We start from the raw sequence: 124,859 nt of genomic DNA, 5'->3' as shown, positions 1-124,859 counted from the left end.
CTGCAACTAATGCAACAGCTGTAGGCACCCTGGTTGAAAACCACATGTCTTTTGAATGGATGCAGCTCATTTATGTTTCAATGGGTGGGGTGCCTGATGTGTGGGAGGGAAGAAAATGGAATTATGGTATTTGTAGGCAAAAGAAGAAAACTCAAACAGGAAATACCAATTCACAAAAAGCTAGCCACAGTATTATGGTAATCTCACAACATAGCCATTTAGCCCCAAGACAAGCGCAGATCCTTCCTAAGCATGACCATTACTGTCTGACAGGTACGGACTAAAATCACCTTATGGTGGATAACCCCTTTAATATTATCTTTATCTCTTGTTAATACAAAATTTTCACTGAGATCATTTAGGTCCTTCATTACAATGGCATAAAAAGTATCCAAATAACCCCCTCGTGGTGAATTGGATAAAAAGAAGAGGACGGTTTTACGTCCACATGACGGACAGTAATCCCATCCACAACAGTACTCTTATGGAGATCAATACTTTCCACATTCTCTGAGGGATGATGTGATTTCATCCTCTCAATAATAGAGAAATGCCTTGTTAATGTAAGCTTTCTAATAAATTGATTTAGATCTAAAGAAAAGTTGAAAATCATTGGGACGTGCAGTTGGACAAAGTTATAAACCTTTGGACAATAAACGTATTTCTTTTTCTGCTATTATGTATTCTGATAAATATTTTAATGACTTTTTTTCTGTTTCAATTCCTGAATTTTTTTGTTACTGTGATATCTTTTTAGTTATTTTTGGATTTTCTTTTTGTTTCCTGGATGGGAGTGGGGCCACAAGTGGAAAATAATGCGTGATCGGGAGATGGTGGGCGTCTGCAGTTCCCAATGTTGTCATGGGTGGGGAGGGGACGGGAGTCTAAAAAAGAAAGAAGATAGCGAGTTGATAGATGTTGATGCAGCTAGTTCAGTGGATAAAACCACTGGCTCCGTAGATGGTAAACCACTCTGATTTGTACCTAAGATGGAATCTGGCAACGAAGTATCATGAATAGTTAAAAACAATGAATCGGTTGATAAATCAGTTATGTTCGTGTTGTCCTGTTCTGTTTGAGGGGATTTCATTTCCATAGCCACATCACTCCTTGCGCACACGAGTGATGTACGGGATGTATCGTTAATAATTAAAGGTGGTAATAGTGCACGTCATTCAGTGAAGGTCTTCCCGCATACACAACAATGGTAAGCCTGTGGATGAAGGTAAACGTTCAGCCGCCTTCCTATGTAGAGATATGGAACAGCAAGCGACTTCAGTGTAGAACAGGAACCAACGGCGCTGTGCAGGAGTTCGATCAGTGGCGTGTAAAATCTTTACTAGAGAACCATGCAACACGTTTCACTGCGCATGCGCAGCTTCTTCAGGCATGTCAGATATGGAAAACCCTACCAGTCTTATACCAGAGGGTTTGAACCCTTTCCATTCAAATACAATATTCCACAACAATAAACACAATGTAAAATCATAAAAATACATACATACTGGCTACAAAGTAATTTATCGACATCACCTTTGCAGGCTTGATAAGAAGTTGAAGTTATTGCCTTGGGCACTGAAGTTGTTGCCTCTATTTTTTATGCCAATCTGATGAAAAGTGCTAACACTCAAAACTCATCATTGTAATTAAGCCTTATCCATTCATTACACCTGAACACTTGCGAAACTCTGTCTTCACTGAAGGATCACTGGACAATATTTGGGAAATTGTAGCATCTGCTTTGTAGGGTTGTTTTCTTGCCTTTTAATCATTCCAAGTACTTTTTCTATGAAAGGACAATATGAGAAATGGCCAGTAGATGGCAGTGTTGCCTAACATATGTATCTAGATGCAATGAATTAGGATGTAAACCATTTTACTGTATTTTTCTTCAATTTTGTTGCACAATGATTTTTTTTCCATTTTGCTGTGGATTTTTTGGTAAAATGACTAATGTCACTGCAAAGTAGAATTGGTGGCGTAAAAAATAAGCCATAATATGGAATTTTATGTGCAAAATTGAAAGCATTAGGATTTTTAGAAGGTGATGAGGAAAAAATGAAAATGGAAAAACGCTGAGTCCTTAAGGCAGCGGTCTTTAAACTGTGGCCCTCCAGATATAGTTACACAGGAACTATCAGAAACCCATCCCCAGCTATGGCTTTGCAGGGATCAGTGTAAAAGATCAGTGTGCGCAGTGTTATAGCCCCCTATGGGAGCTACAACACTGCAAAAAAAAAGTTAATAAAAGGTAATTTAACCCCTTCCCTAATAAAAGTTTGAATCACCCCCTTTTCCCATAAAAAAAAACCTGTAAATAAAAATAAACATATGTGGTATCACCGCGTGTGGAAATGTCCGAACTATAAAAATATATAGTTAATTAAACTGCACTGTCAATGGCGTAAGCGCAAAAAAATTCAAAAGTCAAAAATAGCGTATTTTTGGTCACTTTTTATATAATGAAAAAAATGAATAAAAAGCGATAAAAAAGTCCTATCAATACAAAATTGGTACCGATAAAAACTTCAGAACACGGCACAAAAAAATGAGCCGTCATACCGGCCCGTACACGGAAAAATAAAAAAGTTATAGGGGTTAGAAGATGAGAATTTTTAACGTATACATTTTCCTGCATGTAGTTATGATTTTTTCCAGAAGTACGACAAAATCAAACCTATATAAGTAGGGTATCATTTTAATCGTATGGACCTACAGAATGAAGATAAGGTGTTATTTTTACCAAAAAATGCACTTCGTAGAAACGGAAGCCCCCAAAAGATACAAAATGAAAATTTTTCTTCAATTTTGTTGCACAATGATTTTTTTTTCCATTTTGCCGTGGATTTTTTGGTAAAATGACTGATGTCACTGCAAAGTAGAATTGGTGGCGTAAAAAATAAGCCATAATATGGAATTTTATGTGCAAAATTGAAAGCGTTAGGATTTTTAGAAGGTGATGATGAAAAAATGAAAATGGAAAAACGCTGAGTCCTTAAGGCAGCGGTCTTCAAACTGTGGCCCTCCAGATGTTGCAAAACTACAACTCCCAGCATACCCGGACAGCCGTTGGCTGTCCGGGCATGCTGGGAGTTGTAGTTTTGCAACATCTGGAGGGCCACAGTTTGAAGACCACTGCCTTAAGGGCTTAAATGACTGGAGAGAGATAAGGAATACAAACTAGGAATAATAGAACGATACTAAGAAGGGGCCCAATACATATGAGGAGAGGAGGGGGGAGGGGTCTTTCTTTTCTTTTTTTTTCTTGTTCTGTTATTGTAAAGGGGTGCGGAGTTTGGAGGCAGGAACAAATAGTTTAATAAAAGAATGAAAATAATGGGGTGGCAGAAGGATGAAACTCCTATTAGTAGAAGACAAGAAAATGATAAAACAACTGATTCTTGCCTCCTGGCTTCCTACCATATAACATTATTAGGATTGTAAAAAGGGAGGGAGGGGGGTTGAGGGGGTGGGTGAAAGGGGAGTCAACGTATAAATGTAAATGTTTTTTTTTTTTCCTTTGAAGATTTGTAAGAACGGAAATTGATTAATAAAAATGTATAAAAAAAAAAGTTAAGCGAGGTGGTCGGAGGAGGAGACCAGTCTGCAGGCCTATCTTTTGTAACTCAAGGCCATCTTCCTGGCCCTGGCCCTTTGGGGGTCATCCGGTCAGGGTTCAGACCGACAATTCCAGGAGCCATTTAGACTAGTTGGAAGTTGCTTGGAGCCTCCGTTGGGCACATCTCACTGTTTCCACTCCGTGGTTAACATTCCAGGGGTGGACACCTGGGGGGGGAAATGTTCTCACTTGGGAAAAGCTGGACTACAGGGAATGGTCCCTCCATCAGGAGGTCTTCCTCCAAACCTGTCTAAAATAGGGCACTCCGGACGTGGACCACTTTGCATCCAGTGTCAATCACAAGCTCCCAGCATGTGGCCAGGGCTCATGATTCTCAGGCTCTTGTCATGGATATCCACTGTATATAGAGGTAGATTGGAAAAGGCACTCACCACTTTCTTGGATACTTTATTGCAGCGTGTAGTTCATAAAATCCTCAGGAACAAATACCCAAAGGTTGCTGGAGGGGGATACAGGTAGGGGGCGGCAACTAGTTTGGCGCATGTGGGCGCTTCCTCTGGCTCGCACTGACGTACTAGGCGTCTGAGGGAGGTTCTTATGGATCAGGAAGGACAAGTTGCCATAACAACATAAACAACGTGCTTATTAAAATATATACATGTATATCCATAAGAGATTTAAACCTCTATATTTACAGTCTGGAAAGGCATCAATATGAGAGGAAGGCACCCATTCCGTGTTTTTTTTTCATTGAGTCCCAGTGGTCCAACCGCATTTAAGCGGATTATCCACCGGGCTTCTTTTCTGAGTAAGACCTGGTGTCTATCCTCTCCATTGGACGGGATGTTAATTCTTTCCAATCCAGCGAAAGTCACACTGGAGGGATCCGCTCCGGAAAAGGTGCGAATATAGGAGATAAAACGCGTGGCTCCCACACCAGTGCGAATAGTGTTCCTTGACGCGCGTCTGCAGTTTTCTAATAGTTTTGCCTACATAATAGTAGCCACATGGACAAATGAAACAGTAGACAGCGTGACTAGTTTGTCACGTTATCAACTGGTTAATCTGAAGATGGGTTTAGCCAAGTTCTGTCCTGCCGGTGTCATACTAGATAACCAGTTTGTAGGGTTAGATTTGTTCTGGGTGTTGGTTTTATATGTTTTCAAGCGATTACCTAGCGTTTTATTTCATTTGTAAGTAATTATAGGACTGTGAGCTGATAATGTTTTCAACTCTTCATCTTCTTGCAATATATACCAGTTTTTTCTTATGGTGGTGTTGATAATGTTATTCATACTAGAATTTTTTAAAGCAAAAGAAAATCTGGAATTTTTTTCACTCATTTGGTAGATCTGATTTCTTTTTATGTAACAGTTCTTCCTTTGTTTTTGTGTGAATTTTATTAACCCCTTCCCGCACATGGACGTGTATACACGCCCATTTTTCCCCTGACTTAACGCAAATGGACTTGTATACACGTCCAATACATTTTCTATCACCATGTCCGTTGGCATGGTGATAGAAACGTCATCGCAGCTGTTCTGGACAGCTGACCGATGACACTATGCAGCTGGGGACCAATCAGAATGGTCCCATGTTGCTAATCGTTGTCATTAGTTAGTCAGTTAGTGACTGACTAATGACAACGACTTGCGGGGTTCCGGGCTGATCGGGTCTCTGGTGACCCGATCACCTGGGAAATAGGGATGCTCGGATCTGTCAGAGACAGCTCCTATCCCCTGCCATTAGTCAGATATGACAACTGACCAATGGCAGTTGGGGCGGTGGCGGTTACCGTGGAAATCCCCGCTCTGCCTGCCCCTGGATGTCGGGCAGAGCGGGGGGGAGAAGATGGCGGCGGGTACCTGGGGACCGTCGGCGGGATCAGCGGTAAGGAAGCGACGGCGGCTGTGAAGGTAGCAGTAAAGATCGCTGCAACATCTGTAGGGCCACAGTTTGGAGACCACTATACATTTGCAACATATGGTGCCCAAGCTGTAGCCGTCCAGATGTTGCAAAACCACAACTCTCAGCATGCCCACACAGTCCAGACATGCTGGGAGTTGTAGTTCTGTAACATCTGTCCCTTTAGATGTTGCAGAACTACAACTCCCAGCATACCTGGACAGTCTGGGCATGCTTGGAGTTGAAGTTTTGCAACATCTGGAGGCCTACAGTTTGGACACCACTGCACAGTGGTCTCCAAACTGTGGCCCTCCAGATGTTGCAAAACTACAACCCCCAACATGTCCTTCGGCTGTCTGGGCATGCTGGGAGTTGTAGTTTTGCAACAGCTGGAGGTACACTGGTTGGGAAACACTGAGTTAAGTAACAAACTCTCAGTGTTTTGCAACCAGTGTGCCTCCATGAGTTGCATAACTACAACCCCCAGCATGCCCGGACAGCCAAAGGGCATGCTGGGAGTGTTAGTAGTATGCCTACAGCTGTTGCATAACTACAAGTCCCAACATGCCCTTCAGTTCTCACTGCATGCTGAGAGTTGTAGTTTTTGCAACAGCTGAAGGCACACTGGTTGCGAAGTTTGTTACCCAACTCAGTGTTTTGCAACCAGTGTGCCTCCAGCTAACTGGCAAACTACAACTCCCAGCATGCACTGATAGACCATACATGCTGGGAGTTTTAGTTTTGCAACAGCTGGAGGCACACTGGTTGGAAAATACTGAGTTAGGGTACATTCACGCGGGTGGGTTTACAGTGAGTTTCCTGCTTCAAGTTTGAGCTGCGGCAAATTTTTCGCCGCAGTGCAAGCTACTAGCGGGAAACTCAATGTAAACCTCTGCCTGTGTGAATATACCCTAAAAACACTACACTACACGCACACTAATAAAGGGTAAAACACTACACATTCACCCCCTGCCCCCCCCCCCCAATAAAAATGAAAAAGGTATTGTACGGCAGTGTTTACAAAATGGAGCCTCCAGCTGTTGCAAAACAACAACTCCCAGCATTTCCGGACAGCCACTGACTGTCCAGGCAAGCTGGGAGTTTAGCAACAACTTGAGGCACCCTGTTTGGGAATCACTGGCGTAGAATACCCCTATGTCCACTCATATGCAATGCCTAATGCAGTCCTCAAATGCGCATGTCACTCTCTCACTTCATAGCCCTGTCGTATTTCAAGGAAACAGTTTAGGGCCACATGTGGGGTATTTTCGTACTCGGGAGAAATTGCGCTACAAATTTTGGGGGACTTTTTCTCCTTTTACCCCTTATGAAAAGGAAAAGTTGGGGGCTACACCTGCCTGTTAGTGTAAAAAAAATAAAAAATGTTACACTAATATGCTGGTGTTGCCCCATACTTTTTATTTTCACAAGCGGTAAAAGGTAAAAAAAGACCCCCAAAATTTGTAACGCAATTTCTCCTGAGTACGGAAATACCTCATATGTGGGCGTAAAACGCTCTGCGGGCGCACAACAAGGCGCAGGAGTGAGAGCGCACTATGTACATTTGAGGCCTTAATTGGTGATTTGCACAGGGGTGGCTGATATTACAGTGGTTCTGACATAAACGCAAAAAAATAAATACCCACATGTGACCCCATTTTGGAAACTACACCCCTCACGGAACGTGTCAAGGGGTATAGTGAGCCTTAGCTCCCCACAGGTGTTTGACGAATTTTCGTTAAAGTTGGATGAGAAAAGGAAAAAAACTTTTTTTTTTCACTAAAATGCTGGTGTTACCCTCAATTTTTCATTTTCACAAGGGAAAATAGGGAAAAAGCCCCCCAACATTTGTAACCCCATTTCTTCTTAGTAAGAACATACCCTATATGTGGATGTAAAATGCTCTGCAGGTGCACTACAATGCTCAGAAGAGAAGGAGCACCATTGGGATTTTGAAGAGAAAATTTGTCCGGAATTGAAGCCCCATAGTGCCAGAACAATGGACCCCCCCCCCCCCCCCCCCCCACATGTGATCCCTTTTTGGAAACTACACCCTTCATGTAATGTAATAAGGGGTGCAGTGAGCATTTACGCCCCACAGGTGTCTGACAGATTTTTGGAACAGTGGTCCGTGAAAATGAAATTTAATTTTTCCTTTGCACAACCCACTGTTCCAAAGATCTGTCAAACGCCAGTGGGGTGTAAATACTCATTGCACCCCTTATTAAATTCTGTGAGGGGTGTAGTTTCCAAAATGGGGTCACATGTGTGTGTGTGGGGGGGGCGGGAACCACTGTTCTGGCACCACAGGGGGCTTTGTAAATGCACATGGTCCCTGACTTCCATTCCAAACAAATTCTCTTTCCAAATGCTCAATGGTGCTCCCCCTCTTCTGAGCATTGTAGTGCGCCAGCAGAGAATTTGACGTCCACACATAGGGTATTTCCATACTCAGAATAAATGGGGTTACAAATTTTGGGGGTCATTTTCTCCTATTACCCCTTGTAGAAATGTAAAATTTTGGGGAAAAATGCATTTTAGTGAAACATTTTTTTTTCTCATTTACATTTCCAACTCTAACAAAAAGTCGTCAAATACCTGTGAGGTGTTAAGGCTCCCTGCACCCCTTGTTACGTTCCTTGTGGGGTGTAGTTTCCAAAAAAGTATTCCATGTGTGTGTTTTTTTTTTCTTTGTTTGCTGTCCTGGCACCACAGGGGCTTCCTAAATGAGACATGCCCCCCAAAAACAATTTCAGCAAAATTTGCTTTCCAAAAGCCAAATGTGACTCCTTCTCTTCTCAGCATTGTAGTTCGCCCACAGAGCATTTTAGGGGGGCATTTTCTCCCATTACCCTTTGTAAAAATTGTAATTTTGGGGGGGAACTGCACTTTAGTGAAAAAAATTTTTTTTCATTTACACATCCGACTTTAACGAAAAGTCGTCAAATACCTGTGGAGTGTTAAGGCTCATTGTACCCCTTGTTACGTGCCTTGAGGGGTGTAGTTTCCAAAATGGTATGCCATGTGGAGGGTTTTCTGCTGTTCTGGCACCATAGGGGCTTCCTAAATACGACATGCCCCCCAAAAAACATTTCAGCTAAATTCACTTTCCAAAATCCCATTGTTGCTCCTTCCCTTCTGAGCCCTCTACTGTGCCCGCCGAACACTTGACATACACATATGAGGTATTTCCTTACTCGAGAGAAATTGGGTTAAAAATTTTGAGAGGATTTTTCTCCTTTTACCCCTTGGTAAAACTGGGTCTACAAGAACATGCAAGTGTATAAAATGAAGATTTTAAATTTTTTCCTTCACTTTGCTGCTATTCCTGTGAAACACCTAAAGGGTTAACACTTACTGAATGTCATTTTGAATACTTTGATGGGTGCAGTTTTTATAATGGGGTAATTTATGGGGTATTTCTAAGAAAAGCCATCAAATCCACTTCAAACCTTAACTGGTCCATGAAAAATTCAAATTTTGTAAATTTTGTGAAAAATTTGAAAATTGCTGAACTTTTTACTTTTGGAAGACATCAGAAGGCTTCAAACATGTTAACTTTATGATGCAAATATAAAGTAGACATGAAGTAAACATATTTGTGAATCAAAATATAATTTATTTGGAATGTTTATTTCCCTTACAACCAGAGAGCTTCAAAGTTAGAAAAATGCTACATTTTCAATTTTTTCATCAAATTTGGGAATTTTTCACCAAGAAATGATGCAAGTATCGACAAAATTTTACCACTAACAGTAGAATACGTCACGAAAAAATTATCTCGGAATCAGAATGAAAAGTAAAAGCATCCCAGAGTTATTAATGCTTAAAGTGACAGTGGTCAGATGTGCAAAAAATGCTCTGGTCCTTAAGGCCAAAATGGGCCTGGTCCTTAAGGGGTTAAAGGCTTTCTGAACTTGTTTGTCAGGGTAGCCTCGCTTTTTTAATCTTGCTGATAGTTCTTGAGCTTCTTTTTTAAACAAATCTGGTTTGTTATTAATTCGTTTTAAATGAACAAAATGGCTGTATGGAATACTTTGTTTGATGTATGGAATGAGAACTGTTAAAATGAAGGAGTGCATTACGTGAGATGTTTTTTCGAAATGAGGTAGTTATTAACATGTTTTCTTGGACCATAATTTTAACATCTAGGAATTCCAGTTGTTGATCTCCAAACTGAGAAGATCATATTTTTGTCATTAACCGTATTCAGGTAATGAACAAAAGCAGAGAATTTGTCTTCACCTCCATCCCATATAACGAAAATATTGTCTACAAATCTTAAAAAACACCATATGTGGCGGATAAAGGGATTAATGGAGGTGAATAAGAATTCTCTCTCAAACATTGCCAAAAAACATTAGCATAAACACATGAGATAGGGGTCCCCATTGCGGTCCCTTGTTTTTGAACATACCATTCGTTGTTATATCTGAACATATTATTTGTGAGCACAAATCTCAATGATTCACGAAAGAAGGTAATAAAGTCAGCCGATTTATTAGTGGATTGGAGGCATTCCTCCACAGCCTGTATACCCGCATCATGTGGGATGCGTGTATACAGGCTTTCTACGTCAATAGACGCAAGGGACAGACCTTCACTCCACTCAAAGTTTTCCAACTGAGTGATAAGGTCACCTGTGTCGCGTAAAAAGGTAGGGAGTTCCCTAAGGATAGGGGACAATAGCCAGTCCAAATATTCTGACAAAGGCTCAGTCACTGAGCCGATCCCCACCACAATAGGGCGCCCAGGGGTCGGCTCAGTGACTTGTGAATCTTTGGCAGGATGTACCAGTATGGATATTTTGGGGCTGCTGAAATTAATTTTTCTGCGTTTTTTTCCGATAGGGTTTTTCTGTATGTCTTCGCAGAAGGGATCTCAATTTTCTTTTATTTTATAAGTAGGATTGGTGTTAAATTTTTCGTACACTGTCTGGTTGTTTAATTGTTTGAGGGCCTCTACGTCGTGGTCTACCTGATGCCAGACAACAACGGCACCACCCTTATCCGCCTTTGACACCAAGATATCTTTGTTGTCCATAAGGGACTTGAGTGCAGAAAATTAACTCTTAGATAAATTAAATTGGGGTTCGAGATAGATAGCCGCTTTAATGTCTCTCAAGACACTTTTCTGAAAAATGTCTAGAGGACTGCCTGGTGTCAGAGGCGGATTAAAGGGGGATTTATTGCCCTTAGTAAAAGGCTTCTGGATATAATCTGAATTAGATATATCTTCACAAATGGGTCCTGCTAACTCTGCTAGTGTACGAGTAATATCAACTTCCTTATGAGTAAACTCTTTCACTATTGAGAACCCAAGTGGTCCTATTTTGCAGGGAGTATCACTTTCACATACTGCTGACATAGATTTATTCTCTGTACAACCTGAAAAGAATTTTTTAAGCTTAAGCCTCCTAATAGCTCCGAAAAGATCTATCTCGAACTCTTCATAGTTAAATTTCTCAGCAAGTCCTTAATTTAGTCCTTTTTTCGAGGGCTGACTTGCAACTGTCTGTCAAAGGTATTTCAGTAAGATTCACAACTAGAGAGTTCTTATCTTCAATTACTGGTTCCATGTTACTGATTTTTTTCTCTTCACTCTCCAAGGTGGATTGTGTGTTTTCTTTTGATCTTTTATTCCTCCTTTTTCGACCTCCTCGTCTGGTCTTGCGTCTAAAAAATTAGGTCCTGTACTTGTGAGTGTTTTTGCTTGTCGCTGGACCCTCTGAGCCACTGGAATCTGATTCAGTAGTAAGAAAGTCGGTAACATTTTTCTTTTTGTGTGATTGACCTTGGTTTCTGTACACATTATGCTTCTTTTGGTTAAGTTTTTTGTTAAAGCCTAGATTTTCATTTCCTGCATTTTTTCTAGACCAGGTAAAAACTGTCTTCTCAAAATCTTTCTTGTCTCTCATGTATTTGTCTCGTTTCACTTCTTTTACAGTAATCTGTAATTGCAGAATTCTGTGTAAACTGGTTATATCTTAGCCTTGCATAATTCCATAGTGATGTTTTCATATTCTTTTAGATTTTTCAACTGTATCAAATTTTGCAGTTTCAGAGAGTGTTCAGTATGTGCTAAGTGCCAAGCCGCTAGGAACTCTGGACCGTCCCCCCCAAACTGGGAAGGAGCCTTATAGACTTGAATGCCTCTCGGTGTACGTTGGCATTCTTTGTAAGCTGATAAGGATTGGATAGTCCAGAAATATCTGGTTTCTTTGTCTGCTAGTGCTTGGACCCGATAATGTAGTGTTTTAGTACTTAGCACTTGCAGTTCGTCCTGCGCCTCACAGGCTGAAAAGAACGCCCCTGCCTGAGCTCTACATGTATTAATTGCCGTACCCATAGACACCTGTTGGATCTCAGTATCCATAGTGGTTACAGTCTCTGCACTGCGTGCCTGAGACATAATGAATGCAGAAGCAAATATTATCCAGATAAAAGATAATAGAAGTGTCCGGTGTCACGAACCGAGACGTGCGGGTGGAAGGGTTATCTATAAAATCACTATTTGTCTACACTAGACCGAAAATAATGATAAAAAAATCCCTCTTAAACCAACCAATTTAACCTCTTAAGGACCAATGACGTTGTTGAACGTCATGGCACCCTGGGCTTTAAGGACCAATGACGTTCCACAACGTCATGGCCTTTTCCGGTCTCTGCCGCGCGCCGGGCAGAGATCGGAACCGGGTGCCTGCTGAAATGCTTCAGCAGGCATCCAGGGCAAATGCCGAGGGGGGCCAAGGGAAATCGCCCTTGCGATCTGCGGCGATACCGGGCTGATTGGGTCTCTGGGACAGCCAGGACCATGCTGAAGTATAGGAGCGAGGTGGCAAGCCTGCCACCTCCTCCGATCCCCAGCGATCCGTCGGTTAGCTAACCGACCAATCGCAGGGAGGGGGGGCGGTTACTTCCTCCCGCCCTGCCCGGCCCCTTGAAGTCCGGAGAGGACGGGAGGAACATCGGAGGACGCGGCGGGGGACGGGGGAGTGCTGGGGACCGGCCCCGGTACTTACCTCGTCCCTGAAGACCCGGATCCAGACGGCGGCAGCGGCGACAGGTGAGTTGATCTTCAGCCGCGGTCGGGCCCTTTACAGCAATGCACGTCGCCGTAAAGCGACATGCATTGCTGTAATGGGACCCTGTATACTACAACTCCCAGCATGCTCAGACAGCCCTTGGCGTCTGGGCATGCTGGGAGTTGTAGTTTTGCAACATCTGGAGGTCCACAGTTTGGAGACCACTGTGCCCTTCCAGATGTTGCAAAACTACACATCCTCAGCATGCCCTTACTGTCCTAGCATGCTGGGAGTTGTAGTTCTGTAACATCTGGCCCTTCAGATGTTGCAGAACTACAACTCCCAGCATGCCTGGACAGTTTTGGCATACTGGGAGTTGTAGTTTTGCAACATATGGAAGGGCACAGATTGGGAACCACTGTATTAGTGGTCTGCAAACTGTAGTCCTCCAGATGTTGCAAAACTACAACTCCAAGCATGCTGGGAGTTGTAGTTCGGCAACATCTGGCTCTAAAGATGTTGCCGAACTACTACTCCCAGCATGCCTGAGAATGTTTGGGAGTTGTGGTTTTGCAACATCTGGAGGCACACTGGTTGGGAAACATTGTCTGTTTCCTAACTCAGTGTTTCCCAACCCGTGTGCCTCCAGCTGTTGCAAAACTAGAACTACCAGCATGCACTGATGGACTGTGCATGCTGGGAGTTGTGGTTTTGCAACAGCTGGAGGTCCCCCCCCTGTGAATGTACAGGGTACATTCACATGGGCAGGGGGCTTACAGTGAGTATCAGGCTGCAAGTTTGCGATGCAGCAAATTTTGCGCGGCAGCTAAAACTCGCTGTAACCCCCCGCCCGTGTGACTGTACCCTAAAAACACTACACTACACTACCACAAAATAAAATGTAAAAAAACACTACATATACACATACCCCTACACAGCCCCCCTCCCCAATAAAAATGAAAGCGTCTGATACGCCACTGTTTCCAAAATGGAGCCTCCAGCTGTTGCAAAACAACAACTCCCAGTATTGCCGGACAGCCGTTGACTGTCCAGGCATGCTGGGAGTTTTGCAACAGCTGGAGGCACCCTGTTTGGGAATCACTGGCGTAGAATACCCCTATGTCCACCCCTATGCAAATCCCTAATTCAGGCCTCAAATGTGCATGGCGCTCTCACTTCGGAGCCCTGTCGTATTTCAAGGCAACAGTTTAGGGTCACATATGGGGTATCGCCGTACTCGGGAGAAATTGCCTAACAAACTTTGGGGGGCTTTTTCTCCTTTCACCCCTTATGAAAAGGTGAAGTTGGGGTCTACACCAGCATGTTAGTGTAAAAGAAATTTTTTTTTTTACACTAACATGCTGGTGTTGCCCCATACTTTTCATTTTGACAAGAGGTAAAAGGGAAAAACGCCCCCCAGAATTTGTAATGCAATTTTTCCCAAATACAGAGATACCCCATATGTGGGCGCAAAGTGCTCTGGGGTGCACAACAAGGCCCAGAAGGGAGAGTGCACCATGTACATTTGAGGTGATTTGCACAGGGCTGGCTGATTGTTACAGCGGTTTTGACAAACGCAAAAAAAACAAAACCCCACATGTGACCCCATTTCGGAAACTACACCCCTCACGGAATGTAATGAGGGGTGCAGTGAGAATTTACACCCCACTGGTGTCTGACAGATCTTTGGAACAGTGGGCTGTGCAAATTAAAAATTTTGTACAGCCCACTGTTCGAAAGATCTGACAGACACCAGTGGGGGGTAAATGCTCACTGTACCCCTTGTTACGTTCCTCAAGGGGTCTAGTTTCCAAAATGGTATGCCATGTGGGGGTTATTTTGCTGTCTTGGCACCATAGGGGCTTCCTAAATGCGACATGCCCCCGAGCAAAATTTGCTCTCAAAAAGCCAAATATGACTCCTTCTCTTCTGAGCATTGTAGTTCGCCCGTAGTGCACATCAGGTCAACTTATGGGGTACCTCCATACTCAGAAGAGATGGGGTTACAAATTTTGCGGGGTATTTTCTGCTATTAACCCTTGAATAAATGTGAAATTTGGGGGAAACACACATTTTAGTGACATTTTTTAAACATTTTTTTTACATATGCAAAAGTCGTGAAACACCTGTGGGGTATTAAGGCTCACTTTATTCCTTGTTACGTTCCTCAAGGGGTCTAGTTTCCAAAATGGTATGCCATGTGGGTATTTTTTCCTGTTCTGGCACCATAGGGGCTTCCTAAATGCAACATGCCCCCCAAAAACCATTTCAGAAAAACGTACTCTCCAAAATCCCCTCGTCGCTCCTTCACTTCTGAGCCCTCTACTGCTCCCGCCGAACACTTTACATAGACATATGAGGTATGTGCTTACTCGAGAGAAATTGGGCTACAAATATAAGTAAACATTTTCTCCGTTTACCCCTTGTAAAAATTCAAAAATTGGGTCTACAAGAACATGCAAGTGTAAAAAATGAAGATTGTGAATTTTCTCCTTCACTTTGCTGCTATTCCTGGGGGTGCCGCTGCCCCTTCTCTCCCCCTGGCTGTCGGCGCCGCTGCTCTCCCCCTGGCTATCGGCACCGGCAATGGGGCGCTGGCACCGATAGTCAGGGGGACAGAACGGGCAGCGGCGCCGATAGCCAGGGGGAGAGAAGGGCCGGCAGCAGGACTCTAGACCCCAGGAAAGGCAGGGGGAGAGAAGCGGGCAGCGACGGCCTCTCTCCCCCTGCCTTTCCTGGGGGTGTATCGGGGTATACACGCGCACACACGCACCCTCATTTTACCATGGATATTTGGGTAAAAAACTTTTTTTACCCAAATATCCTTGGTAAAATGAGGGTGCGTGTTATAGGCCGGTGCATGGTATACCCCGATAAATATGGTAGTTATGATTTTTTTCAGAAGAAATACAAAATCAAACCTATATAAGTAGGGTATCATTTTAACCGTATGGACCTACAGAATAAAGATAATTTGTTATTTGTACCGACAAATGTACTGCGTAGAAACAGAAGCCCCCAAAATTTACAAATGGCATTTTTTCTTCAATTTCATTGCACAATGATTTTTTATTTTTTTTTTTGCCGTACATTTTTGGGTATAATGACTGATGTCATTACAAAGTAGAATTGGTGGCTCAAAAAAATAAGCCATCATTTGGGTCTGGAGGTGCAAAATTGAGAGAGTTGTGTTTTAAAACGTGAGGAAAAACCGAAAGTGCAAAAACTGAAAAGCCCTTAGTCCCCAAGGGGTTAAGCGCTTGCTTCAAAGCAGTGAAAGTCGACTACTATCAGTAGCCGGACTTTCATTGCTGATAACAGGCAACAGCGATCCCGCCGCTGCCGATCATTTAACCCTTTAGCCGTCGTCATCATTGCAGATTACGGCATCTAAAATGAATGTGAAACTTGCCGGTAGCTCAGTGGAGATCACCGTACCCTCGCAATGTGATTGCAGGGATTCGGTGAGATAAAATGGCCCCCTTACCTGCCTCCTGTTTCCAATCCAATGATATAGCAGTGGATTGCCGATCTCACTGTGTAACGATATGCCATAGACAGCATTATACAATGAATGCAGTCCAATGATTGCATATAAAAAGTATTAAAAAAAAACATTTTGTTAAATTATTTTCTGTTTTTACAAAAAAAAAATAAAACAAACATATTTGGTATCGCCGTGTGCGTGATTGTCCAAACTATTAAAATATAATGTTTGGTGGTAAATGTAAAAAAATACCATTGAGAGTGAAAGTTTACAGCACTGGTTTTTGTAAATCCCCCCTTCGTTTTTTTCCTCTAACATGGAAGTTAGTGTAGGTGCACTGTGTTATACACAGGTTTTGATGGTGTAGTTGGAGTGTACATGCGCCAAATTTAATAAATGGTGCAGCCCTGATAAATATGGGGCCAGTACACATTTTTAGTAAATTTCACTTCAGACAACCACTTAGCATGATTCCTTCTCTGAGACTTTTCTAAAACCTTTTCACCCGTACGACTTTTTTAAACTGCTGCATAATTGAGGGTAATGTGACAAATCTGCGACTTGAAAGCTTGATAAATATCCCCCATAAATCTTATTTTTCCATCTACAGGGCCATTCTGTGGATTAAAGGAGATCTTCAGTGCAATATAACTTATCCCCTATCGCGGGGGGGGGAGCTGCGGGGACCGAGTGCTGGGGCCCCCCGGGATCTCCTGGACGGGGCCACTACAGTATGCTGAAAAGGGGGCGTTCCATCCCCGCATGATGCGGCGGCCGACACGCCCCCTCCATGTACCCCACAGAGATACACGGAGGGGCATGTCTGCCACAGCTTTCTGCTGGGGACGAAACTGCACTTCCTGCAGACTGCCACGGCCCCGTCCAGGAGATCCCGGGAGGCCCCAGCGCTGGGACCCCCCGGGATCTATAACTAATCCCCTATCCTTTGGATGGGCGATAAGTTATGTTGCGCTGGAATACTCCTTTAATGTTTTTTTGCACCATGAGTTGTAGTCTTTAATGGTGCCATTTTAGTTTAGATGGGACATTTAGATCACTTCACACTGGAATATTCCGCATGCGGAAAATATTTTGTTACTTTAAAAAATAGGAAAAAGGGGAGTGATTAGAATTCTATTATTATTTTATGATTTAGAGGGGACTTTACACTTTATGCCCCCATAACTATTACAAGCAATTATTCAAGTGCTTGTACTGAACAAAGCTATGTAATCCCACCTAAAACAAGACTATAAGCAGTTTGGCCTGAAACCAGCCAGGATGTAAACTGATCGCTATTGATGGTGGAATTTAAAGGGGTACTCCACTGCTCAGAGTTTGGAACAAACAGCGCCAGGAGCTTGTGACGTCATAGCCCCCACCCCCTTAATACCCCGCCCCCTTCGATGCAAGTCTATGGGAAGGGGCATTGTTCCAAACGCTGAGCAGCGGAGTGCCACTTTAATGTGTTACTGGCAGACAAAAGCTTGATCACCAATGTCCGTCATTGTCAGCTGCAGCCTCTCACATCATGGACTTACTGTAGTACATGATGCGCCAAATACCAGACGGCCATGCTGTAAATTTACATTATCGATCTTCTAGTGGTCCATCAATCACTGATCAATGTGATACCAGTACCCAGCTACTGCAGCCAGATCTGTGCAGTGCACAGGGACGGAAGCAGTGGACCATGACGGGTTACTGCAGTCCACCTCATATTCTGTGAGCACATGGTTACAAAATGACAGTGATCTTCAACCTGCGGACCTCCAGATGTTGCAAAACTACAACTCCCAGCAGATCTCCAGATGTTGCAACCTGCAGACCTCCAGATGTTGCAAAACTACAACGCCCAGCATGCCCAGACAGCCATCGGCTGTCCGGGCATGCTGGGTGTTGTAGTTTTGAAGCCTCTGGAGGTCCACAGGTTGAAGACTACTGCGGTCTTAGTCATCATCCAGCACCCCCCACCCTTTTGTTTTGTACTCACCTCCCCTTGGTGGGAAGCAAGGGTGAGCTGGTCCGGGCCATCTATGCTGCAGGGACCATCTGTGCTGCAGGGACCGATTAGTCGTTGCGGGCTGTCCATTTTCACGGGGGGCCTTCTGCGTGCCCGGCCCCGGACTAGTGAAGCTGCCTTGACGACACACAGGGACGTTCATGCGCACCGTCCCTGTGCGTCGTCATCAAGGCAACGTCACTAGTCCTGGGCCGGGCCCGAAGCGCAGAGAAAAGCCCCCCCACCCCCCCTCCCCCCCCCCGCCCCCCGGTGAAAATGAACAGCCCGCAGCGACTAATCCTCCACACCGGACGGTCCCTGCAGCATAGATGGCCCGGATCAGCTCACCCTTCCCACTGAGGGGAGGCGAGTGCAAATGGGGGGGGCTGGATGATGGCGAAGGCCACAGTGGTCTTCAACCTGCAGACCTCCAGAGGCTTCAAAACTACAACACCCAGCATGCTGGGAGTTGTAGTTTTGCAACATCTGGAGGTCCGCAGGTTGAAGACCACTGATTAAGGGATTGACAGGCGATGATGATGACGTGGGTCTGGATGATGACATGGGGGGGGGGGGATGATGTATTTCCCACCTTAGGCTTATAGTCGAGTCAATAACTTTTCCTGGGTTTCTGGGGTAAAATTAGGGGCCTCAGCTTATACTCGAGTATATACGATATTATGGGGAAAATAGTTTAGGCAGGATACAGCTAAAATGCATTGAAAGATCTAGTGATAAGTGTGATCTATAATTCAGAGCTGTACAGCAGATATCCTGCATTAGTTCATGACATCCTGGGAGGTACAGACCATATTTGGAATTTATAAAAATGTAAAAAATAAAAAATGATCCGTGTTTGCTCATGGCCCTTCATATTTTTCACATGACTGGAGAAAAGCACGAATATAGACATTGGAAGACTGCTCCGATATCCAAGTACAGTTATAGTGACATTTTATTTCCGGTTGTTAGCCTAGATATTCTGAAGACAAAAGACAAGTAAACCAGAACGCCTGATAATCCCGGATCATTCAGATATATGGAACTGTAAAGTAATATCTGGAAGATGGAGGGAAATGAAGACAACACACAAGACATGAAATTCATTTTCTATATTGCAGTAAAATCTACTTGAATACACTTTGAAACAAGAGTACAACAAAATAGAATATACTTCAAATGTTGAATATACAAACTATTGTAGTTCATTCTGAACACTGGTACTTTATCCCCCAACCCCCCCTAGTCTGCCCCATCGTAACTTCAACTAAAAAAATAGCAGGCTTCAAAATGCTTGCACTCCAAAAAAAAAAAAGGGCTCATGCGTGCGGTGACCTTTCAAATGGATCGCAGGAATTGAAATGTTTGCATGGATTCCGTGTGACAAAAGCAAGTTGCAGTAGTTGGCCCATTTGCCCACAGTTTAACCCTTTGCTGAATGAAAGGCTGGCAGCTCAATATGCTTTTAGACATTTCCAGCCATTTAAAGGTATTTAAAAAAAAACAAAACTTTAATCTACAATATAAAATATGTTACAAGTAATTCTATGCCAATACTGTGCTAGGTACAAGGTTTTTTTTTTCTCTCTCCATATTTTCTATAATATATTTATATATAAAAAGATTGCTTTACACAAACAAGCAGTTAGCTTATTCCAAGGAAAAATAAAATTGAATCAGTCTCTAAGGCTTCCATATGAAATCTGCTCCTAACCCAAATCTCATTTGCGTTTCCAAACAAAACTTTAAAGGGAGTCTCTTCTACACGCACCACGTCACATACTGGTTTAGCAGAGTTGTCACATAGCACCGGTTAAGTGAGGGCTATTTGTACACAGTGGTATAAATTGCTGGTATTACAAACAAAAAAAACTCAACTCATATATACTGTAGGTATAAAGAAATAAAAAACATGATCATTTACAATTTTACTTTGACCTAAACTTTGCTTTTTGGATTGTGGGAGAACAAACAGCCACTCATCATTTTAGTGTTCCACCTTATTTAGTGTAACCTAAAAATATATCTATATATGAATGAATGAACGCTTTGGTCCCTTTCAGTTTCCTTTTTTCTCCTTTATCTTAGAGGTAACATCCCCATCAGTATGTGAACCAACATCCCACTGGGAGAAACGCACTTCCGGTAACGGTCTCTTTTACACTCCACATATACACGTCTCTCACTTGCTTTAAAGTCTCGTTGGACTGGAACCATCTCCCTTTCTTCCACAGAATAAGTTTATTGTCTGTATTTTATTTATTGTCAGTTTGACTCAAATCTTACAACAGGCTGGTGGAATGTTTCTCACTTGTCACAGACCACCGTCCCTTCTTGTTTGACAGTCACTGGCAAGGTAATTCCAGCAGGGGCACTAACAACCACAACATGAGTTACTGTTTTGCCCCCATCTGCCGATTTCTCATCTTTAACCAGCTGAAATGTTTTCATTTCTCCATCCTGCCTGCTCACCACTATGTCCGATTTCATTTCAGGTCCTTTAATAAGGGTACTGATGACCCGTGGTGGTGTCTGGCACCGGGCCTGTTGTGCAGGCATTGCTAGTCTCATAACGGGGGTCCCATGGGCGATGGATACAGGAGTAAGTGCTCTCACAGTCAGCGGAGTGCCCATCAGATTCAAGCCCCCAGCACTGCTTAAGTTAGACTTGGTCTGCAGCTGACACTGGGTGAGCTGAGAGGTTGGGATGGTTATGATTTTGGCAGGTTGCATGGTGAATTTGTCACTTTCTGAAGAAGCTTGCATCATAGTTGGTATTGTCTGGATTACAACCTTTGGAGCTGATGCACTTGTGGGGCTGGTGTTGGCCAACAATGGAGACCCTGGGTTCATGGACTGGACGGCCAAAGTGGAAATTTTCTGGCCCAGGGAAGTCATCACAACAGGCACTTGCATTGCAACACGAACAGTCCTGTAATGAAATAGTTAAAATTGTAAAAATATTACTCTCTTCAAAAGCATTAGAAAACAGTATACAAACAAAAGAGTAAAGAAAATCTTTATGGAAAGTTCTAGAAATAATAGATTATTAGATAATAGACTTAAGATGCGAGGAATACACTTTTGTACAAAAACATTAAAGGGGTACTCCGCTGGAAAACTTTTTTTTTTTTATAAAATCAGCTGGTGCCAGAAAGTAAGTTACTTCTATTAAAAAATCTTAATCCTTCCAGTACTTATTAGCTGCTGAATACTACAGAGGAAATGGCTTTCTTTTTGGAACACAGTGTTCTCTGCTGACATCATGACCACAGTGCTCTCTGCCGACACCTCTGTCCATTTTAAGAACTGTCCAGAGTAGGAGAAAATCCCGATAGAAAACAAATGGACAGAGATGTCAGTCGGGAGCACTGTGGTCATGATGTCAGCAGAGAACACTGGGGGATATTTATCAAAGCTGTCTATGTCCCGCATCAATATAGACCAAACTATAGAGGGTTAGGCCGGTCTATTGTGCGCCTAATTTATCAAAAGTCGCACGGCTCTTGATAAATTCTGTGCACAGACTTAGAGATCTATGCTTTAGACTGTATTTAGACCTGCTCCAGGATGGTCTGACATTTCGGCGTACTTTCAGCCGATGCAACTTGTGGTTGAAAAGTCGCTTTTGATAAATTCAGCACCAATGCATTTTTCCATCTAAAATAGACTTGCATGCATCATGTTCTAAAAATCCTCTAGAGCAAAAGTCGCAGAAAAGTCGCACATATTTAGACTGCGACTTTCTGTGCAACAAATTTAGACAAGAAAAAAACAGTTTAAATTCTTTGATAAATATCCCCCACTGTGTTCCAAAAAGAAAAGAATTTCCTCTGTATTCAGAAGCTAATAAGTACTGGAAGGATTAACATTTTTATAATAGAAGTAATTTACAAATCTGTTTAACTTTCTGGCACCGGTTGATTTAAAAAAAAAAAAAAAAGTTTTCCACCTGAGTACCCCTTTAAAGTTTTCGTGTCATTTGTAAATACTTTTGGCATCCACCTTCCTCCACACACAGTTTAACCTGGTCTCTGTCACCACTCCCTCTTTGCCCTTTTTCAAGGCTTTTAAGCAGCTGTAAACTAATCCCTCAGTGAGCTGACTTGTCTCCAGATAGATTAAGGGTACCTTGCGTATTGTGCTGCAGATTTTCTAATGGAAAGTCAATTATAAAATCTATTACAGAAAATCTGCACGTGTAAGCGTACTCCGGTGGAAATTTTTTTTAAATGAACTGGTGCCAGAAAGTTAAACAGATTTGTAAATTACTTCTATTATAAAATATTTGTCCTTCCAGTACTTATTAGCAGCTGTATGCTACAGAGGAAATTTGTTTATTTTTTAATTTCTTTTTTGTTTTGACCACAGTGCTCTCTGCTGACACCTGATGCCCATATCAGGAACTGTCCAGAGCAGGAAAAAATCCCCATAGCAAACCTATGCTGCTCTGGACAGTTCCCGATACGGACAGAGGTGTCAGCAGAGAGCACTGTGGACAAGACAAAAAATAAATTAAATAAAAAAAGAATTTCCTATATAGCTGCTAATAAGTACTGGAAGGGTAAAGATTTGTTAATAAAAGTTATTTACAAATCTGTTTAACTTTCTGCCACCAGGTTTCCCACCGGAATACCCCTTTAACCCCTATAAGGACGCAGCCCATTTGGGCCTTAAAGACTTTTTTTTATTTATTTTTTTTACTTTCATGCCGTTCACCATACGGTATCATTAACATTTTATTTTAATAGCTGGCATATTTACGCATGCGGATACCAAATATGTATATATAAAAAATATTTTTTTTTTTTTTACACTTTTTGGGGGTGAAATAGGGAAAATGGGACAATTTACCTTTTTATTGGGGGAGGGGTTTTTTCAAATATTTTTACTTTTATTTTTACACTTTGATAGTAATCATTCAATTGCTAATACTGTTCAGTGCTATGCATAGGACATAGCACTGATCAGTATTATCGGTCATCTTCTGCTCTGGTCTGCTCGATCGCAGACCAGAGCAGAAGAACCATGGAAGGCAGCGGAGGCCGGTGAGGGGACCTCCGGCTGCCATGCTGGATGATTGGAACGCTGTAGCAGCGCTGCGGGCTATGCGATCATTCATTTTAGTATCCGCGATGCTGCAGATGCTGTGATCTGTACTGATCACGGGATCTGAGGGGTTAATGGCGGACACCTGCACGATTGCGGATGTCCACCATTACCGGCGGGTCCCTGGCTGTTCTCAATCAGCAGCCGGGACCTACCGCGCATGCCACAAGCATCGCTCCGATGCTCGCGGTTATGCATAGGACGTAAATGTACTTCCTGGTGCGCTAAGCACCAGCCCACCAGGACATACATTTACGTCCTGCCTCGTTAAAGGAGAACTCCAGACCATAAAAATTGTCCCCCATACTGCCGGCAGTAAAAAAATAAAGATGTACATACCTTCCTCCGCTCCCCCGGTGCCTCCGGTAACTGGCTCTGGTCTCTGCCACAATCCTCTTCCTGGTTGCCAGTGGTCGGATGAATCAGCCAATCACCAGCCGCAGCGCAGTCCGACTCGGCCGGCGATAGGCTGAGCGGCAGTGTGAAAACTCTTCAGGACTCAAAATTCTTCACTACACCGGCACCTGCGGCCAGGGCCGAAAACGTCACACTGCCGCTCAGCCTATCGCCAGCCAAGTCGGACTGCACTGCGGCTGGTGATTGGCGGATTCATCCAACCACCGGCAACCAGGAAGTGGATTGCGGTGGAGACCGGAGGCGGTTACCGGAGGCCCCGGGGGGAGCGGAGGAAGGTATCTACATCTTAATTTTTTTTACTGCCGGCACAATGGGGGACAATTTTTATGGTCTGGAGTTCTCCTTTGAGGGGTTAAGGGTCGTGTCACACAGGCAGATTTACTTGCGAGACAGCAGTGTTTCCTGCTGCGCGTGTGAACCGGGGCAGGTTCACTGCAGCAGATTTTCGGCAGCGGAACTGAAAATCCACAGCAGAGCCAATTGAAGTCAATCAAATCTGCAGCATATTTTGTTGACTTCAGTAGGGTCTGCTGTGGAAAATCCAACACAGGTAAAACAGCAGAAAATCTGCCCTATGTACTCAGTAAATTATCAGTTTATGAGGGAATGGGGAGATTGAAAGGAGCCTGATATGTGCACTTTCCTTTAATAAGGCATAGTATGGATGTTAAAAAGTTAAGTGACCATTTTAGTCAAATGATTACCGTATATACTCGAGTATAAGCCGAGTTTTTCAGCACGATTTTTCGTGCTGAAAACACCCCCCTCGGCTTATACTCGAGTGAACTCCCCCACCCGCAGTGGTCTTCAACCTGCGGACCTCCAGAGGTTTTAAAACTACAACTCCCAGCAAGCCCGGGCAGCCATCGGCTGTCCGGGCTTGCTGGGAGTTGTAGTTTTGAAACCTCCGGAGGTCCGCAGGTTGAAGACCACTGCGGCCTTCGACATCATCCAGCCCCCTCTCACCCCCCTTTAGTTCTGTACAGTACTCACCTCCGCTCGGCGCTGGTCCGGTCCTGCAGGACTGTCCGGTGAGGAGGTGGTCCGGTGGGATAGTGGTTCCGGGCTGCTATCTTCACCGGGGAGGCCTCTTCTAAGCGCTTCGGGCCCGGCCTCAGAATAGTCACGTTGCCTTGACAGCGACGCAGAGGTGCGTTCATTGCCAACGTACTTCTGCGTCGTTGTCAAGGCAACGCCTCTATTCCGGGCCGGAAGCGCGGAGAAGAGGCGCCCTCGGTGAAGATAGCAGCCCGGAACCACTATCCCACCGGACCACCTCCTCACCGGACAGCCCTGCAGGACCGGACCAGCGCCGAGCGGAGGTGAGTACTCAGGGGGCTGAATGATGTCGAAGGCCGCAGTGGTCTTCAACCTGCGGATCTCCGGAGGTTTCAAAACTACAACTCCCAGCAAGCCCGGACAGCCGATGGCTGCCCGGGCTTGCTGGGAGTTGTAGTTTTGAAACCTCTGGAGGTCCGCAGGTTGAAGACCACTGAGGGCGAATGATGAGAAGAGGATGATGAAGGGGGGGGGGGGGTGTGGGATGATGACAAGGGGATGATGAAGGGGGATGTGTGGGATGATAAGGGGATGATGAAGGGGGGATGTGCGGGATGATAAGGGGATGATGAAGGGGGGATGTGTGGGATGATAAGGGGATGATAATGAGGATGTTAATGACGGGTCTGGATGATGACAGGGGGGGGATGATGTATTTCCCACCCTAGGCTTATACTCGAGTCAATAACTTTTCCTGGGATTTTGGGTTGAAATTAGGGGTCTCGGCTTATACTCGGGTCGGCTTATACTCGAGTATATACGGTACTTCTAATTTCTAACAAGCTGTTTGGGTTGAGTGAACTTACAAGTTAAAGGACTCCGGTGGAAAACATTTTTTTTTTATCAACTGGTGCAACTGGTGCCAGAAAGTTAAACAGATTTGTAAATTACTTATATTAAAAAATATTAATCCTTCCAGTACTTAATAGCTGCTCAATACTACAGTGGAAATTGTTTTATTTTTGGGACACAGAGCTCTCTGCTGATATCACGACCACAGTGCTCTCTGCTGACATCTCTGTCCATTTTAAGAACTGTCCAGAGCAGGAGAAATTCCCCATAGAAAATGATGTCATGATGTCAGCAGAGAGCACTGTGTTCCAAAAAGAAAAGAATTTCCTCTGTAGTATTCAGCTGCTGATTAAGTACTGGAGGGATTATTTTTTTTATAGAAGTAATTTACAAATCTGTTTAACTTTCTGGCACCAGTTGATTAAAAAAAAAAAAAAGTTTACATATAAAAGCAGAGTTTTTCAGCACGATTTTTCGTGCTGAAAACACCCCCCTCGGCTTATACTCGAGTGAACAATTTTGGCTTAGCTGTGAAGGGATGGGCCAGGCCGTCCATCTTCGGCCATCTATGCTGCAGGGACTGTCTGGTGCGGAGGGTTAGTCGTTCCGGGCTGTCTATCATCATCGGGAGGCCCTCTTCTCCGCTCGGGCCCTGAACTAGTGACGCTGCATTGACGCCACCGCTCAGGGACATCACGGACGTCTGCTGCGCACGGACGTCCCTGCGTGTCAACGCAACGTCACTAGTCCGGGCCGGCCCGGAGAAGAGGGCCTCCCGGTAAAGATGGACAGCCCGGAACGATAACCCTCCCCACAAGACTGTCCCTGCAGCATAGATGGCCGAAGATGGACGGCCCGGACCAGCTCACCCTGGGGAGGTGAGTAGAAAACAAAAGGAGAGTCCGGATAATGGCAGGGGTGATTGATAATGGCGGGGGTGATAATGGCGGGGGTGATGATGACATGAGGGGATGATGTATTTCCCACCCTAGACTTCTAGTCGAGTCAATAACTTTTCCTGGGTTTTTGTGGTGAAATTAGGGGCCTCAGCTTATATTCGGAACGGCTAATACTCGAGTATATACGGTAAGTTCTTCAAGAAACAGTGCCACACCTGTCCTCAGTTTGTGTGTGGTACTGCAGCTCAGTTACATGGAAGTGAATGAAGCAGGGTTGTAAAACCGCACTCATTCCGAGGAAAGGTTTGGTGCTGTTTTGAAAGAAAGCAACAATCTTTTCCTAATCCAGCATAACCCCAGACGTTATTACCAGATACTGACCTCTGTCCTGGGTTTGGTGTGGTGCTGGTGGGTGAAAGAGGGGGTCCCTCACTGACAGGAGAAGCCAGGCTTACTAGTCTAGGCTTTCTGGGCGAGGTTTGTTGCGTGGGGCATTTCTCTAGTCGAGCTGGCATAGACATTTTAAGTATGCCCTCTGCAGGGATAGATACGCGCTCCAGTGACTTGTCATCTATTGGAGACACCATCTCTTCGGTGCAGGGCTCTGCCTTGTCATCTTCTATCACCACAATATTCTTAGGCATTTCTTTGAACTGGTACACAAGCCTCTGACCCTCCACTTTTGCTAGAATTCCTCTTTGATAGTAGTATCTAAAGTATGAAAATAAAGCAAAACAGTTAACAGGATGACTCACATGTATGTAGAGCATCTACGTCTACTTCATCTCTTCTGACGTGCCACACCTTGGGTAATACCATTATCTGACAGCTTTCCTTATATAAGTATTCTAGAAAACTCAATCTCTCCTAGAATCACTCCGAGTCTAGACAGAATATTCTCAACCTTGTACAACAATACTGAAGTAAATACCCTAAGCTGCCTTTAGACAGGATGGAGTATAAATACTTTGTATCTACTCCTTAGAAGAATTTCTCAAGATTTTCCATTACAACCTTAAGGGGGTACTCCGGTCAAAAACATTTTTTTTAATAAATCAACTGGTGCCAAAATGTTAACAGATTTGTAAATTACTTCTATTTAAAAATTGTATTCCTTCCAGTACTTATCAGCTGCTCAATAATACAGAGGAAGTTCTTTTCTTTTTGAATTTATTTTCTGTGACTACAGTGTTCTCTGCTGACACCTCTGTCCATGCCAGGAACTGTCCAGAGCAGGAACAATTCCTCACGGCAAACCTATACTGCTCTGGACAGTTCCTGACAAGAACAGGTGTCAGCAGAGAGCACTGTGGACAGACAGAAAGGAAATTCAAAAAGAAAAGAACTTCCACTGTATTATTCAGCAACTGATATGTACTGGAAGGATTAAGATTTTTAAATAGAAGTAATTTACAAATCTGTTTAAACTTTCTGGCACCAGTAGATTTACAAAAAAAATAAAAAATTAATAAGTTTTCCACCAGAGTACCCCTTTAAAGTGGATCTTTACGGCGGTAAAACTTACAGCGTAAACTCCAAACGTATCCATAAGCTTTAATTCATGAGGTCAAAAGTGTCCTTTAGGCTTCTATTGGTGTGTGTGTGTGTGTATATATATATATATATATATTATATATATATACACATGCACACACACAAACACACACACACACACGTGTGCTTGTGTATTTATTTATTTGTCCCCATATGCTGGATTCAAGAGCTTAGTTGGCTACACTATTCTACCACAAAATAGCAAACTATCCCCCCCCCCCAGCATGGGTATCTAAGGGTAAGGAATACACATTGGAAAATTCTTCTGACATACACTGCAAATGAAGGGCAGATCTACACTTATATAAAAATGAGAGTAGTTAGTCATGCTCTAGTCTGTAATGTTTAGAATTTCCTGGTTACCTTAAAGCTCTTCCCATAGTCTCATAATTCATGTCTGGTTTGTTCTTATGTTTCCCCCAAAGTTTGGAAACGGCTTTAGAATCCACCAGCTTGAAGATGCCTTTCTCCCTTTGTGTCCACTTGATATATCTGGGGCAAGTGTTCTTATCCTGAAGCAAGTCTAAGAGGAACTCCCAGAGGTACGTTGTATTTCCTAGAGAAAATAAATATATCTCTTGAATCACATATTGCAGTCACATCCTCACATGTACATGGACCAAAGTTTTTGGCATTATATTTAATTATAATTTAGTAAAATTTCTAAAAAGAGCATTGCACACAATTAAAGAGGCACTGTCATTATGAAAAACTTTTTATATTTTGTAATACTACTGATTTTTAATATACATTTATTAGGAGAAAAAAAAAAGTCAATTTTACAAAAAAATCTAAAATGAAAATAGCCGCCACTAGGGGTCATCTGTCTTTATGCAGACAGACTACTCTGTATTTTGCAGCATACTGGATACCGGCCGTAAAGTGTGTTGGTATCCAGTAAAGGAGATCACTATTGCACCACTACAGCCTTCAGCTGTTCCTAAACTACAACTCCCATGATGGGAGTTGTAGTTTTGCAACAGTTGGGGATACAATCTTTGTAAAACTCTGTTTTAGAGCTGTGTATTCTCCAGCGGTGTAGCCTCCAGCTCTTGCAAGACTACAGACAAAGGATGTGTGGGCATGCTGGGAGTTGGAGTTTTGCAAAAGCTAAAGGCAACACTGCTCTAACAGTGCTTTATAAACACTGCAGCTCCAGCTGTTGCATTGCAAAACTACAACTCCCAGCACGCTTGGCAGCCAATGCTTTCTCTGACTCCTAAATGACAAAGAAGCTGATCAGACATTCAGGAGTCTGTGAAAGCTGAATGACACACATAGTGACAGCTATGTTGATTAGCATCCAGCTTTACTAGGAACAGATAGAAAATGTATGCATAAAAACTATTGCTCAGTGATTTGCAGACTGCCAGGCTGCTCCCAGGCTCAGAGCAGATGAGTCATCACAGTGAGGGAGAGAGACTGACACACCCCCTCCATAAGGCATGAACAATAAGCAAGTGAGCAACATATAAATGCTATTTCTTAGGGATATATAGGTCCTAGACACATAAAAATTATATGCACATGATCAGGATTAGGTACTGAGTAACATATCACTTTTTTTTTTGCACTGACAGGTACACTTTAAGCCTAGAAAGTACATCCTTTTTACTGTCACATCTGGTACCGTGAATAGCTAAGTGGGGCATGCAAGGCATGACAAGCAGTATAACTGGACACAACTGCAATTCTAAAGGTGGTCACTTATGGAAATATGTTTCCTTATCCTAGCCTGAACGCTTGCACATTCAAAAGGGGTACTCCAGGGAAGAATATACATAAAAAGAGAGCTCCAAAGCCAAAACACTCGCTGAATATGTTCCCTGTAAACCATCCTGTCTGATATGCATGGCTCCTATGAGCTCTGTTGTCTTTTCTGGCTGCTTGATATTCTTTGCCATCCTTCTCTCCCCTTGTCTACATCCCCCAGCAATCATTGCAGCTCTGCTCTGCTGGCCCCCACGCTCCTGCTCTGAGCAGCAGAGAGAGGTTCAGTGACGGATTGGCTGAGGCTACACACACCTCCCAATGTTCAGCACTAACTTCAGCATGTTCAGCACGACTCATCAGTGCAGGGCAGAAACCATGTGGTCTGTGTCTCTCAGAAGGACAGGGTCTGTTTTCAGAGAGGGATTTAGACAGAGACAAAGTGGATGGCTGGATAATGTCATTTCCTCACTTTATGCATGTAAATGACAACCAAACAAGGGATACTGTTCTATATAGCTAATTAATGATATTTAGACAATTAAATAGGTTGATGAAAGGGAAAGGATGGGCTATAGGTTTAGTTCCCCGGAATACCCCTTTAAATAATGATAATCTAATACAGTGTTTCCCAATTAACATGCCTACAGCTGTTGCAAAACTACAACTCCCAGCAAAGACTGTCTGGGCAATCAGGGAGTTGTAGTTTTGAAACAGCTGAAGGCACACTGGTTAGGAAACAGTGATCTAATAGAGCGCTAAGAAGAACTGTCTTACACTAAGAATATGAACCATCAGATTTGTACAGATTTCTGAATCATGTGATTAGCATTACTGATTTCTTACCTTTTCCTTCCCGTGGTTTCTTTTTCATTCCCAAGTCTGGTGAACCATTGGCAAACGTGGGCTGCTGTATCTTTGGTTTACGACCAGCTGCATGTTGGAATACAAGAAAGACTATGAGAACTTTTAGACATTATTAAGCAAGGAATCAATGTAATATATAAGTATATGTATGTATTATCATTCCATTTTACAGGTCTTAGAAAATGATAAAATGAGCCTCACCAATAGCCTCTTCAATTACCTTTTTTCTTTTTCATAGGCTCCCCAAGTTCAATAGATATTGGGATGGGGGATGAATCCATGGGCTCAGAGTCCTCAGTGGACACCTCCACCACGGTCTCTGTGATGACGTCGGGCCTCATGGCAGCATGGATGAACTCTGGAGTAGACACACATGGTGGTACATACACTTCTACTGTAATACAAACACATGGGATCACATAGAAAAAATGTGTAGATGCATTTCTTTGAGCATATTATACAGCACATTTTAAACCCTACCTCCGAAAAGCTTTCACGAGTACCTGTCATCAAACTATATTTTCTAAACCAACTCAAATTATATTACCTAACTACTCCTAACACCCCTCCAGCTCTTAAAAAAAAAATCTGAGCTTTAAAAAGCTGTTTATCATACCTCTCCCCTTGCTCACATTGTATGAGCTCCCGGCAGGAGAAAGTGGGTGTTCCCCAGCAGGCACGACACCACTGAAGCCTGCAAGAGCTGTGCTCTGCTTTGCCCCGCACACACTTCCTGAGTTTGGACTCCTGCCAGGCCGGGAGGAGACCAAACTAACTGTTTGACTTGCGTAGGGAACAGAACAGCGCCACCGGCAGGCTCCTTACATGACAGAGCGCTCAGCTTATCACCAGTCGAGGTGGGAGATCTGAGCCAACCAGGCACAAAATAGAGGCACTCTAAAAAGGAGTACTGCAGCCTTATACAACATATCCCCTGTCCGCAGGATCGGGGATAAGTGTCTGATTGTTGAGGGTCCAAACGCTGGGATCCAGCTCTCCCCAGGCAGGAGGCATGTCGGCCGATACACCGCCTCCATCGATCTCTATGGGAGAGGCAGAGATGCAGCGTTCGTGCATCCCCGCCTCTCTCATAGAGTTGAAAGGAGGTGTCCATCAACCTCTTAGTGAGGTCAACGACACGGGCATTAGCCACGCAGAGCCGCGGCAGTGACGGGTCCCCATACAGCAGATTGCGGGGGGGGGGGGGGGGGTTCCTGTGGTCGACCCCGCCGATCAGACACTTATCCCCTATCCTGCGGATAAGTTGTCCATGGCTGCAGTACTCCTTTAACTCCCTTAAGACAGGGCCAAGGCCTAATTTTCAAATCTGACCCGTCCCACTTTATGTTGTGATAACATGGCATAATTTGTTTAATGTCCTTTAACTTTTTTTAAACGTTATGATGCTTCGAAGTTTAGCAGCAGTTTTCAAAATTTTTGACAAAATCCAATCATTTTTGGGACCAGTTCAGTTCTGATTTGTGGGGCCTGTATGTAAGAACACCCTACAAATTCCCCAATTATAAAAAAATGCACCTCTCAAAGTAATCAAAATTACAATTAGGAAGTTTGTTAACTATTTAGGTGTTTCACAGAAATTTAAGCAAAGTTGCAGTGGAATTCAAAAATGTTCCTTGCAGATATGCCTTTTTGCTCCATTTTTTTTTCTGTAACATCGTTGGCGCTAAGAGAGAAATGCAGCTCAACATTTATTCCCCCAATTTTGATGTATTTAGAAATATCCCATGTGTGTCCCTTGTGTGCTACAAAACTCACACACAGGACTCAGACATGACTGAGTACCATGTGGATTTTGGGTACAAGGTATAATACCTACAAAAAATAAAAAAAATAAAAAAAGATTTTGTAGGCATATTATCAAGATGCAGAGGTCTTTGGGGTCCCAAAATATTTTTTGGGAGACCAGTTTTGATTGGTACTATTTTGGAGTATATGTGACACTATGCTTGCTTTTTATAAACATTTTTTGAGGTGGTACCAATAAAAAAATAATAATAATTGGTTCAAGCACTGTTTTTTTTTATTTATTTTCACTGTGATTCTCCATGCAGTATAAATGACATGGTATCTTTATTCTACAGATCAGTACAATTGTGGTGAAACCTGATTTATATAATTTTTTATGGATTATGACATTTAATCACAAACATTTTTATGAAGCACTATAAATTTTTTTTTTTCAACTGTCCCTCTAGAGGACTTGACACAGAACTGTACTGCAATGTATTATGGCTGTTTGTGTTATACTGACAGATCAGTCTAAATGGCTTTCGTAGACAGTAAACCAGAAGCTGTTCAGAGGCCTCTGGTTTCCATGGCTACCATCAGGACCCCGCAATTGCAACAGAGGATGAACAGAGGATCTCCCTTCTTCTGTCACTCTGATCGATGCTGCTGCCGCCACACAGACCACAGCGTCGAAGGGGTTAACCGTCAGGATCGGAGCTCTGCAGCCGGCTCCGGCCACTGATCGCTGCCAGCACAGCTGCGGTGCCTTGATCATAGATGTGTATACATACTTCCATTTGTGGCAAAGCACTGCTAAAATAGGTGTATATATATGTCCATCTGCTGTAAGGTGTTGGCATCTTTGCCAACAATGCAAGGGTTAAAAACGTACTGATGACCGATCCTCAGGATCAGTCATCAATATTAAATTAACTGATAAGCTGAGTGGCAGCACCAACATACACTGAAAACAGCCGGAAGCAGACAGCTCCGTCTGCCATGTAGTGGCCGTTCGGGGTTACTGCAGTTCAGCTACAATTCATTTTACGGGGAGCAAATCTGAAGTAACACAATATGGCCATTGCACAATGTAGGGATCTGTTTGTTTTCTGCCCTTTACTCTGTATCTCCAGGCATTGCAGCGCCAGCAAACAGATGATCAGTGGAGCGTCAGGTGTTGGCGTGCCACTTACCTGATATTTAGGACCTATCCTGTGGAAAGGCAGTCAAAAAATTTAGTCTGGAAGTCTAGATGTGATATTTTTAACTAAATGAAAGGTTTATTACCTCATCTAACTAACAGCTATAATATATAATAAACGTCATAATAGCCAACAGGGTGTATAAAAAAAAAAAAAAAAAAGACCTACCTGGACTCCTAGAGTCCCGCAGGATGGTGGGAGATTCCATGTGTAGCAGAGCCTCTGCTGCCTCAATGGTCTTGTCTGTGCAGTGAACATTGCTGCTGTGTACAGACGCTTCAACTGTGAAGGAAAGAAACGGTGGCGTTAGACAGGACAGGGATTTACTAGAATTACAGAATATATTTGGGAACCTCTACCAACACCTAAGCTATCCGGAGTAAGGAGCTTTCTTCATCCCCGACAGCGCTCACAAGCGTTGATGAATAATGCGTCTAATTTCTACACAAGTACAAGGAGGAGTGAATAACATCACAATAGCCTAAAGCAACAAAGTTCCTGCTTAATAGTACGGTGCAGATCTTAGGCATTCAGGTGTAGTGCAAACCTTTTACGGACTCCAGAATGGCAACTTTGCCTGGTTAAAGGGAGTCTGCCAGCTGTGTTAAAGGGGTACTCCACCCCTAGACATCTTATCCCCTATCCAAAGAATAGAGACCCCCGCGATCTCGGCTGCTGCACCCCAGACATCCGGTGCACGGAGCAAACTTTGCTCTGTGCCGGATGACATGCCATGCGGGGCGGAGGCTCGTGATGTCACAGTAACGCCCCATTCGTGATAGCCACACCCCATCAATGCAAGTCCATTGGGTGGGCGTGGCAGTGAAGTCGCGAGCCTCCAGCGCTGCACCCGATTCTCAAAACGAATGGCAAGTACAGCAGTGAGATCGCAGGGGGCCCGAGCAGTGGGACCCACACAATCAGACCTCTTATCCCCTATCCTTTGGATAGGGGATAAGATGTCTAGGGATGGAGTACCCCTTTAACATCAAAAAAATGCTGGCAGCTTTAGATTGGTGAGGGGTAAAGCAGCTTACACATACCTAGGTGGATGGTCATGACACCTGCATGGGCGCTGTGATTGCAAGTTTCACTTTTGCAGTCCCTTCCTGTTCAGTGTCCTGGGCTGTATACTCCAAATGATGGCTCTAGGGGTCCGCTGAATGGACACTAGAGACATCACACAGCTAAAGAGTGGGAGTGAGTTGCAATTTGTAGAGTGCTAAAGAAACTACACAGGAAAGGACCACTCACATCGGGAGGTAAGAATGCAACAGTGTACAAGGACTTTTTTTTTTTCTTTTTGCAAAAAAGCACAGTAGAAATGTATCTGAATGGGGTTTCGGCAAACCTCATAAACCCACCTTCAGCGCATGTCCTACCTGCTGTGAATTATCACAATGGATTTACTATGCATTAAGTGAAAACTGTGGATAACTTATGCCCCAAAATCAACAGTGAAATCCACAAGTAAAAAATGCTTTTAACCCAGGGCCCAACAAATACCAGGTGCCCGACTAAGAATTTCATCCTGGTGCCTAGAACAGCGTTTTCAATTGGTGCATATGCTGCACTCTGCAGCCCTGTTCTTTGTAAAAACATAGCTGCCCCCCTTTCTGCCACACCAATATGCTGCCTGGCATCCCTGTCTATAAGAGGACGTCCTATAGGGAAGCAGGTGGCGATTCATATCACTCTGTGGCGTTACACTGAGCTCAAACAAGGAGCCAAGGTGCAGTGGAGTCGGCAGGGTGACGTGCATGCTCACATGTTACTCCACAGCATGTCATCCTATGGACCATGAAGCAGCCTAGCCAGCACATGGGCATAAGTGACAGGGGCAAGCTGCCAACAGGGAACTGGCAAAATAGTAAAAAATAAATCTATCAAATAACCACATCTAAAAATAAATAAATAAATAAAAAATAAAAAATAAAAAAAGGAAAAAAAAATTGTTGTTTAGTCAAAAATTAAATAAATGAATCTGGCTCCAAGATTCAAAACAAAATTGGTCAAGCATTGATTTAATTGCATATGGGTATGGATTTTAGGCACAGTTTGTATGCAGAATATGAAACTGGCTTTAACAGGTACTCAGGTGGAAACAGGTGGAAAATATATATATATTTTTTTTTTTACCCCTTAGGGACTCAGCCTATTTTTCCATTTTTTCCTCATCACCTTCTAAAAATCATAACGCTTTCAATTTTGAACATAAAATTCCATATTATGGCTTATTTTTTGCGCCACCAATTCTACTTTGCAGTGACATTAGTCATTTTACCCAAAAATCCACGGCGAAACGGCAAAAAATTTGTGCGACAAAATTGAAGAAAAAATGCAATTTTGTAATTTTGGGGGCTTCCGTTTCTACGTAGTACATTTTTCGGTAAAAATGACACCTTATCTTTATTCTGTAGGTCCATATGATTAAAATGATACCCTACTTATATAGGTTTGATTTTGTCATACTTCTGAAAAAAATCATAACTACATGCAGGAAAAATTCTATGTTAAAAATAGTCATCTTCTGACCCCCAAAACTTTTTTATTTTTCCACGTACGGGCCGGTATAAGGGCTAATTTTTGCGCCATGTTCTGATGTTTTTATCGGTACCATTTTTGTATTGATCGGACTTTTTGATCGCTTTTTATTCTTTTTTTCATGATATAAAAAGTGACCAAAAATAGGCTATTTTGGACTTTGGAATTTTTTTTTGCGCGTACGCCATTGACCGTGCGATTTAATTAACGATATATTTTTATAGTTCGGACATTTCCGCACGCGGCGATACCACATATGTTTATTTTATTTTTTAATGGGAAAAGGGGGGTGATTCAAACTTTTATTAGGGAAGGGGTTAAATGACCTTTGTAAACTTTTTGTTCTCACTTTTTTTTTGCAATGTTATAGGTCCCATAGGAACCTATAGCACTGCACACACTGATCTTTTACCCTGATCCCTGCAAAGACATAGCTCTGCACGGATCAGTCAGATAGGGGCTCGATGGCTTGGAGCAATCAAACCCCGATCGGACAGCGCGGAGAGAGGTAAGGGGACCTCCGCATGCGTCCCAGCTGATCGGAACATCACGATTTTAGCCCGACTGAGCTGCCAGGAACCGTTTACTTTCACTTTCAGATGCGGCGGTCAACTTTGACCGCCGCGTCTGAAGGGTTAATAGCGCGCGGCTGTTAGCCCAGGGTCCCGACTATGACTAGCAGCCGGGACCGACCCGGTGTGACGCAGGGTCACGGCGTGACCCCGTTTTAAACACAGGTACCGGGCTCAGGGCGTACAGGTACGCCCTGAGTCCTTAAGGATCGGGGATGCATGGCGTATGCATACGCCCTGCGTTCCCAAAAGGTTAAATCAACTGATGTAAAAAACAGATGACTAAATTACTTCTATTAAAGGGGTGCTCCACTGGAAAACATATATTTTTTTTTTTTAATCAACTGTTGCCAGAAAGTTTAACAGATTTGTAAATTAATTCTATAAAAAAAAAAATCTTAATCCTTCCAGTATTTATCAGCTGCTGTATTCTCCAGAGGAAGTTTTTTTCTTTTTGAATTTCCTTTCTGTCTTACCGCAATGCTCTCTGCTGATGCCTCTTTCCATTTTAGGAACTGTCCAGAGCAGGATAGGTTAGCCATGGGGATTTGCTTCTACTATGAACAGTTCCTAAAATGGACAGACGTATCAACAGAGAGCACTGTGGTCTAACAGAAAGGAAATTCAAAAAGAAAACAACTTCCTCTGTTGTATTTAGCAGCTGATAAATACTGGAAGGATTAAGATTTTTTAAATAGAAGTAATTTACAAATCTGTTTAAAGGGGTACACCCGTGGAAAACTTTTTTTTTATATATCAACTGGTGCCAGAAATGTAAACAGATTTGTAAATCTTAATCCTTCCAGTACTTTTTAGGGGCTGTATACTAAAGAGAAATCCAAAAAAGAAATGTATTTCCTCTGATGTCATGACCACAGTGCTCTCTGCTGACCTCTGCTGTCCATTTTAGGAACTGTCCAGAGTAGCATATGTTTGCTATGGGGATTTTCTCCTGCTCTGGACAGTTCCTAAAATGGACAGCAGAGGTCAGCAGAGAGCACTGTAGTCATGACATCAGAGGAAATGCATTTCTTTTTTGGGATTTCTCTTTAGTATACAGCCCCTAAAAAGCACTGGAAGGATTAAGATTTTTTAATAGAAGTGATTTACAAATCGGTTTAACTTTTTGGCACCAGTTGATTTAAAAATATATTTTTTTCCAGTGGAGTACCCCTTTAAAAAAAATCTTAACCCTTACAGTACTTATTAGCTGCTGTATTCTACAGAGGAAATTATTTTCTTTTTGGATTTAATTTCTGTCTGTCCACAGTGCTCTCTACTGACGCCTCTGTCCATTTTAGGAACTTCCAGAGCAGCATATGTTTGCTATGGGGATTTTCTCCTACTCTGGACACTTCCTGACACGGACAGGGGTGTCAGCAGAGAGCACTGTGGTCAGACAGAAAAGAAATTCAAAAAGAAAAGAATTTCCTCCGTAGTATACAACAGCTGATAAGTAGTGGAAGGATTAAGATTTTTTTTTTTTTTTTTTTTTATAGAAGTAATTTACAAATCTGTAACTTTCAGGCACAAAAAAAAAAAAAAAAAAAAAAAGGTTTCCACCGGAGTACCCCTTTAAAGAGACTGGGAAAAGACAGTATAAGGACTCTTCCCTTCTGTCAGTCCTGGTTGACATTTATCTCTGCACAGTTGCACATATGCATTATAGGATTCAGGTTCCATTCATCTTCACCCTTACAGGCTAGTTAGGGGTGACATTTGTGAACAAAGTATTCCAGTATACCTGATTTACTTTCTAGACCTGTATTTCCCAACCAGGATGCCTCCAGCTGTTGCAAAACTACAACTCCCAGCATGCCCGGACAGCCAAAGGCTGTCCGGGCATGCTGGGAATTGTAGTTTTGCAACAGCTGGAGACACTCTGGTTGGAAAACACCGTTCTAAACAAAGTATATGACAGCTTTATATGTTACTGCAGTCCAAGGATTTAACAAGGTTGCAAGACAATACATAGTGCATATACATATATTCATGCATTATATACACTTGTGCTGCTTCGTATATTGATCTGTAATGAGAGCGGTGTGCATGAGGTTATAGGCAGCACATTCCGGTGAAAAGACAAGACAGGCATAGCATACTACGGGATCAGCCGAGGACAATGAAACGGGGAGTGAAATAAGGGATTTCGTGGCTCGAATGAACAGGTAACAGGCTTATATCCGACATATAACACTCCAGGGAATTCTACAGGGATGAAGTCAAAAGGAACCATAGCTCAGAAAATACACAGCAGGACATGTTCGGGGAAAGAACGCTAAAGCACAGACTACAAAAGCAATTGACTGTCCAGAATCGGGAGAATGTCCATACTGTGACAAAGTGTTTAAAAGTAAGTGAGCCAGCACAGCACCTGCTGCCCCCCGCCCGCTGCCGATACAAGGTGCCATCTCCAATTCCTCTGGCCATGTATGGCTATGTGCACACAGCTGATCCCTTCCCAGGCAGCAGCAAGCGCAGCCTGAGCCTATCTTTAGGTGACCCTTTCTTATGCCTCCTGCACAACAATTTTAAAGCAACAGACTTCGCAGGACTGTACCAAATGACATGGGGACTTTGGAACATATGCAACAAATTGCTAGAGTCCGACAAGAAGGATTCATAGTGTGACCAGAGCTGTTGGATTATGTGTGTGCACTGGCACCAAACCCTAAACTGGATGTCTGCTGTATGGTCCACACTGACAGAGTTAAAGGGAATCTGTCAGCTGTATTTCCTGCAAAGATCCGCAGACATTGCAGGATAGCTGATAGGAGATAAAAGCAGACTGTACCTTTCCTGGAGCTGATGCTGGTTGCTAAACCTATAAAATTCTCATTTATATTTTTAAAGTGTACCTGTCATCAACAAAAACTTTTTATAGAACGTAGATAATACCATTATATGTATATTTGTAATAAACATTGGTTTAAAAAAATGTGGATATTTTTGTCCCTGCAGCTATTGCCTGTGTGTCTCTATGATGAGTCCAAATACAGGAAGTGAGGGTGGACAGCAGGGCTCTGTGCACTGAGGAAAAGCAGGGCCCTGTACACCGAGGACAAGCAGGGCTCTGTGCACTAACAAAAAAGCAGGACAATGTGCACTGAGGCTCTGTAACATGCTCCTGGCTCATACATCAGGATGATTGACAAGCCAGGAGCCTGCACAGAGCCCTGCTTGTCCTAACCTCACTTCCTGTTTTTGGACTCCTCATAGAGACACACAGACAATAACTGCAGGGACAGCATTTTTTTCACCCAAAAATATAACCAATGTAGATTACAAATATACATATAATAGTATTATCTACATTATATAAAAAGCTTTTGTTGATGGCAGATACACTTTAAGTCAAGTGTCAAGGAGGTGAAGACAAGCTGTTCAAGTGCCAGAGCCTGGCACACCTCCTTGCTTACCCTAACCTCCCAGCCCCTTCTTGATCATAAACCAAGCCTGGTATGTCAAGCAAGGACGGGCTAGGAAGCGAGGACGTGCCAGGCTGTGACAATTGAGCTGCTTAGCTCCACCTCCTTGACACTTCGCTGAGAAATTAAGACAATTTTGTAAGTTTGGTAACCACCATCAGCTCAGAAAAAGTACAGTTTGCTTTATACCATAACAGCTACCAAACCATGTGTGCGGCTCTTAGTAGCAAATACTAGGGATCGACCAATATCGATTTTTTAGGGCCAATACCGATAATCTGTGACCTTTCAGGCCAGAGACCTCCACTCTCTTCTCTCCCCCTGCCTGTCCTCCCTAGTCCAACCACCACCGCCGCTGCCCCACTGCCTTCCCCATCCCCGGTTTTATGATTACTTGTTCCCGGGGCCCGTGCTACTTCTGGCTCCGGTGGCATCCTGAGCTGTCACTGTGCGCACTGACGGTGACGTCGCATTGAGGACATCACTCGTCATTGCGCTGCGCAGCGCGCCGCAGGAGCCAGAAGTAGCGCGGACCCTGGACCCCAGGTAATTATAAAACCGGGGATGGGGAGGCAATGGGGCAGCGTCAGCAGTCTCTGGCCGGGGAGGCGGAGCGGGGCATTATCGGCAAGGTAATTGCCAATACCGATAATGTCCAAAATCGTGCATATCGGCCTATAATATCGGCCGATCCCTAGCAAATACAGCTCCCAAAATCCCCTTTAATGACACATGATGCACCCCAGTGGCTCCTACAAACCTAGGATTCAGCGGGTTCCATCATATGTATGCTGCACTCCTTTTCCCATCAAAATGTAAGGAATTTGTGACAGTAAACACAACCTAACAAAATGTTGTAACATCCAAATATTAAGAGCAAAAGCGGTGAAGTATCTAGGAATTCTACTGAAGAAGCAGGAATCCTGCACAGAGGATATATCACATGCCAATAGGATAATAAGCAGTTAAGGCTTTTACAAAAGAAAGAAAAAAAGAAAGCGGCCACAACTTGCAGGCAGCCAAGAATGCTGAAGTCTGCTGCTGGTGATCAGTCACTAGTGGGTGTCACAATGCCAAAACCAGGCTGCGGGAGGAGTCAGGAAAGTGCCAACCAAGACACCCTCACAGCACTCATTTATGTGGTAAACCTGCCTCGTATGTCTAAGCTGCATCTATACACAATACTGACAATATACAGTCATGGCCGTAAATGTTGGCACCCCTGAAATTTTTCTGGAAAATGAAGTATTTCTCACAGAAAAGGATTGCAGTAACACATGTTTTCTATACATGTTTATTCCCTTTGTGTGTATTGGAACTAAACCAAAAAAGGAAGGGAAAAAAAGGAAATTAGACATAAAATCACACCAAACAAAAAATGGGCTGGACAAAATTATTGGCACCCTATCAAAACGGAATGAGGCCTACAAAGAAAAGAACACAGTACCTATAGTGAAATATGGTGGAGGTTCAATGATGTTTTGGGGTTTGTTTTGCTGCCTCTGGCACTGGGTGCCTTGAATGTGTACAAGGCATCATGAAATCTGAGGATTACCAACGGATTTTGGGTCGCACTGTACAGCCCAGTGTCAGAAAGCTGGGTTTGCGTCCGAGATCTTGGGTCTTCCAGCAGGACAATGACCCCAAACATACGTCAAAAAGCCCCCAGAAATGGATGGCACCAAAGAGCAGGAGATTTCTGAAGTGGCCAGCAATGAGTCCAGATCTAAATCCCATTGAACACCTGTGGAGAGATCTTAAAATTGCTGTTGGGAAAAGGCGCCTTCCAATAAGAGAGACCTGGAGCAGTTTGTAAAGGAAGAGTGGTCTAACATTCCGGCTGAGAGGTGTAAGAAGCTTATTGATGGTTATAAGAAGCAACTGATTTCAGTTGTTTTTTCCAAAGGGTGTTCAACCAAATATTAAGTTAAGGGTGCCAATAATTTTGTCCAGCCCATTTTTGGAGTTTGGTGTGACATTATGTCCAATTTGCTTTTTTTCCTCCTTTTTTGGTTTAGTTCCAATAAACAAAAAGGGAATAAACTTGTATATAGCAAAACATGTGTTACTGCAATCCTTTTCTGTGAGAAATACTTCATTTACTTAAGAATTTTTAGGGGTGCCAACATTTAGGACCATGACTATGTGTATCTGCAGAGCACACAAGTCAGCTAACTGGCAGTAGCAGCATGCTGAAATGTAAAAGCTGTAATCCTGGGTCTCCGATGCCAGCAAGTGATGTTATGCCATGCACACAAGCACCTGTTGCCCGTTTCCATTTATCTGGTGATAAAGTGACAGATTCCAGTAAGGCTGTGGAGAATCAGAATGATCAGGGCAGTATAGAGAGGGCTGCCTGAACCACTAAACATAAAGGAAGAATAAATCACTGAGCCCGTGTCTACACTAGTGTGGTTTTATTACAGCAACACAACGCGCTTCATTAAGGTAGATCTACAGACTGCTGGGGAAGAGGCCTTTGATGGACATGTCATTTGTATATACCGAAGAGATGATCAGTACTGTAACCCTTTAGGATAACCACCAGTTCACAGCTCCAGGCAGATGCAGGAACTGTAGGTTTATTTCTGGAAACAGTCAATATGAAGTGATAATCCCCCAACACGATTAGTGACAATGCTACTCCAACATTTCTGGAGGGCGGCTAGACTGTCACATGCTAATCGCACTAAGGAGAACAGCATTATGTCCAGTATCATTGCTGAAGGATAGCTAAAAGACAACAGGCTGCTCTCCAACAATTTGGGGGAATGCAGACAGAAGCAGTGCTGCGTTTCAGACTGGAATGGGGAGGCTGCCCATAATGTACTAGAAATGTTCCTAGAAAGCCAGCATTTGGACAGTCTCCGTCCTAGTGTCATGTCAGATGTTTTGACTGGTGAGGGTCAGGGTGCTGAGACCCTCACTGATCACTAAAGGGTATACATACACATGGCTTAGCACTGTGCACCACAGTTTGTTTAGTTGAGCAGGTGGTATACAGACTTGCAGAAATATAATGAAATACCTTTTCACTGAGCACAGATAAGTTCTCCACAGACTACACTTACAATCAATATTAATATGTGCAATGATCCCGTGGCCCCTAAACATGCATTGAAGGGGTACTGCAAGATTACATTTTTTTTAAAGCATTCTGGGCAGGGTTTAAAGGGTTACTCCCCTGTCCAGCTTTCGGAAGAAAATGTTCCGAATGCTTTTTCCTCGCTGTGGGGGTCGGTCACGCCCCTTGTGGTGTCACGGTCACGCCCCCTCAATGTAAGTCTATGGGAGGGGGCGTGACTGCCACCAAGCCCCCTCCCATAGACTTGCATTGAGGGTGCATGGCCGTTCGGAACATTTACTTCCGAATGCTGGCCAGTGGCGTACCCCTTTAAAACACTTTGACTTACCTCCTACCTCCCTCCAGTATCCTGCTGCAATCCTTCTTTTGGTTGACGTTGCAGACTGAAACTCAGCTTATCACAACCGGTGAGTGGCAGAGCGGCAGTGTGATCTATCTGGCCCCAGGAAGAAGACCAGGGCTGACTACATCACACTGCTGTTTACTCATTCACTCACTGAAGTGGGACATCACTGTGGCAAGCGTTAAGGGGGTACTCCACTGGAAAACAATTTTGATAGATCAACTGGTGTCAGAAAATTAAACAGATTTGTAAATTACTTCTATTTAAAAATCTTAATCCTTCTTGTACTTATCCGCTGCCGTATGTTCCAGAGGAAGTTCTTTTCTTTTTGAATTTCCTTTGTCTGACCACATTGCTTTGACACCTCTGTCCATTTTAGGAACTGTCCAGAGTAGAAGCAAATCCCCATAGAAAACCTCTCCTGCTCTGGACAGTTCCTAAAATGGACAGAGGTGTCAGAAGAGGGCACTGTGGTCAGACAGAAAAGAAATTGAAAAAGAAAAAGTACTTCCTCTGGAACATACAGCAACTGATAAGTACTGGAAGGATTAAGATTTTTTAAGAGAAGTAATTTACAAATCTGTTTAACTTTCTGGCACCAGTTCATTTATTAAAAAAGGTTTTCCAGTGGAGTACCCCTTTAAGCTGAGCTGAGCTGCAATCTGGCACGTCCACCAAAGGAACCATGAAAAGACCTGCAGCTGAGCCAGCGATACCAGAGGGGTGGTGGGAGGTAAGGCCAGGTTTTTGGATAAGGTTTCAAAAAGTAAAATTAAAAAGTTAATTCGAGGAAAAACCCCTTTAAATCGATTTTCCAGCAGCTTAATTGCCCAGGTGATGGATGTAGGAAAAAGCATATTAAAAAATTATATAACACACACGTACTCCATACACTGAGCAAAGGGATGGGCATACTTTCTTTTTTAATATCTTCTACCACCTCCTGCCATGAATTAAGCCTGAAAACCCCTTTAAAGGGGTTATCCAGGGGGGAAAAAAAACAGATATAGAGATAGAGATAGATATATCTCTATCTATATCTCAACTAGCTCCAAAAAGAAAACAGATTTGTAAATTACTTCAATTAAAAAATCTTAATCCTTTCAGTACCCATGAGCTGCTGAAGTTGAGTTGTTCTATTCTAAGTGCTCTCTGATGACACGTGTCTCGGGAACTGTCCAGTTTAGAAGCAAATCCCCATAGCAAACCTCTTCTACTCTGTGGAGTTTCCGAGACAAGCAGGGATGTCAGCAGAGAGCACTGTTGCCGGACAGAAAACAACAACTCAACTTCAGCAGCTGATAATTTGTGAAAGGATTAAGATTTTTTAATAGAAGTAATTTACACATTTTTTTCCTGGAATACCCCTTTAATTTACTCAACATTCAGAGGTAATTTCTAGGGATCAACCGATATCGATTTTTTAGGGCCGATACCGATAATTTGTGGAGGTTAAGGCCGATGGACGATAATTTATACCGATATTCCGGTATAAATTATCGGCTATTTCTATCCCCCCACCTGAAGCCGCTGCAGATCATTGATTAAAAGCGGGCGCTTTAAATCAATGAACTGTAGCGGCTTTTGCGGTGCCAGAGACCGTCGCCGCCACTTGCTTCTCTCCCCCTGCCTGTATAAAGCCCCCTGACTTATAATACCCCCTGTCCTGTGCCCCTTACATATAATGCCCCCTGAGGGTTCAGAGCAGGGGGCATTATATGTGAGGGGCACAGGACATGGGTCATTATATATGAGGGGCACATGTCAGGGGGCATTATATGTGGGGGCACATGATGGGGGGGGGCATTGTATGTGAGGAACACAGGACATGGGGCATTACATGTGGGGGTCACAGGACAGGGGTAATTATGAATGAGGGGCACATGATGGGGGGGGATTATATGTGGGGGCACATGACAGCCCACCCCTGTCATGTGCCCATATAATGCCCCCCTGACTTATAATACCCCCTGTCCTGTGCCCCTCACATATATTGCCCCCTGTCCAGTGCCACTCACATATAATGCCCCATGTCCTGCCCCCTCAGGGGGCATTATATGTGAGGGTACAGGACAGAGGGTATTATAAGTCAGGGGGCATTATATGGGCACATGACAGGGGGGGCTGTCATGTGCCCCCACATATAATCCCCCCTTGTCCTGTGTTTCAATACCCCCCTGATATGTGCCCCTCACTTATAATTTGCCCATCCATCCATACAGCGCCCGAGCAGTGCTCACCTCACACGCTGCTACGTTCTTGTACTGTGAGTGAGAGCTGCAGGGACGTGATCTCCGGCGCGATGATGTGATGTCATCACGCCGGCCTGCCATGGATGGCGTCCCCGCGGCTCTCCCTCCCACTGCAAGAATGAAGCAGCGTCAGAAAGGTGAGGGAGCGGAGGAGCGGGACAACTGACAGCTCCCGCTGCACCATGCTGTCAGGCAATTGCTCCGCACGGCAAAACAAGGCCAGCGCACGAATCGCGGGACTTCAGTCCCGGACTGAAGTTCAGGGCCGGGACTGAAGTCCCGCGATTCGTGCGCACGCCTTGTTTGGCGCATTATCGGCAGGTTAGAAGCCGATACCAATAACGTGGGAAAACGTGAATATCGGCCGAGCCGATAATCGGTCGATCCCTAGTAATTTCCACTAAAAACTACCCATACAGGTAAGAGCTTCCCTGGACTATTTTACTAGACCTGAATGCATTCTATACTATGACAACATTCCTTATAGGAAATCCAATACACAGCAGGTGTTTACAGGTATTAACATTACAAAGGACAAATTACCTTCACATTACTACCAATCGCCTTACAACGGCATCTACCAATACAGAAGGAAACCGTGTGTGACTGGCACTGTGTAACCCAAGGCTATCTCTGCATGTAGTGTAACATTCCTAAATGGCAAAAGCAAAAAGTGTTTGGCCTTGAGCTACAAATTTGTTAGAGATAAAGAGGCCTGTTTAACACCTCTTATCTTGATGGATATGCTATGATAAACACTGAAAAAAGCTGGAAAGGACTTAAAGGGGTATTCCAAGAAAAAAAATATATATATATATTTTTATTTCAACTGGCTCCAGAAAGTTAAACAGATTTGTAAATTACTTCTGTTAAAAAAATCTTAATCCTTCCAATAATTATCAGCTGCCGAAGTTGAGTTGTTCTTTTCTGTCTGACAACAGTGCTCTCTGCTGACACCTCTGCTTGTCTACGGAACTGCACAGAGTAGAAGAGGTTTGCTATACGGATTTGCTTCTACTCTGGACAGTTCCCGAGACAGGTGTCAGAGAGCACTGAGACAGAATAGAACAACTCATCTTCAGCAGCTCATAAGTACTGACAGAATTAAGATTTTTTTTAATAGAAGTAATTTACAAATCTGTTTAACTTTCTTGAGCCAGTTGATTATAATATATTATATATATATATATATATATATATATATATATATATATATAAAGTTTTTCCCTGGATAACCCCTTTAAGAAGGCTGGGGAAAAAAATTGTGTTTCCTATACACTGAGAACTAAAACTCCACTAGGGTATGCCAGAGATCAGCCTGGAAGGACATAAAAGTAATATTACAGAACATGACTTTTCACATGCTGTCCACACATATATACTAGAGATGAGCGAACTTACAGTAAATTTGATTCGTCACGAACTTCTCGGCTCGGCAGTTGATTACTTATCCTGCATAAATTAGTTCAGCCTTCAGGTGCTCCGGTGGGCTGGAAAAGGTGGATACAGTCCTAGGAAAGAGTCTCCTAGGACTGTATCCACCTTTTCCATCCCACGGGAGCACCTGAAAGCTGAACTAATTTATGCAGGAAAAGTCATCAACTGCCGAGCCGAGAAGTTCGTGACGAATCGAATTTACTGTAAATTCGCTCATCTCTAATATATACCTCAATGGGAGAAGGAAACACACAGCAGCAGTCCCTGGAGTTGATTAGATAGATCGTTGGCTGTCCAGGCATGCTGGGAATTGTAGTTTTGCAACAGCTGGAGGCACGCTGGTTGGGAAACACTGAGCTAGACCATTGAGGATAGTCCTAAAGGAGCATCTACAGTAATGAAAATACAGCGGACCTGTGGTCTCTCTGGACCTGTCTATTCTCATCAAATAGCAATTCTGGTCCATCTCTAATAGCTTAGTGTCAACTGGGCGTTGCCAGCTGGGGTTGTGTCCTGGCAATGTCTGACAGAGTCAGCTTTGACTGTAGTCACAGACAGTATAGGGACATACCCCAAGCTGGGAGGCGCCGAATTTGAAAGATGTCATGCAGCGTGTTGCACGAGTCATTTGTCAAATTTTCATTAGAGACACGCTTTAAATCCTTACTGTCATTAAACAGAACTTTTGCCATATCTATCAGACATGTCAGAAGTTTTTGATTGCACCGGGTCTCACTCCTGAGACCTGCTATGATCGCAAATTATTAGCCGGGAAGCGGGCAGCCGGCCGGCTGAGGGATCCGTCCATAAAAGTCTATGCAGAGAAATGGACGGATCTCACGGCCAGTTAGGAAGGGGAGCGCAATCCCACTCAGTTCCCCCGCTAATAACACACGATCGCACTGGGTCCCAGGTGTGAGACCTGGTGCGATGATCAGACATGTCAAACGTTGTTTAATAACAGTAATATTTTACTAGCCTAGGTGTAATCCACATAAACCTGCGTATATGAACGTGGTCAGCTCCCCTCAACGCTAGGCAGCCAATGACAAGGTATCCATACAACAAAAACAAGTCTTAAATGACTGGTGACAACATCAAAGCTAGAGATGAGCGAATTTACAGTAAATTCGATTCGTCACAAACTTCTCAGCTCGGCAGTTGATGTCTTTTCCTGCATAAATTAGTTCAGCTTTCAGGTGCTCCCGTGGGCTGGAAAAGGTGGATACAGTCCTAGGAGACTCTTTCCTATGACTGTATCCACCTTTTCCAGCCCAAGGGGAGCACCTGAAGGCTGAACTAATTTACGCAGGAAAAGTCCTCAACTGCCGAGCCGAGAAGTTCGTGACGAATCGAATTTACTGTAAGTTCGCTCATCTCTAATCAAAGCCCACCTATTACTTAAAGGAAATCCGTCACCAGTGTTATCTGCACTAGCCTGTCGGTACCAACAGGTAGTGCAGGTGCCATTGATGACAACGGTACTTACCTTGTCCCGTTCCATGGCAGGGATCTTCGGTAATCCTGTCCTTTAGCTCCAGCAACGGGCACCCGGCTTGGGGCACGGGCGGAGCTTAGTGACGTCACCGCTGCTGCGAGACCCAGCAGAGAGCAGCAGCAGCTTGGAGCATGGGCGGAGCTTAATGACATCACTGCTGCTGCGTCCCGCTGCTAGAGAACAGCAGCGGTGATGTCACTAAGCTCCGCCCATGCTCCAAGCCAGCCCATGCTCCAAGCCAGCCCAGAGCTGGAGCAAACGGACAAGATTACCGGAGATCCCCTGCATGGAAGGGGACAAGGTAAGTACCATTGTCATCAGTGTCACCTGCACTACCTGTTGGTACCGAAACAGTTGGTCACTACAAACAGATTAGTGCAAATGACACTGGTGATAGATTTCCTTTAATATCCAAAAAGGTGTCATACATTGAGTACCTGTCAAACTGCCCAGTCATGTTAGTTGTATATAAATCATTTACATGGCAAGTTCCCCCAGCGGTGAGACATCTTATCCCCTATCCTTTGGATAGGGGATAAGATGTCTCCGGGCCGGAGTACCCCTTTAAGAGTCTATTCACTCATTCAGTATCCTGCGCAGCATTTAAAGCTGTGTTCAGTCATTTAGTTTACATTAAAATCTGCAGATACAAATCCTGCGCATCAAATATGCACAGGATCCTGTACGTGTGTCTACACCCTAAGGGTATGATCACACATGCACATTTTAGCAGCAGATCTGTCGCCCATGGACTTCCAATGGGTAGCAAAATCTGCAGCAGAAAAAAAAAATGCACCTGTGAGGGTACATTCACACGTACAGGATCTGCTGCATATTTTCTGCAGCTGCTTTTGCTTCTCATTGAAGTTATTGGGTAGCACAATCAGCTACACAAAATATGCGGCAGATCCTGTACGTGTGAACATTCGCTTATGGGGTATTCCCATCTCAACGAGCATTGTTTCGGTTATAGGGCCCGTTTACCACTATGATCTACTATAATGCAGCTCTAGGTCTAGCATCATTTCATTTTTTGCTCCTACTGCAGCTAGACTGATCAAAATCCACACACGTGAAACATAACATTTTATTGTTTTATGTGGACCACATTATCACAGACACCTTATTAGGGGGGACACGAAGCTACTTTCCCACAACTCTACTGATGGTATAACCCATTACACAGAGATATATATATATATATATATATATATATATATATATATATATATATATATATATATATACTGCTTGGACACAAGATACAGAAATGTGAACAGGGATGTAGGTTGAAAGACAGATCTCCCTCAGCAGTAACTGGTAGTTTTCTATGATCGTTTCTCACACACTGAGTTGATACAGCAGTGTTTTCCCAAACAGTGTGCCTCCAGCTGTTGCAAAACTACAACTCCCAGCATGCCCGGACAGCCTTCGGCTGTCCGGGCATGCTAGGAGTTGTAGTTTTGCAACAGCTGGAGGAACAATGGTTGAAAACCAGAGCTAGAGGGTAGACGTGGTGCTGAAAAGAGCCGCAGCCTCACAGACTCCGGGGCAGCCTTCATGTGTCTAACAAGCCGCAGCGTCCCAGGTGCTGAAGCCCCGCCCCTCACTTCCGTGTTTACATCTCTCCTCTTCCCTCCAATTCCATCCGCATTGTGAGCTCACCCTCCGCTGCCAATCAAAGCCGCCCTGAGCGCCCATTGGCCCGCGGCCCACCCTCTCTCCTGCCTACTCATTGGTTAGCGCTCAGATTTCGAACCATCCCCGAGCGCGGATTGGCCGCCAGCAGCTGTCCATCACCCGACCCTCCTGCCCGTTTGATCTCTGCGCTTCCGCTATGAACGGGATTTTTTTTTATTTTTTTTTTTTAAGGTTACGTAAAAAAAAAAGATTAAAAGAATAAAAATAAAAAAAATAGTCCTATAAGTGAACACGAGAAGCCGCATGTGTTGATCCCTGGCAGCCGCACTACTACCGCAGCATGTCACTGATACACAATCGGGGCCAATGTGTGAGTTTCTGAGCTCCCCCGGTGCAGGGTCCGGATCATACAGCAGACAGGAGCCGCTCCTGACCTTCTGCATATACTAGCCATCTGTAGGACATGTGTGTACAAGAACCGCACTGCCGGCTGGTGTGCACAGTGACAAGGAGCAGACAGCGTGGCAGCACACACACACTTCCTGGTTCCCTGCACAGGAGCAGCACGGCCTCCACGTCCTCAGCCCCGATCCCTGTACCCAGCCAAGGTGATCACTTCCTACCCCGTCCTCCATCACTGCCTGCAACGTGCGCAGCTGCATCCCACCCCCTTCCATCCCAGCCAGTGCCCTGCACACTGGGCCGGGGCAGGCGGTGCATGCTCACTAGCGCTGCTCGCGATCCGGGCATCCCTCCCCTGTAATGCATGCATGCCCAGCGCTGGCGTTACCGGCTCTGATGAGCAGATCCAGCTGGTTGGTCGGTCCTTCGTGCAGCGACGTCGCCATATTTATCCCGGAGCTTGTGCTTCACATTGAGTCACAGCAGCAGCAGCACAGAGGAGGAAGCGGGGATACAGAGACACAGTGCGTGTGTGCAAGGGGAGGGGACACGGCAGATCCTTCCGCAGGCTACAGGAACCGCTCACTACACTGCTGAATGCTCCGAGCGCGATCCTTCCGCCTCACACACAGGAAGTGCCGCTGTATCCATAACGGATTCTATCTCATCCACTGCTAAGGGACAAGACGTCATCTGTAGTGCCAGGAAACCAGCCAATCACCGAGCGCCTTTTATTCTTCAGCAACATTTTAACAAATAAAGCAGCGTTCTAAATGGTTGCTATAGGCAACAAAACAACGGGTTTTCTGTAAAACAGCATAGAGTTGGTGTTTTCCCGAGCTTTTGTAGAACTACAATGCCCGGCATACACTAAAGGATGTCAGGACAATGGGAAGTGTAGTTTGGCAAAAGCTGGAAAGCCACCGCTTTGGCAGACACATTACAAATACATGGTGTAGCTTTCTATTTACATTGGTCTCCAGATGTTGTAAAACTACAACTCCCAGCATGCCCGGACAGCCAAGTCTCCAAACTGTAGCACTCAGATGTTGTATAACTACAACTCCCAGCATGCCCGGACAGCCAAGTCTCCAGACTGTGGCCTTCAGATATTGTAAAACTACAACTCCCAGCATGCCAGGACAGCCAAGTCTCCAGACTGTGGCCTTCAGATATTGTAAAACTACAACTCCCAGCATGCCCGGACAGCCAAGTCTCCAGACTGTGGCCTTCAGATATTGTAAAACTACAACTCCCAGCATGCCCGGACAGCCAAGTCTCCAAACTGTAGCACTCAGATGTTGTATAACTACAACTCCCAGCATGCCCGGACAGCCAAGTCTCCAAACTGTGGCCTTAAGATGTTGTAAAACTACAACTCCCAGCATGCCCAGACAGCCATGTCTCCGAACTGTAGCACTCAGATGTTGTATAACTACAACTCCCAGCATGCCCGGACAGCCAAGTCTCCAAACTGTAGCACTCAGATGTTGTATAACTACAACTCCCAGCATGCCCGGACAGCCAAGTCTCCAAACTGTAGCACTCAGATGTTGTAAAACTACAACTCCCAGCATGCCCAGACAGCCATGTCTCCGAACTGTAGCACTCAGATGTTGTAAAGCATGCCCAAACAGGGAAATGTTAGTTTTGCCACTATTAAGTAAATAAAATAAAAACACTCCAGGATACCAAAGTATATAAATACACAACTTGATAATGGACATGTGTTTTTTATCAACTGTCCTAAGTACGGAAAACTATTGGCGACTGTTTTCTAGTTTTTCCTGTTTTGGCTTAGGCTGCATTCACACTGCGGTTGGAGCGTACGGCTGGGGGGAAGGGAAACCGGTGCTCTCCTGTACCCCAGCTGGAACGGCGCCAAGCTCCATTGACTTTAATGAGCCGACCGGAGTAAGGCTGCATTCACACTTCGTTTTTACATTACTCTCCTGCACCCCAGCCAGACCAGCGCTGAACTCCATTGACTTTAATGAGCCAACCGGAGTAAGGCTGCACTCACACTTCGTTTTTACATTACTCTCCTGCACCCCAGCCAGACCAGCGCTGAACTCCATTGACTTTAATGAGCCAACCAGAGTAAGGCTGCACTCACACTTCGTTTTTACATTACTCTCCTGCACCCCAGCCAGACCAGCGCTGAACTCAATTTACTTTAATGAGCCGACCAGAGTCAAACAGTGACTCCGATCGACTCATTTCTGGCCCGTATCCGGTTTTGTGACCGGACCTAAAACCGCAGTAAACTACAGTTTTAGGTCTGGTCACAAAACTGAATATGGGGCAAAAAATTAGCCGACCAGAGTCACTGTTTAAGGCTGCATTCACACTTCGTTTTTACATTATGGGTGCCGGATCCGGCTGGAGGAGAGGAAAACCGGGCTCTCCCGTACCCCAGCCGTACCAGCGCTGAACTCCATTTACTTTAATGAGCTGACTGGAGTCAAACGGTGACTCGGTCGGATAATTTTTTACCCATATCCGGTTCAACCGCAGTGTGAATGCAGCTTTATACATATTAGGCAATTTTTTTTTTATCAAGCTTTGCCTCTTTTTAACTCTGAGGCTAAGTTTTTTTTTAGTGCATTCAAAAATAATGGGTTTATTCTTGGTGTCCCCCCAACCCCCCCCCCAACCCCCGCGCGTTTTTATCATTTATCCCCTTTAAATCTAAAAAGAAAAGAAAAAAAGTTTTGTATTGCCCTATTCTGGCCCCTGTAACTTTTTTAGGTACCAGTCTACATAGCTATTTGAAACATAATTTTTTTGTGGCAAGATCTTTAGTTTTTATCAGTACAACTTTTGGGCAGACTGGACTTTTAAATATAATTTTTTTATTCCATTTTATTGTCAGAAATCCTAGCTTTTGTTTTTTCTTCCAGATTTGATACTTTGTACAGTCATTTTGTTTACATTAAAATCAGCAGCATCAAATATGCACAGGATACTGTACATGTATGTGAATGCACCCTAAGGCTATGTTCACACTACTGCGGGCGCTGGCATAAACATGCAGACGCTAGGACCGCACAGGCATGAGTCTAATAGACGGCTATGCATAACCTAAGGGTAGAATCCCACACTTCGTATTTGACACTGCGGATGCGCTGCCGGCAGTTACTGCATCCTCCCTCTCCTCTCATCCCTTTCTTCAGAAATCAATGTCAGTGTACAACTAATACACAAGCAATAAAAGATAAGATGACAGCTACTCTTGGCACATATCGGCCTTTCTTTACTAGGGAAAATGCAATCAGGCCATAGACTGGTGTTTGGTGATGTCTCGGCACCCGTATTACAACAATACTGTCCTCTGACAGGTCTCTATAAAGTCCATATGCATTTTGTTAAATGGGCACTGTCAAAACTGCACTCCTTATGGTAAATAAAAAATCTTTCTAATGTACTTTGTTTTAAAAAATGAAGTTTTCTATGTTTTGTGTTTAAAAAAGCTGCCACTAGGTGTCTCCCTATTTGTCTAGAGCACATCTCCCCCCATCTCTTGCACAGACTTTGGACTCCTGCTGGCCTGGCAGAACTCCACAATCAGGAAATGCAGCTTAGAATGATAAGGGAGGGGGAGGTGCAGCCTTAAAAGGAGATGTCCAGTGCAGACTTTCTATTCCGTCCTGCCCGGGCTGCAAAAAAAGACAAAACAAACTTTCACTTACCTCCATATGTTGCCCTGGAGCTCCGCAACAGCTGATCGGTCAGCCGGGCTGTCTGCTTCCTACTTCCTTTAGCCTGGTATGTCAAACGGCGCTTCAGCCTATCTCCGGCCGCAGCGATGTCCTGCCTTGGCCGGTGATAGGCTGAAGCACCGTGTGACGTACCGGGCTAAAGGAAGTAGGAAGTAAACAGCCCGGCTGACCGATCAGCTGTTGCGGAGCTCCAGGGCAACATATGGAGGTAAGTGAAAGTTTGTTTTGTCTTTTTTTGCAGCCCGGGCAGGATGGAATAGAAAATGTCTGCGTCAGACATCTCCTTTAACCAGTCATAGCTCATCTCACACAGAATTGCTGTGTGTAGCAGAGTGAGGGAGGAAGTTCTCCCCTGTATGGCTTCAGATGATGTCGCTCCTGCTGGGTAACTAGTCTGTGAATCTGACTGAGCAGAAAATACAGAGCAATATCAAGGCGGAAAACTAACAAATAATAAATATAAAGGCAGGGGGTGGTTTATCATGATGGGGACAGTGAACTGGGAGGATTATAAAATTTAACAAGATCATGACAGGTACTCTTTAAAGGTAATGTAGCTCTCTTACAGCATACACTTAGTATTAGAACAGCTGCTCTACTTAAATAGAGCAGTGTAAAGCGCTGTGGTACACTACATTAAGGCTAGGTTCACACTAAGCTTTGAAATTGCAGGCAGAAATTCCGCTTGCTAAAATGTATAGTATGGTGAATGGTTTTCCATTCACAAATTTACACTTCGGAATTTGTGAACGGAAAATGCACTTGCAAATATTTGCCTGAAGAATGGCGTTGCTCATTCTTAAGGGGGAAATACTCGCGGAACACATTGCAGTCTATTGGAAACTGCAGTGTCCGCGCGGTCACTGGCCGTACTCGGAATCTCCAGGCGGAAATTTTCTGCCCGGAGATTCCGCAGTGGGAACCTAGCCTAATTGTAAAGCGTGCCAACCACACTCCTGTTAAAGGGTACTCCGGTGAAAACCTTTTTTCTTTTAAATCAACTGGTGCCAGTAGGTTAAACATATTTGTAAATTACTTCTATTAAAAAATCTTATTCCTTCCAGTACTTATTAGCTGCTGAATGCCGAATTCCTTTCTTTTTGGAACACTGATGACATCACGAGCACAGTGCTCTCTGCTGACATCTCTGTCCATTTTAGCAACCGTGCATAGCAGATGTATGCTAAGGGCAGCATGGGGGCTCAGTGGTTAGCACTGCTGCCTTGCAGTGCTGGGCCTTGGGTTCAAATCCCACTAAGGACAACAATAAATAAATAAAGACTTATTATTATTATTATTATAATAACGTCACCAGAGAGCACTGTGCTCGTGATGTCATCAGAGAGCATTCCAAAAAGAAAATAATTTCCTCTGTAGTATTCAGCACCTAATAAGTACAGGAAGGATAAAGATTTTTAATAGAAGTAATTTACAAATCTGTTTAACTTTCCGGAGCCATTTGATTTAAAAGAAAAGGTTTTCACCGGAGTACCCCTTTAACATACTATGTTCTGGACCCCATCTCACTTTTCCATCCAGAGGATAGAATGCGGTGTGATAGTTGGTGCAATACATGGCACACATAAAACTACCAATTGTCCTCATTATCACCCAGGCACATAGTACTAAAGACAAGTAGACCTGAGTGTGAGTGCAGTAGAACCCTCATAGTCTTACTCCATTTACATTGTGTAAAACAAGATAGCGCTTCTTCTATTAGCATTACTGACTGGCTCGTGTACCCCCTATGACTGAGGCTTACTTCATCTCACTGCAGCACAGGAAAGTGCTTACTTCTCATGTGTGCCAATCTCATGGGCCGCTTGTATTCACTAGGCAAATGCTGATTATTATAGATTTACTAACATTTATGGTTATTTATTAGTGGCAGAAATCCGCTTTTATAAATACAACTTTATGGACTGTAGGTCATTTCAAAACATTCTATTATATGCTATGGAGAAGTGTGTTGTAAATGCAAGAAAATCAATAGTTGAAGAAATAATGTACTAGACAGAGTCTAAGCTTGCAGCATATTTGTAGAAGTCCAAGAACACAGGTTAAATGTTTACTCTGAATGAATCCATCTACATCTGCTATCTGGTGCTTATGTATATAATAGTAAATACTGCACCGAAGGCTTTTAAAAGTGATTTTCTTAGCTGTAAAACAAAAAACGCCATAAAAAAACTAAATAAAAAAAAAATGCAGTATTTCCTAAAGCCTCCACAAAACTACTACAGTAAATAATGCACTGTGTGATCCGGAAACCATGAGTGATGGGCATCTTGCACTTGCTACTTTTCCGGAAAAAAAGCATATATCTTTTTCACACACACATTTTTATTCTGTGAAAAAAGGAGTTTACTTACTTTGTACTTTTTAAAGTCAATAAGCCAGTAACATATAGAGTTCTAGACATTAAGCAACCTGTATGTATTTAGGATTTATATTAAAGGAGATAGCAGGCCAAAAGTGGTAAAAATAAAAAAACTTTAATACTTAAAGCGAATGTGTTTCAAAATCGGGCCCGATATCCCCTCATAAACAGCACTTGAAAATCCAGATACTTCCTGGTTTGTGCCAAGAGCTGCAGAAAACTACACAGACCATCACTTCCTGTTTCCTGTGTGAGCTGCCAGGAGGAGCTGCTCTCAGAGAGCAATAAATACAAATGAGGGAGGTGTGTGTGCCTCAGCCAATCAGAGATAATCACACACTGTAGTGCTGAAGAGAAGGGAGTGTGACACTGCAAAGTGACATGCTGTCTACACCCAGAAAAGTGTAGAGTACAGTCATCATGTGTGATCAGGGGCTCAAGTCCAGCAGGAACACATGGGAACGGAGTTCCTGCACTTTGCCCACAGCAGGAATGCTGTTCCCATTAGCAGAAGTCCTGCAGGACCAGCCCTTGATTGGAAATAATGTGCGAGTTCCCACACTTTATTTCCCAGGACTTGACCCCTGTGTGTGATAGGATACTGGACTTCTTGCCTGGAGGAAAAGTTGAGAGAAACAGGGTATGTGCTCAGCTAAGATTATACTTGTACATTACAAAGTTATATATAAAGTTACCATTTGCAGCTATATAAAAGGTAATTTCATTTGGCTGCTGTTTAATTCACCAAATATTTTTTAACCCATATTACCCAAACATCTTTCTCTTGATAAATTTCTAGACTGTTCAGATAGGAAAAAAAAAAAAAAAACATGGGCTCATACTGATATGTCACTACGCAATGTGTGTGTGCGCGCAAATAGTCCCCTGGGCGGGATCCATTCTCTTCTAATCTCATCTGCTCAGGCTGTAATCACGCCCCCTCAGTGTGATTGACAGCCTGGCACAGCCCACATCATTGCTATGCTCCAACAGAGCGGTGACCCAGCCTGCCAATCAAGCTCAGGGGGTGTGATTACAGCAAGACTAGAACAGGATCCCATCCAGGGCACTACTTACCAGCTGGTAGGGGACACCTACAATGCTAAAGACATGGCTTCAAAGTTTGTCTGTGTAATACTGATTGCATTTAAAAGCATTATAAAAGTGAAGCCTGGTAAGGTAGAATACAGTTTTCTAAGCCGGACAACCCCATTTAGATGATACAAAAAAAAAAAAATAAGGAAAAAAAAAACAGCAACAGCTAGTCAAGTCAGAAGCAAAGACATATTCAGAAATAACAGCTGAAATTGAAAGTTTCACTAACATACACATCATGATAATAGTAGAAATTTAATAATACCTAATATTAGGGGAAGTGGCCTCATCCCAACCTCCAGCACCCTATGGTTCCCCTTTCATTGTCTGTACAACCTTTCAAAATAATCATTTAGCATAATACAGTAAATAAAGAAAGGAGAGGAGAGATACAGCATCATGTTGTGTATGAAGAGGGAGACAAAACTGGAAAGAATGAAAGCGCCACTATTACAATGAAAGGGCCACCTGGCCATCAGACATAGAGAAGAAATAGGTAGGGACTAGTGTTCAGTGCGAATATCCGAAATGCAAATTTTTACCGCGAATATTGGTAATTCGCGATTTTGTGAATATTTAGAATATAGTGAAAGATATAGGCGAAAGATACAATTGCGCATGCAAATTTCATTATGAATTTTCGCATGGAAAAAAATAAAAAAGAGACAAACTAGCGAATATGCGAATTTCGCAAACATTTCGTCCATTCACGAAATATCGCAAATTCATATATGGCCCCTGCCATATGTCCCCATCACTAGTAGGGACAGGATTGCAGGGAGTGCTGACCCAAATCACAAATCTGGCAGCACTACATGAAGAACTGGGGCTATTTTTGTTCTAAATGGACTTTTCCACCTTCAGTACCAAACTGATTTTGGCCTTAAAGGGGTAATCCAGTAATCCAAAAACAGACTTCATTTCTTTTAAAGACCGCTCCCTGTCTGTCTCCACTTTGGGTGTGGTATTACAGCTTGGCTCCATTCACTTCAATGGAACTGAGCTGCAGAACCACACCCAACCTGGAGACAGACAGGGAGCGGTCTTTGAAAGAAAATCTCTCTGTTTTTTGATTCCTGGATAATCCCTTTAACCTTTTCAGGATGCAGGGTGTATGCATACGCCCTGCATCCTGAATCCTTAAGGACGTAGGGCGTACAGGTACGCCCGTGGGAATTCCAGTCCCTGCCGCTAGCCGGCCGGGGACTGCAGAGGGGGGTACTGAGAGTCAATTCAGACCAGCGATCTGCGGCGATTCCGGGTCATACGGGTCTCCGGTGACCCGGAAAATTAGGGGGATCGGGGATGTCCAAGACACCCCCGATCCCCCTGAAGGGATAGGAGTGAGGTGGCAGGGGTGCCACCCCTCCTATTGGTCGGTCAGAAGCGACCGACCAATAGCAGATCGGGGGGGGGGTTAAAGTTCGATTCTGCCCACCCATGGTGGTCAGGGCAGAACGGGGGAACTGTAGTGTGACCGGCGGTGGCGATTCTCTCCCTGGTGCGGTGTGAGGCGATCCTGCAGACTACGGAAGCCGGTACAGTGGTCTCTAAACTGTAGCCCTCCAGATGTTGCAAAACTGCAACTCCCAGCATGCCCAGAAAGCTGTTTTTTTGGTTTGGGCATGGTGGGATTTGTAGTTTTGCAACAGCTGGAGGGCTACAGTTTGGAGCCCACTGTGCAGTGGTTTCTAAACCGGGGCCCTCTAAATCTTGCAAAACTACAACTTCCAGCATGCACGAACAGCAAAAGGCTGTTTCACCATGCTGGGAGTTGTAGTTGCATACCTCTAGCTGTTGTATAACTACATCGCCCAGCATGCCCTTAGTCGATCAGTACATGCTGGGAGTTGTGACCCCATTTTGGAAACTACACCCCTCACGTAATGTAATAAGGGGTACAGTGAGCATTTACGCCCCATATGTGTCTGACAGATTTTTGGAACAGTGGTCCGTGAAAATGAAAAATAAAAATTTTCATTTGCACAGCCCACTGTTCCAAAGATCGGTCAAACGCCAGTGGGGTGTAAATGCTCATTGCACCCCTTATTACATTCTGTGATGGGTGTAGTTTCCAAAATGGGGTCACATAAGGGGGGGGGGGATCTACTGTTCTGGCACCATGGGGGCTTTGTAAATGCACATGACCCTCAACTTCTATGCCAACCAAATTCTCTCTCCAAAAGCCAAATGTGACTCCTTCTATTCTGAGCATTGTAGTGCGCCCCCGAAGAGCACTTTACATCCACATATGTGGTATTTCCATATTCAGAAGAAATGGGGTTACAAATTTTGGAAGGCATTTTCTCCTATTACCCCTTGTAAAAGTGTAAAATTTGGGGGAAAACCAGCATTTTAGTGAAAAATTGAAAAAAAATTCTGTCACACTTCCGACTTTAACGAAGTGTCGTCAAACACCTGTGGGGTGTTAAGGCTAGAGATGAGCGAACTTACAGTAAATTCGATTCGGCACGAACTTCTCAGCTCGGCAGTTGATGACTTATCCTGCATAAATTAGTTCAGCTTTCAGGTGCTCCCGTGGGCTGGAAAAGGTGGATACATTCCTAGGAAAGAGTCTCCTAGGACTGTATCCACCTTTTCCAGCCCACCAGAGCACCTGAAAGCTGAATTAATTTATGCAGGATAAGTCATCAACTGCCGAGCTGAGAAGTTTGTGACAAATCGAATTTACTGTAAGTTTGCTCATCTCTAGTTAAGGCTCACTGGACCCCTCCCTTGTTACGTTCCTTGAGGGGTATCGTTTCCAAAATAGTATGCCATGTGGGGGTTCTTTTGCTGTTCTGGCACTATAGGGGCTTCCAAAATGTGACATGCCCCCACAAAAACCATTTCAGAGAAACTCACTCTCCAAAATCTCATTGTTGCTCCTTCCCTTATGAGCCCTCTAGTGCACCCACAGTGCACTTGACATACACATATGAGGTATTTCCTTACTCGAGAGAAATTGTGTTACAAATTTTAGGGTGATTTCTCTCCTTTTACCCCTTGTAAAAATTCAAAAACTGGGTCTACAAGAAAATGAGAGTGTAAAAAAATTGAAGACTTTGAATTTTCTCCTTCACTTTGCTGCTATTCCTGTGAAACACCTAAAGGGTTAACACACTTACTGAATGTCATTTTGAATACTTTGAGGGGTGAAGTTTTTATAATGGGGTCATTTATGGGGTATTTATTATATAAAGGCCCTTCAAATTAACTTTAAAACTGAACTGGTCCCTGTAAAATTCCGATTTAGAAAACTTTGTGAAAAATTGCTGCTGAACTTTGAAGCCCTCTGATGTCTTCCAAAAGTAAAAGCATATCAACTTTATGATGCAAACATTTTGTATATGTGAATCAACATATAATTTATTTGGGATGTCCATTTTCCTTATAAGCAGAGAGCTTCAAAGTTAAAAAATGTTTCAAAATTTTCATCACATTTTTGAATTTTTGACCAAGAAATGATGCAAGTATCGCTGAAAATTTACCACTAACATAAAGTAGAATATGTCACGAGAAAACTATCTCAGAATCAGAATGAAAAGTAAAAGCATCCCAGAGTTATTAATGCTTAAAGGGACAGTGGTCAGATTTGCAAAAAAGGGCTGCGTCCTTAAGGTAAAAATGAGCTGCGTCCATAAGGGGTTAAGAGGACACATGTCAGATTTGTAAAGTCCTCTATGTGAGAATGATTTAGGGTGGTTTTACTTACACAAGTGATCCTAAGATTGATAAATGTCAGCCATTGTGTCAATCTGTCTGAGACAAAAACTAGAAAGATTTTGCCCATAACAACCAATCACAGTTAAGCTTTCATATCCGCTGAGCTGTGATTTGATGTTATGGGCAAAATCTCTCTAGTTTGGTCTCAGACAGACTAATAAATCTGGGTCATTGAACTTTATGTTAGTGGTAAATTCTGTTTGATATGTTTAGTGTTTTTTTTGAGAACCCCCTCCCAAAATGTTTAAAGAGAAAATGACAGCCTGTTCATCTGAACTAAACCCAATATATTGGGTATATATGGCTTACATTAAAGGGGTATTCCAGAATTTTTTTTTATTTGAGTATGCTACAGGGGCTGTAAAGTTAGTGTAGTTCATAATATAGTGTCTGTACCAGTGTTAGAAAACACTGGTCTATTGCTTACAGCACAGCATTAAAGGAGTACTCCGGTGAAAACCTTTTTTCTTTTAAATCAACTGGTGGCAGAAAGTTAAACTTATTTGTAAATTACTTCTATTAAAAAATCTTAATCCTTCCTGTACTTATTAGCTGCTGAATACTACAGAGGAAATTATTTTCTTTTTGGAATGCTCTCTGATGACATCACGAGCACAGTGCTCTCTGCTGACGTTATTATAATAATAATAACGTTTCATTATTGTTGTCCTTAGTGGGATTTGAACCCAAGTCCCCAGCACTGCAAGACAGCAGTGCTAACCACTGTGCCACCATGCTGCTCTTAGCATATATCTGCTATGCATCTGCTATGCATGGTTGCTAAAATGGACAGAGATGTCAGCAGAGAGCACTGTGATCGTGATGTCATCAGTGTTCCAAAAAGAAAGGAATTTCCTCTGTAGCATTCAGCAGCTAATAAGTACTGGAAGGATTAAGATTTTTTAATAGAAGTAATTTACAAATATGTTTAACTTTCTGCCACCAGTTGATTTAAAAGAAAAAAGGTTTTCACCGGAGTACCCCTTTAAAGACAGCTCACCTGTGCTTCAATGGGTGGGGTGGCTGATGTGTGGGAGGGAGAAAAGTGACCTCACACTTACATATAAAGGCAGTAGCCCAATAGGAATAGAAGATGTATATTAACCCCTCTTTTTAGAGCTTTTCACCTGCAGTATAACCCAGTACATTGGGTTTAGTGTGGGTGAACAGCCTGTCAGTTTCTTTTGACAATATTAGCTTTATTCTAAATTTGAAAATGTATGCATGTTAAAAAGGATATTCAAGCCACAGGAATTAGTTATTAATTTACATGTACAATATGTCTACTTTATGTGGAAATCATTTGCTAAATGTCCTTTTACTTTTTCAAGACATTAGAGGGCTTGGAATAAAATTTCTGAAAATTATCTTTTTAGGGACCAGTTCAGTTTTGAAGTGGATTTGAGTTGCCTGTACACTATAAACACCCAAAAATCACACCATTTAAAAAACTGCACCTATTCAAAATGAAATTTAGGACGTGTATTCCGGGCAAAAACATCTTATCCCCTTTCCAAAGGATAGGGGATAAGATGTCTGATCGCGGGGGGCCCGCTGCTGAGACCCCCCGTGATTCCCCCGATCCACTGCTGAGGTAGCCGGAGGGCTTACCTCTTCTGCTACGGCGGCTCCGGTGCTCAGAATGATTAAGCCTGGCAGGACCAGCGAGCACTCAGATCAATAGGATTGTATATAACCCCATTGATCTGTATGAGGAATAATGATTCCTCCTAAAAGTCCCCTAAGGGGACTAAAAGTGTAAAAAAAAAAAATAAAAAAAAAATAAAAATAACACACACGCATTAACCCCTTCCTTAATAAAAGTTTAAATCACCCCCCTTTTCCCAAATTCCATATAAAAATATATAAACATAATAAAAATAAACATATATGATATCGCTGCATGCGTAAATGTCCAAACTATAAAAATATATTGTAAATTAAATCGCACAGTCTTTGGCGTACGTGCAAAAAAATTCCAAAGTCCTTTTCATACCATAAAAAAAAATAAAGCGATCAAAAAGGCAATCAAAAAAGGAACCGATTAAAACTTCAAATCACGGCGCAAAGAAATTTGCCCTCATACCACCCCGTACACGTAAAAATTAAAAAGTTATAGGGGTCAGAAGATGACAATTTTAAATGTATTAATTTTCCTGCATGTAGTTATGATTTTTTCCAAAAGTAAGACAAAATCAAACCTATATAAGTAGGGTATCATTTTAATCGTATGGACCTACAGAATTAAGATAAGGTCTCATTTTTACCGAAAAATCTACGGCATAGAAACAGAAGCCCCCAAAATTTACAAAATGGTGTTTTTTCTTCATTTTTGTCGCACAATGATTTTTTTTTCGTTTCGCCGTAGATTTTTGGGTACAATGACTGATGTCATTACAAAGTAGAATTGATGGCGCAAAAAATATGCCCTCATATGGATTTTTAGGTGCAAAATTGAAAGGGTTATGATTTTTAAAAGGTAAGGAGGAAAAAACGAAAGTGCAAAAACAGAAAAACGCTTGGTCCTGAAGGGGTTAAAAAGAAAACCAAAATTTAGCAAATTTATGGGAGAGTTTTGTTTTTGCGCAGCACACTTTAGGGTAAAATATGACATGTTCTCTTTATTCTGTAGCTCAATGCGATTGAAACAATACCCAAATTATAGAGTTTTTTTTATTATTGTCCTACTTTAATAAGAAGTCAAACGTTATTGAACAAAATCAGTCTATTTAAAAATTGTCCTGTTCTGAACCCCTATAACTTTTTTATTTTTCTGTATACGGGCTGTATGAATGCTCATTTTTTGCACCGTGATCTGTAGTCTTTATCAGCATCTTTCTTGTTTTTCATGGGACTTTTTGATCACTTTTTATTAATTTTTTTCTGCAATGTTTTATTTGCGATCTACTGCTCTGGTCTGCTTGAAGGCAGACCAGAGAAGAAAACCCAATAAAGGCTGCAGGAGGCAGGTAAGGAGACCTCAGGCCCCGGGCAATCAGATCAGCCACCCAAACCGCCACATTGCCACAGATGCCGTGATCAATATCGATTATGGTATCTGAGGGGTTAATGGCGGACATCAGCATGATATCTGATAGCAGCCAGGACCTGCGGTCTATGATGCAAGCGCAGCTCCTGCACTTGCTTCATAACCGCGGCTGGACACAGGACATACATGTACGTCCTGGTGTGCTAAGTCCCCAGTCGTCAATGGCGTACCTGTACGCTCTGTGTCCTCTAGAGGCTAAAGGAGAACTGACATTAGGTTATAGTGCGGGTAAAAAGAGGTAAAACGAGATGTAGCAAGGGAGTGGCCCCTGGACTATGCTACAATAACAGAGCGCTCACGTAGCTGCAGGCTCACACATTACTAGAAAAATTTTAAAAAGATGTCCAGCATAAAAAAAAAAAAACTATCCCCAATTCGAACCCTGGTATCTCCTGTACAGGGCCCCGGTTCTGCTCTGTTAATGCGCGTTTCGTACCCAGCACATCAGCTGGTCAAAACATGCCCCCTCCATTAGTTTCTATGGGAGAGGCAGAGACATGAACGCTGTGTCTCCGCCTCTCCCATAAAAATAATTGAAGGGGCCGTGTTTTGACAAGCTGAGAAGCTGGGTGCAAAATGTCAATTATACTAGTAGAGCTTGGGCTAAGCCTGGGCCCCCTACGGGAGATCGCGGGGGTAGGGGGTGCAGCTGTTTAGACCCCCTGCGATCAGACACTTATAGGGATACATTTTTTTTTTGCTGGAAATCTTTAAATATTCATAAGAAGGGTGGACATTGCGCAGTATAGACTGGAGGTGGGAAACTCGAGAAGCTGGATCCCCTCCTTCATTGCGCACTACAGACATTTAGCAACATTGCAACAGAGGTCCATAACTTCTAATCAGCTAAACCAATTTCTGTAAGGGATCCCTTGTTTTACTCCTGTTCATCTGCACTATAACCCAACGTTTTGGGTTTAGTACGTTGAACAACCTGTCAGTTTCCCTTTAATGGTGTTCTTTGTGCAATTTACATAACATGTTGACCTTATTTTGCAGGTCATTACGATTATGGCAATACCAAATTTATTTAAAAAATCTTTTATGTTTTTTTTTCTTTTTACACAATAAAAACTTTTCATTAGAAAGCACAAAACAGTGTTGCCCGGTGTCTCCGGAGTCTCCCCTGCCTCGCAACATCTGCCACCCGTCAGTGTCGTCCCACAGCAGATTAGGTCACAAAGACCAAAGTTTTCACATCAAGCTGCAAGTTCTTCTCAAGGTGGGTGCTCCATGTATGTGTATATATATATATATATATATATATATATATATATATATATATATATATATCATATCACACTTTCTGCTGCTCCCGTGCCTGTGAAAGTTGGCCCACTCACACCCTGTAAAAAGGATGTGTTCCTTTGTCAAAGTGTATAAGGACGTACCTCATTGAAAGGGGGAACAGTAAGGGTGGTCATACACTTTGAATAATTGTTGGACAGTTTCATTTAGCCAACAGTAACTTCTTCTGACCTCTCCATACTCATGATTGTTCAGCGCAGCTGAACACTGTTCTTCTATGGGGAGGGGAGGATTAAAGGGGTACTCCGCTGCTCAGTGTTTGGAACAAATTGTTCCGAACGCTGGAGCCGGCGCCAGGAGCTCGTGACGTCATAGCCCCGCCCCCTCATGATGTCACGCCCGACCCTTAATGCAAGTCTATGTGACGGCTGTCACGCCCCCTCCCATAGACTTGCATTGAGGTGGTGGGGTGTGACTTCGAGGGGGCGGGGCTATGACATCACGCGCTCACGAGGCCGGCTCCAACGTTCGGAACAGTTTGTTCCAAACGTTGAGCAGCGGAGTACCCCTTTAAGGTGCAGCCAGATAGCTGTGGTGGTGTGCAGTGCAAATCCTACAGGCTCGACCCTTTTCTCTCTGGATATCATCTCTGGTGTAAAGTGTATCGTCACTTTAACCCCTTAAGGATTGGGCCATTTTTCATTTTTGCACTTTCGTCTTTTCCTCCTCACCGTCTCAAAATCATAACGCTTTTAATTTTTCACCTACAGACCCATGTGAGGGCTTGTTTTTTTTGTGCAACCCTTTTTGCTTTGTAATGACATCAATCATTTTACCACAAAATTTTCGGTGAAACCAGAAAAAAAAATATTTGTGGGGCAAAATACAAAAAAAGGCATTTTGTAACTTTTGGGGGCTTCCGATTCTATGCAGTGCCCTTTTCGGTAAAAATGACACATTATCTTTATTCTGTAGGTCCATATGGTTACAAGGATACCTAATTTATACAGGTTTTATTTTATTTTACTACGTAATAAAAATTATAGCTACATGCACCAAAATTAGTATGTATACAATTGTCATCTTCTGACCCCTGTAACTTTTTTATTTTTCTGTATACAGCAATGTGTGAGGGCTCATTTTTTGTGCCATGATCTGATGTTTTTATCAGTACCATTTTTGTTTTGATAGTTTTTTATACATTTTTTTAGGGTAAAAAAACAAATATATGCAATTTTGGACTTTTTTTTTACGTAAACACCATTGACCGTGCGGTTTAATTATATTTTTATAGTTCGGACATTTGCGCACACGGTGATACCACATATGTTTACATATTTTTTATATGGAATTTGAGAAAAAGGGGGGTGATTCAAACTTTTAATATGGAAGAGGTTAATGTGTGTTTAAAAAAAAAATTTTTATTTTATTTTATTTTTTTACACTTTTTTAAGTCCCCATAGGGGACTTTTAGGAGGAATCATTAAATTCCTCATACAGATCAATGTAGTTCCATAGAACTACATCGAACTGTGTGCTCTGCGCTTGATTGATAAAGCCTGGTTCAGCCAGGCTCTATCAATGACAGAGCTGCAGAAGACACAGGAAGAGAAGTAAGCCCTCCGGCTACCTCAGAAGCTCCGGGGGGGGGGGGGTTAATACACCCCACTGGACCACCAGGGACTGGTTAAAGGTCCCTTTAGACGCCACTGTCATCTTTGACAGCGGCAATCGAAAGGGTTAATAGCCGCCCACGGCGATCGCGGCATGTCAGCTATTAACGGCAGACGGTCAGTATAGCGCGATTGAGGAGCCCGCGCCATACACTGGTTGCAGTCTCAGGACAAGCTGTCTTGTCCTTACACGGCAACCGGTCAAAGGAGTAATGCAATTTTTATTTCCTATTCCCTGTGCGCGCACGTGACCAGCAACCATGAATATTCAAATCCAGCCGTTGGGTCCACCTCCAGCGAGCAATTCAGCACAGATAGAAGCAGATCTTCAAAAGGACCGGGCACCGGACTGCAGGTATGTATATTAGTCAGTGACCCATGTATGGACTCCTGTTCACCTGCACTATAATCCGGTGTATTGGGTTTAGTGTGGGTGAAAAGGGTGACAGTTTTCCTTTAATATGATTTGAAATAATTTGCCAAAATATTTTTCTGGTGGTGATCCTCATCTCAATTAAAAAAAAATAGGGTCCATTCCCAAATTAGAAAATTCAAAATCCTAGGGTACCCATTTGAGCTTGAGAACACAGAATTAGTTATACAAGACTTTTGGGCTATTACAATATATATATTTTTTTCCTTACACTTGATCTTAGAAGAAATGTGATGCACAATCCTCTTTGTCTCTGCCAGCTATGATCAATACTACCTTAAAAGGAGTTGCCAGGGAGTAGTTTTATTATTATTATTTTTTTAAATATGTGGGCCAGGCTGCTGTGAAAATAACAAAGAGGCATACTTACCCAGCCCGATCCCCAGCCGCTGCTAGTTTCCCAATCTTCCAGATCCATTATGGTTTTAGTTCTGGTGACATGGCTTGTGGACAGGAATAGCCTGCTAAGCAAATCACTGTGCTGAGTTGGCAGGTCCTGTGCAATTAGCATGTCACCAAAACTAATGAGAAGAAAAATGCAGCGGGGACCGGAAGTTTGGGAAACCAGCAGCGTCGGGGGGATTGGGCTAGGTAAGTATGCCTCTGTTATTTTCACAGCAGCCCAGCCCACATATCTATATAAAAAAAAGGGCCCTGACCGGACAACCCCATTAACTCATCCTCTTTGAAGGGAATTCTTTGAAGAGGCCATATAAGAAGCAGTAACCTGGAGAGTGGTTTTGTCCACATGCGATGATCACACTAGAGTACCAGTCCCCCTACCAAGATAAGCCATTTAACCCCTTTACCCCTTCACTACCATAGACAATCAGGGAAGCAAATTGTTGTAATTTTTCTTTTTCTCTGTTGTCAAAACTTACAAAATTATTACTTAGTGATTCAATGACTGTAAGAGCCCTGTAAAGTGGGTGACACCAACCTATTTCCACTGTTTCAGTCTCTACCTCCTGTTCTTCTGCTACATCTTGAAAAATGAAGGTCTCATCATCATACACCAGAACCTGAGCAGCGTACCCTTCTTCTAGTATGGCACTAGGAACTGGCTCCACAATGACAGCAGGGTACTCAGTTTCCTGAACTTCTTCCTGTCAGAACCAAACCAGTTTCACAATACAGAATGTATTAGATTTTGTAACTGCCTTAGTGAAAATACATATATATTAACAAAGTAACAGGACTATTGTAATGAAGGTTATGTTAGCTTAAATCAATGTTTTTATGACAAATGACGCCTATATTATTTCTTTGTTTGTGGATTTATGCCTAAATGCCTCAACTTAGGCACCATTCTCCCTGTTCTCTGCAGCTCATAGCTGTGCAAAACCCATCTCCAACATGCGACACAGGGTAATATGAGACTATGGCATTGGGTCTTGCGCTGGGGATGAATTTTGCAAAGATATGAGCTGTAGAATGTTGAGGCACTTTGGTGCTAAATTCTAAATAAATAAAATTTTTAAAAATGCACAGTGCTGTACAATAGTAATTGATTATATAAGGATTAGAGATACACTTAAAGTATCTTGGTGGGGGGGTCTTTTGAAGAAAAAAAACATCCTTGTCTAGCAAGCCCCCATCCTGTTCCTATTTGTTGCGTGATTTCAGGCCCTCATTCACATGTTAGATGCAGAAAATTTAGCTGAATGGTCACCACCGCTCAGTACTAAACATGGGGAATGCTTGGGTTCATGCCCCATTGGCAGTTGAGCACTGATGACCGCCCCTTACAGTCCATAGATTTCAATTATATCTATTAAATGTCACGCCTCCACCGAAAAGTTTTTTTTTTTTCCTAAACTGTCTTTATTGATGGCCAATGTTCAGGATAGGTAATTAACATGTAACACTGTTTATACAGTAAAGGGGGCAAAACGCAGACAGCTCCATATATTGGCCCAAATTTACTAAAACCATCTAATTCTTGGTGTAGACTTAAGAGGACACACAGAAGTGTCACCCATATTAACCTGCGTGTACTGCCTGTTAGTTCAGGTGACACTGATCTAAATGGTGTTTACCTTATTTTTCTAGGCGTTACCATTCCCAATATATTGTTTACTATCCTTATATATAAATTAAGCTCTTGATACACTTGGGACATTCCCTAGCCTCAAGGTTCATTAGTTCTTCTTCTTGGCCAGCCCATGATTCTCCTAATGAATATTCAGACTCTCCCTCTTCTGCACATACCTGCTATGTGTGCGCAGATCTCAAGCACGGCTGGCCCTGACTATTACCATGCAAGCAAAGGATCTCAGCACGTAGCCGCTACATGCAGAAGAGTGAGAGTATGAATGTTCATTACGAATCATGAGCTGGCCAGGAAGAAGAACCAGTGCACTTCAGGGATAGTGAACACTCCAAGTGCACCAAGAGCCTGATTTTTAGAGATCTACTAGCTGAGTACCCAGCGTTGCTCGGTTTTTCCTTCCTAATCCTTGTTGGGGAGGAAAATCAACAAAGGAGGAAGCTTTTGACTTCATATCCCAACCCCATATCTCGTCCTCCTATCCCGTCCTCATACCACGACCTCCTATCCCGTCCGCATACCACAACCTCCTATCCTGATCTCTTATCCCGACCTCCTATCCCGTCCTCCTATCCCAAACTGTAAGATGTGTACCAGGTATTTAAATATCTCCAGCCGAACGGAAGGTATGTGAGAACATACATTTCCCATTGATTTGCATGGGACTCTAAACAAAAACCCCGACCCTCACAAATGGGGGCAGTTAAGGGTTAAATTAACTATCCTATATTTTAAGTGGACATATAAGTAACATGTGACCAAGTATTATCGAAATATCTCCAGCCGATTGGAAGTTATGCAGTAACATATATTTCCCATAGACTTTTATGGGACTTTAAACAAAAACCCCGCCCCTGGCAAATGGGGGTGAGTAAGGGTTAAATCACCTATCCTATGTTTGTTGTTGACATATAAGTAACATGTGGCCAAGTTTCATGTTAATATCTCTAGCCGTTTGGACGTTTCCCTTTAAAATAGGCAGTCTAAGAATATGCCAGATTTATCATAGTGGCTCAGGCGGTTTGATAAAATTGTTGCATTCTTAGACTGTCTAGTTTATACCACCTACCAGATGGCTTAAACTGCGTCTGGATCTAGAACATAATGTTCCATCTTAAGCCACATCCTTTTTTTTTATACCATTAAGCCCCTTTGTTTCAGGCACAGTTATTAAGAAATAAGCTGAACCACAATGTATGCCAGTTTTTGGTGCAAATTGTACCAGAATTTTGGTGTCTTCCATAAGTAAATCTTGGCCATTATGTAGTGGCCATGCTGGGTTATTGTAGCTTTACTCCACTGTAATCCAGCACAGCCACTACAAGACCCATGGAGCGGTCTGCTTCCCTCTCTTTTAACTGTATATGTGGGCATCACAGCCTTGGAAAACAACTGGTGTGATACTGATGACCTTGCCTGAGGAGAGGGAATAAATAAAAAGTCCCTAAAACCCTTAGGGTGGGTTCACACAATGATTTTCTATACAGTTTTTAGATCCTTTTTTAAATTTTTTTTATTTTTTTTTAAACCGTATGCAACCGTACAGCAAACCGTGGCCATAGACTTTCCATTCAAAACTGTATGCACCATATTGTATACGGTTGTCTCCGTTTTTCACACCACACGGTTTTTACTTTTTTTTTTTCTCGACAGAAAACAGTGGCCTACCACGGTTTTTGGTCCAGGTGAAAAACCGTATTGACCCGTATACGTTTTTTTTTTTTTAACATGGGAGTCAATGGGAACCGTACAGAACTGTATGTGTGTACGGTTCCATTCAGTTTTTACCATACGGTTTTTGACTTTGAACAGTTTTTCTTCTTGGAATTTCAATCAAACAAGTGAAACTTTATTCATAATGGAGTGAAAAGTTCAAAACGTATAAGTTTTTTTCTTAAAAAACAGATGCAACCGGACATCACTTTTCAAACCATATACGGTTTTCAACCGTATACAGAAAACATTGTACACACGTTTTGATACAGTTTAGTCAGGTTTTGAGGAATCCGTTTTTTTAATCAAAAACCTGAAAAAAACTGTATTGCAAAAATGTGGTGTGAACCCAGCCTAAGTGATTTTATTGGCTTCACATAAATATTCCCAATCATATCAACCTGAATAATCCATATGCATAACAATCTTCAAGTAATACAGTTATGTCATTAGGCACGTCTTTCGTGCAGCCTGAACCACTTCAAGTCATCGAGGTGTCCGCAGTGTTTCCCCCTTATCGGCCTTGATTGATTTCTCTATATCCAAACAGGAAGAGATCTACCAGTCAAGGCTGCCGGGGTGAGGAAAAGCTACCAGGGAGCGCCTTGATGACTCATGGTTCAGGCAGCATGAAAATAGGTGACAAAATGAACTAAAATGAAAAGTAACAGGTTAGGTGTTCATAGTGCTGAAGATTCTGGACACAAATAAACCCCATGCAATGTGGATAATTCACAACTTGAAAACCCGAATCTGCACAGAAACTCATCAATAAGTGAGCAGTCTTTTTTTTCACATGCAGATTCTTCAATCCATGTCAGAATAGCCCACTCTATGAAAACTAAGGTGAAGAGTTCTACTGAAATTAATGGAACACTGTTTTGCAGTGGACACGGTTATATTTCAAGTGAATTAAATCTGTATTGATGCCTTGCAATTGTGGAGCAAAGGGGAAGAAAGTGGGCAAGGGAAAGGATAGAGACTGTTAGTGATCTCTACCCCTTTAACACCTTCCAGTGACTCCAAAGGGTGTGATACAGTAGTATTTCTAAACAATAGAGAGCAAGGCCTGGTACTATTTTGCATTGATGGAGACAGCATTTATGCCGCCCTCTTTCCGGCACGGTATGGTGGTGCTCAGCTTTAGGTACAGCTCCTATCACGGTCCAGTAAAGAGAGTAAGAAAAGCAAGACTTCCTTTTCTACAATAACAATGGAAGTCTTCGATGAGTGCCGCTCTTTATTAGTCTTTTTACTGGCCAAGAATATTTCTTCATGTCATCATTCTCTATCCAGTTGGATCATATATGTGCTAATTGTTCCCCATCTGTGAGAAAATAAACATTTTGGACACAAAAGGTATACATCTGTAAAACAGACCAAACGTAAATATTAGTAGACTACATCAGATCTCCTAAAATCTATGGGTGCATCAGGGGTACATGGTATTACGCTATATAACTGATACTAGTAATGCAGCCACAAAATGTGATAAAATAGGACCTTTCTTGTATTATTTGACATTGTTATACGTTCAGTTCTTTCCTCACCTGTTCTGAGTTTTCAACTCCATTGCTGACATAGCTCCCAACTGATCCTCCACCATCCACCACAGCGGAGGTCATGTTGCATCCCCTGACTTTAGCTGCAAACAAACTGCTCAACCGGTCGCCCCAAGAATCACTTCACTCAGATCCTGTCAAAAGAAGAAGCAGTTAAAGACTTTACTTATGTCGAGTTTTGTTTCTTTAAAAATGTAAAACAGTGGAGGCTTAAAAAAACATTTAAGCTGGTTAAAATGTGCATGAGTAAAAGACCACAGAAACGGATATCTGACATTATGGCTTACGTTCATGCAGCAACAACCCCTTTACACACCTATATGTCTCCGTGGTTACAGAATACAAACAAACCCTGTGAAGTCTGATTCTGCACTCATGTTACTTTCTTCAATTTTTCAAAAGTATGTTTATCTGCACAGACTGAGCCTGCTTGTTACTGATCGCTTCTGCTATCTGATGGGCTTAAAGGGGTTGTCCGGGGAGCAGAAAAGTTCCTTCCTGTTCTGCTTCCCATCACTCCACTTCCACTTCCTGTCATCTTGGAAGTATACGATTCCATGAAGAAAGGGGGTGAGGAAGGTCACACACAAGGACCAATGGATGCATGATGTTACTGATGTAGTGACCACATAATTTAGCTATTGGACATTGGGCGTGGTTGACTGGCCCTGCCCCCTGTATTCTCAGAAAGGTATACAGTACTTCCAAGATGACAGGGAGTGGAAGTAAAGCACCAGGCTTTGTTTTTAAAAAATGCTATGAAAAAACCCTGAACAGCTCCAGTGTGTGGTATAGCATTTATATTAGTTCATCCATGCCATTTTTGTCTTGGTATTTTAGTGTTATTTGAAATGGAATTGCGTGTTTTGCAATGGAATCCCTTACTGATGGTACCCCTTATCACAGTAAATACTTTTGGGTTCTATAAAAAAAAAATTTAGGTCAAAAACATTGTTCTTTTAATACCGTAAATAAGTGTCGTTTATTTGTTAACTATGTAAGTAAATAAGAGCAAAGTACAAACTCTGTTTCACATTAACAAATAAAAAAAAATCAGGTATAAAAAGAGATAAGGAAAGAAAAACAGAGTGTAAACTTAACTAGCAAAAAATAGGAATACATCCAAAAGAAGAGGATCCTTATACTTGTGCTATTTAGCAAAATAGAAGAAAATAGGCAAAAGAAAACGACCACCTTCTCCCTCTAATCTACCCTTAAATTATTTCCCTTTTTTGGTTAAAATTAGGATAGATATATGCCTATCCCAGACATGCTTACATTCCCTAACTATGGATTTACCAACCACATCTGCTGACAGTATGTTCCAAACATTAACTACTCTTTACTTTCAGTAAAATAATATTTCCTCACCTTGCTTCTGATGTTTTCCCAAACTAACCTCATATTGTGCCCACTTGTTCCTGTAGTTTACCTATCATTTCAGGCATCCACTACTCTCTCTCAATAAAGTAATACTTCTGCTAAATCTTTGCCCCTCTTATATAAAACCATGTCCTCTTGTGGTAGTTTTTCTTTTCTAAAATATTCTCTCCTCCTTTACCTTGTTAATTCCCTTTAGGCTAGAATTCCACTGAAACGCCAGAAAAACTGCCACTGTTATTCCCTGCGTTTACCTTTGAGTGAAATTTGCCTTTTTTGACCCCTTTGACCTTTTTTTTTTCCTCCCAAATTTGTTAGATATAAAAAAAAATCAATAAAAAAAGGATGCAGTAGGGATGGAGAAAAATGTATTTAACAAAAGGTTTATTTTTTTTAAACAAAATTTTAATAACATTTTCAAAAAAGTGTGTATGTGTGTTTCGCTTTTATTTTATTTATTTTTTCTAAATTTTTTAGATAGTACTACTACTCCCAGCATGGAACAGACTGTTCCATGATGGGAGTATTAGTACCTGTACTAATAGACATATCGCCCCGGGTGTCACTCCTGACACCCGATGCGATCGTCCATAATATTGCAGAGATGCGGAGCGGCTCTATACAGCGCTCTCATCTCTGCTCTGTACCCCGGCCGGCCATATTTCCCTCTCAGAGGGAAATATGAATGAGCGATGTTCTATTCAAATCACTGGCCGGAGTACAGAGCAGAGATGCGGAGCGCAGGAGAAAGCCGCTCCGCATCTCTGCAATAGATAGGTAGATCGCAGCGTGTGTCAGTAGTGACATCTGCTGTGATCTGTCCTTAACTGCAGGTACTACTACTCCCAACATAGAGCACACTGCTCCATGCTGGGAGCTGTAGTACCTGCATTAATAGACAGATCGCAACGAGTGTAAATTCTGACACCTGTTGTGATCTGCACAACTAATTAATGCAGGTACTACAGCTCCCAGCATGAAGCAGAGTGTGCTCCATGTTGGGAATAGTAGTACTTGCAGTTAAGGACAGATCACAGCGGCTGTCACTACTGACACCCGCTGTGATCCTCCTGTATAATGTATAGATGTGGCCAACCGCTCTTATATGGTCCCCTTCACTGACGTATATATACATATTCATATTTCCCACAGAGAGTTGTGAGTGGCTGGAACCATCTGGGCAATCACAGCTCTCTGTGGGAAATATGAATAGGTGTATATATACGGCAGTGCAGGGGACCATATAAGAGCGGTTGGCCACATCTATACATTATACAGGAGGATTGCAACAGACCTGGGGCAATCTGTCAATTAGTATAGGTACTACTACTCCAATCATGGAACAGTGTGTTCCATGCTAGGAGTAGTAGTACTACCTAAAAAAAATATTGAAAAAAGTGAAAAAATAAAAAAAACACACACTATACACAATACATTTTTATTATTGTCGGCTACATTTTTTTGTGCCCTACCCTCCCACATAAATTGATCCCTGTTTAGAAATTTATAAAAAAAATAGATTGCTAAATACAAATTTTTTCCATCACTACTGTATCTTTTTGATTTTTTTAATGGTACCCCTACAAAATTTTAATACAAAAAGATATCGCCATCACTTTCTTGGCTCGCTAAAGTCCAAAAAAAATAAAAACTGCCAGCAAAAACGCCAAAGTTAAAACCAACATGGCGTTTTTGCTCTCCCATAAACTTCTATGGGAGGAAAACGCCATGATTTCTGTACAAAAAAACGCCAAACCAGGTTTTGTTGGGCATTTTGTAAAACCAGCCTCTGAGCCCAAAATTGCTGAAAAAAACGGCAAAAGGAGAATAAAAAAAAAAAGGTCAAACTGAAAAACGCCAAGTGGATGTGGCATTTTGCAGTTTACTATTGAGTTTCAGCTAACATCTGGACGCGAAAATTGGCGTTTTTTACGCCGTTTTTGAAAGAAAAAATTCTCAGTGGAGTTCCAGCCTCATGTATTTAACCCCTTAAGGACCCTTGACGGTATGCTACATCATGGGACCCTGGGAGTTAAGGACCCATGACGTACGCGTCCGTCCGTGGGAATTCCGGTCCCCGCCCCACGCCGGGCAGGGACCAGACCGGGGTGACTGCTGATATCGATTAGCAGGCACCCTGCGCAAATGCCCAGGGGGGTCCTCAGACCCCCCCCCCCCCCCCCCATGTCGGCGATCACCACGAATCGCCGGAGAATTCACACCGGCGATTTGTGCTATTCCGGGTCATACGGATCTATGGTGACTCGGAAAATAAGGGTGATCAGGGTTGTCCAAGACACCCGCGATCCCCCTGAAGGGATAGGAGTGAGGTGGCAGCCACCCCTCCTATCCCTGCTATTGGTCATCTAGAAGCGGTGACCAATAGCAGATCGGGGGCAGGGGGTGTTAACTTTCGGTTTCCCCGTTCTGCCCACCCACGATAGATTAAATTCATAAAGAAAAGGCGTCAAACAGGACATAAATATCACAAAGTATACTTTATTAACATGAATCCAAAATGACAAGACATTTACAATAATTTAAAAGAATACATATATAGTAATAAACATGAATCCAAAGAGTACTGAGAGAGAAACGGGGGCTATGCTTGTCTGCCAGGGGAAGGGTTAAGTAATTAATGCACAATAAGTATTGACTCCCGTGGATTAATAAAGGAGGCTGCTGCTCATATGTTGTAGATTGAATATTAGAGTCGGATCCAGCAAGTATGCTCGGACCGCAAGTAAGTACAAAAAATCATAGAGCAGACAAAGAAGCCTTAGGGGATCAATAACACATTATGGGTAGGGCAAAACCTGAACCGGACAGAAATAACAAAATACTTTACCAAATGGAGCCCCGGAAGAAGCCTTCATTGGTGAAACGTTGGGTGGCGGGTGGCTGTAGCGCTGTACTCCTTGCTCCAATTGGTAAAGTATTTCGTTATTTCTGTCCGGTTCAGGTTTTGCCCTACCCATAATGTGTTATTGATCCCCTGAGGCTTCTTTGTCTGCTCTATGATTTTTTGTACTTACTTGCGGTCCGAGCATACTTGCTGGATCCGACTCTAATATTCAATCTACAACATATGAGCAGCAGCCTCCTTTATTAATCCATGGGAGTCAATACTTATTGTGCATTAATTACTTAACCCTTCCCCTGGCAGACAAGCATAGCCCCCGTTTCTCTCTCAGTACTCTTTGGATTCATGTTTATTACTATATATGTATTCTTTTAAATTATTTTAAATGTCTTGTCATTTTGGATTCATGTTAATAAAGTATACTTTGTGATATTTCTGTCCTGTTTGACGCCTTTTCTTTATGAATTTAATCTATGTCTTGTGGCGTAGGACCTACTGTGTGGGAATTTTTTTCTTTTGGTATCCACCCACAATAAGTGGGGCAGAAGGGGGAAACAGACAGAGGACTGGCGCCGTAGTCCACTTACCCATCGGCGGCGGCTGCAGGAGGCGATTGGCTGCGGTGATCGGCGGGCAGCGATATCGAGCGGCTGGCTCCCTGGATCCTACAGAAGCTGGTGAGTTTCCTAGCAACATCTGGAGGGCTACAGTTTGAGACCACTATACATTGGTCTCTAAACTGTAGCCCTCCAAATGTTGCAAAACTACAACTCCCAGCATGCTCAGACAGCTGTTTGGGCATGCTGGGATTTGTAGTTTTGCAACAGCTGGAGGGCTACAATTTGGAGATCACTGTGCAGTAGTCTCTAACTGTGGCCCTCTAGATCTTGCAAAACTAAAACTCCTAGCATGCTAACACAGCAGTTTGCTGTCTGGGCATGCTGGGATTTGTAGTTTTGCAACATCTGTAGGGTCACAGTTTGGAAATTCTGTGCAGTGGTCTCTTAACTGTAGCCCTCCAGATGTTGCAAAACTGCAAATCCCAGCATGTCCAAACAGCTGTCTCTGCATGCTGGGAGTTGTAGTTGGGTACCTCCAGCTGTTGCACAACTACAACTCCCAGCATGTACTGACAGACCGTACATGCTGGGAGTTGTAGTTTTGCAACAGCTGAAGGCACACTGGTTGGAAAATACTGAGTTAGGTAACAAAACCTAACTGAAAGTTTTCCAACCAGTGTGCCTCCAGCTGTTGCAAAAGTACAACTCCCAGCATGCACGGTCTGTCAGTACATGCTGGGAGTTGTAGTTTTGAAACAGCTGGAGGTTTGCCCCCCCCCCCCCCATGTGAACGTACAGGGTACATTCACACGGGCAGGTTTACAATAAGTTTCCTGCTTGAAGTTTGAGCTGCAGCAAATTTTTTGCTGCAGTGCAAACTCCTAGCGGGAAATTTGCTGTAAACCTCCGCCAGTGCGAATGTACCCTAAAAAACACTACACTACACTAACATATAACAAAGGGTAACGGAGCCTCCAGCTGTTGCAAAACAACGACTCCCAGCCTTTCTGGACAGCCACTGATTGTCCAGGCATGCTGGGAGTTTAGCAACAGCTGGAGGCACCCTGTTTGGGAATCACTGGCATAGAATACTCCCAAGTCCACCCCTATGCAATCCCGAATGCAGTACTCAAATGCGCACGGTGCCCTCTCACTTCAGAGCCCTGTTGTATTTCAAGGAAACAGTTTAGGGCCACATATGGGGTATTTCCATACTTGGGAGAAATTACACTACAAATTTTGGGGGGCTTTTTCTCCTTTTACCCCTTATGAAAAGGAAAAGTTGGGGCTACACCAGCCTGTTAGTGTAAAGAAATTAAAAAATGTACACTAACATGCTGGTGTTGCCCCCTACTTTTTATTTTCACAAGCAGTTAAAGGAAAAAAAGATCCCCAAAATTTGTAACGCAATTTCTCCTGAGTACGGAAATACCCCATATGTGGGCGTAAAATGCTCTGCAGGCGCACAACAAGGCTCAGGAGCAAGAGCGCACCATGTACATTTGAGGCCTAAATTGGTGATTTGCACAGGGGTTTTACAGCAGTTATGACATGAAGGCAAAAAAAAAAATACCCACATGTGACCCCATTTTGGAAACTACACCCTCACTGAACGTAACAAGGGGTATAGTGAGCCTTAACACCCCACAGGTGTTTGACAAATTTGCGTTAAATTTGGATGGGAAAATTAGGAAAAAAAAAATTTCACTAAAATAATGGTGTTACCCTAAATTTTTCATTTTCACAACCCCATTTCTTCGGAGTAAGAACATAGCCTATATGTGGATGTAATGTGCTCTGCAGGCGAACTACAATGCTCAGAGGAGAAGGAGCGCCATTGGGCTTTTAAGGAGAAAATTTGTCCGGAATTGAAGGCCCCAAATTGTAAATTTTTAAAACGGGTAATAGGAGAAAATGACCCCCAAAATTTGTAACCCAATTTCTTCTGAGTGTGGAAATACCCCATGTGTGGACGTCAAGTGCTCTGCTGGTGCACTACAATGCTCAGAAGAGGAGGAGCGCCATTGAGCTTTTGGAAAGAAAATTTGTTTGGAATGGATAGTGGTCTGTGAAAATGAAAAATTTTATTTTTCTTTTGCACAGCCCACTGTTCCAAAGATCTGTCAAACGCCAATGGGGTGTAAATGCTCACCGCACCCCTTATTAAATTCTGTGAGGGGTGTAGTTTCCAAAATGGGGTCACATGTGGGGGGGGTCCACTGTTCTGGTACCACGGAGGGCTGTGTAAATGCACATGGCCCCTGACTTCCATTCCAAACAAATTTTCTTTCCAAAAGCTCAATGGCACTCCTCCTCTTCTGAGCATTGTAGTGCACCAGCAGAGCACTTTACGTCCACACATGGGGTATTTGCACAAATTTTGGGGGTCATTTTCTCCTATTACCCCTTGTAAAAATGTAAAATTTGGGGAAAAACCAGCATTTTAATGAAAAATTTTTTCTTCATTTACACATCCAACTTTAACAAAAAGTCGTCAAACACCTGTGAGGTGTTAAGACTCACTGTACCCCTTGTTACATTCCTTGAGGGGTGTAGTTTCCAAAATAGTATGCCATGTGTTTTTTTTTTGCTGTTCTGGCACCATAGGGGCTTCCTAAATGCGACATGCCCCCCAAAAACCATTTCAGCAAAATTTGCTTTCCAAAAGCCAAACGTGACTTCTTCTCTTCTGAGCATTGTAGTGCGCCAGCATAGCATTTTACGTCCTAACATGGGGTATTTCATACTAAGAAGAGATGGGGTTACAAATTTTGGGGGGCATTTTCTCCTATTACCCCTTGTAAAAAAAATTAATTTGGGGGGAAACTAGCATTTTAGTGAAAAAAAAAAAGAAAAGAAAAATCATTTACACATCTAACTTCAATGAAAAGTCTTCAAACACCTGTGGGGTGTTAAGGCTCACTGTACCCCTTGTTACGTTCCTTGAGGGGTTTAGTTTCCAAAATAGTATGCCATGTGATTTTTTTTTGCTGTTCTGGCACCATAGGGGCTTCTTAAATGTGACATGCCCCTTAAAAACCATTTCAGAAAAATTCACTCTCCAAAATTCCAGTTGCTCCTTCCTTTCTGAGCCCTCTAGAGCACCCACAGAGCACTTGACATCCACATATGAGGTATTTCCTTACTCGAGAGAAATTGGGTTCCACATTTTAGGACGATTTCTCTCCTTTTTACCAGTAGTAAAAATTCAAAAACTGGGCCTACAAGAACATGCAAGTGTAAAAAATTAAGATTTTGAAATTTCTCCTTCAATTTGCTGCTATTCCCGAGAAACACCTAAAGGGTTAACAAACCTTTTGAATGTCATTTTGAATACTTTGAGGGGTGCAGTTTTTATAATGGGGTATTTCTAACATGAAGGCCCCTCAAATCCACTTCAAAACTGAACTGGTCCCTGACAAATTGCTGCTATACTTTGAAGCCCTCTGATGTCTTCCAAAAGTAAAAACATGTCAACTTTATGATGCCAACATAAAGTAGACATATTGTATATGTGAATCAATATATAATTTATTTGGAATATTCATTTTCCTTATAAGCAGAGAGCTTCAAAATAAAATTAAAAAAAAGTTAATTTGTTTCATAAAATTTGGGAATTTTTCACCAAGAAATTATGCAAGTATAGACAAAATTTTACCACTAACATAAAGTAGAATATGTCACGAAAAAACTATCTCTGAATCAGAATGAAAGGTAAAAGCATCCCAGAGTTATTAATGCTTAAAGTGACAGTGGTCAGATGTGCAAAAAATGGCCAGGTCCTACACTGAAAATTGGCTGGGTCCTTAAGGGGTTAAAGGGGTACTCCAGTGGAAAAAATATTTTCAATCAACTGGTGCCAGAAAGTTATACAGATTTGTAAATTACTTCTATTTAAAAACTCTTAATCCTTCCAGTACTTAGCTGCTGTATGCTGCAGAAAAAGTTGTGTAGTTCTTCCCAGTCTGACCACAGAGCTCTCTGCTGACACCTCTATTCATGTAAGGAACTGTCCTGAGCAGCAGAGGTTTGCTATGGGGATTTGCTTCTACTCTGAACACTTCCTGAGACAGACAGAGGTGTCAGCAGAGAGCACTGTGGTCATACTAAAAAGAACATCACAACTTCCTCTGTAGAATACAGCAGCTGATAAATACTGGAAGGGTTACAATTTTTAAAGATAAGTAATTTATAAATCTGTTTAACCTTCTGGCACCAGTTCAATTTAAAAAAATGTGTTCTCCATTGGAGTACCACTTTAAAGTGTACCTGTCACTAGCAAAACTTTTTATAGAATGTAGATAGTACCATTATATGTATATTTGTAATATACATTGGTTAAAAAATGAGTGTATTTTTGGGTGAACAAATGTTGTCCCTGCAGCTATTGCCTGTGTGTCTCTGCGGGGAGACCAAATGCACAGAGCTCTGCTTGTCCCAACCTCACTTCCTGTATTTGGACTCGTCACAGAGACACACAAGCATTAGCTGCAGGGACAAAAATATACACATTTTTAACCAATGTTTATAACAAATAATAAACAATAATTATTAATATAATTATATATAATAATATAGTAAGTGGTAAGGATGAACAATCTGCTCACCCCTTAACTGCCTCTCAACCACAGTCCAGACCAGCGTGAATAGTCACTGATGAAAATGCAGGAACTTGTAGAGAGAAATGTCCAGTGTGGTAATATGTGCAATAAAACCTTCTTTGGACACGTTTTAGTTGATAACCTTCACCTTAGTCATACCATGGTATGACTCTACACGTTCCTATATGACAAAAATACATAAGGTGGAGATTCCTCAAGACCTGTGCTGAGAAAAAGTCGACCAGTTACCAATAGCAACCAATCAGGTTGCTTCTTTCATTTTTCAGAGGCCTTTTCAAAAATGAAAGAAGTGATCTGATTGGTTACCCTTTCCATAATGTTATTTTCTACATTATTTAAAAGTTTTTGCTAATGACAGGCACAATTTAAAAGTTTCTATCATATCCCCTCTGCCTTATTTTTCTTCCAAGCTATAGATGTTAAGGTCCTTTATCCATTCCTGGTTTTATCCTGAAATCCATGTACTAGTTTAGCAGCTCTTTCCTAAACTGCCATCTATTAGTTTAGTCACCCAATAAAAAAAAATCAATAAGATTAGTTTTAAAAGATCTCCCTGAAGTAAACCCATGGGGGAGATTTATCAAACCCTGTCATGAGGAAAAGTTGCTGAGTTGCCCATAGCAACCAATCAGATCGCTTCTTACATTTTTGAAAAGGCCTTTGAAAAGTGAAAGAAGTGATCTGATTGGTTGCTATGGGCAATCCTATCTTTTAGTAGAGTTTAAATAAATTTCCGCACTATTGATATCGGGCTCACTGGCCTAAAGTTGCCCGACTCCTCCCTACTACCAATTTTGTGAATGGGCACAACATTTGCCAGTGGGACTAATCCCGGTATCAGTGACTGGTCAGTCTTATCCCCTGCATGCAACATGTCAATCGTCTTAAATCAGCAGCTAAATCATTTCTTCCCCAATGTGCCAGACCCTTTCCCTTCTGACACATAGTGTAGCTGTGTGAGGATCTGTTAATAATGTCAATGCCATGCCAATGCTCACTGTGTCCCTGCTGATCTTCACTTTGTGGTCAATGTCTCGTACCAGTGAGAGGCCCAGTCAGCCGATCATTGCCAGAGGTGGTCACTGTTGCCAGGGATCAGCTGAGTAAACATTTTCTGTGTACAAAGACAGAACCAGGAGGCATTGATCAGTAAGAACCACCCCTCAAGGAAACAAGTTTTTACTTTAGCATTTTTTTATCGCCTTTAAAAAGATATGAAGGTTTTCAGAAGGTTCCTGGCTGCCATGACAATCAAGCACCACTCTGTAAGGTCACTCTGTAAGGATGTGAGGTCATTGATGGAAAAGGTTGGTACCACCTGTCTCAGCTCCTGCACAGAATACTGTACATGTGAATACACCCTTAAGGGTACGTTCACACGTACAGGATCTCCTGCATATTCTTGCTGCCCATTGAAGTTAGCAGCACAAAATATGCAGCAGATCCTGTGTAAATCAATGTATATTACAAATATAGCGTGAAAGCACCCCTAGGGCATGTTCACACTTACATGATCTGCTGCATTTTTTGTGCAGCCAATTTTGCTACTCATTAACTTCAATGCATAGCAAAATCAGCTGCACAAAATATGCAGCAGTCCCTGTATGTATGAATGTGCCCTTAAAAAGTACTGTCAGATCCCACCCCAAAAAAATAATAAATAATATGTTACTCAGTACCTAATCCTGACCATGTACATGTAATTTTATTGCCTCTATCACCTATATTTATTATAAAAATACCTCTTTCTATTAGCTCACAGTGTTAGAAATCCTCTCAGAGGAAGGAGGCGTGTCCCTCCTTATGGTGGTGGGAGGTGATTGTTGTGTCTGCTCATTCAGTCTTGTCCATAACTCATGGACAAGCCTGATGCTGCTGCAGGACTGGTTAGTGTCCTAGTAGGTTTGAGGACCCCTAGTGGTGGGATTTTTAGGAGCCACTTTCTTAATTAAATATAAAAAAATATTGAAACAACCATTTTACAAAAGGTCTTTAATTTTCATCAGTAACAACATTATCATTTTTGGTTCTGACAGTGCCCATTCAAAGGGGTGCTGGAGCCAAAATTAATGTATCCCCTATCCACAGGCTGCAGTACCCCTTTAAGGTAGTTTCCCAATAAAAATTCAATTAAAAATACAGTTTGCAATAATGATAAAATAAAGTTCTCTAAACATGCTTGTCTTCTGTTTCCTGAATCCAGCACCAATGTTCCACTGATTACTTTCCCGTATGACGCTTTCTCCATGCTCTATTGATAATGTTCTCAACACAATGGGAAACAATCAAAACTTGTGCAGAGGAAAAGGCCACCAGCTGCCCATAGCAACCAGATCACTTCTTTCATTTTTAATAAGACCTCTGAAAAATATAAGAAGCGATCTGATTGGTTGCTATGGTCAACTCAGGTCAACTTTCCTCCTCCCAGGTTTTGATAAATCTCCCCTCAAAGGAGCCTAATTTGTATAGTCTGGAAGGAAGACAAGTAAAGGGCAACACAATCAAAACCTTTATCAAGGAACACCCTTAAAAGGTTTTGATTGTGTTGCCCTTTTCTTGTCTTCCTTCCAGACTATACAAATTAGGCTCTTTGAGGGAAATTTATCAAAACTTGGGAGGAGGAAAAGTTGCTGAGTTGCCCATAGCAACCAATCAGATCGCTTCTTTCATTTTTGAAAGGCCTTTGAAGGATAAAAGAAGCGATCTGATTGCCTGGCCAGCTTTTCCTCTGCACAAGTTTTGATAAATCTCCCCCTTAATGTCTCTCCTGAAAGGTCCGCTTTAACCCCATTTTGACCTTAAGGACACAGCCAATTTAATTTTTGCGTTTCGTTTTTCCTCCTCGCCTTTTAAAATTCATAACTCTTTTATATTTCCATTCCCATACCCATAGGAGGGCTTGTTTTTTGCATGACCAGATGTGCTTTGTAATGAAATTTCTCATTTTACCCTAAAATGTATGGTGAACCCCCAAAAATATTTTTTGTATAAGGAAATTAAAACAAAAATCATAATTTAGCAAATATTTTTTTTTTTGGGGGGGGGGGGGGGGGGGGGGGGGGTTCACTGTACACTTTGCGGTACAAATTACATGATTGTTTATTCTCTGGGTCAATACCATTAAAATGATACCCATGGTTACATAATTTCCTATTATTGCACTGTTGTTAAAAAATCTCAAACTTTTTTACAAAATAGGTATGTTTAAAATTACCCTATTTTGACCACCTCTAACTTTCTTATTTTGCCGTATTTAGTGATTTGTGAGGGCTCCTTTTTTGCGCCATGATCTGTAGTTTGTTCTGGTATCACGTTTGTACATGAGAATTTTTGATGGTTTTTTATTAAAATGTTTAGCAGTTTGATGTGACAAAAATGCAAACATTTTTTAATGATTTTTTTTTTACATTAATGCCGTACGGGAACATTAACATTATATATTTATAGTTCGGACATTTACGCACGCGGCGATACCAAGTATGTTTATTATTAATTTTTTTTTACGCTTTTTTTGTATTAATACGTGCAAAAGGGGTGATTTAAAACTTTATTGGGGGAGGGGCTTTTTCACTTTTTTTAAAACTTTTTTTTACATTTATTTTGCACTTTTTTGTCCCCATAGGGGACTACTTATAGCAATCATTGGATTGCTAATATTGTTCAGTGCTATGCATAGCACTGATCAGAACTGATAAGTATTATTGGCGATCTTTTACTCTGGTTTGCTGGAAGGCAGATCAGTGCAGAAGATCCCGGGAGACAGACGGAGGCAGGTGAGGGGACCTCCGTCCACCATCTTGGCTGATCTGATCCCCGCGGCAGTGCCGCGGGCGATCAGATCAGCCATTATAAGTGCCACACTGCCGCAGATGCTGTGATCTGTATTGATCATAGCATCTAAGGTTTTAATGGGAGATATTGGTATTGCCGCGTGCGTAAATGTCCGAACTATAAATATATAATGTTAATGATCCCGTACGGCGTTAATGTAAAAAAAAAAAAAAAAAATTTTTTTGCATTTCTGTCACATCAAACTGCTAAACATTTTAATAAAAAACCATCAAAAATTCACATATACAAACGTGATACCAGAACAAACTACAGATCATGGCGCAAAAAATTAGCCCTCACAAATCCCTAAATACGGAAAAATAAGAAAGTTAGAGGTGGTCAAAATAGGGTCATTTTAAACCTACCTATCTTGTAAAAAAGTTTGAGATTTTTTAACAGCAGTGCAATAATAGAAAAGTATGTAACCATGGGTATCATTTTAATCGTATTGACCCAGAGAATAAACAATCATGTAATTTTTACCGCAAAGTGTACAGTGCGTAAACAACCCCCCCCCCCCCCCCCCCCCCCCAAAAAAAAAAAATTTTGCTAAATTATGATTTTTGTTTTAATTTCCTTATACAAAAAATATTTTTGGGGGTTTACCATACATTTTAGGGTAAAATTAGAAATGTCATTACAAAGTACATCTGGTCATGCAATAAACAAGCCCTCCTATGGGTATGGGAATGGAATTATAAAAGAGTTATGAATTTTAAAAGGCGAGGAGGAAAAACGCAAACGCAAAAATTAAATTGGCTGTGTCCTTAAGGTCAAAATGGGGTTAAAGCGGACCTTTCAGGAGAGACATTAAGGGGGAGATTTATCAAAACTTGTGCAGAGGAAAAGCTGGCCAGGCAATCAGATCGCTTCTTTTATCCTTCAAAGGCCTTTCAAAAATGAAAGAAGCGATCTGGTTGCTATGGGCAACTCAGCAACTTTTCCTCCTCCCAAGTTTTGATAAATTTCCCTCAAAGCCTAATTTGTATAGTCTGGAATACAGTACAGCACAGGTTATAAGAGAATACAGTACAGCACAGGATATAGGAGAATACAGTACAGCACAGGTTATAAGAGAATACAGTACAGCACAGGATATAGGAGAATACAGTACAGCACAGGTTATAAGAGAATACAGTACAGGATAAAAGAGTACAGTACAGGATAAAAGAATACAGTACAGCACAGGTATAAGAGAATACAGTACAGCACAGGTATAAGAGAATACAGTACAGCACAGGTATAAGAGAATACAGTACAGTACAGGATAAAAGAGAATCCAGTACAGCACAGGTTACAAGAGAATCCAGTACAGCACAGGATATAAGAGAATCCAGTACAGCACAGGTTATAAGAGAATACAGTACAGGATAAAAGAATACAGTACATCACAGGTTATAAGAGAGTACAGTACAGGATAAAAGAATACAGTACAGCACAGGTATAAGAGAATACAGTACAGCACAGGTATAAGAGAATACAGTAGAGCACAGGTATAAGAGAATACAGTACAGTACAGGTATAAGAGAATACAGTACAGCACAGGTATAAGAGAATACAGTACAGCACAGGTATAAGAGAATACAGTACAGTACAGGATAAAAGAGAATCCAGTACAGCACAGGTTACAAGAGAATCCAGTACAGCACAGGATATAAGAGAATCCAGTACAGCACAGGTTATAAGAGAATACAGTACAGCACAGGTTATAAGAGAATACAGTACAGCACAGGATATAAGAGAATCCAGTACAGCGCAGGATATAAGAGAATCCAGTACAGCACAGGTTATAAGAGAATACAGTACAGCACAGGATATAAAATTATCCAGTACAGCACAGGTTATAAGAGAATACAGTACAGCACAGGATATAGGAGAATACAGTACAGCACATGATATAGGAGAATACAGTACAGCACAGGTTATAAGAGAATACAGTACAGGATAAAAGAATACAGTACAGCACAGGTTATAAGAGAATACAGTACAGTACAGGATAAAAGAGAATACAGTACAGCACAGGTATAAGAGAATACAGTACAGGATAAAAGAATACAGTACAGTACAGGATAAAAGAGAATCCAGTACAGCACAGGTTATAAGAGAATCCAGTACAGCACAGGTTATAAGAGAATACAGTACAGCACAGGATATAAGAGAATCCAGTACAGCACAGGATATAAGAGAATACAGTACAGCACAGGTTATAAGAGAATCCAGTACAGCACAGGTTATAAGAGAATACAGTACAGCACAGGATATAAGAGAATACAGTACAGCACAGGTTATAAGAGAATACAGTACAGCACAGGATATAAGAGAATACAGTACAGCACAGGATATAAGAGAATACAGTACAGCACAGGATATAAGAGAATACAGTATACTATATTCTCTTATAACCTGTGCTGCACTGTATTCTCTTTTATCCTGCACTGTATTCTCTTATATCCTGTGCTGTACTGTATTCTCTTATATCCTGTGCTGTACTGTATTCTCTTATATGCTGTGCTGTACTGTAGTCTCTTATAACCTGTGCTGTACTGTAGTCTCTTATAACCTGTGCTGTACTGTATTCTCTTATATGCTGTGCTGTACTGTAGTCTCTTATAACCTGTGCTGTACTGTAGTCTCTTATAACCTGTGCTGTACTGTAGTCTCTTATAACCTGTGCTGTACTGTATTCTCTTAGAACCTGTGCTGTATTGTATTCGCTTATATCCTGTGCTGTACTGTATTCGCTTATATCCTGTGCTGTACTGTTTTCGCTTATATCCTGTGCTGTACTGTATTCGCTTATATCCTGTGCTGTACTGTATTCGCTTATATCCTGTGCTGTACTGTATTCTCTTATAACCTGTGCTGTACTGGATTCTCTTATAACCTGTGCTGTACTGTATTCTCTTATATCCTGCGCTGTACTGTATTCTCTTATAACCTGTGCTGTACTGGATTCTCTTATAACCTGTGCTGTACTGGATTCTCTTATAACCTGTGCTGTACTGGATTCTCTTATATCCTGTGCGGTACTGTATTATCTTAGAACCTGTGCTGTACTGGATTCACTTATATCCTGTGCTGTACTGTATTCTCTTATAACCTGTGCTGTACTGGATTCTCTTATATCCTGTGCTGCACTGTATTCTCTTATATCCTGTACTGTATTCTCTTATATCCTGTACTGTATTCTCTTATAACCTATGCTGTACTGGATTCTCTTATATCCTGTGCTGTACTGTATTCTCTTATATCCTGTACTGTATTCTCTTATATCCTGTACTGTATTCTCTTATAACCTATGCTGTACTGTATTCTCTTATCCTATGATGTACTGTACTGGATTCTCTTATATCCTGTTCCCCCCTCCCTCCCCTTTTTTCTCAGCCTTATCTATCAAGTCTATGTATATGGTAGCATGAGACGGAGTCTACAACCCATACAAGTGGCTCGGGTAGTGCAGCTCATCCAGGATGGCACATCAATGCGAGCTGTGGCAAGAAGGTTTGCTGTGTCTGTCAGCGTAGTGTCCAGAGCATGGATGCACTACCAGCAGACAGGCCAGTACATCAGGAGACGTGGAGGAGGCCGTAGGAGGGCAACAACCCAGCAGCAGGACCGCTACCTCCGCCTTTGTGCATCTCACCGAGATGAGATCCTCAGATGCCTTGTGAGACCATATGCTGGTGCGGTTGGCCCTGGGTTCCTCCTAATGCAAGACAACGTTAGACCTCATGTGGCTGGAGTGTGTCAGCAGTTCCTCCAAGAGGAAGGCATTGATGCTATGGACTGGCCCGCCCGTTCTCCAGACCTGACTCCGATTGACCACATCTGGGACATCATGTCTCGCTCCATCCCCCTGTCCAGGAGCACACCCAGGCATTGTAGGGTGGTCATACTTACACGTGGAGGCCACACACACTACTGAGCCTCATTTTAACTTGTTTTAAGGACATTGCATCAAAGTTGGATCAGCCTGTAGTGTGGTTTTCCGCTTTAATTTTGCGTGTGACTCCATATCCAGACCTCCATGGGTTGATAAATTCGATTTCCATTGATAATTTTTGTGTGATGTTGTTGTCAGCACATTCAGCTATGTAAAGACTAAAGTATTTCATATGATTAGTTCATTCATTCAGATCTAGGATGTGTTATCTTAGTGATCCCTTTAAATTTCTTTGAGCAGTGTAGTCAGTCACTCAGTGTATTATCTCTACAGCAGGATTTACTTACTATAGATCCATAAATAAATGGAGTATGTCAGTATGATTTCTCATTACCATGTAGTTGTTATACCCCGCAGTAATATAGGCTTAATAGGAAGAATAAATCTGCATTCCTAAATACTGTTTGGACTCTTTGTAGCTACAATATGGGCCATTGTTAGTGGCTGGCCAGTATCCAGGGATAAGGCAGACAGATGTGCAGAATGAATGTGTTAACTAGGGAGTGAGGGATGAGTAATGGAAAGGCTGCATGGTGGGAGCGGGCCCTGTGTGGATTACACTACATATCCCTCCGCTCCCTACCTATGTTGTTGCCTGGCAACCTGTAATCTTCCTGTTTGGCTCAACGCTTCCTCCGTTCACCATCACATTACAACAGGGAGTATAACCAGGATAAGGAAATCTAATAAGCTGGTTCTCAGTCCGGACACACCAGTACACACACTGCTATCTAATGTATCATCAGGACTGCAAGGACAGGTTCTGCCTCTACTTTACAGGTCGCCTGCAGCACAGTATTCTGCCGTAAATTATTCTCACTTCAGAACCTTCTCTTATTAGTTTTAAAGCGGCCAAACACTTGAGCAACATATCCTAGAATGCATTATTTAAGGGGAAGGGGCATAACAGGAAGAGTGTCATGCCACTAAAAGCAATTTCCACTTTGCCACTTTCACACAACTTTGTATCAAAGCATAACACCGAAGCCTGCCAGAGGCATCACTCATGTATATCTGGGAAAGGTGGGTTGGAATAGAGATGAAAGCCCCAGAAAAGTATATAAAAGGCGAGCATATAGGTCAGGCCCCATTTTCATAGGGCGCCGTGATGGGACATCGCTGCGGCTGGTGATAGGCTGAGCACAGTGTGACGATCCATACACACGGAAGAAGGAAGAAGACCGGACCGGAGGACCAAACAGCTGAACGGAGGAAGGTGAGGTATTTTATTTATTTCTTTTTATTTCTTTTGCAGCCCAGGCACAACAGACTGAAGATACTTTTCAGTGGACTACTCCTTTAACCAGACCATAAAATAGCTACACAATTTTAGAAAAAGCTTCTAAAGCAAAAAGGCACAATGAAAAGTCTCTAATCAGCAACTGAGACAAATGGTACCAAACACCACATAAACCGGCTCAAACCAATGATAAATTCCCCCACTATTTTGTAAACAAAAGAAAAAAAAGACAAAAGATGAAGAAAGAAAACACTGCCATTTTTAGAGGATTTTTAAAGAAAAAAATAAAAGCCACAATAAAAAGTATATGAAGGGAGGTTAAGAGTTGAGCTGGCCAAACATTAACAATTATCCAATGGCCATTTCTTTATGACTTGACAATTATAGATGGTCTGTAAAGGGTGTCATCTTGGATGACAACGCCATAAGATAAAACAAATGACCCATCGATCTCTGCCGTGATCTGTGGCCTGGCCCACTTATGTGAGGCAAGATCTGTGGTCTGACGCAAATCAAACTACAGCCCCTGAAAATGCCTGGAAACGGTTGATTAACTTTTTTATCCATTTTTGCCATTAGTCAACATCTGTCATGTTTGTTCGTGTCATAAAATGATCAAAATATGCAGTGTGTTGTACAACCAGCCCTAGGGCGAATGCTGTCAGCACATGGGGTGCATATGGACATGTATTGATCCCGCTTGCCACAGTACACCACTGAGTTTGTCTGTTACACTGAGTTACTCTGTTACCTAGCTCAGTGTTTCCCCACCAATGTGCCTCCAGCTGTGGCAAAACTACAACTCCCAGCATGTACAGTGTGTAAGTGCATGCTGGCAGTTGTAGTATTGCAGCAGCTCAATACCCAGCGAGAAACCCTACCCTAAAACACTACACTACCAAATAATAAAGTGTAAAACTCCACATATATACCACACCTTTACACAGTTACAGCCATTAACTGTCCAGGCATGTTGGGAGTTTTGCAACAGCTGGAGGCACCCTGTTTGGAAAACACTGACATGGATATTTTTGATGACCGAGGCAAGTGTAATGCTTGCATCTGAGGCCACCCCTAAGCAAATCCCTAACTTAGGCCTCAAATGCGCATGGCACTCTCTCATTCTGGAGCCGTGTCGTATTTCAAGGCAACAGTTTCGGGCCACATATGGAGAATTCTTGTACTCGGGAGAAATTGCGTAACAAATTTGTGAGGGCTTTTTCTCCATTTACCCCTTATGAAAAGTAAAAGTATGGGGCTAAACCAGCATGTTAGTGTAAAAATTTTTATTTTTAACACTAACATGCTGGTGTTGCCCCATAGTTTTCCCTTTCACAAGAGGTAAAAGGGAAAAAAAAAAAAGCCCCAAAATTTGTAGCACAGCACAAAATACAAAAACACCCCATATGTGGACGTAAAGTGCTCTGCGGGCGCACAACATGGCTTAGGAGTGAGAGTGGACCTAAATTTGTGATTTGCACAGAGGTGACAGAGTTGCAGCAGTTTTAACATAAACGCAAAAAAAAAAAAAAAAACACATGTGACCCCATTTTGGAAACTACACCCCTCACTGAATGTAATAAGGGGCGCAGTGAGCATTTACACCCCACAGGTGTCTGACAGATTTTTGGTACAGTGGTCCGTGAAAATTAAAAATTAATTTTTTTTATTTGCACAGCCCACTGTTCCAAAGATCTGTCAAACGCCAGTGGGGTGTAAATGCTCACTGCACCCCTTATTACATTCTGTAAGGGTTGTAGTTTCTAAAATGGGGTCACAGGGAGGGACAACAGGGTGGGAGTGGGGAAGGGACCTATAATACCCTATACCTAGCCTCTGCACTATATCTTGGGCCTAGGCAGAATGGACATCCTTACAAGGACGGTTCCGCACTGGAACCTACCCTACTCTGCTAAACTGCCCCTAAGCTGTACTAACTCACTACCACAAGAGGCTAACTTGCTGCCCGGGCCAATCCCTATTCTCTATAGTACATGCTGATAATACATATATTGGAGGCCATGTATCAGGGGACGTAGGGTACACTGCCTTTGTGGTACTAAGGTAATACCATACATAAGCCAGCAGTAAAGAAGGAGGCCAACCTTAACCAGAAGGGTAACAATGCCTCCCAAAAGTACAGTGGTATAGGTCACCCAGCTGTCTAGTTACTTTAGTATATCATCCTATTTACGAGGAGCTGTACAGATCAATGTTGTCCCTCCCTGAGCCACCACCTAAGCTAGTGGTTCTTAACCAGGGGTTCGGTGAGTCAGTCTCGCGGGTTCGTCGCAGGTCAAGACACACACACCCGACTCCAGACCCGTCGCAACAGGACAGGCAAACCAAGCAGTTGCTTGGGGCCCTGAGCTGGCCCGGGGCCCCGAGCAGAGCTGGTGTTAGCCCGTCCTGTAGCGACGGGGCAATTCCCCCCCCCCCCCCATCACTATTAACTCCCTGCGGCCCCGCGTTAAGTTTAAAAACGCTGGGGCTGCTGGGAGATAGTGCCCATAGAAACAAAGGTGCCGAGGACCGGAGGATCGAGAAGGAGGAAGACGCGCGCTGGCCAGCTTGGTAAGTGACCAGCAGCACGTCATCTTCGGTGCTCCGACCACCGGACCCGGGACCTACTGCTATAGCCGGATCGTTGCACTGAAGTGGGCAGTACACAGGCATACAGCCTCCAGCCATACACTGTATATGGCTGGAGGCTGTATGTCTATGGGGGAACACTGCCTGTGCCTAATGTGTGGGGGAACACTGCCTGCGCCTAATGTGTGGGGGAACACTGCCTGCGCCTAATGTGTCTTAATGGTTTTGTTCTTTATACATAGGTGCACAAAATGAACAAAACCATTAAATATATACTTAAATATATACCTCCTATGTTTTGAATTTGAAAAAAATCATATTTTATTTTTCCAATTAAGAAGGGTTCGGTGAATGCGCATAAGAAACTGGTGGGGTTCAGTACCTCCAACAAGGTTAAGAACCACTGACCTAAGCCATTGGGGACAGGGCGTATTAGTCATTATTACGGTACTCATATTTATTTTTATCTTTCTTGTCTATGCGAACTGCGTCTATTACCTGGTCAGTCATATATCTTTATACAGACTGTGTTATTTGCTGTATCTATATCAGTCCTATAGGAGTATATTTGGTTTGTCTGATTCTGTTTGTGCTTTCATCTTTTGTGGTTCTTTGAGCAGTTTTCCAGTGATTTAGCTGTATTTTATAGGTATTCCATTAAAAGTTATATTTTAGTCTATTTGCCACAGTACAGGGTCAGTGAGATGTCTTTATATAAAATGATTGTCTTAGTGACATTTGTCACACAACACAAGCCATTAAAAAGCATTAGAAGTGCAGCTGCATATAACCAACTAAAACATGTTCATTTGGTTCCTACGTGTCTCACAGTCCTATCACTGGCTAACAAAGCTGTGGCTGCAGCCGACAACATTATATTATTACCTTTCCTTCTATTTCTGCTAAGAGGATTACTGGCACTATAAAACCCATTTCTACAAATACACCAGCTATTATTCGCACACAGACAAGCCTTTGTGACACACGCCAGAGCGGCCAGATTGGCAGGCTACAAAATAGAGCCCTTAGAACCTGCAGCATTAAGACGTGTATATCCAGTGTCCTGCAGAAAGCTCCTTTATAATGGGTATCTGGAAAATATAAGAACATGTATCTGGAACAGCAGCAGCTGGCAAGACGCCAACAGGAAACTTCAGCAAAGAGGAGAAACTACAGCACCGAGTAGAGGATCTTTAGAGCCGTAGGCGGCTGTTCTAGCACCACCCATGTACATCAGCATACATATTACTGCTCATTGTATTCTAATCCATTTTAATCTGAGAAAGTTACCAAGCAATGGCTCACTCCACTAAACACATTACATAAGCAAGAAACACAATGTAATAGAAAGCACAAAGCTTCATTCACAGGCAACACAACACAACAGATCACAGCCTCCCTGCCTGGTAATAGTCATTCAATGGCCTCTCCGGAACACACGTCTAACCCATAACACAGTCGCCCTGATTTACTATTGTAAACCAGACATGTTTTGCACCAGAATTGAACCAGAATTGAAAAAAAAAACAACTCTCCATTTTACTGAGAAAACCCGAGCGTGGCCGCCGAAAAGGGGGCATGTCCCCGACATTTTCACAAAAAGGGATTGTATTTATCATCAGGTCATAGGTACCGACCTTGATGACAGTAACACTGGGGTGTAGAAATAAAAAAAATAAAAAAAAATACTTGCCCAAGGGACTAAAAAGGAGCACAATCTACTGGTCCCTCATGACCATCCACTTGTCCTGGTACACAAAATAATTTGTATTGGCACCTTTCATTTTTCCGTAACATATGCTACGAAACAAAACAAAAAAAACATAGATAGATATCTATCTATCTCTGTGAGGTGAAAGTGAAGGAAAAAAAAAAAGCTAATTTGTATTTTTTTTTTCTCGTTTTTTTACGTCATTCACCTTGTGGTCAAACTTACATGATATTTTTATACTTTAGATCGGGCAGATTGCAGCAATACCAAAATTTGTTTAGTTTCCCTGATGTTTTACTAATAAAAAAAAAATTTCTAAACTTTGTACAATTTTTATTATTATTATTTTTTAAATTGCCATTTTCTGACATATATAACATTTTATTATTTGTTTGAGGGGTAATTTTTTGCTCCATAATCTCCTCTTTGTATTGGTACCATTCTGGCATTGATCAGACCTTTTGATCGCTTTTTTCTGGGATATATTATAAACGCAATTCTGTAGTTTGGTATTTTTTTTTTACGCTACCACCATTGACCGTACAGGATAAATGTTATATTTTAATATTTAGGACAATTACACACACACGCCAATACCAAATATGTTTATGTGGTTTTTTTTATGTGGAAGATGGGAAAAGGAGGGTGATGTGAACTTTTAATATGGAAGGGGTTTATTGAGTGTTTTTAAAACTTTTATAAAACTTTTTTTTTTTTTTTTTTTTTTTTTTTTTTTACACTTTACACAGTTCTATTGAACTCCATTGATCTGTGCTCATTTGGTTGAGCCAGGCAGGTTCAATCAAATGCAGATCCACGGCAGCCATGGTTGAAGAGGTAAACCCTCCGGCTATCTCCACATTTTGGTATTTTGACTAAATGTATTTGACTTCTGTGCAGCTGCAGGGCATCAGCTTAAAGGAGTAGTCCAGTGGTGAAAAACCTATTCCCTATCCTAAGGATAGGGGATAAGTTTCAGATTGCGGGGGTACGACCGCTGGGGCCCCCTGCGATCTCCTGTATGGGGCCCCCGGCTCACTGGCCAATAACGCGTGTTGACCACCGCACGAAGCGGCGGCCGACATGCCCCCCTCAATACAACTCTATGGCAGAGCCGGAGATTGACGAAGGCAGCGCTCCGGCTCTGCCACAGAGTTGTATTGAGGGGGGGGGCATCGGCCGCCGCTTCGTGCAGTGGTCAACACGCGCTCTGGCCAGCGAGCCGGGGCCCCGTACAGGAGATCACGGGGGCCCCAGCGGTCGTACCCCCGCGATCTGAAACTCATCCCCTATCTTTAGGATAGGGGTTACGTTTTTCACCACTGGATATCACCTACATTGGGGATCAAAAGTTTTGGCACCCCAGGTAAAAATTTTTATTAATGTGCATAAAGAAGCCAAGGAAAGATGAAAAAATCTCCAAAAGGCATCAAATTACAGATTAGACATTCTTATAATATGTCAACAAAAGATAGATTATTTCCATCATTTACACTTTGAAAATAACAGAAAACAAAAAAATGGCTTCTGCAAAAGTTTGGGCACCCTGCAGAATTTACAGCATGCACTGCCCCCTTTGCAAAGCTGAGACCTGCCAGTGTCATGGATTGTTCTCAACAATCAGCACCATGGGTGCTGTCATGGATTGCCCCAACAATCAGCACCATGGGTTCTTCTAAGCAGTTGTCTAGAAATCTGAAACTGAAAATAGTTGACACTCACAAAGCTGGAGAAGGCTATAAGAAGATAGCAAAATGTTTTCAGATGTCAATATCCTCTGTCCAGAATGTAATTAAGAAATGGCAGTCATCAGGAACAATGGAAGTTAAAGCAAGATCTGGAAGACCGAGAAAAATATCAGACAGAACAGCTCGCAGGATTGTGAGAAAAACAATTCAAAACCAACGTTTGACTGCACAATCCCTCCGGAAAGATCTGGCAGACACTGGAGTTGTGGTACACTATTCCCCTATAAAGAGATACTTGTACAAATATGGAAGATATCTTCATGGAAGAGTCATCAGAAGAAAACCTCTTCTACGTCCTCATCACAAAAATCAGCGTTTGAACTTTGCAAATGAACATATAGACAAGCCTGATGCATTTTGGAAAAAAGTTCTGTGGACGGATGAGGTTAAAATTGAACTTTTTGGCCAGAATGAGCAAAGGTACGTTTGGAGAAGAAGGGGAACAGAATTTAATGAAAAGAACCTCTGTCCAACTGTTAAGCATGGGGGTGGATCAATCATGATTTGGGGTTGTATTGCAGCCAATGGCACAGGGAACATCTCATGAGTAGAAGGAAAAATGGATTCAATTAAATTTCAGCAAATTTTGGATGCTAACTTGATGCCATCTGTGGAAAAGGTGAAGTTAAAGAGAGGATGGCTTCTACAAATGGACAATGATCCTAAACACACCTCGAAATCCACAGGGGATTATATCAAGAGGCGTAAACTGAAGGTTTTACCATGGCCTTCACAATCTCCTGACCTCAACATAATTGAAAATCTATGGATAGACCTTAAAAGAGCAGTGCGTGACAGACAGCCCAGAAATCTCAAAGAACTGGAAGACGTTTGTAAGGAAGAATGGGCAAAGATACCTCAAACAGGAATTGAAAGACTCTTGGCTGGTTACAAAAAGCGTTTACAAGCTGTGATACTTGCCAAAGGGGGCAGTACAAGATATTAACTCTGCAGGGTGCCCAAACTTTTGCAGATGCCATTTTTTTGTTTTCTGTTTTTTTTAAAGTGTAAATGATGTAAATAAAATCTAACTTTTGTTGACATATTATAAGAATGTCTAATCTGTAATTTGATGCCTTTTGGAGATTTTTCCCTCTTTCCTTGGCTTCTTTATGCACATTAATACAATTTTACCTGGGGTGCCCAAACTTTTGATCCCCACTGTATGTTTATGCCACTGGAATAAAATGCTGACATATTTATTGTGCAGACTAGACAGGCCAAATGGTTCTTGTCCCACTCTGTGTTTCTCTATTTATCAACATTGTATTTGGGTGTGTTTTTTTTTATTTTTTGTCTGTTTATTTTTTAAAGGGGTACTCCACTGGAAAACATTTTCTTTTAAATTAACTGGTGCCAGAAAGTTAAACAGATTTGTAAATTACTTCTATAAAAAATCTTAATTCTTCCAGTACTTATCAGCTGCTGTATACAACAGAGGAAGTTTTTTTCTTTTTACTTTCTGCCTGACCACAGTGCTCTCTGCTGACACCTCTGTCCATTTGAGGAACTGTCCAGAGTAGGAGAAAATGCCCATAGCAAACCTCTCCTGCTCCAGACAGTTCCTAAAATGGATCGAGGTGTCAGCAGAGAGCACTGTGGTCAGACAGAAAAATTCAAAAAGATGATAATCCTTCCAGTACTTATCAGCTGCTGTATAATATAATATCATCTTTTTGAATTTTTCTGTCTGACCACAGTGCTCTCTGCTGACACCTCGATCCATTTTAGGAACTGTCTGGAGCAGGAGAGGTTTGCTATGGGCATTTTCTCCTACTCTGGAGAGTTCCTCAAATGGACAGAGGTGTCAGCAGAGAGCACTGTGGTCAGGCAGAAAGTAAAAATAAAATAACTTCCTCTGTTGTATACAGCAGCTGATAAGTACTGGAAGGATTAAGATTTTTTTAATAGACGTAATTTACAAATCTGTTTAACTTTCTGGTAGGACTGGGCGGTATACCGGTTCATATGGGATACCGTTTTTTTTTTCCCCCCCACGGTATGGATTTTTGCCCATACCGCAATACCGGTCGGGCTCTCCCCCACCCTCCGAATTAATTATAGAGCCCAGCCAGCGGAGACCTCTCCTTTCCCGGACCATGAGCAGAGGGTCCGTAGCAAGTAACAAGCGTGTGCCCAGCTTCCAGTCATGCCCGTACACTCTGGAAACTATATCTATGGTTCTGGAGTATTGACAGTCCTCCAGAACCATAGAGGCAGTTTTCAGAGTGTACGGGCATTACAGGAAGCCAGGCACACGCTTGTTACTCGGTGCATGATGAGCGGAGAATCCTGTAACCGGCGCCCCTCTCCGTGTAAGACGCTCCCTCTCCGGCGGTATACTAGAATTCTCCCTCCCTCCATGAAAAGCAGCTGCTGGCCGACATCAGCCGGTGAGACCCGTGAGGAGGCGGGGTGAGTGCGGGAGAGTCGGGGATGACATGTGTAGCTAACACTGGGGGGGGTTGTAGGAGAGCGGTAATACCGTGATACCGCCATAATTCAAAAAAAATCTGTGATATCAATTTTAGCTCATACCGCCCAGCACTACTTTCTGGCACCAGTTGATTTGAAAGAAAATGTTTTCCAGTGGAGTACCTCTTTAAGTAATTTTTTTTTTTTAAATCCACTGCAGAAACCATATGTAACTGGTCTATCCCAAGCCAATAATGGCTTCCATAATTCACATTAGGGGTAAAGTGTGGCTATTCTTTTAAACAGGATATTAAAAGGTCTCTTTTGAGAAGGAGGCTACTGGCACGTATTTCTAAAGTCAGTTCTGATGGACTTAAATCTCAATTTTCCCCTAGGCAACAAATACTGTTAATTATGCCCTATATTAAAACTAAACTAAATATATATATTTAAAATGACAAAATGCTAGCCCAAATAAGAAGCCAGTGGAAAATGTGTGCACTGCTATAAAGTAACACTACCATAAGTGTCATGGGCAGCTTATGGAATATAGCACAACATAGCTGCAGTCGTACACGACTCTACTGAATGCTTTTTTGTTTCTCTAATGGGTCTGCAGGATAATACATACAAATGTGCTGTGTTCATAGGCAGAGCACAACGGACTGAAGATACTTTTCACTAGACTACTCCTCTAATGCTTTAGATGCTGTGATTAGTATTGATAACAGCATTTAAAGGGGTACTATGGCGCAAAACATCTTATCCTCTATCAAAAGGATAGGGGATAAGATGTTAGATCACAGGGATCCCGCCGCTGGGGCCCCCGTGATCGCCGGCATGGCCCCCAGTCATCTGTGCACCGAGCGAACTCCACTCTGTGCTGGATGACTGGCAACTACAGCCGCTGTGCCCCCTCCCTTCAGGTCTATAGGAGGAGGCATGACTGCTACGCCCCCTCCCATAGATATGAATGGAGAGGCCGTGGCGTGACGTCACGAACACTGAAGCTCCACGCTCTTGTGCTCCAGAAGTCGCTGCTGCCGGCCTGAAGATCGCGGGGGTCCCCAGCAGGGATCCCCACGATCTAACATCTTATCCCCTATCCTTTTGATAGGGGATAAGATGTTTTGCACCAGAGTACCCCTTTAAAGGTTATCAGAATGATCACTGGTGTTTACCATTATCCATGAGGTCCAGGCTGACAGCAGCCTGCTTGTTCTAATCACTGTGCCGGGAGACAAGGTGATCATGGAACCCCACAATATACATATACGTCACGTTTCCTCTAAGGGATGGTTAATCAAAACTTATTAAAAGGAATAATAGAACAACACAAGAGATAAATGAAAGAAAAGATGTTCCAGAATTATAGAAGTATTTACTAACACAGACAAGTCAGGAGAGGCAATAGGCCCTAAATAATCTTCCCTCTTGAGTAACAACTTTAGCTGTCCCCAGCATTAACACATGGCAGATACACTGCAGATTTTCTGCCAAAACTTTAGTGTCTTATGGTAGGACTTGACCAATTTGTTAAGAATCTAGGAGCCATGAAAAATAAAAATTTAGAAGCCAAGATGCCGCATGTAATGTAACATGACATCATGCAACAGGACATTGACATCATTTGATCAGTCATTAGTGTCCCCTCATATTTCCCCCGTATGTCATAGTCGTTACCTGTCACCTTATCTTTCCCTTGGGTATCACACTCATTACTGTTCCCTGATCTCTCCCTGTGTCACAATCATTAGTGTCCCCTCATCTCTCCCTTTGTCATAGTCATTAGTGTCTCCTCAACTCCCCCCCCCCTAGTGTGTCACACTCATATCTCCCCGTGTGAGTTATTACTGTCCCCTCATCTTCCCCATGTCACAGTCATTACTCTCCCCTCCTGAGTACAGAGTGTCACCGACAAGGCCGCTGATTGGCTGCGGAGCACTAACCGCAAGCAAAACAGGGGGATCAGTGCAGGAACAGAGGCGGAGGCCACTAAAACTTTGTTTATTCAAAAGATGGTCAATCATTATTGATTAAAACCTGACAGTCAAGCCCTGTCTTATGGTAACAGCAAAGTGGATAAGATTTTAATAAAGCTCCTCCACATGCTACCGAAAAAAAAAGAGTGTGTGGGAAAAGTATCTGGAAAAAAATATGCAACATAAAATGACATACTGTTGATTTAACAACTGCACTCCATTTATTTCAGTGAGGGAGTCTAAGGATGCATTCACATCACGATTTTGCTATACGGTTGCCATATACAGTTTTCTACTCCACAGCTGCCCGAGGCAGAGTGTGATCCGCTATGCCTGTCAGTGTAACACTGACACCTTCAATACATAGCAGTACAGATCTGTGTCAAGTCCCCTAATGGGACAGTAAAAAAAAAAAAAAATAGGAATATAAATAAATGATCAATAAACAAAAATACATTTTCCCCTTGTCCCCCTATTTAGAATTATGTTTTTAGCTTTTGTTTTGAATCTGAATCTGTTATGATAGTGCCAAATAAAGGTCAAATTTGTATTTCAACACAACACAGAGCAGGCACATAATTATAAAACAATATATATGATGAAACCTAATAGGCATAAAGCAGGGTTGCATAAAGCAGCCCTACAACACTACAAGTACCAGCAGGAACATATGCACGGGAGAGTACACTGTGCCTGGACAGACAGACATTCTCCTTGACATTGGTGTCCTTGATTCATAAGCTAAAACACAGAGTCCGTGCACAGATGTTACACAAAAGGGGTGGGAGACAATACAAGCAATTGCTGTTCAGCTTACCAGGGCTGTACTGGTGCGTTCTGGGTAAGTCTTTAACCTTACACTAATGATACATTCCAAAAAGTCCATAAAAGGAAACCTAAGAAAAGAAGGAAACGTGTCATATATTTATTTCTGTTGAATTATAAGCTCTACGTTATCACTGCAACTAAAATCAGGTGAAACTGGAAACATTTTAATATTGTGCAAAGTTAATTTATTTCAGTAATGCAACTTAAAAGGTGAAACGAATATACGAGAATACCCCGGCCACCCAATTACTATCATTTGGGGAACCATGTCATCTGCTGGTGTTGGTCCACTGGGCTTCATTAAGTCCAGGGTCAACGCATCTGTCTACCAGGAGATTTTGGAGCACTTCATGGTTCATTTCCTTTTAAATTGTATTAATTGAAATACAATGGACTTTTGAACGATATTCTAATTTTTCAGCCAGCAGAAATCCAAGGAGATTTGTTGCTGACCAATTACAGTATTTTACACACAGTCTTGTTACATTATAGAACATACACTTCAAGATAACTGAAAAAATCCTATATACTATACGCTGTGAAATGTACAACTTTTCTGACCAGTTGAGGGGATCATCATAGATACACATATGGATAACAGACTATTGAACGGGTACGCCGGCGCTAACACATCTTATCCCCTATCCAAAGAATAGGGGATAAGATGCCTGATCGCAGGGGTCCTGCTGCTGGGGACCCCCGTGATCTTCCACGCCGCACCCTGTTAGAATCGGCCCCCAGAGCGTGCTCGCTCCGGGCCTGATCACTGGCGATCACGGGCACGGAGCATAGTGATGTCACAGCTCCGCCCCCCGTGTGACGTAACGCCCCGCCCCCTCAATGCAAGCCTATGGAGGGGGCGTGACACGCCCCCTCCATAGGCTTGCATTGAGGGGGTGGAGCGTGACGTCCCTATGCTCCGTCCGCGTGATCGCCAGTAATCAACCCGGAGCGAGCACGCTCCGGGGGCTGATTCTAACAGGGTGCCGTGTGGAAGATTACGGGGGATAAGATGTCTTAGCGCCGGAGTACCCCATAAACTTCATGGGAGGATGGGGGTCCCCCCACTCTGCAACCTTCTCTATAAGCCAGTAAGCAAAGCTTAGTTCACTTTTTACCTTGATGTTGAGGGTCTACAGGGGTGTGGAAATTTACTTGTCCAAGGGACTAAAATGGAGCACAATCTACTTGTCCTTCATGATGATCCCCAAAATAGTTTTAATAAAAATAGCATGTAAATAAGGTCTTATTATTAATTTATTTATTTAGTTTAGCACTTTGTTTTTTTTTCCTCCTCACCCCACAAATGCTCCGGGCAGGCTCAATCAAATACAGATCCATGGCAGCCATGGATGAAGAAGTAAGCCCTCCAGCTACTTCAACAGTGGATCGCCTCCACATCACACATGGCACAAAAGACTGAAAATAATGGCATGCCATATCCATCACACAACAGACACCAACCGCACCCAATGGACCCATCAGACTATTATAGGGTTTTTAACATCCTGTTATGGTGTCTGTCATTTTACTGGGAAAACAGCACTGTGTGGAATCTGCAATGGAGGCTCTAAACCGAGCCCTAGATTATCCTATGGGACGATGACCAATATTACCAGCTAAATATGATGCAACTACCTGAAACATACTAGAATCCGTTATTCCTGTAGTGAATAATACATGTTCTCACAATGACTTTAAGGCATGATATAATTGGAAACATCAGCATCCTCAGAATACACAAATTATCCCTTCAATAAGCTGCTTCACCTCTGATCGCTTCAGCCCACAAGGGCAAAATTAAAGAAGCCCTTTAACAGGCAGATGGTACACATAGGAAATAGACACAAAACTGCAGCTATCTAATATACTGTGTATGGTAAAAGAACGTAGAAGTAGACATCAGCTGCAGGTGTAGTAAGTGGCATCCTCAGGGAAACAATACACAGCCTTCTGCATTTAAAGGAACCAACTTACCTCTGGGTGTTCAATAAATATTCTCACCCATCCCCTGCCACCACAAAGCCACATCCATACCATGCTCCTCAAGGAAGTAGTCTAGTCCGGGCTGCAAAAAAACAAAAAACAAACATTAACTCCCCTTCCTCCATTCTCCCATTGCGCAACTACAGCTGTTTGGTCCGGTCTTCCTTCTTCTGTGTGGACGGATCGTCACACTGTGGTCAGCGTATCGCAGCGATGTCCCACCTTGGCCGGTGATAGACTGAGTGTAGTGTTATGTAAAGAGCCAGGGCAGCAAGGAGAAGGCAGGGTCCAGGCTCCTTACATGACACTGTGCTCATCCTATCACCGGCCAAAGTGGGACATTGCTGTGGACGGCGATATGCTGACTGCAGTATGGCGATCGTGCATACGTAAGAAGAAAGAAGACCGGACCGGAGGACCGAACCGCTGTAGCGGAGGAACGGAGGAAGTTGAGTTAATGTTTGTTTCGTTTTTTTGCAGCCCGGGCACCAAGGACTGAAGATACTTTTGACTAGACTACTCCTTTAACCCCTTAAGGACCGTGCCATTAGCCATTTTAGCACTTTAGTTTTTTCCTCCTCACCTTCTAAAACTCATAACGCTTTAAATTTTCCACCTACAGGCCCATATGAGGGCTTTTTTTGCGCCACCAATTTTACTTTGTAATGACATCAATCATTTCACCACAAAATCTACAGCAAAACCAGAAAAAAAATATTTGCAATTTTGCGGGCTTCCAATTCTAAGCAGCCCACTTTTCAGCAAAAATAACCTTATCTTTATTCTGTAAGTCCATAGGGCTGCAAGGATACTGTACTAAATGTACTAAAATTTGTATGTTTCTAATTGTCGTCTTCTGACCCCTATTACTTTTTTATTTTTCCATATATGGGGATGTATGAGGGCTCCTTTTTTGCAATGTGATCTGAAGATATTATCGGTACCATTTTTGTTTTGATCAGACTTTTTGATCACTTTTTTATTAGTTATTTTAGGGTATACAAAACTACCAAAAATATAAAATTTTGGACTTTGGATTTTTTTTTACGTATACGCCATTGACCATGCAGTTTAATTAACGTTATATTTTGGAAATTTACACACGCGGCGATATGATTATGTTTATTTTTGTTTACATATTTTTATTTATTTTTTAAATGGGAAAAGGGGGCGATTCAAACCTTTATTAGGGAAGGGGTTAAATCACATTGAACTTTTTTTTTATTTTAATTTTTTTTACACCATTTTTTAGTCCCCTTAGGGAACTATTACATGAAATAGCATAGCACTGCTCAGTGTTATCGGCGCTCTGCTACTCCAGCCTGCTGAGCAGCCATGGAGCAGCAGATCACCGATCGGACAGAAAGGAAGCAGGTAGGGACCCCTCCCCCGTCCTCTCAGCTGTTCGGGATGCCGCAATTTCACTGCGGCAGTCCTGAACAGCCCGACTGAGCTGTCGGGATACTTATACTTTCACTTTCGACGCGGCGATTAACTTTGATCCCCGTGTCTAAAGGGTTAATGCGGGGCATCACCACGATTGGTGATGTCCAGCATTAGACACGGGTCCTGGCGGCTATCACCCAGCTATGACGCCGGGTCCGCCCATGATCCCAGCGTCATAGCAGGGGAGCGGACCAGGGCATACAGGTACACCCTTTTTCCCCCACAGGTTAAAGAGGACCTATCACCTCTCCTGAAGAACAGGGCACTGTCCGATAAAAAAACTTTTTCTATGTTGTACATCTTGGCAAAACATTAACCTTTCTAATATACTTCATAAGAAAATATTATGCTTTTATACTTCATAGAAATCAGGGCTTATAAAATCATCGCTTTGTCCAAGCTGAAGCACAGACATGTACAAAGTTCAGTATGGGAGGGTGGGCTAACACTCTTCTACCTGATAGGACAGGAGAGAGCACAGAGGAGTGCTATCCGACAGGAGAGAGCACAGAGGAGTGCTATCCGACAGGAGAGAGCACAGAGGAGTGCTATCCGACAGGAGAGAGCACAGAGGAGTGCTATCAGACAGGAGAGAGCACAGAGGAGTGCTATCAGACAGGAGAGAGCACAGAGGAGTGCTATCAGACAGGAGAGAGCACAGAGGAGTCCTATCAGACAGGAGAGAGCACGGGGGAGTCCTATCAGACAGGAGAGAGCACAGAGGAGTTCTATCAGACAGGAGAGAGTACAGAGGAGTACTATCATACAGGAGAGAGCACAGGGCAGTACTATCAGACAGGAGAGAGCACAGAGGAGTGCTATCAGACAGGAGAGAGTACAGAGGAGTACTAGCCCACCCTCACTTACTGCACTTTGTCTATGCCTGTGCTCCAGCTTGGACAAAGCCATGATTTTATAAGACATGATTTCTATAAACCGGAAAATACATTTTCTTATGAAGTATATTAGAAAGGTTAATGTTTTGCCAAGATGTAAAACATATCAAAAGTTTTTGTATCTGACAGTGCCCATTTAAAATCTCAATAATCAACATTTTCAAAACTACATGCGAATGCCAAATTTTAACCACACCCTTTGAAAAACAGTTTGTTAGGCTGGGTTCACACTACGTTTTTCCCATACGGGAGCGCATACGGCAGGGGGGAGCTAAAACCTTGCGCTCCCGTATACCTTTCTATGTGCTCCCGTATGTCATTCATTTCAATGAGCCGGCCGGAGTGAAACGTTCGGTCCGGTCGGCTCATTTTTGCGCCGTATGCGCTTTTACGACCGGACCTCAAACCGTGGTTGACCACAGTTTTAGGTCCGGTTGTAAAAGCGCATACGGCGCAAAAATGAGCCGACCGGACCGAACGTTTCACTCCGGTCGGCTCATTGAAATGAATGACATACGGGAGCGCATACGAAGGCATACGGGAGCGCGAGGTTTTAGCTCCCCCCTGCCGTATGCGCTCCCGTATGGGAGAAAACATAGTGTGAACCCACCCTTAGTGTATCAGTGCAGGAAAAACGAGCTATTCCCACAGAGTCTAGAAAAGTGTTTGCCAATTGGTGTGCCTTCAGCTGTTGCAAAACTACAACTCCAAGCATGCCCAGACAACCTAAGGCATGCTGGGAGTTCTAGTTTTGCAACAGCCGGAGGCACTCTGGTTGGAAATAAAAATGGTCACAAACAAAAAAACTGGCTTTCAAGTTACCTACACATATAGACTATAACAAACTTGCATCATGCTTTGCAAGAATGCTTCAATTCTATTAAACTGTGGCCATCTTCCACCTTAGGGTGCGTTCACGCGCTATTACTGGCAGCGGGTTGCCTGCTGTGGGAAACTCACTGTGAGTTACGCTACCATTCATTTGGATGGGTCCGCGGACAGTCCACAAATCTGACACTATTGCGGACTGTCTGTGGACCCACTTAAATCAATGGTAGCGTAACTCGCAGCAGGATTCCCGCAGCGGGCAACCCGCTGCCAGTAATAGCGTGTGAACAGTGTTTTTCCAAACAGTGTCTCCAACTGTTGTAGAACTACAACTCCCAGCATGCCCAAACAGCCAAAGGCTACCTACACAGAGCAGCTGAACACCAATTGTGCAATTCTCAGAAAACTCATGATGGTTAACAAACATCCCTACCCAAGCAACTAGGATGACTAGGTGCAATCCGTCTAAACATACATATTTGGTAGTAAAGTTCTTTAAATGGGTCTTGTAAACAGAAACAGTGTTCCTGCGATTTTCTGCACTTAGCAATTCGGAGAATATAGATCCATTTTTTTTATTTCCTCCCTTAGTTACTACCTCCCACACGGCTTCACTTCACCATAGAGAGCTGGCAGGAAGTGATCAAGTCACTTCCCCCCCCCCTCAGTCCGAGGCACTGTTGGTAGGGAGCGTGCCTGTGCCATTCATCTGGACCGCCGTAGACGCTGCAGCGATGTGGGAAGCCGGGCCGAGCCTTCATGTGAGCCGCTGATCACCTGATTTTGCCAAGGCCAAAATTGAAATATCGCAATTCGCAATAATCTCGACTCGATACAGTGCAGGCCTATTGCAGATTATGATAAATCTACACAAAATCATGCAGAAAATGTGAATGTTAAAATAAAAAAAATTACTGTACTTAAAATCCATATGTGAATTTAGCTGCGGATCCACGCAAAACCTGCAACACTGTGGGGGCGAATTTCTTAAGTGGGGTGTGGGTGAACGATTTTGATACACCTTGTGTGATAGTAATGTGTATGTGCAATTTACTAAATAGTTGCATAGCGTGTGATTAAAATGGTGCTACCGTGTTTCCCCGAAAATAGGCCCTAGTTGGATTATCAGGGTGGGCTACAATATAAGCCCTACCCCGAAAATAAGACCTAGGCCAGTGGTCTCCAACCTGCGGACCTCCAGATGTTGCAAATGTTTGCAACATCTGGGAGGTCCGCAGGTTGAAGACCACTGACCTAGACAATGCCCAGGCTGCAAATATTAAAAAACAAACTTTAACTTACCTTCATCCTCCGTTCCCCCATTGCTAAGGAACCGGCCTCACTGTTCTCCGCTGTTCTCGCTGCGGTCCTGGGGATGGGAACGTCACAGAGCCTTCAGCCTATCACCGGCCGCAGCGATGTCCCGCCTCGGCCGATGATAGGCTAAGCCCACTGTGATGTAAGAATCAGGCCGGCTTCTTACATGACAGTCGGCTCAGCCTATCATCGGCAAAGGTGGGACATCCCTGTGGCCGGTGATAGGCTGAAGGCTCTGTGACGTCCCAACACCAGGAAGCAGCGAGAACAGCGGAGAACAGTGAGGCCGGTTCCTTAGCAACGGGGGAACGGAGGATGAAGGCAAGTTAAAGTTTGTTTTCTAATATTTGCAGCCCGGGCACAGGAATACAAAGTACAACGGAGCGGCTGATAATTATTTGGCAGGGGGGGGGGGAAGAGAAGCTGCGCTCGCGGGTGACAAACGATTAGTACCCCGATGTGGGGTGAAGCACTGGGCTGATAAACCGGCGGGGGGGGGGGGAAAGGGACGTTGGGGGGCAGAGCTGCGCCCCTCACATGATGATAATGGGGGGGGGGTGTAAATACCGTGGAACCGCCATGTTGTTCAATGTACATAAGGTACCGTAAATAAATAAGCCCTACCCTGAAAATAAGCCCTAGTGTGTTTTTTGTGACTAAAATTAATATAAGACCCGGTCTTATTTTCGGAGAAACACGGTAGTACTTTTTTTATTTTTTTATTTTTTTTTTATGACTTTACTTTGTATGGGTTCTCCTTGGCAACTTTTTTGCCCACCAGGTCTGGGCTGGTGTAGATGTGCGACGAATTGAGGGCTTTGCAACAAGCCACACATGATAAATTCATGACCACTGAAAAGTTAACCAGCCGTAAAATAGCTACACAATTTCAGAAAAAGCATCTAAAGCAAAAGTCGCTAAGAAACATTTCTAAACCGCAACAATTGTGCAACAAATCAGCACCTCAAAAAACATGGCACAACCAACCATACATTCCCCCCTGTAAATGTTCCTACTAAAGCCTGTAGAGAAAATTTGCAACAAAGTATATCAGCAACATAAACTGACTGCAGACAAACTCCACACTGATTTTTTTATTTTTCCATAGTGTGTGAAAGATTAAAATGTCTAATCACGGGGGTGGGCAGGGGGTTGTTGGAGGGCCGAACTCTGGGACCCCTGTGATCTCCTGCACTGCACTCTTGCTCTCCCCACAGACAGAGTGTGTCAACCCCCCACACTTCATGTATCTCTATGGCAGAGCCAGAGATACCCGAACGCTGTATGCCTGGCTCACCCATAGAGATACATGGAGGGGGGGCATGTTGGCCGCTGCTTTGCGGTCGGACCCCCTGCGATCAGACACTTATCCCTTTTCCTTTGGATTGTGGATAAATTGTCCTGCACGATAGTACTCCTTTAAAATGATTTACTCAGTGTGAAGGTATCTGAACTGCTAGAAAGGGAGGTACTGGCACCAGGACAGAGACCGGCCACAAGTTATATAAGGGAGGTCCTAAATGTGCAAAACACAGATGAGCAGCCTTATGACTGGGTTTACATGGTGAGGTTTTTAGCATTAAAGGGGTGACAGCTGTCACGCCCCCTCCCATAGACTTGCATCAAGGGGGCAGTGCGTGATGTCATGAGGGGGCGGGGCTATGGCGTCACGAGCTCCCGGCGCCGGCTACAGTTTGTTCCAAATGCTGAGCAGCGGAGTACCCCTTTAAGGCTAAGTTCACATCAAGATTGTGCCTCCAAGACATGTATACGTCAGGAAACTGTCAAAATGATATGTCATCATATCTGTGCTCAGACCCCAGGCCCCATTCATTTCAAGGGCCGAGTGTAGTCAGCTAGTGACTACGTTCAGGTCATTTCCAGAGCATATAACATTTTGACTAGAAACGCGGCTTGCAAGCGGATCCGTTGGAAGAATGGCCCAAATGTAGTCACTAGCTGACTACACAGGATCAATAAAAAATGAATGAGGCCCGTGTCTATCCGAGCCCGTCGGCATGTCATTTTCCTGACGTATCTGGGTCTCTGAGGCACCTCGCGATGTGAGGGAGGCCTTACATGTTTTTATGGCAGTGCTTGTAAACTTTTTAGTTTTTGGATGTTTCACCTGCAGTAAAATATATTACACTGCATTTAAAAAGCAAAAAAATTAAATAAAAATGCATAAAGAAAAAGACTAGAGCCGTATCTGTGTGCAACAACCACCCTGTTCATGGATGATAGGCGAGCTGTGTGTTCACTGGTATTCTGCACCTGCACAGACTTCCTCCTATAACATTGAGGCCTCTGTGCATCCTGTTGGTCGCTGGTATTTGCACCTGCCCTTGTATTAGTCAGTCTGGCTATTTTTCTGTGTATTTAGGTCAATTTGTTTGTATTTTTCATATCTTATTAATAATGATACTGCCTCCCCAAAAGAACCTGATTTCTGTCTAATTGTTAGAATAACATAATGTATCGCAATAAAACACCTGAAACCCTTTGCAGGGAGTTCTTTCCATCTACACATCCCATAACTGGCACAGCGGGATCTGTCAACAATATTGTGTTCACTCTCTACAGCACTGCCCCTAGTAGTGTGGGTCTCTAGTCATCACAGCACTCTCTACAGCACTGCCCCTAGTAGTGTGGGTCTCTAGTCATCACAGCACTCTCTACAGCACTGCCCCTAGTAGTGTGGGTCTCTAGTCATCACAGCACTCTCTACAGCACTGCCCCTAGTAGTGTGGGTCTCTAGTCAACACAGCACTCTCTACAGCACTGCCCCTAGTAGTGTGGGTCTCTAGTCAACACAGCACTCTCTACAGCACTGCCCCTAGTAGTGTGGGTCTCTAGTCATCCCAGCACTCTCTACAGCACTGCCCCTAGTAGTGTGGGTCTCTAGTCATCCCAGCACTCTCTACAGCACTGCCCCTAGTAGTGTGGGTCTCTAGTCATCCCAGCACTCTCTACAGCACTGCCCCTAGTAGTGTGGGTCTCTAGTCATCCCAGCACTCTCTACAGCACTGCCCCTAGTAGTGTGGGTCTCTAGTCATCACAGCACTCTCTACAGCACTGCCCCTAGTAGTGTGGGTCTCTAGTCATCCCAGCACTCTCTACAGCACTGCCCCTAGTAGTGTGGGTCTCTAGTCATCCCAGCACTCTCTACAGCACTGCCCCTAGTAGTGTGGGTCTCTAGTCATCCCAGCACTCTCTACAGCACTGCCCCTAGTAGTGTGGGTCTCTAGTCATCACAGCACTCTCTACAGCACTGCCCCTAGTAGTGTGGGTCTCTAGTCATCACAGCACTCTCTACAGCACTGCCCCTAGTAGTGTGGGTCTCTAGTCATCCCAGCACTCTCTACAGCACTGCCCCTAGTAGTGTGGGTCTCTAGTCATCCCAGCACTCTCTACAGCACTGCCCCTAGTAGTGTGGGTCTCTAGTCATCCCAGCACTCTCTACAGCACTGCCCCTAGTAGTGTGGGTCTCTAGTCATCCCAGCACTCTCTACAGCACTGCCCCTAGTATTGTGGGTCTCTAGTCATCACAGCACTCTCTAAAGCACTGCCCCTAGTAGTGTGGGTCTCTAGTCATCACAGCACTCTCTACAGCACTGCCCCTAGTAGTGTGGGTCTCTAGTCATCACAGCACTCTCTACAGCACTGCCCCTAGTAGTGTGGGTCTCTAGTCATCACAGCACTCTCTACAGCACTGCCCCTAGTAGTGTGGGTCTCTAGTCATCACAGCACTCTCTACAGCACTGCCCCTAGTAGTGTGGGTCTCTAGTCATCCCAGCACTCTCTACAGCACTGCCCCTACTAGTGTGGGTCTCTAGTCATCCCAGCACTCTCTACAGCACTGCCCCTAGTAGTGTGGGTCTCTAGTCATCACAGCACTCTCTACAGCACTGCCCCTAGTAGTGTGGGTCTCTAGTCATCACAGCACTCTCTACAGCACTGCCCCTATTAGTGTGGGTCTCTAGTCATCACAGCACTCTCTACAGCACTGCCCCTAGTAGTGTGGGTCTCTAGTCATCCCAGCACTCTCTACAGCACTGCCCCTAGTAGTGTGGGTCTCTAGTCATCACAGCACTCTCTACAGCACTGCCCCTAGTAGTGTGGGTCTCTAGTCATCCCAGCACTCTCTACAGCACTGCCCCTAGTAGTGTGGGTCTCTAGTCATCCCAGCACTCTCTACAGCACTGCCCCTAGTAGTGTGGGTCTCTAGTCATCACAGCACTCTCTACAGCACTGCCCCTAGTAGTGTGGGTCTCTAGTCATCACAGCACTCTCTACAGCACTGCCCCTAGTAGTGTGGGTCTCTAGTCATCACAGCACTCTCTACAGCACTGCCCCTAGTAGTGTGGGTCTCTAGTCATCACAGCACTCTCTACAGCACTGCCCCTAGTAGTGTGGGTCTCTAGTCATCCCAGCACTCTCTACAGCACTGCTCCTAGTAGTGTGGGTCTCTAGTAATCCCAGCACTCTCTACAGCACTGCCCCTAGTAGTGTGGGTCTCTAGTAATCCCAGCACTCTCTACAGCACTGCCCCTAGTAGTGTGGGTCTCTAGTAATCCCAGCAGTCTCTACAGCACTGCATCTAGTAGTGTGGGTCTCTAGTCATCACAGCAGTCTCTACAGCACTGCCCCTAGTAGTGTGGGTCTCTAGTAATCCCAGCACTCTCTACAGCACTTCCCCTAGTAGTGTGGGTCTCTAGACAGCACATTATATCTCTGGACACTCTCCATGGCACTATTCTTAGTAGTCTGGGTCTCTAGACAGCACAGCATGCCCTATGGCACTGCCCCTAGTAGTGTGGGTCTCTAGGCAGCACATTAGATCTCTGGGCATTCTCTATGGCACTGCCCCTAGTAGTGTGAGTCTCTAGGAAGCACATAAGATCTCTGGGCACTCTCCATGGCACTGCCCCTAGTAGTGTGGGTCTCTAGGCAGCACATTAGATCTCTGGGCATTCCCTATGGCACTGCCCCTAGTAGTGTGGGTCTCTAGGCAGCACATTATATCTCTGGGCACTCTCCATGGCACTGCCCCTAGTAGTGTGGGTCTCTAGGCAGCACATTAGATCTCTGGGCACTCTCCATGGCACTGCCCCTAGTAGTGTGGGTCTCTAGGCAGCACATTATATCTCTGGGCACTCTCCATGGCACTGCCGTAGTAGTGTGGGTCTCTAGGCAGCACATTATATCTCTAGACACTCTCCATGGCACTGCCCCTAGTAGTGTGGGTCTCTAGGCAGCACATTAGATCTCTGGGCACTCTCCATGGCACTGCCCCTAGTAGTGTGGGTCTCTAGGCAGCACATATCTCTGGGCACTCTCCATGGCACTGCCCTTAATAGTATGGGTCTCTAGGCAGCACATTATATCTCTGGGCACTCTCCATGGCACTGCCGTAGTAGTGTGGGTCTCTAGGCAGCACATTATATCTCTAGACACTCTCCATGGCACTGCCCCTAGTAGTGTGGGTCACTAGACAGCACATTATATCTCTGGGCATTCTGCATGGCACTGCCCCTAGTAGTGTGGGTCTCTAGACAGCACATTAGATCTCTGGGCACTCTCCATGGCACTGCCCCTAGTAGTGTGGGTCTCTAGTCAGCACATTATATCTCTGGGCACTCTCCATGGCACTGCCCCTAGTAGTGTGGGTCTCTAGGCAGCACATTATATCTCTGGGCACTCTCCATGGCACTGCCCCTAGTAGTGTGGGTCTCTAGGCAGCACATTATATCTCTGGGCACTCTCCATGGCACTGCCCTTAATAGTATGGGTCTCTAGGCAGCACATTATATCTCTGGGCACTCTCCATGGCACTGCCCCTAGTAGTGTGGGTCTCTAGGCAGCACATTATATCTCTGGGCACTCTCCACGGCACTGCCCTTAATAGTATGGGTCTCTAGGCAGCACATTATATCTCTGGGCACTCTCCATGGCACTGCCCCTAGTAGTGTGGGTCTCTAGGCAGCACATTCGATCTCTGGGCATTCTGCATGGCACTGCCCCTAGTAGTGTGGGTCTCTAGGCAGCACATTAGATCTCTGGGCACTCTCCATGGCACTGCCCCTAGTAGTGTGGGTCTCTAGGCAGCACATTATATCTCTGGGCACTCTCCATGGCACTGCCCCTAGTAGTGTGGGTCTCTAGGCAGCACATTAGATCTCTGGGCACTCTCCATGGCACTGCCCCTAGTAGTGTGGGTCCCTAGGCAGCACATTATATCTCTGGGCACTCTCCATGGCACTGCCCCTAGTAGTGTGGGTCTCTAGGCAGCACATTCGATCTCTGGGCATTCTGCATGGCACTGCCCCTAGTAGTGTGGGTCTCTAGGCAGCACATTAGATCTCTGGGCACTCTCCATGGCACTGCCCCTAGTAGTGTGGGTCTCTAGGCAGCACATTATATCTCTGGGCACTCTCCATGGCACTGCCCCTAGTAGTGTGGGTCTCTAGGCAGCACATTATATCTCTGTGCACTCTCCATGGCACTGCCCCTAGTAGTGTGGGTCTCTAGGCAGTACATTATATCTCTGGGCACTCTCCATGGCACTGCCCCTAGTTGTGTGGGTCCCTAGGCAGCACATTATATCTCTGGGCACTCTCCATGGCACTGCCCCTAATAGTATGGGTCTCTAGGCAGCACATTAGATCTCTGGGCACTCTCCATGGCACTGCCCTAGTAGTGTGGGTCTCTAGGCAGCACATTAGATCTCTGGGCACTCTCCATGGCACTGCCCCTAGTAGTGTGGGTCCCTAGGCAGCACATTATATCTCTGGGCACTCTCCATGGCACTGCCCCTAGTAGTGTGGGTCCCTAGGCAGCACATTATATCTCTGGGCACTCTCCATGGCACTGCCCCTAGTAGTGTGGGTCTCTATGCAGCACATTAAATCTCTGGGCACTGCCCCTAGTAGTGTGGGTCCCTAGGCAGCACATTATATCTCTGGGCACTCTCCATGGCACTGCCCCTAGTAGTGTGGGTCTCTAGGCAGCACATTAGATCTCTGGGCACTCTCCATGGCACTGCCCCTAGTAGTGTGGGTCTCTAGGCAGCACATTAGATCTCTGGGCACTCTCCATGGCACTGCCCTAGTAGTGTGTGTCCCTAGGCAGCACATTATATCTCTGGGCACTCTCCATGGCACTGCCCCTAGTAGTGTGGGTCTCTAGGCAGCACATTCGATCTCTGGGCATTCTGCATGGCACTGCCCCTAGTAGTGTGGGTCTCTAGGCAGCACATTAGATCTCTGGGCACTCTCCATGGCACTGCCCCTAGTAGTGTGGGTCTCTAGGCAGCACATTATATCTCTGGGCACTCTCCATGGCACTGCCCCTAGTAGTGTGGGTCTCTAGGCAGCACATTATATCTCTGGGCATTCTGCATGGCACTGCCCCTAGTAGTGTGGGTCTCTAGGCAGCACATTATATCTCTGGGCACTCTCCATGGCACTGCCCCTAGTAGTGTGGGTCCCTAGGCAGCACATTATATCTCTGGGCACTCTCCATGGCACTGCCCCTAGTAGTGTGGGTCTCTAGGCAGCACATTCGATCTCTGGGCATTCTGCATGGCACTGCCCCTAGTAGTGTGGGTCTCTAGGCAGCACATTAGATCTCTGGGCACTCTCCATGGCACTGCCCCTAGTAGTGTGGGTCTCTAGGCAGCACATTATATCTCTGGGCACTCTCCATGGCACTGCCCCTAGTAGTGTGGGTCTCTAGGCAGCACATTATATCTCTGGGCATTCTGCATGGCACTGCCCCTAGTAGTGTGGGTCTCTAGGCAGCACATTATATCTCTGGGCACTCTCCATGGCACTGCCCCTAGTAGTGTGGGTCCCTAGGCAGCACATTATATCTCTGGGCACTCTCCATGGCACTGCCCCTAGTAGTGTGGGTCTCTAGGCAGCACATTCGATCTCTGGGCATTCTGCATGGCACTGCCCCTAGTAGTGTGGGTCTCTAGGCAGCACATTAGATCTCTGGGCACTCTCCATGGCACTGCCCCTAGTAGTGTGGGTCTCTAGGCAGCACATTATATCTCTGGGCACTCTCCATGGCACTGCCCCTAGTAGTGTGGGTCTCTAGGCAGCACATTATATCTCTGGGCATTCTGCATGGCACTGCCCCTAGTAGTGTGGGTCCCTAGGCAGCACATTATATCTCTGGGCACTCTCCATGGCACTGCCCCTAGTAGTGTGGGTCCCTAGGCAGCACATTATATCTCTGAGCACTCTCCATGGCACTGCCCTAGTAGTGTGGGTCTCTAGGCAGTACATTATATCTCTGGGCACTCTCCATGGCACTGCCCTAGTAGTGTGGGTCCCTAGGCAGCACATTATATCTCTGGGCACTCTCCATGGCACTGCCCTAGTAGTGTGGGTCTCTAGGCAGCACATTATATCTCTGGGCACTCTCCATGGCACTGCCCTAGTAGTGTGGGTCTCTAGGCAGCACATTATATCTCTGGGCACTCTCCATGGCACTGCCCTAGTAGTGTGGGTCTCTAGGCAGCACATTATATCTCTGGGCATTCTCCATGGCACTGCCCCTAGTAGTGTGGGTCCCTAGGCAGCACATTATATCTCTGGGCACTCTCCATGGCACTGCCCTAGTAGTGTGGGTCTCTAGGCAGTACATTATATCTCTGGGCACTCTCCATGGCACTGCCCTAGTAGTGTGGGTCCCTAGGCAGCACATTATATCTCTGAGCACTCTCCATGGCACTGCCCTAGTAGTGTGGGTCTCTAGGCAGTACACAGACATGGCAGGCCCTGTTAATGTAAAAAGCGAAAGTAGAAGAAAGACTAGAAACAAGTGATCAGCAGAAGTGACAGCAAACTTCAGGGTCGGCGCTGTCACATGATGCCCTAGACGCAGTGCAGTCCGGCCTGTAGTGCCCGTATGCTGCCAGCCACACAGGGGGCATTGAGCGCCAGGCACCCTACCCCCGGGGAGGGATCACTGCTCCTCTCCCGGGCTTTCTCCTCCCATGCACACTGGACTGGCTTCCATAACAAACATGTAGGCCCCAATGACACCAGGCACAGCTACCCACCCCCACCAGCCAAGGCTGCTCTCCCAGCGCGCAGGATGGCAGGCGGCGAGGGGCTGCCATGGAGGGAGAGGGACCCCCGGTATGTTAACCCTTCCAGCGCGGCAGGGGGGCGCCATGCACAGGGGGATTGTAGGGCAAGGGCACCATAAGCCATGGGATAAGCCGGGCAAAGAGGCGACTGGGGCAGGAGCCCGTACCCCACATCACCGCTGCCATCATGCCCTGCTCTCCCGTGTGGGCACCATTCAGGCGGGTATGATGCCAGGTAGATGGGGCGGAGGGCGGCGCTCGATGCCCGGGCAGGGCACTCTTACCTTGCTCGGAATGAGGTCCCAGGGCACGGAGCTGCTGCTGCCGCTGGAGAGTGGGGGTGGCAGCGGTGACAACATACGGAGTGTGAGAGGCAGGGAGGAGGGGATGACACAGAATGGAGATCCACAGCGAGCGTGTCACAAGGGGAGGAGGAGGAGGGACTAGGGCAGCGCGCACACCGTGCGTGTCAGGGCGGCAGCCGGGCACCGGAGCCGTCACCCGTATACACGGAGAGCCAGCACTGCTGTGGTAGGGTACGTTACATGCCACCATGCATTCTCTGCCATGTACAGTACACAACTTCTCCCGCCGTCTAGTGCACGGGTCACTGGAACGTCCGCTCACTAATCCTATTGCGACAGCGCGTCACTTTCCTTGGCAGAAAAATGACACAAAGTAACAAAACCGATGCTATAAAATAGAGTCGCAGGCAGTGATGGAGCGTGGCTTATTAGGGTGTGGCTTGTGCTGGGGCGGGGTCTGCGGAGTAAACATTTATACCCCCCCACTACAGCTTATAGCAATGGTTTCCAACCAGGGTGCCTCCAGCTGTTGCAAAACTACAACTACCAGCATGCCCGGACAGCCGAAGGCTGTCCGGGCATGCTGGGAGTTGTAGTTTTGCAACAGCTGGAGGCGCCCTGGTTGGGAAACACTGGCTCTTAGTATAATAGGCATGCAAGTATTTACTACAAGGGAACAGTTCACACACACGTTTCTATCGTCTCAAAGGTCGGGAAAACGCATTATGTTTTGATCACTAATGCAGCTGTTTTGTGAGGGCAGTTTTGACAGGTGAAATGTCACCTGTGAAGTCGCCATAAAAACGCCTGCTTTTCCGCGATAAAACCAAAAATTGTTTCCTCCAAAATGTGCTTAAAATACAAAAGAAATACACCGGGGGAGATTTATCAAAACCTGTCCAGAGGAAAAGTTGCTGAGTTGCCCCTAGCAACCAATCAGATCGCTTCTTTCATTTTTGAAAAGGCCTCTGCAAAATGAAAGTAGTGATCTGATTGGTTGCTATGGGCAACTCGGCAACTTTTCCTCTGGATTCTTTGATAAATCTCCCCCAGTGTGTGAACCCAGCCTAAGGCCTTATGCACATTTTATTTTATCCAGATTCTGATGTAAGGGTTCTGCTTCAGGCTATGTTCACATGGCGGAATTTCGCTGCAGCAGAGTCCCATTGATTTCAATGAAATTCTGCTGCACTGTGGATACGGCGGAATTCACGATTCCGGTCTGCGCAGAAAGAATAGACATGTCTGTTCTTTCTGCGGTTTCCGTTTGGAAGTGCATTGCCGTCTATGAACAGTCCTAGCGCCCATCAGAATGTTCAAATGTGTGGAATGTTCGCCCGTGTTTTCCGGGTGGACGTTCTGCACATTTTCGGCTGTGTGAACATGGCCTTAGAGTTCAGCCTGTAAACGGCAACCGCCTAGAGCACCCTCTTGATGGGGGCACCACTCTGCCCGCTGCAATAAAGGTAGTAGCCAGCCAGTATCTGAAGTACCTGCAGAATCTGCACTCTTCAGCCTGATGGGAGAGCGCAGTGCCACCTCCGAGACAGACAGGCAAGTCAGGTCCGTTCAGCATCCTGACATCGCGCGCCTCCATACATCTGCCCCAACACCTGCCCCATTGCCCCCCCCCCCCCCCCCCCCGCCAGCGCGATCATGTCTGCTTCGGAGCACAGTCATGATCACTGATGACCTCTGTCTCCTCCCCTCCGCCACCGCTCAGGCTATAGAGGACAATAATGGCACTACATAAGGAGAAGGTATGTTACAGTGTGTCACCCCAGGTGGCCTGTGATTGGAGGACAGCAGGGTGAAAAGTAGTCACTGTGCTGGATCACAGAAAGCTAAGAGAGAGTCGTCTCAGAAGAACAGAAAGAAGGTTATAGACAAGCATTTTAAAGGAGGAGAAGCGCCGTATGGTAATTCCTGTTTTCCCGGATTTAATCCACTACTTTACAAGTCCTGGTCTGACCCTGAGTCTAATGACCTGAACTAACAGCATCATAGATCATTGCGAGCCATTCAATCCGCAGTCCTGCCAGGACTTGTGCCCATAATATGGACATAAAATGCTCCTGTTTTACACTTGTGTGAATCCAATGCTGCTTATAGGATCCATTCAGAGCACGGCTTCAACAAGTCATATTTCATATTTAGATCCAAAAGATCAATATTAGAGATGAGCGAACTTACAGTAAATTCGATTCGTCACGAACTTCTCGGCTCGGCGGTTGCTGACTTTTCCTGCATTAATTAGTTCAGCTTTCCGGTGCTCCTGTGGGCTGGAAAAGGTGGATACATTCCTAGGAAAGAGTCTCCTAGGACTGTATCCACCTTTTCCAGCCCACCGGAGCAGCTGAAAGCTGAACTAATATATGCAGGAAAAGTCAGCAACCGCCGAGCCGAGAAGTTCGTGACGAATCGAATTTACTGTGAGTTCGCTCATCTCAAATCAATATGATAAATCCCAACATCCCAAGCTCTTCATTAACATAATTATATATCCTAGATGAAGGAATTACCCGCAACATGTAGATGTAGGACTTACCTTTCCTAAATATCCTCTTTGTGTCATCCTGACACCTGACTGGAGGACCGCACCGTGCAAGGATTGATCGTAGTCTGGAACTATAGGTTTGTTATGGGAGTCATACACAGAGTATCCTACAGTTCCTCACCACTGTCCTCTTCTATTTCCAGAGCTTTTCCTGCAGGACTACTCCTGATACTTTGGCAGCGAGAGAGATGAGATGCAGTGACATCAGCATACCCACCTGCAAAGACTCACAGACTGCAAGTCTGAAGGCAGAACAGCCCTATTCATCAGTGAAATGGAGCTGAGGAAGTAATGTTGTTATTTATTTGGCCACAATACTTGTATAGCGATCACTAAGGGGACACCATTACTTAGAGGAGGAATACAAAGGGGGCACCAATGCTAAGCAGAAGCATTAAGGGGTTTATCACCTCTTAAAAACTTTGGGGCCCTTATGCTGTGTGGGAGCACTAAGGGGCATTGATGCTAAGGGGGTATTAAAGAAGCGCCACTACTTAGTGGGGAGCACTAGGGGGCGCACTACTACTATGAGGGCACTATTACCATCTAGTACACTGAGATGAATTGTGATGCCATGGTATTTTATGTCAGATGGAGAAAGAATATGAAAGTGAAGGACAGTAAACTATCAGCCATAGTGATTGTAATCACTTATATAAGGTCCACAGGGTGAGTATACTCTGCAGAGGGCCGATGTATTACTGGCATGGTACTGTGGTATTATTGGTTATATTTTGGAACAACTTTCTACAAGAAATGTGTTTGTGGGAATTTTTGCCCATTCATCCAGAAGAACATTTGTGACATCAGACAGTGATGTTGGACAAGAGAGGATCTGGCTCACAAAGGGATTGATGGGGTTGAGGTCAAGGTTCTGTGCAGGCCAGTCATATTCTTCTACACAAAACTCACCCAACTGTACCTAATGAACCTTTGCTTTGTGCTCTGGGACACAGTCATGCTGGAACAGAAAAGGGCCGAACCCAAAGGCCTGGTTCACACTAGAGAATTTCTCACTGGATTTCGGTCGGAAATTCCGATACCGCAGAATCCCATTGCTGGCATTTGCCAAACCCAGACTTCTCCATCAGACTGCCAGACAGAGAAGTATGATTGAACACTCCGCAGAACATATTTCTACTGCTCCAGAGTCCAGTGGCTACATGCTTTACACCACTCCATCTGATGCTTGGCATTATGCTTGGTGATGTAAGGCTTGAATGTGGCTGCTCGGCCATAGAAACCCATACTATGTGCTGACTTTAATGCCATATAAGGTTTGAAACTGCAGTTATTGCAGTCAGTTGGTGACATTTATGCATTATACACCTCAGCACTTTGCAACCTTACACTGTAATTTTACACGGTCTCCACTTTGTGGTTAAGCTGCTGTGCTTCCTAAACACCTCCACTTAATATTACCACTTATGGTTGATCTTGGAAGTTCTATATGAGAAGAAATTTCACAAACTGACTTGTTGCAGCGTGCTCTTTAGACCAACCCATTCTATTACAGATGTTTGTAAGGGTATGTTCACACAGCAGAAAGTCAGTGCGGAACTCTGCCAGAATATTCTGCATGGACATGCCACTGCAGCATAGTCCCATTAATTTTAATGTGATTCTGCTGCACTGTTTACACGGTTTCATCTGTACCTGAAATCCCAATTCCGACATCAGCAGAAAGAATAGACTTGTCTATTCTTTCGGTGAATTTCACTTGAAAACAGTGGCATTGCTAGGGTTGGTGTCACCTGGTGCGGTAGAAAATGGTGTCACCCCATAACACCCCCACCTCGCTCCACCAAAGTAATATTTTAGCCTGTTGTGAGAGACACCAACAAGCATCGCAGATAAGTATTTCCGGTATAATAATCAAATATACCAATTTCCAAGTAAGGGGAAAGCACTAAAGAAGCTTTTACAATGTAAAAAAAACTACAGCTCCCAGTATGATGTAATCAGTGATAAGGGGATTCTGGGAGTTGTTGTTTCACCCATCATCACTGCAGAACTTACAAGTGGCTACAGCTCTGATGGGTCATAGTCCGTTACAATAGACAGTAATATAAGTTATTACAGGTGACGTCTTCTCTATAGTCTTCCCTTATCTAATTCAGATGGTACATACCACCCTGACTTGCTCCAGGTAGATCTTCTCTCCGCAGAACTTGACGCCCAGATAGCTTCTCACTTTGTCAGCGCATTCTAATCCTCTATTTGAAAACAATTATTAATATAATGATGCTAGATATTGTATCCTTTGAATATAATGCTACCACACACTGAACCCTCTGAATATAATACTGACACACACTGCCCCCCCTCCCACAATATAATTCTGCCACAAATTGTACCCTCTAAATATAAGACTGCCACACACGGTACTGTGGTATGGCGGGGTGTGTGGTGCAGGGCAGATGTCGTTACCCTGGGGGCAGATGGTATTAACCCCTTGTATTCGTGACACCAGGGCGTGGTTTAGCCTATAACCACCTGAAGGTATACCGCTGGATCCTGGGCTAGGCACGGGGGGCAATAAAGACTCAGATGCCAAATTACGGACAAGGGTAGCTTTACTGAGGATAGACAGTTGGTGAAGTATATATAGTGAAACTAGGGCCCAAGGAGGTGACCAGTGACTCAAAGACCTTGCAGGTTCACTGAGACTTGTAGTAGGACTGGGTATTTTAGTGCGGGCCACGTTGACTAGACAGACGACTTAACTGGTGACTGACAATTATTGCATGTTTAGCTTACTTGCACTTGACTGTGGCTGCAGACTGGGCTTGACCTCAGCAACAAGAGAGAGAAGCTATCTCCACCCAGGGCTTATATGGGGAAGACTAGCAGGAAGCCCATAGGTCACCCTTGTGGTCAGCTGGTCACTGATACCTCCTGGGTAACAATCACATGGTACATTTTATTAAAGGTATAACACCTCTTATAATACAAAACATATGTATAAATGGGAAACAACTACAGGGTGCCCTGGAGACACTGTCGGACAGGGCAGGAAAGGTACGAGGCAACAACATCCCATACTGGGCCATCACAAACTCCCCCTCTTAAGTACAGTCGCCCTCGATGGCCAGTCCTGGAGGGCGGAGGACCGAAGTGACCATTGGGGCCAATGACAGTTCCTGAGGCATTTTTAACACAATGTCCTTTCCAGGTCTGATGACAACCAAAAATGTGGCATGGTGAATGTCCAGACATGCTCTTAAACATATGAAGGGAATTTTTACCTTGTAACTACTCTCTTGACACACTCCAACAACAATACAATGGGGATCAAAAGTTTGGGCACCCCAGGTAAAAATTTGTATCTATGTGCATAAAGAAGCTAAGGAAAGATGGAAAAATCTCCAAAAGCCATCAAATTACAGATTAGAAATTCTTATAATATTTTATTTCCATCATTTACACTTTCAAAATAACAGAAAACAAAAAAATGGCGTCTGCAAAAGTTTGGGCACCCTGCAGAGTGCCCCCTT

The 124,859-nt window shown here is 43.6% G+C and overlaps 1 protein-coding gene across 9 annotated transcripts; it reads right to left on the bottom strand.

The window, feature by feature from the left end:
• Positions 1 to 18,973: 18,973 nt before the first annotated feature.
• On the bottom strand, positions 18,974 to 119,608 carry ELF2 (E74 like ETS transcription factor 2). 9 transcript variants are annotated; one of them, XM_056563213.1, is made up of 12 exons: positions 118,785 to 119,011; positions 102,914 to 102,992; positions 83,633 to 83,748; positions 82,620 to 82,794; positions 73,198 to 73,343; positions 68,825 to 68,990; positions 33,525 to 33,638; positions 30,626 to 30,799; positions 30,385 to 30,471; positions 28,192 to 28,384; positions 26,656 to 26,985; positions 18,975 to 20,930 (listed from the first exon to the last, which is right to left on the bottom strand). In XM_056563213.1, the coding sequence occupies exons 5-12, from the start codon at positions 73,270 to 73,272 to the stop codon at positions 20,306 to 20,308; spliced, it is 1,764 nt and encodes a 587-aa protein (XP_056419188.1). In that variant the 5' UTR covers positions 73,273 to 73,343; positions 82,620 to 82,794; positions 83,633 to 83,748; positions 102,914 to 102,992; positions 118,785 to 119,011; the 3' UTR covers positions 18,975 to 20,305. The 9 variants fall into 9 exon arrangements, with proteins under 9 accessions (XP_056419208.1, XP_056419213.1, XP_056419222.1 ...); XM_056563233.1 differs by lacking the exon at positions 82,620 to 82,794 and having other exon boundaries at positions 18,974 to 20,930; positions 30,626 to 30,796; positions 118,785 to 119,012; XM_056563238.1 differs by lacking the exon at positions 82,620 to 82,794 and having other exon boundaries at positions 18,974 to 20,930; positions 30,626 to 30,763; positions 118,785 to 119,012.
• Positions 119,609 to 124,859: the final 5,251 nt, after the last annotated feature.

The sequence above is a fragment of the Hyla sarda genome, chromosome 1 (genome assembly GCF_029499605.1).
Source record: "Hyla sarda isolate aHylSar1 chromosome 1, aHylSar1.hap1, whole genome shotgun sequence".
In the NCBI taxonomy this organism is placed as follows: Eukaryota; Metazoa; Chordata; class Amphibia; order Anura; family Hylidae; genus Hyla; species Hyla sarda.
This window is presented reverse-complemented; position numbering and strand designations above follow the sequence as displayed.

What these genes read in the sequence shown, in the direction of transcription:
- ELF2 (XM_056563220.1), bottom strand. Translation starts at nt 73,272, where the DNA reads ATGACCTCCGCTGTGGTGGATGGTGGAGGATCAGTTGGGAGCTATGTC. An exon ending in GCGGGACTCTAGGAGTCCAG is followed by an intron (nt 30,800 to 33,524) that starts GTAGGTCTTTTT and finishes TTTGTATTACAG; the next exon opens with TAGAAGTGTATGTACCACCA. An exon ending in GCCTATGAAAAAGAAAAAAG is followed by an intron (nt 30,472 to 30,625) that starts GTAATTGAAGAG and finishes TCCAACATGCAG; the next exon opens with CTGGTCGTAAACCAAAGATA.